The sequence below is a fragment of the Nicotiana tomentosiformis genome, chromosome 2, assembly GCF_000390325.3.
Source record: "Nicotiana tomentosiformis chromosome 2, ASM39032v3, whole genome shotgun sequence".
NCBI classification, from domain to species: Eukaryota; Viridiplantae; Streptophyta; class Magnoliopsida; order Solanales; family Solanaceae; genus Nicotiana; species Nicotiana tomentosiformis.
The window spans coordinates 177862319-178006497 of record NC_090813.1 but is presented as its reverse complement, the minus strand read 5'-3'; the positions used below and the strand labels follow the sequence as shown (position 1 = coordinate 178006497).

At 39.8% G+C, this 144179-nt stretch overlaps 1 protein-coding gene across 1 annotated transcript; it reads left to right on the top strand.

Annotated features, from left to right (window-relative positions):
• Window positions 1-99618: 99618 nt before the first annotated feature.
• Window positions 99619-102002, top strand: LOC138906163 (uncharacterized). The gene is made up of 4 exons (XM_070194688.1): window positions 99619-99637; window positions 99850-100076; window positions 100935-101534; window positions 101859-102002. The coding sequence occupies exons 1-4, from the start codon at window positions 99619-99621 to the stop codon at window positions 102000-102002; spliced, it is 990 nt and encodes a 329-aa protein (XP_070050789.1).
• Window positions 102003-144179: the final 42177 nt, after the last annotated feature.

The window sequence follows — 144179 nt, the reverse complement described above, 5'->3', positions numbered from 1 at the left end:
GCGGAACTGAGTCATAAGCTCTTCAGTGTAATCTAGAATGTCAACTACATCACTGTCTGAATGAAAATACAGCAGGAAGTAAATATAAAGGAAAATGATTATGGGGCCTGCAGACGCCGAGTAGACATACCATGAAGTCTCCGGAAGATGTGCAGAAGCATAGTATGAGTACAGCACAATGATACCCAATAAGTATCAAGCCTAACCTCGGTAGAGCAGTGATGTGGCCAAGTCAAGACAGCTATAGGACATAATAAACAGTATGAAAACATAATAACGATAAATAATGGAGGGCAGAGAAATAAGTTATACGAAATAAGTTAATAATATGAAAAAATACCGGAAATTGTAAGCATGGAGATAATATAAAGTAATCAATTAAAGAGAATCACAATGATCATATACGGACAATAACTGATAGAACAAGGATGAACAAAAAAACAAGAAGTGTTCCCACCATAAACCCTTTGCAACATGAGATAAAGAACAAGAATCACAACGAGGTACCGCCTCGTGCACAATAAGAATAACAACGGAGGTACCGCCTCGTATTCACATTTCTCATTTTTAATCACAATCTTTCCTTACACATCCACATGAGCCTTAAATTTAAATAGTTTTGAAAATATTTTTTCCGAAATAGCTACGCACACTTTAGCCTACCTTATGACGTCACGTGGCTTCACATAATTCCCTTATAATAAACACGCACATAAGTCACACATTATGCCGCCGCCTGCACATTAACCCTTATCGTTTTACCGCCACATGCGCATCATGTCACATCACAATAACAACTCGCACTACAAGTGTCCATATGTCATAACTTACCAATAATCAACAACATCAATGTTTCCACAACAATAGCCCATGGCTCAAACACAATGTGTACAAGAATATTAACAATAACAATGAATGTAAATTTCTAAACAAGGAAGATGTCTCAACAATTAATACTTCGCCTCGACATGATAACGGGTTTCACAACTTCAACACCAATAACTCAATAGTGAGACAGATAATGTTTAACCACGATACTAATAAGAATAAGTCATAATAGAAGAGATAACTTGTCAAAAATACTTCAAATAAGGATAATCAACAATGAAAGACATAACATTGTAACAATGACTTCAAATAAGGATAATCAATAATGAATGAGATAACATGTAACAATGACTTCAAATAATGATAATCACCAATGAAAGAGACAACATGTAACAATAACTTCAAAAAATGATAAATAAAGAAAGAAATAGATAAGATGTAACAATGAGAGAGGCAACAAGTTCAACAAAAGCATGAGAGCAAATTATCAAGTAAGATATAGAACAAGTGTTAACAAAGTCATTTAAGGCATATAAGGATAGACTAACACAAGTAAGAATAGATTGACTATGAGAATTTAGAACATGATATAATAATTCAATTAAAGCATAGAAATAGTCTAAGTAGCCTAAACCGGTAAAATACTACATACAACCCGTGTACACACTCGTCACCTTGCGTATACGACTTTCACATAGCACAAATGACACAATCAATCCCAAAACCTAAGGTATAGTCTCCCCCCCCCAAAGTTAGATAAGATACTTACCTCAACTAGGCCAATTCAACCCTCAAAAATAGCTTTTTCGCTAAAATTTACCTCATCACGGCTCAGATCTAACCAAAATTGACTTAATATCTTCAAACAATGCAAAGGAAAATAATTACAATAGATAAAGCCATGATCTTTACACTTTTCTCAAAAAGTCAACAAAAGTTAACCCAGGGCCCGCCTGATCAAAACTCGGGTCCAACGGTAGGTTCCGACTACCCATAACCCCACGAGTTCATATATGTGATTAGTTTTGAAATTCGAGTACAAATCGACCCTCAAAACTCAAATTCTTATTTCTAAAAAACTTGACAAAGATTCACAAATTTTTACTTTGATTCACATGATTTCGATGCTAAAATGTAAGATATATTGATGAAATATAGTTGGAAAGCGATTAGAACCACTTACCCAAAGTTTGTAGATGAATATCCCTTCTCCAAATCACCTCCTACCGAGTCTAGGGTTCTAAAATGAGAGAATATGAGATTAAATCCGAACTTTCAATCGTTTGGATCAGCTGTAGATGTCGCAATTGCGACATAGGTCCACAATTGCAAACCCTCGCAATTGCGAAGAATTCATCGCAAATGTGGCCTCTAACAAGCCCCTCTTCGCAAAAGCGATAGTTTAGTCGCAAAATTCGAGCTACCCAAAATCCTAAGCCACTTCCCAATTGCGAACCAGGTATCACAATTGCGATACCTGAGGCCCCTCTGCTAAGCTCGCAATTGCGAACCTGGTGTTCGCAAATGCGATACCTGAAGCATCAGCACACCAGATTCTGTATTTCGATCCAAAACACTCTAATACATGTCCAAAACTCATCCGAGCCCTCAGGGCTCCAAACTAATCATCACACAAGTCTAAAAATATCATACGAACTCGCTCGCGCGAGAAAAATACAAAAATAACATCTAAAACAACCAATCAAATACCAAAACGCATAAATTTCAAAGTAAATTTCGAGAATCTTTAGAATTGCAACTAAATGTCCGAATCCTATCTATTCAAGTACAAATAATACTAAATTTTGCAGATAAGTTCTAAATAGAATAACGGACCTATTCCAAGTCACAAAATCAAATTCCAAACTTGATATCTAAAAGTCAACCTACGGTCAAACATTTCAACTTCAAATTGCCAAATTTTGGCAAAACAACACAAATCAACCTACAGACTTCCGAATTCAATTTCGAGAATACGCCCAAGTCCAAAATCACGATACGAAGCTATCAGAGCCATCAAAATACTGTTCTGGGTTTGTTTTTACAAAAGTCAAAATTTGGTCAACATTTCTAATTTAAGCTTCTAAGTCAAGAATTAAAATATCCAAATTAATCTGAAAGCTTTCCAGAACAAAATTAACCAACCCCTCAAGTTATAAAGCCATAAACACGCATATGTGAAGCATCAAAAAGGAACACGGGATGTAATTATACAAAATAAATGATCTGGTCATCACACTAAGGGAGCATGAATGTAAATTGGCACAAAAAGACAGATATTGGAAAAAGGTTAGGGATTAGTTCCTTAGCCAAAAAATGCAAGGTTCAATGGTTGAAGCAAGGTGACCAAAATAGAAAGAACTTCCATAGTATCTTGAAGGCCATGAGGAAATCAAATAGAATATTTAATGTAAAAGATATAGGAGGTTGCAGTGAAAAGAGCATAGAGGGAATAGTTAGAGCCTTCACTGACTTCTACACCAACTTCTAACCACACACAAAAAAGGAAGGCAGCTTGTATGTAGTGAGCTGGTTAGGAGAGAGGACCTATAGTCTATATAAAGCAAAGGGAAGCAGTGGGAGAAAGGTTCACCATAAAGGAAGTTAAAGTAGAATTATGGGAAATAGCAGGAGACAAATCCCCTAAGCTAGATGACATTGGAAGCCAATTCTTTAAAGTCACCTAGTCTATCATGGGGGAAGACCTGACTAAAGCATTCATGGAGTTCTTCTCTACTAGAAGGATGCTAAGGGAAATGAACAACATGGTAATTACATTGTACCAAAGAATAAACATGCAGAATGAGTAGAATACTACAGGCATATTATAATACAATGCACAATGTCATCTCTAAAATGTTGTACAGCAGAATAAAAAGAGTGTTACCTGAGATTATTTATGAGAACCAAGGTGCATTTGTTGCTGGGAGAACCACAATGCAAAACATACTTATATGTCAAGATTTGGTGAGGCTATACAACATGAAATACACTACAAAATCTACCTGATTAAAATTAACCTTAGGAAGGCATATGATCTAGTGGAATGGGGCTTCGTTGAAGAAATGCTGCATGCCTTGAACTTTTCTCAACAGTTTATCAAATAGGTAATAGCTTGTATTTCTACAACTCAATACACAATAGCAATTAATAAGGACCCTATCAATGTATAAAAGGGGAACAAGGATTGAGACAGGGTGACCCCATACTCCCTCTTCTCTATCTAATGTGAATGGATTACTTTACCAGGATTATGCCATGGATATCTACAATGGAAGGTTTTGCATATCACACTAAGTGTAAAGGGGTAAAGTTAAATCATCTGCGCTTTGCAGATAATGTATACATATATTGCAAGGGGAGTTCAGACATTTTTGTTGATGCTGAGAGGGGTACAAACTTTTTCTAATACTTTGGAAACAAATTCCACCAAATCAAATGTGTTCAGTGCCAATATGGAACCATAAAATGTAGAGGATTTGTGTGAGTTCACTGGTTATAAGATTGAGAGCCTGCCTTTTAGATATTTAGGTGTGCTTAGAACATCCAGAAAAATAGCTTATGTTAATTGTGAAATGCTTATAGATAAACTTAGTACCAAGATAAAAACTTAGGGGTCTAGACACTTGCCCTATGCAGGGAGAGTTCAATTGGTTAACTCAGTTCTTACAATATACATTCTTACTGGGCAACCATATTCATCCTGCCTAAAAAGGTACTTAAAGACATCATAACTATTTGTAGGAGCTTCTTGTGGGGTGTAAAAGAGTCTACTAATAAAGTAACTTTGGTGGCTTGGGATCTGGTGTACAGATCCAAAGGGAGAAGAACGACTTGGCATCAAAGATTGCATTACACGAAATTAAGTTGTTATTGCCAAATATGTTTGGGATATTTCAAGTAAAGTAGATAATTTATGGATGAAGTTGGTAAACCATATCTACGTAAAGGAGAACACATGGTGTCATGACCCAAAACCACTAACAGGTTTTGATGTTGCCTAACGCACTTGCTAGGCAAGCCGGACATAACAATAACGAATCATAATACTAGAAATGACAAAAATACTACAAGTCTAAAGCCATTAACATAACATAATAGCGTCAATATATAATAACTCCTCCAGAACAGGTAAATATAGAGTCATGAGCACTAAAACATAAATATAAGTCTGAAATACGAAATAACAATACTATATGAATGAAAGACAACATTACAAAATGAAAAGAGACGCCAAGACTGTGATTGGGATGCAGCTCTACCTCGTCTCTCCAAAGATAACTCAACAACAAACCTTAGCTACTGGTTCCTCAATCCAACACCTGGACCTGCACAATTAAGTGTAGAGTGTAGTATGAGTACAACCGAGAACATGTACTCAACAAGTATCATAGCTAAGCTCGGCGAGGTAATAGAAGAAATAACTATAAATGATACTCGATAATTACCTGTAGAGTTCATAAATCCAACATGTACAAAACAAGGATATGATCAAGCCATGAATCACAGATAGAACCACCTTGGGGCACACAATTACTAAACGTATTCTGGTCAGTCAAAAATCCAACATATAAATAAGATAGGCAAAAGTATTAGGTAAACAACCAAGGAAGTTGCTAGTAAAGATGAAATGCAATAATCAAATTAAACATTGGCCAGCTTTTCCTCAGAATTTTGATAACCAACCCAAACCATGGATCAACTTTTCCTCAAACTGCGTGTATACCATCAAGAAGGAACATGAGAGAGTGAACCTAAGGGGATGAATCCATATCCACACACTACATGGTGTAGTCACATGCTAATAATCATAATCCGCCCGATAGGGTATAAGCTCAATATCACAATCTGCCCGGCATGGTTACAGGCTCAATACAACAATTCGTCTGGCATGGTCACAAGATCAATACCATCCGCATGGCGTGATCACATGCTGCCAGTCCAATACATATCACACATAAATCAGATATACAGGAATATATGTACATGATTAATGAACATCAAATTTCATACTCCTAGACTGTATAAATGACATGCTAAGTTGTATGTATGTGCAAAGTATACTATCATAGCTCCAATCAGGCAATTGTATTACAAAAGTAGCAATTATCAGGTCCAATCAGGAGATCAACCTCTATGTGACCTCAAATATGGTTCAAATAGATCACAATAAGGATACAAATATAAAACAACATCACAACATTAAGCTTAGCAACAATTTTAAGGCATATCATAGCCTAAGCACTACCCCGAGCATGAATAATACCTCAGTGCACGTACATGGGCTCAACCACATGTATGTGCGCCACCCATAAGATGTATCTATCACAAACAAATAAGGGAACTAGTGCCTTAACCAAGTTTAGTTAAGATACTTGCCTCAAGAAAGCCAAATCAGAACTCTAAGAAGCCCTTCCCGCGCGAATCAACCTTTGGCTGGCTGGAATCTAGCCAAAATAACTTAATATCATCGATAAAATCCATAGAAAATAATTCCAAATAATAAAGCTAAGATCTTGAATTAATTATGCAAAGTCAACCAAAAATTTCAACCCCGAGCCCGCACATTGGAATCCGATAAAATTCACAAATTCTGAACACACATTCCTATAAATGTCCAAATATATATGTTTCCTCCAGATCCGGCCTCAAATCAACCCTTAAATCATCAATTCTTACTATCCAAATTGTCTAAAAATCCCCAAATTTTACCTTTAATTCATACAAATTAGGTATAATAATCTATGGGTAATCAATATCTAACACCAAAATTAAGTAAGAATTACTTATCCCTTCAATTGTGATGAAAAGCCCTCCAACAATCGTCCCTAGCCGAGCTCCAAAACTCCAAAAATGAGAAAATGACCAAACCCTTCTAATTATAAAGTCTGCCCAGAATTTCCGTATTTGCTGTCCAAAATTTCGCATCTGCGGGAAAATCCATCGCAGATGTAGAAGTCACTAACCTTCCGACCTTCGGCTTCTACGGACCCTCCCCACATACCTGTGAGTCCGCTTTTGCGGCTAGACCATCGCTCTTGTGCAAGCGCATATGCCCTCTAGTTCCGCATTTGAGGACTATTCCAGCCAGGCCCAAATCACTTATTTGTGCCTCCCAGACGGCATATGCGGCTTCACATCTGTGGCCAAATACGAAAATACCAGAACTCAAAAATCTTAGCAATGCAAACTTAATACAAATTGATCCGTAATCAATCTGAAACACACTTGAGGCCTCGCAGACCTCATTCAATCAAACCACTAATCCCAAAATATAATACGAACCTAATCGAGGCCTCAAATGACATAAAATAGCATCAAAATCATCGCGCCTCAATTCAAACCTAAGAAACTAATCAAATTTTCAAATTCAAAACATACGCCGAACATGCCTAAACAACTAAAATGACTTCAAATTTTGCATGCAAGTTCCAAATGATACAATGGACCTTAACCAATTTCCGAAACCAAAATCTAAACCCGATATTTAAAAGTTTAATGCTTGGTCAAACCTATCAACTTTCCAAACCTTTAACCCTTCAACATTCACCAATTCAAGCCAAAATCACCTAGGAACCTCAAAATCTGAATCCGAACATATGCCCAAGTCCAAAATCACCATACAAAGCTATTAAAACCATTAAAATATCATTCCGAAGTCATCTATATATAAGTCAAACTCCAGTCAACTTCTACAACTTAACTCTTCAACTAAGGGTCTAAGTATCCTAACTCAACCCAAACTATCCCCGAAACTAAATCAACCACTCAGGCAGGTCACGTAACTATAAATATACATATATAAAGTATCAAATATGGAAAATGGGGCTAATATACTCAAAATGACTGGTTGGGTCGTTACATATGGTGGAAGTACAAACATCCTCTATATTGTAGCTGGTATTGGAAGAAAATCTGTTCAATTAGAGAAAAGGTGAGGGCAGGATATCCTCAAGGGGATGGCTCAAGATCAGGGAAATACTCACCGAGTAGTGGTTATAGGTGGTTGAGAGGGAGTATAGAAGAAAGGCCTTGGAGCAGATAGATTTGGAACATGATGAATATACCAAAGCACAATTGTATTAGCTGGTTATGTATGCACAGAAAAACTAAATCAAGGTTGCAAAGAATGGGAATTAGCTTAGACATCCTATGTGCAATATATGGGAGCTACGAGGAATCTTTCAAGCCCCTTTTCTTTAAGTGCCATTTCTCAAAAAAGTGTGTGGAAGGTGTACTCAAATGGATGAAGATAGGAATACAGAACAGAGAATTGAATGGAATGTGTCGCACAATGTGCAAGACTATGCAAAGGAAGTGGAGCAGAATGATTATAGTGGCGACTCTAACTGCTCTAATATACTTCATATGGAAAGCTAGAAATGATGCTTTATGGAGTCAGAGAATCCCAGTGCCAGAGAAGGTGTGTAAGCTAATAAAAGAGGAATACAAGCTTAGATTCTCAAAAGTACTAGGCCAAGGGCATAGAAGTAAAGGGAGGGGATGGATTATAGATTTATACTTATAGAAGATATATTGTACAGATGAATAACTAGGAGAAATAGATACAATCAAACCTCTCTATAACAGCGTCATTTGTTCCGAATATTTTTAGATATTATAGCGAAGTGTTGTTATAGAGAACATATATTATAACATAACATAATATAAATATTGGTTTCGGAAAAGCTTGGCTTTTATAGTGAAGTGTTGTTATATAGGGATGTTGTTATAGAAAGGTCTAACTGTATAGATATAGGAGGTAGAAGTTTCCTTGTTTCTTTGCATTATATCTGGCTTTGTGGTGATTAATAAAATTTGTTCATTCATTAAAAAAAGGGGAATGATGAATGCAGATTTTGCAATATCATTTATACAACAAATATTAATGATGTATAAATATCATCAGGTGCACAATTTTAAAGATATTCTACGTTGTAATATACCATATAATATTAATGTATTATATGGCACGAGCCATGAACTATGACTGCTGGAACCCTAAGGGGAAAATCAGGGGGTTCCACTAGAGAGAAATTGGCGACAATGAAGAGTCCTGCTACATCCAATTTCACGGCACCATCGACTACAATTATACCCGGGAATGTAGCTAGCCCTAAATTTCTTGGGCAGTCAAGTGTGATGAAGATGACCCCAACAGGAACTCCAATGAATAAAATAGCAACGTGTGAAGCATGTAGTGCATCTAGATGTAGTCACAAATTTAAAGATATGCCAATTGAAGCTCGGAAGGCAGAAGTTCCAAATCAAGAACAAGAAGGGAATAAATCATGGGCCCACCTATTCTCTGAGAACAAATTTGTTGCAGGAAATATGGAATTGAGCTATATTGCACCTATTATTATAGAGGGAGAGATGGTTGCATAACTATTATTAGAAGAGGTGGACAAAGAAATTGAGAAATGGAAGCATGCTTTGATTATGTATATGGTTGGTAATTCACCTTCCATTGGCGCAATTGAGAGATTTATTGCCAGCAACTAGAACTACATCGCTAAACCAAAGGTATACTATTATAATGAATGATACTTTGTGGTAAAATTTGCTAGTATTGGGGATAGATATGAGGTTCTATATTTTGGGCCACACATTATGAATAACCGGCCAATAATTATTAAGGTTTGAGAATAGACTTTGATTTCAACAAAGAAGTGTTGCAGATGATTCCATTATGGGTGAAATTCCCTAATTGCCCACTTAATTGCTGGAGTATGAACTCTCTAATTCGAATTGCAGTGTGCTGGGGAGACCCCTATATGTAGATGAATGTACTTCAAAGGTAGATAGGGTCTCTTATGCTTTTATGTTGATCGAAATGGGCGTTACTAAGCCTCTACCAAACTCGGTCAAAGCCAGGTATCCAATGGGGAAAATATTCGATCAACAAGTTGTGTATGATTGGAAGCTGGAGTATTGCTATACTTGTCTATTAATTAGGCACAACTGTCAGAATCCTCCTCAGAAGAAACCTGCAAATATGTCTTAGGGGAAACCTAATAAACAGAAGATTGTCTAGCAAAAGAGAGATGAAACGACGATTGCACCTAAGGACAATACGCAGAACAAGATCTTACAGACCATACCAGAAGTTAATATGCAGAATCTACATCAAAAGGATAACTGGATAGAGGTAAGGGGGAAATCTTCTAGTAAGAATGTTCAAACTAACCCCAAGGATGGCAAGTTGGCTGTTACAAATGGATTCAGCTCATTGGAGGTAGCAAATACTTAGCAACAACAAGATCATTCAGTGGGGGGCGGGGGGACTTCGGTGGGAAACAGTGGTTACATGGGTACTCGCACAAGACCTCCTGATATTTGTTCTCAATATAGCTTATAACATGGAATGTTAGAGGTTTTAATAATGTATATAATCAAGTAGAGTTAGTAAAGTTTATTAGAAAGAATAATGTAGGTGTAATTGCCTTACTTGAGCGTAGAGTTCAAGAGACACATGTTGTTGGGATAATTAGGATAGTCACTCTTGGTTGGCATTGGTGCTCTAACTATAGCACTTATGTGAAGGGTATAATATGGCTAATGTGGAGTTCAAATGATTTTGAGTTTACTAAGATCATCAACCACACACAGATTTATCCACGGGAAGATCAGATTTTTTTCTTTAAATGTGGAGTTTCATGTGATAGTTGTGTATGGAACCCTAATAGAAAGAAAGGGTACGAAAGTATATGGAAGAAAAGGGATGGTCGGAGGAGTATGAATTCAAGGAAATAAAAGAAAAATATGTGGCAATTGATTGGATATCGGCTCAATTCCTAGGGCAGCGACCCATAAAAACGAAGGAGCTTTTCATAATAGGCGAGCCCAGTACCCAAAAAACCTTGCTTTTTATTTACTCTCAAAAGTAGTAAAGATCTATTGTGACACACGGTTAGTGACAGGAAAGTAGTGTGGACTGAACTGAGATCAATTGCAAGTATGCAGCAAGGAGCTTGGCTTACAATGGGTGACTTCAATGCCATAAGACATCTTTATGACAGAATAAATGGGAACCCACTCCAGGAGATTAAGGTTGCTGATTTACAATAATTCTTGGTGGATACTAATATGATAGAAATAAAGATATCTGGGAGGAGATATACTTGGAGTAATAATCATACACATAGCAAGATCAACTAGGCATTGGGTAATAGTTAATGGATTAGCATATGGACACATTTGGAAGATACTGCTCTTGATCCTGGCTTCTTAGACCATACACCACTAGCTGTCGAGTTTGCAGATATCCATATGAGGGGTGAAGGACCATTTAGATTTCTAAACCATTTGGTTCAACACCCGAACTTCCTATCTCTGGTGGGAAATGAATGGGACAATGGAAGGAAAATACTAAGGAGTATTCAAAGGTAGGTGAAAATGTAGAGGAATGCAGGAAACTCTTGGCTGAAATCAAAGTTCAAACAAGAGATCCAAATGAGCAGGTGGTACTAGATGAGATGAAAAATGAACTTAAAATGCAGTTTAAATAGTGGATATCCATGTATGAGAGCATTATCAAGCAAAATCAAGAGTTAAATGGCTTCACCTGGGGATTCCAACAATGAATACTTCTTTAGTAGCATGAAGAACATGGTGGCCCAAAATCTTATACGGCGATTAAATACACTGGATGGCACCATTGCACACATAAAAAAAGAGGTGGAGACAGAAATCACCAAATTCTACCAAAGATTGCTAGGATCTGCTACAGCATGCCTTCTTGATGTTCAATTGGATATCTTTTAGGAAGGGAATAGATTGAACAGAAATCAACAACTATAGCTAATCTCACCTATGACTCCTGAGGAAATATAAATGCTTTGATGGACATTGATGATCAGAAAGCCCCCGGATGTGATGACTTTAATGCACACTTCTTTAAGAAAAGCTGGCAGATCATTTGGGAGGAAATCTATGAGGCTGTTGATAAATTCTTCAAGACATAAGTCATGCACAGGCCCATCAATTGCACTTCCGTGATGCTCATACCTAAAGTATAGAACCCTCTTAGTGTGAAAGAGTTTAGACCTATATCCTATTGTACTGTGCTATACAAAATTATATCCAAGGTGATCACTAAGAGTATGCAAGTGATAATGCCTGAGTTGGTTGATAATAGTCAAACTGCATTTGTGCTGGGTAGTGTTATTACAGACTATATCATCTTGAGACATGAACTTTTCAAAGATTATGGTAGGAAAGGGATATCTCCCAGATGCATGCTCAAAATTGATATGCAGAAGGCATATGCCTTTGTAGAATGGGTCTTTATTGAGCAGGTACTACAAGGGCTGCACTTTCCAACAAATTTTGTGAGTTGGACCATGACCTGTTTGAAAACAGTTTGAAAATAGTGTCTTATTCAATCAACATTAATGGCAAACCTAGTACACCCTTTGCAGCAAAGAGTGGACGTAGACAGGGGGATCCAATGTCCCCCTATTTATTTGTGATTGTGATGGAGTACTTGAGCAGACTACTCAAAAATATGATAAAAAATCTAGTATTCAAGTCCCATCCTAAGTGTGCCAAACTAAAAATCACTCAGCTTATTTGCTGATGACCTACTACTATTCAACTGATTTCAGGAGTTTTTACCGGCCTCTAAACTTACTTCCAATCTTACAAAGAGCTCGATATACATTGGAGGAGTCAATCCAGTACTTCAATAACAGATATTAGCTATGCTAGTACTTTCAAAAGGGAAGCTTCCATCAGATACTTGGGGGTGCCCCTAAGCTCCAAAAGGCTATCTATCACACAATGTCAGCCACTAATGGATAAAATGTTGGGTAAAATTACAAGCTGGACTAGAAAATTTCTCTCCTATGCTGGAAAGGTAATGCTAACTAAGAGTGTCTTGTTTGCTATCCAAACATATTGGTCGCATGTATTTGTTTTACCAAAGAATATAATCAACTTGATAGGGGAAACATGTAGAAGATTCTTATATACTGGAGGTACAAAAAGTTCTTACAAAGCACTTCTTGTTTGGAAAACTTTGTGTTATCCCATGACAGTAGGGAGAGTAAACTTTGTGGATGTAGAAATACGAAAACAAACATGCTATTTGTAAACAACTATGGAACAAATGCAAGAAGAAGGACAATCTATGGGTGCACTAGGTTCATGCTTACTATGGTACAAACACTTTAATCTTGGAAGCTAGGTGTAATCAGTCATCATGGCTTCTAAAGAAAATAATGAAAGCTAGTAAGTATGTGCTTCAAGATGGGATGGGCATGCAGGTTCTGATCCATATACAGCAGTTCTTCATCGGAGAATACTACAAGAAGCTAAGGGGCAGTTATCTAATGTATCTTGGAAGAAACTGGTGTGTAATAATTATGGAGCACCAAAATGGATATTTATTCTAAATCTAGCTGCTCATTAAAGGTTATATACTATGGACATATTGATGCAATGTGATATCTGTAATGACCCAACCTGTTGTTTTATTTGTTTGAGTCCCGTTTCCCTTTTTTAAGCTTCTTGTATGTGAATTTGTCGCTTTATGACTTGTGGGAATGGTTAGTTTTATTCTGGGAAGGTTTTAGAATGATTTGGACCCTTTGGTTCTTAGTTTAAAAGCTTAAGTAAAACATATTAACCGATGTTTGGCTTTTTGTGAAAACGATATCGGAACGGTGTTTTGATAGCTCTGATAGGTTCATATCACTAATTTTACTGAAAGTTGGCAATTTGAGGTTTAGAAGTTTCTTTAAGTTTGACCGTAGGTTGACTTCATATCTATCGGGGTCAGATTTTGGTTTTGGGACCTAGATTAGATCCTTTTTTTCTATTTAGAACTTGTCCGTAAAATTTAGTGTAATTTGGAGTTGGTTTGACAGGATTTAGATGCTTGGTTGTGATTCTAGAGGTTCTTGAGTTTTCCTTTTGAATTTCATACGTTTTGATATCTGATCCGTGGTTTTGGATGTTATTTTGATATTGTGATCATGCGAACGAGTTCGTATGATATTTTTAGACTTGTATGGATGTTTGGTATAGAGCCCCGAGGGCTCGGGTGAGTTTCAGAATGTTTTGAGCTGGTTTCAGGTTTGCTGGTGTGCTAGTGCTCCAGTTATTGCAATTGCGAGCACCAGCATCGCAATTGCGATCATAGTAGAGGGGACTCAGGTATCGCATTTGTGATACCTGGATCACATTTGCGACATTCTAGGCTGGGTAGGTTCACAATTGCGAGTCCTCTTTCAAATTTGCGAACCCAAGGTCACAATTGCGACTTCTGCATCTGAACAAAAGGGCTAGGAATATGGGATTTGGACTCATTTTTTCATATTTTGGAACCTTATTTTGGTAGGAGGCAATTTGGAGAGGGGACTTTTGATGTTTGGGTAAAATTCCATATTTTTGCAAGTAATTTTCCTTGCATTTTGTCTCGATCTTGTTAACTTTAGTGTGAATATTTGTCACTAGAGCTTAATAATGGTATTTCTATGTGTATGACTCAATTAGAAGTGATTTGGAAAGTTTGCATGCAAAATAAAGTAAAAACAAAATAATTTGGAGGAAGTATGAGTTTGGTGTCCAGGTTCGCATCGGGCACCAACCAAAACGCCGTTGACAGCAGGCTAAAATGGTCACTATCCAGCTTCGCGCCAGGCACTAAACGAGATGCCAAAAGACAGATTTCGTCCTAATTCGGCTAGGACTTGGTGATTTCAACCCTACACGCCCCCAACATGTATAAAAGGGGTTTTAAACCTATTTTTGGGGGGATCAAACATATTTTGGAGGAGGGAACACAAACCACACTTGGAGGAGGCTTTCAACTAGTTTTTCTTTTGTTCTCTTCTTTTAATTTCATAGTTTATTAGTTCTAGAGTTGTGGGGTATTGCATGAACGTTGCAGTTTGAAGCTTGAATTGTTATTATTATTTTATCGTATTGGTTTATTTATTCAATCTTGCGCTTAATTATTTGATTGCTTGATCACCAATTGAATACTATCTACCAATCTAGGATTGAACTCGGGAGAGGGAATTCTAGATTGTATATAAGATTGAGTAGAGCGAGATCTTGAACCTGAGTATCGAAAATGGATTTGCGGTTAGGATAGGGATATACCTAATTGTCTTACTTGGTTACTATACAGGAATTATTAATGCGTTCTTGTTAATCCTAATTCCATCGGAATATATGTGTTAGGTTAGCTTGAATAAGCGAGTAGTAATTCGGGAGAATACTACGAGTAATATTAACCTTGTTAACCAATAAACCAGATAAATTAATTAGATAATTTAAGGGGAAGACTTAATGGGATTGTTAGCTAACCCATAACTCTAGAATATAATCTCTCATTAAATTCGTGTCTACTTTCGCCGACTTATTTTCTGTAATCGCTTAGTTGCTACTCTAGATTAGTTTTAGTTAAATATTCATACTTTAGAAAATCGCTCGAATAGATTAATTGTTTGGGTTTAATTTAGTTGATAGTTAATCACAAGTCCTGGTGGGTACAATATCTGGGCTTACAATCCTATATTACTTGTCGACTATGTATACTTGTGTGTGCATTTGGGAGCAACAAGTTTTTGGCATCGTTGCCGGGGACTTAGAAATTAACTAGTCTACTAGATTAGATTTTTACTTTTTGTCTATTTAAGTTTTATTTTTTATTTTATCTTAGTTTAATATTTTATTATCTTTGTTGACATGGTAGCTTGGAATGAATTGGTCGAATAATGGTTATTCTTATTTTGGTGATCCCTGTCCATATTTGCAGGACCACACTTGTGGCAAAATTGTGAATCTCAATCGTACGGGTGGAATTTTTGTAATGTGTGTGGTTGTCAAGGTGGCCACTAGGATGGTTGTCCTAATTCTTATTATCCTTCACCGAGCTCTTATTATGATATTTCTAATAATGTTTATGAGTTTGATAGGAGCAATGAAGTGGAGGATATGGAACGCGTTGCTCGTATTATGGACATGTTGAGGCAAGTAGACGAGCAACAAGATGAAATTCAAAAAATGACTGTCTTAGCAATCAAAGGACTGAATGCTAGAATTGAAGAATTAATGGCCAATTTTCAAGAGCAACCTCAACTTGATGAAGAGAGTGAGTTCGCATAAGAAGATGACTTTGAACAAACAGATATCGTGAGCTAATCTTGTCTAGAGGAACAAGCTCAACTGGTAAAATTCCATGGGTTTTTCGTAATGGTCTTTCAATTATGGCAGAACAGCTGATAGAAGGAAGAACTGAGCTCAGGCAAGCTGTAGACCAATTTGGCTCAAATATCCATGACCTGCAAGCTCAATTGAATAAAAAGGTTGAGGCGTCTAATGCCCAACAACCAATTGTTATAGATACTGGCCAACTTGTGGAGTAGAAAGAGGAGTTCCAACTATTCGATCAAAATATTGTTAATGATGTCGTTGATGATGTGTGCAAAAGTAAGGATGTTAAAAGTGAAGCGATTCTAGAGTTGGAGCGCATTGGACCTCATTCAAACCATTTTTCAATATTGTGTTTGGTTGGTGACATGAGAATTCATCCATTCGAGCATATGGATGAGTCAATGGATGAGGAACAAAGTGCATAGATTCTGAAATTTGCGATTCCAAGGAGACAGAATGACATCCCTCACTTAAAGGCCAAGAAGTGCAAGATGTGACATTGTTTGCTTGGTTCCGTTGTATTTCCACCACCACCCATGGACATGATAGAAAAATTGATGCAAAATTGGGGGCGCAATTCATATCGTCAAAGTGGAAGGAAAAGTGGTGCAAGTCATGCCGCGACGTTAAATCAAGCGCTTGTTGGGAGGCAACCCAATTCTACTATTTTTTTTATTTTTGTTTTTTTTATTGTGTTATCTTTGTAGTGTTATTTTTGTGTTTTGTAGGAATAAGAGCATGGAGTCCAAGCCAATGGGCATGTGCAAAATCGAGCAGGTGGTTGGAACTAAGTGTGGGGTGCTCGCACAAAGGAATCATACATGGGAGAAGTGTAAGTATCTCGTGAACTGCTAATGCTTCATCTTTTGGCCTACCAGGGAGTCTCTTTTTCACCTCACTTCTTTTTATTCTTTTATATGCATTGAGGACACTGCATAAATTAAGTGTGGGGTGAGGAGATTGTCTGGGAGATTTCCTGTGCTATCCTAACTTAGTGTAGAATTGTTTTTTTAGTGTAGTGTAGTAGTAGTTGCTTAAAAAAATGAAAAACAATGAAAATTTCAAAAATGTTTGGACTTTTCACGAGGATGGATTTTGTGGACAACTTTCTTGATGGATTAAGGTCCAATTAAAAAAAAATCAAAAATATATTTTTGTTTCTAGTTAGTTTTAGTTAGATAATAATCCCTCTTGGCTTTTTTTGTGCATTGGTTCTTTTTCATGGGGTGTAGTTTGAACCAGGTAGTATTTTTTTATTTTTAAAGTAGATTAGGAATTTAGAAAATAAAAGAAGAAAGATTGATGAACTCAGGATCCTGTAAGGCCCCGTAAAATTTCGTAAAGGAATTTAAGGTTTCGAGGTGCCGAGGTGGGTTTACGTGTTTGAGGATTGTAGAAATAATTCGCGGCTCGGACCTTTTGGGTTGAATAATGCGCTGGGAGTAAAGGAAAATATTTTGGCAAAAAAAGACATTTCCCATTATGCGGTCGCAGAATCACTTTGCAGGCCGCAGAATCACTCTGCAGCCATGGCCGCAGAGTGAAGAAGTAATTGGGCAAGTTTAGAGGAAAGTCTGTAGTGCATTATGCGATCGCAGAACAGATCTGCGTGCATTATGCGACCGCAAAACAGGTCTGCGGGCTGCAAAACTGCCGCAGATCCAACTCGTATGTTTTAGTTCGGGGCACCAATTGTGCGGTCGATTTGCGGACCGCATATCCATTCTGCGGTCACTATGCAACCGCAAATTGTGTTTCAGGGCTTTATTTTTCTGATTTTTATACCCGACTCCATTTTGATAAATAGCCTTTGGGGCATATTTTTGGGCATCCATCTGATGATTTGAGAGAGAGATAAGAGCATTTTAGAGAGAGAAAGAGGAAACCTAAAATTCTAATCATCCATTATTGTCCCAATCTTCAAGAATCAAGGAATTCAACCACAAGATCTTCATCTAAGAGGTAAGATTTAAACCCTAGTCTTCAATTTTGAGTTTGGGTATAAGATGGGTAATTTGGGAGTATGATATTTGGGTATGGGAATTGTTATTTATCACATGCATGAGCTAGTAGGGATTGTGGGGAAGTTGTTGAACAATCTTGGGTGGTTTTGGTGTTGAATTAGTTGTGGAGTGAAGGAAAGCTTGTGGATAAACCTTGTAGTATAATTTGCACACCTAGTGTTTGATAAAATGCTCAAATGAGCTAGAACTATGAACTCCTTCCTAATTTGTGTTCAATTTTGCTATATTTCTAAATAGATCGAAGTGGCCAAGATTTCCGGAATATTGTAGTAAATTAAAAGGCTCGAAGCAAGGTATATTGGCTAAACTCCTCTAGTAGAATCGAATCCTTGATGTCCTCATAAGTTGCAATTATGATTGGCTCAAGCTCTTATATCTCATGTTCCGAGTTGTTCTTTATAAGCTTGACTATTCCGAACAAACTCTGTGTCAAAAGATATATGTTCAAAATATGTTCTGAATGCTCTTATCCTATTGTGTTTTCCTTCGAGATTGTATTTAAATGTGACCATGTGTCAAAATATTGTGAATTCAATTATGTCTCAATTGCTAGCTATAATGCCAAATTGCTGAAGAAAGCTCAATGTGCCTAAGATTCCTTATTTGCTCATATGTGAAATAAAAGTCATGATTTAGAGATGCTTTGTTGTTGATAATCCATGATGGTGTATGAAGTGAAAGGGGTGAACATGAAATATGAAATACGGCCGACGTGCCATGAATGATATTACATTTGTGGCCACTAGTGCCAATGAACTTAAAGGATGCGTAAAAGACTATGAAATGAGCTAAAAGTCCCATATATATTAATGCCATTAGTGTCCTATGATCAACCATGACTAGTACACGTAAGTGGTAGTATGAACATGAATTGTGGTCGTTGCCAAAACGAGAATCATGAACTTAGCTAGTGACCCAAGATGACAAAGAGGTATATAATGAGGTGTAAAAGAGACGTCCTATGCCTAATGATGATGAACCATAAGAAAAGAAATTGGGTCCATGTACCATTGAAATCTACTTAGTGATTTTCCATGCATGTGCTAATGTAAAGAACTATGTTTCTCCATGATGAGCATGAACATGAAGTGTTCCGATGATCTGGGAACTTACGACCTTAAAAGTAGCGTTAGTCATGTCTCTTGAGTTTATATATGATTATGTTCATAGTGATGTGTTATGGAAACCTATGGACGGTCTATGAAATGCATAGGTATATTGTGTTATAAACGCTATGGACGGTCTATGAAATGCATAGGTACATAGTGTTATGAAACCTATGGATAATCTATGAAATGCATAGGTATATTGTGTTATGAACCCTATGGACGGTCTATGAAACACATAGGTACATTGTGCTATGAACCCTATGGACGGTTTATGAAACGTATAGGTATATTGTGTTATAAAATCTTATGTACGGTCTATGAAATGCATAGGTATATTGTGATATGAAATCCTGTGGACGGTCTATGAAACACATAGGTACATTGTATATGGAATCCTATTGACGGTCTATGAATGCATAGGTGTATTGTGTATGAAATGTTAGGTGTACGGTATGAATAAACCCCATGGACTTTCTATGAAATGCATAGGTGTATAATATGATATGTGAACACTAAGGACGGTCTATGAAATGTACGAGCGTAAAATAAGAGAGGGATATGGACGGTCTAGTGAGACGCATTATTAATACACACAATAGGTGCCACTTTCATTGGCGTTGTTTGTACATGTTGTTTACATTACATTACATTATGTATTCCATGTATAGTTCGTATGGCTCAGTTGATCCCAAAAGAGGTTTAAAATGATGTAAGTATAATAAGACTTGAAATTTTAATCTATGGGATGTTTCGTAGTTCCTTGATGTCCTTTATTTACCTCTTATTTGAGTTACCATATTTTCATATGTTGTTCTGTCTGCCTTACATACGAGTACAATTCCACGTGTACTCACGTCCCTTCTGCCGAGGTAGCTGCATCTTTTAATGGATGCAGGTGGTTCTATAGCAGGCAGCATCGATCAGTGACAGCAGTATACCCTCCTCTCGGCTTCTTGGTGAGCCCCATTTCATACTGGGTAATGTACCTTTTGTTTTCTCATGTATTGTGTTTGAGGTATAACCGGGGCCTAGTTGCCAGCATTATCCTTGTACTCTTTTGTACCTGTTAGAGGCTCCGTAGACATGGTGTGAGTTGTATGTTTGTCACGACCCAAATTCCCCTCTGTTTGGGTATCGTGATGGCACCTAGTCTTAGGGACTAGGTAAGCCTAATATTAATTGAAACAACAACATTATTTAAATAACATCTAACAATTTGAAATAGAAATATCTTAAAATTTTCAATTCCCAAAACCGGTAGTACAAGTCATAAGCTCTACTGAGTGTTTGCTAGAAAACTTCAAAATACAACTATCAAGAAGTAAGCATAAACAGTGCAATATGAAAGTTTGAAGGTGACTCCGAAGCATGCGAACGCAGTAGCAGGTTTACCTTGAGTCTCCATAGCAACGACCCGCACAGTGACTAACGAACAAATACTTGGATCTGCATAACAATGTGCAGAAGTGTAGAATGAGCACACCACAACGGTGCCCAGTAAGTATCAAGACTAATCTCGGTGGAGTAGTGATGAGGAGCAGTCAAGACACCCATTGGTCTAATAAACTCAACAAGTATGAGTATGGGAACAACAGAAATATGATATCGACATAAAGACTATCTAATATGGCTCACAATACAGTAATGGCAATAAGAAAGGAAACAACAAGTATCAGCGGCATATCATGAAAATGACACAGAAAAGTGAATGGAACACAACCTAAATCCGGAATAACAAATGCAGTAATGACACGTAATCACTCAGCAACTACAACCGCTTTTACATCAGGTTTTATTCAACAACTCCACGAGGTACCGAACCTTGGACAAATCACAACTCACGGTGCTCAATACCTAAACCCTAACACTTGGCATCTTGTGCCCTCATAACATCTCATAACCGCACTGACGACTCATGTGCCAATAGAGCTGTTCTCACATAGAAGGCAAGTAAACAAGGGCGAGCATCTATGCTCAACATTATCAAGAACACCTCTTATCCGATAAGAGTGCTTAACTACGTGTACGCTTGTGCAAGTATCCTAACATAGTTCATACCAGCAAATAAGCATAAGGAAAAAGAAGAACGGACAACACGTAGAATATTTTCTCACAGCTTTCACAAGATAAAGCTCACACAAGTACGTAGACCACTACACAAATATCAACAACAACAATGCCCCCAGGCCATAAATCATCACAAATCAATCCCTGACACAGCCCACCTTGTCTCGCCATGTGTGCAATAATAAAGTAAGTGCCCGCCTTGTCTCGCCACACGTGCATAACAATGTTCTCATCTTGTCTCGCCAAATGCGCAACCCCCTCCCCCCCCCCCACACACACACACACATATATATATATATATATATATATATATATATATATATATATATATATATATATATATATATATATATCCTGCCTTATCACGCGGCATGTGCAAATATAAATAGTAACAATAGCACAGCAGAAACCTCGTACAACCCTATAACAATAACCGCATGGCAGAAACCTCGTGCATCACAATAATAACAATCACACGGCAGAAACCCCGTGCACCACCACAACAAATACAACAGCAACAATGGCAATAATACAAAGTACGACAAGTAAATCAACTCAAGAACTTTAAATCACATGAAATGGTAGAACCAATTCACAAGGAATAACCGTAGTAAAGAATGCTAGGCGTAAAAAGATCAACTCCACAAGGGAAAACTAATATGTAGCAACGATCTCACAATATACATTTCAACAATAGGGAAGCTAACACGAGTCAAATAATTCCAAATAAAATAAGTCGACTAAGATATTGGATATCTAAACTTCTTTTAAGGTTGGTAATTTCGAAAGAGACACAACAAATTCAATTAATGATAAGCAGCAGAAAGATAATCATAGTCTCAACTAAGGATGAACAATTACAGAAGAGATAATTATAACTTCAAATAAAGACAAGCAGTTAGAGGAGAGATAACATGACAATAGAAGAGATAACAATTTCAGTTAAGGCACAAATGAATCAAATAAACAACAAGAGTGGATCATGAAGCAATTAACTCTAATTAAAGCAGGTAGAGGTGAAATCAGTAATTAAGAAATGTATTCATAACAAAACAACTGCTTATTCAGTAAATACAAAAACCTAAGAACCCTAAAAGGCCAACTTTTCACAAATAAGTCCGAGCACGAACTCGTCACCACGCGTACACGGACTACAATTAGCATAAAGAGTCAAATCCTAAGGGGTAGTTCCCCCACATGAAGTTAGGCAAGATATTTACCTCAAAGAAGACAAACCAATACTCTAAAATGAACTTCTCGGGTGAAATGACCTCCGGACGGCTCAAATCTAATAAAAATAACTTCAAAGCACAAATAAAACTCATAAGACACTATTCCAGATCATAAAGTCTCAATCTTTATCAAAATCTAAAAATCGATCCAAAAGTCGACCCCCGGGCCCGCACCTCGGAACCTGACAAATTTCACAAAACCCGAACACCCATTCCGATATGAGTCCAACCATACAAATATTATCAAATTTCTATACCATTTCGTCCCTCAAATCATGATTTTCATTTTGGAAATTTTTTTCAAAAACTACCATTTTTCTCAACTCAAAACATAAATTAAATGATAAAAATAAAGATAAAATCATGGAATATATAAAATTCCAGATGAGCAACACTTACCCAATCAAATTTCTTGAAAAATCCACCAAGAATCGCTCAAATCCGAGCTCTACAAGTGAAAATATGGTGAAAATGGCCTAACCCTCGATTTGGAAAACTTATATTCTACCCAGATGACTATGCATCATGATCGCGGAGATTGGGTCGCGATCGCGGAGAAGAGAATTGAGGTTGCCAAGAAAGACCCTTCGCGAACTCGAGTGAAGGGACGCGAACGCGATGAATAATGGGCAGGAGCTTACGCGAACGCGAACGCGGGGCAAATGATGCGAACGCGAAGAAGAAATAGCCAACAACCCCCAACTCCTAATTTCTACTACACGGACGCGAGGCAACATATGCGAACGCGACGTAGAAGAAAGTAAACCTTCACGATCGCGTGAGGTACTATGTGAACGCGATGAAGAAAAAAATGGGGCAGATCAATAGAACACTACGCGATCGCGACCGAAGCTACGTGATCGGGAAAGAGAGTACCAGACACTAGAAACCAGCAATCCAAAAATAGAAAGAATTGGCCCGAGGCCCATCCGAAACACACCCGAGGCCCCCGGGACCCTGTCTAAACACACAAACAAGTTTCATAACCTAACACGGACTGGCTCGAGGTCTCAAATCACATCGAACAACGCCAAAAATACGAATCGCACCATAAATAAAACTTAAGAACTTTCAAATCTTGCAACTGTGAAAACTCGTGTCGGACCCTATCAAGCCAACCCGGAATGATGTCAAATTTTGCAAGCAAGTACCAAATAACATAACGGAGTTGTTCCAACTCTCGAAATCGCATTCCGACCCCGATATCAAAAAGTCCACTTCCGGTCCAAAACTCCAAAAGTTCGACTTTCGCCAATTCAAGCCTAAATCAGCTACAAACTTTTAATTCACAGTCTGGACACGCTCCTATGTCCAAAATCACCCAACGGGGCTAACGAAAATGATGAAACTCCATTCCGGAGTCGTCTTCACACAGTTCTGACTACGGTCAAAATCCTAAGACTTAAGCTTCCGATTTAGGGACCAAGTGTCCCAAATCACTCCGAATCATCCCGTAACTAAATTCAACCACGCACATAATTCAATACACATAATACGAAGCTGCTCAGGGCCTTATGCCGCCGAACGGGACTTAAATTATCAAAATGACCAGTCGGGTCATTACATCCTTCCAGTCTCAACCAGCTGTAACAACTCATGCCTACACCAACAAGGTACGAGCACTCAACATGACACGCCACACATAGGCCCATAATAACATTTCTGGTCACAATAGCTGCCCGTAATCAAAACCAGCACCGGCAATTAGCCTCATATCCTTTAGAACCCTGTTCAAACCTCCACAACACTGACAACGATGCAAGAAACATGAAGACCTCTTAACTATACACCCGAATCAACAAGTCACAACTAACACCACCGGGGACACACCCCGCAAGCTAAAACTCAAGAAGCACATAACAAAAATAACTAAATATGTATAGAGAAACACACAAGAGAGATATCAAACAAGCCCGACAAGCACAACTCTCTAACAGTACCATACTACGAATCAATTTAAATAGGAAAAATCAAAGTATATGAACAAGTCACAAGAATCTCATCCTGATATAACTTCCACCGCAGCACGCAGCCCGGCTCAAACATATCAAATCACATGGAATCGCGAGGGTCTCACCCTCAACTCTGAATCACAAGTCGAATACACGTCATACCAATTGAAATCTTCCACTAACTCAGTTCTGCCAATAAAATCACAACACTCACTGAACTCTCACCCCAGTAGAGTATCAAATCACAAATCGTAACCAATTACTCAGGAATCACATCAAACCTACAATAATGGACAACATGAATTCACTTCTAATATAGTAACTTTCAATAATGAATTTAAAACAACGATAGACACGGCTATCACTCATAGAATCTCCCAACATGGGCAAACACATAAGCATAATACTAAGTCCTGAACTCACCCATAGGTGGGACAACAAATACGGGACTCGCCCCGATAAGCAGAACCGAATCAAAATATGAATGGTTCCCCTCTGTAACAAATCAAAATAATACATGTATGACATCATCTGGCGTAGTGGCATCAAGACTACTATATGAGACACACAACGGGTTGGGCCTTCCCCTCTTGGGCGCCCTCTACTCGCCTGAATACTCCGTTGACACACCTGTCCGGAGTCTAGGACAATCTCTCACCCTGTGGCTGATATCTCCACACTCGAAGCAACCTCTATGCTGACGTGGCTGTGGGAACTATGCGGTACGGGTACTCTGAGACCCAATAGCACCTAAAACACTATGCGAAGCCTAAAGTGCAAACTGAACTGGCTTGACCCACAAAACCTCTACTATGTCGTTCCCTGCCTCGAAAATAAGGACCAGTAGATCTCTCTAGTCTACGAGGCCTCCTCGCCTCCCTATTCTCTCTCTCTTGATCTCGCTTGTACTCTCTCTCATGGCCCCGCCTGTCCTCTCTCTCCTGATCCCACATTCCCTCTACACGATGAGCGATCCCTACCACCTGTTGAAATGAAACATCTGATTCTAACTCCCGATCCATGGTGAACCGAATATCATGTTTGAGTCCCTCAATGAATATACAGACACGCTCTCTAAATGTGGCAATCAAAGCAGGTGCATGCCTGGATAAATCACTAAATTTCACAGCATACTCTGATACTGACATAGTGCCCTAGCGCAGCTACTCAAATTCCGCGTGCCATGCATCTCGAAGGGGCTGAGGTACAAATTCTCTCAGGAACATCTCTGAAAACTGAACCCATGTAAGTGATGCTAACTCGACTGGGCTACCCAACTCATATGCCCGCCACCACTGATAAGCCGCTCCCCTTAGCTGGAACGTAGTGAAAGCAACCCCACTCGTCTCAACAATACTCATAGTGCGGAGAATGCGATGGAACTCCTCCAGAAAACCATGTGCACTCTCTAAAGTCAAACCATTAAATGTAGGAGGGTCATATTTCTTGAACCTTGCAAGTCTAAGCTGCTCTTACTCAGATGTTGCTGCCCTGACCACGGGCTAAACTGGAACCACAGGATGTGTCGCCATGACACCTGGAACCTGATCAACATGAGCTCGCTGCTCTGGGGTGTAGGCGGCGGGAGTCTGGGCTCCTCCCCCGGTCTGTGAAATAGCTGGTGCAACCGGAATCAACCCCGCCTGAGAGAATGTACCAAACATGCTCAGGAATTGTTCTAAGGTCTCCTGATGTCCGGGGGTAACAGCAAGCGCCTCCGGTACCTGCCCCCTCAATTGGAACTACGGGCGGCACCTCAACTGCTGCTCTGGTAGGTGCTTTGGCTACATCACTTACTCCTCGTCGGCCTTTGCCTCTTCCTCTAGCGATACCTGCTCCGGGAACAGCGTCATCAGTAACTGTAGCTCGTGTCCTCACCATATTTGAGAGAATGGAATGATAAAAGTTCAAACTTCGAGATCAATGAAATCACACGATAGGAATAAAGGAAGTGAGGTTATCCTAATAGTTCTGTAGCCTCTTGAAGATAAGTACAGACGCCTCCATACCGATCCGCGACACTCTACTAAACTCGCTTATGACTCGTAGCACCTATGAACTTAGAGCTCTGATACCAACTTCTCACGATCTAAATTCCCCTCCGTTTGGGTATCGTGATGGCACCTAGTCTTAGGGACTAGGTAAGCCTAACATTAATTGAAACAACAACATTATTTAAATAACACCTAATAATTTGAAATAGAAATCTCTTAAAATTTACAATTCTCAAAATCGGTAGTACAAGTCATAAGCTCTACTGAGTATTTGCTAGAAAACTTCTAAATACAACTGTCCAGAAATAAGAATAAACAGTGCAATATGAAAGCTTGATGGTGACTCCGAAGCCTGCGAGCGTAGCAGCAGGTTTACCTTGAGTCTCCACAGCATCGACCCGCACAGCTACTAACGAACAAACACCTGGATCTGCACAAACATGTGCAGAAGAGCATAATGAGCACACCACAGTGGTGCCCAGTAAGTATCAAGACTAACCTCGATGGAGTAGTGACGAGGAACAGTCAAGACGCCCACTGGTCTAATAAACTAAACAAGTATGAGTATGGGAACAGCAGAAATATGATATCTACATAAAGACTATGCAATATGGCTCACAATACAGTAATGGCAATAAGAAAGGAAAAAACAATTATCAGCGGAATATCATGAAAATGACACAGAAAAGTGAATGGAACACCACCTAAATCTGGAATCACAAATACAGTAAGGACAAGTAATAACTCAGCAACTACAACCGCTTTTACATCAGGTTTTAGTCAACAACTCCACGAGGCACCGAACCTCGGACAAATCATAACTCACGGGTCTCAGTACCTGAACCCTAACACTTGGCATCATGTGCCTTCATAACATCTCATAATCGAACTGACGACTCAGGTGCCAATAGAGTCGTTCTCACATAGAAGGCAAGTAAACAAGGGTGACCATCTATGCTCAACAATATCAAGAACACCTCTTATCCGATAAGAGTGCTTAGCTACGTGTATGATTGTGCAAATGTCCTAACATAGTCCATACCAGCAAATAAGCTTAAGGAAAAAGAAGAACGGACAACACGTAAAATATTTTCTCACAGCTTTCACAAGATAAAGCTCACACAGGTACGTATACCACTACACAAATATCAACAACAAGAATGCTCCAAGGCTATAAATCATCACAAATCAATCCTTGACATAACCCACCTTGTCTCACCACGTGTGCAATAATAAAGTAAGTGCCCGCCTTGTCTCGCCACATTTGCATAACAATGTTCCCACCTGGTCTCGCCACATGCGCAACCCCCACACACACACACATACACACACACACACACACACACACATATATATATATATATATATATATATATACCGCCTTGTCATGCCGCATGTGCAAATATCAATAGTAACAATAGCCTGGCAGAAACCTCGTGCAACCCCATAACAACAACCGTACGGCAGAAACCTCGTGCAACCGCACGACAGAAACCTCATGCATCACAATAATAACAACCACATGGCAGAAACCTCGTGCATCACCACAACAAATACAACAGCAACAATGGCAATAATACAAAGTACGACAAGTAAATCAACTCAAGAACTTTAAATCACAAGAAACAGTAGAACCTATTCACAAGGAATAACCACAGTAAAGAATGCTAAGCGCAAAGAGATCAACTCAACAAGGGAAAACCAATATGTAGCAACGATCCCACAATATACATTTCAACAACAGGGAAGCTAACACGAGTCAAATGATTCCAAATAAAAGAAGTAAACTAAGATATAGGATATCTAAACTTCTTTTAAGGTTGATAATTTCGAAAGAGACACAACAAATGCAATTAAGGATAAGCAGCAGAAAGATAATAATAGTCTCAATTAAGGATGAACAATTACATAAGAGATAATTATAACTTCAAATAAAGACAAGCAGTTAGGAGAAAGATAACATGACAATAGAAGAGATAACAATTTCAATTGAGGCACAGATGAATCAAATAAACAACAGGAGTGGATCATTAAGCAATTAACTCTAATTAAAGCAGGTAGAGGTGAAACCAGTAATTAAGAAACGTATTCATAACAAAACAACTGCATATTCAGTAAATACAAGAACCTAAGAACCCTAAATGGCCAACTTTTCACAAATAAGTTCGAGCACGTACTCGTCACCTCGCGTATACGGACAACAATTAGAATAAAGACTCAAATCCTAAGGGGTAGTTCCCCCACACTAAGTTAGGCAAGATACTTACCTCAAAGAAGACAAACAAATACTCTAAAAGGAACTTATCGGGTGAAATGACCTCCGGACGGCTCAAATCAAATCAAAATAACTTCAAACCACAAATAAAACTCATAAGTGACTATTCCGAATCATAAAGTTTCAATCTTTATCAAAATCTAAAAATTGGTCCAAAAGGCGACCCCCGAGCCCGCACCTCGGACCCTGACAAATTTCACAAAACCCGAATACCCATTCCGATATGAGTCCAACCATACAAATATTATCAAATTTTGATACCATTTCGTCCCGCAAATCATGATTTTTCATTTTGGAGATTTTCTTCAAAAACTACTATTTTCCTCAACTCAAAACATAAATTAAATGGTAAATATAAAGATAAAATCATGGAATATAAAAAATTCTAGATGAGGATTACTTACCCAATCGAATTACTTGAAACAACCCACTAAGAATCGCTCAAAACCGAGCTCTACAAGTCAAAATATGGTGAAAATGGCCTAACCCTCGATTTGCAAAACTTATATTCTGCCTAGATGACTATGCATCGTGATCGCGGAGATTGGGTCGCTATCGCGGAGAAGAAAATTGAGGCTGCCAAGAAAGACCCTTCGCGATCGCGAGTGAAGGGACGCGAACACGATGAACAATGGGCAGGAGCTTACGCGAACGCGGGGCAAATGATGCGAATGCGAAGAAGAAATAGCCAACAGCCCCCAGCTCCTAATTTCTACTACGCGGACGCGAGGCAACAGATGCGAATACGAAGTAGAAGAAAGCAGACCTTCACGGTCGCGTGAGGTACTATGCGAACGCAATGAAGAAACAAATGGGGAAGATCAACAGAACACTACGCGATCGTGACCGGAGCTACGCGATCGCGAAAGAGAGTACCAGACACCAGACACCAGAAACCAGCAATCCAAAATTAGAAGAAATTGGCCTGAGGCCCATCCGCAACACACCTGAGGTCCCTGGGACCCCGTCTAAACACACAAACAAGTTCCATAACCTAACACGGACTAGCTCGAGGTCTCAAATCACATCGAACAACGCCAAAAATACGAATCGCACCATAAATCAAACTTAAGAACTTTCAAATCTTGCAACTGTGAAAACTCGTGTCGGACCTATCAAGCCAACCCGGAATGATGTCAAATTTTACAAGCAAGTCCCAAATAACATAACGGAGTTGTTCCAACTCTCGAAATCGCATTCCGACCCCGATATCAAAAAGTCCACTTCCGGTCCAAAACTCCAAAAGTTCGACTTTCGCCAATTCAAGCCTAAATCAGCTACAAACTTTTAATTCACAGTCTGGACACGCTCCTATGTCCAAAATCACCCAACGGGGCTAACGAAAATGATGAAACTCCATTCCGGAGTCGTCTTCACACAGTTCCAATTACGGTCAAAATTCTAAGACTTAAGCTTCCGATTTAGGGACCAAGTGTCCCAAATCACTCCGAAACATCTTGTAACTAAATTCAACTATGCACATAAGCCAATACACATAATATGAAGCTGCTCAGGGTCTTATGCCACTGAATGGGACTTAAATTATCAAAATGACCGGTCGGGTCATTACATCCTTCCAGTCTCAACCAGCTGTAAGAACTCATGCCTTCACCCATAAGGTACGACCACTCAACATGGCATGCCACACATAGGCCCATAATAACATTTCTGGTCACAATAGCTGCCCGTAATAAAAACCAGCACCGGCAATTAGCCTCATATCCGTTAGAACTTTGTTCAAACCTCCACAACACTGACAACGATGCAAGAAACATGAAGATCTCTTAACTATACACCCGAATCAACAAGTCACAACTAACACCACCGGGCACACACCCCGCAAGCTAAAACTCAAGAAGCACAGAACAAAAATTACTGAATATGTATAGAGAAACACATAAGAGAGATATCAAACAAGCCCGACAGGCACAACTCTCTAACAGTACCATACTACCAATCAATTTAAATAGGAAAAATCAAAGTATATGAACAAGTCACAAGAATCGCATCCTGATATAACTTCCACCGTGGCACGCAGCCCGGCTCAAACATATCAAATCACATGGAATCGCGAGGGTCTCACCCTCAACTCTGAATCATAAGTTGAATACACATCATACCAATAGAAATTTTCCACTAACTCAATTCTGCCAATAAAATCACAACACTCACTGAATTCTCACCCCGGTAGAGTATCAAATCACAAATCGTAACCAATTACTCAGGAATCACATCAAACCTACAATAATGGACAATATGATTCACTTCTAATCTCGTAACTTTCAATAATGAATTTAAAACAACGATAGACACGGCTATCACTCATAGAATCTCCCAACAGGGCAAACACATAAGCATAATACTAAGTCCTGAACTCACCCATAGGTGGGACAACAAATATGGGACTCGCCTCGATAAGCATAACCGAATCAAAATACGAATGGTGCCCCTCTGTAACAAATCAAAAGCATACATGTATGACATCTTCTGGCGTAGTGGCCTCAAGCCTACTATATGAGACATACAACGGGTTGGGCCTTCCCCTCTTGGGCGCCCTCTACTCGCCTGAATACTCCGTTGTGACACACCTGTCCGGAGTCTAGGACAATCTCTCACCCTGTGGCTGATATCTCCACACTCGAAGCAACCTCTCTGCTGATGTGGCTGTGGGAACTATGCGGTATGGGTACTCTGAGACCCATGAGCACCTGAAACACTATGTGAAGCCTGAAGTGCAAACTGAACTGGCTTGACCCACAAAACCTCTACTATGTTGTTTCCTGCCTCCAAAATAAGGACCAGTAGATCTCTCTAGTCTACGAGGCCTCCTCGCCTCCCTATCCTCTCTCTCCTAATCTCGCTTGTACTCTCTCTCATGGCCCCGCCTGTCCTCTCTCTCCCGATACCACATGCCCTCTACATGATGAGCGATCCCTACCACCTGTTGAAACGAAACATCTTATTCTAACTCCCGAGCCATGCTGAACCGAATATCATGCTCGAGTCCCTCAATGAATCTACGGACATGCTCTCTAACTGTGGCGAACAAAGAAGGTGCATGCCTGGCCAAATCACTAAATTTCACGTCATACTCTGATACTGATATAGTGCCCTGGCGCAGCTACTCAAATTCCGTGCGTTATGCATCTCGAAGGGGCTGAGGTTCAAATTCTCTCAGGAACATCTCTGAAAACTGAACCCATGTAAGTGAAGCTAACTCGGCTGGGCTACCCAACTCATATGCCCGCCGCCATTAATAAGCCGCTCCCCTGAGCTGGAACGTAGTAAAAGCAACTCCACTCGTCTCAACAATACTCATAGTGCGGAGAATGCGATGGCACTCCTCTAGAAAACCATGTGCACTCTCTGAAGTCAAACCACTTAATGTAGGAGGGTCATATTTCTTGAACCTTGCAAGTCTAAGCTGCTCTTCCTCAGATGTTGCTGCCCTGACCATGGGCTAAACTGGAACCACGGGATGTGTCACCATGACATCTGGAACCTTATCAACATGAACTCGCTGCTCTGGGGTGTGGGCGGTGGGAGTCTAGGCTCCTCCCCCGGTCTGTGAAATAGCTGGTGCAACCGGAATCAACCCCGCCTGAGCAAATGTACCAAACATGCTCAGGAATTGTTCTAAGGTCTCCTGATGTCCGGGGGTAACAACAGGCGCCTCCGGTACCCGCTCCCTCAATTGGAACTACGGGCGGCTTTTCAACTACTGGTCTAATAAACTAAACAAGTATGAGTATGGGAACAACAGAAATATGATATCTACATAAAGACTATGCAATATAGCTCACAATACAGTAATGGCAATAAGAAAGAAAACAACAAGTATCAGCGGAATATCATGAAAATGACACAGAAAAGTGAATGGAACACCACCTAAATCTGGAATCACAAATACAGCAAGGACAAGTAATAACTCAGCAACTACAACCGCTTTTACATCAGGTTTTAGTCAACAACTCCACGAGGCACCGAACCTCGGACAAATCACAACTCATGGGTCTCAATACATGAACCCTAACACTTGGCATCATGTGCCTTCATAACATCTCATAATCGAGCTGACGACTCATGTGCCAATAGAGTCGTTCTCACATAGAAGGAAAGTAAACAAGGGTGATCATCTATGCTCAACAATATCAAGAATACCTCTTATCCGATAAGAGTGCTTAGCTACGTGTATGCTTGTGTAAGTATCCTAACATAGTCCATACCAGCAAATAAGCATAAGGAAAAAGAAGAACGGACAGCACATAAAATATTTTCTCACAGCTTTCACAAGATAAATCTCGCACAGGTACGTATACCACTACACAAATATCAACAACAAGAATGCCCCAAGGCCATAAATCATCACAAATCAATCCTTGACACAACCCACCTTGTCTCGCCAGGTGTGCAATAATAAAGTAAGTGCCCGCCTTGTCTCGTCACACATGCATAACAATGTTCCCACCTTGTCTCACCACATGCGCAACCCCCCCCCCCCCCACACACACACATATATATATATATCGCCTTGTCACGCCGCATGTGCAAATATTAATAGTAACAGTAGCCCGGTAGAAATCTCGTGCAACCCCATAACAACAACCGCACGGCAGAAACCTTGTGCAACCCCATAACAACAACCGCATGACAGAAACCTCGTGCATCACAATAATAACAACCACATGGCATAAACCTCGTGCATCACCACAACAAATACAACAGAAACAATGGCAATAATACAAAGTACGATAAGTAAATCAACTCAAAAACTTTAAATCACAAGAAACAGTATAACCTATTCACAAGGAATAACCATAGTAAAGAATGCTAGGCGTAAAGAGATCAACTCAACAAGGGAAAATTAATATGTAGCAACGATCCCACAATATACATTTCAACAACAGGGAAGCTAACAGGAGTCAAATAATTCCAAATAAAAGAAGTCGACTAAGATATAGGATAGCTAAACTTCTTTTAATGTTGATAATTTCGAAAGAGACACAACGAATGCAATTAAGGATAAGCAGCAGAAAGATAATAATAGTCTCAATTAAGGATGAACAATTACATAAGAGATAATTATAACTTTAAATAAAGACAAGCAGTTAGGGGAAAGATAACATAACAATAGAAGAGATAACAATTTCAATTAAGGCACAGATGAATCAAATAAACAACAAGAGTGGATCATGAAGCAATTAACTCTAATTAAAGCAGGTAGAGGTGAAATCAGTAATTAAGAAACTTATTCATAACAAAAGAACTACATATTCAGTAATTACAAGAACCTAAGAACCCTAAAAGGCCAACTTTTCACAAATAAGTCCGAGCACATACTCGTCACCTCGCGTACAGGAACTACAATTAGAATAAAGACTCAAATCCTAAGGGGTAGTTCCCCCACACTAAGTTAGGCAAGATACTTACCTCAAAGAAGACAAACCGATACTCTAAAAGGAACATCTCGGGTGAAATGACCTCCGGACGGCTCAAATCAAATCAAAATAACTTCAAACCACAAATAAAACTCATAAGTGACTATTCCGGATCATAAAGTCTCAATCTTTATCAAAATCTAAAAATTGGTCCAAAAGGCGACCCACGGGCCCGCACCTCGGAACCCGACAAATTTTACAAAACCCGAACACCCATTCCGATATGAGTCCAACCATACAAATATTATCAAATTTCGATACCATTTCGTCCCGCAGATCATGGTTTTTCATTTTGGAAATTTTCTTCAAAAACTACTATTTTTCTCAACTCAAAACATAAATTAAATGATAAAAATAAAGATAAAATCATGGAATATATAAAATTCTAGACGAGGATTACTTACCCAATCGAATTGCTTGAAACAACCCACTAAGAATCGCTCAAAACCGAGCTCTACAACTCAATATATGGTGAAAATGGCCTAACCCTCGATTTGGAAAACTTATATTCTGCCTAGATGACTATGCATCGTGATCGCGGAGATTGGGTCGCGATCGCGGAGAAGAAAATAGAGGCTGCCAAGAAAGACCCTTCGCGATCGCTAGTGAAAGGACGCGAACACGATGAATAATGGGCAGGAGCTTACGCGAACGCGGGGCAAATGATGCGAATGCAAAGAAGAAATAGCCAACAGCCCCCAACTCCTAATTTCTACTATGCGGACGCGAGGCAACATATGCGAATACAAAGTAGAAGAAAGCAGACCTTCGCGGTCGCATGAGGTACTATGTGAACGCGATGAAGAAAAAATAGGGCAGATCGACAGAACACTATGCGATCGCGACTGGAGCTACGCGATCGCGAAAGAGAGTACCAGACACCAGAAACTAGCAATCCAAAAATAGAAGAAATTGGCCCGAGGCCCCCGGGACCCCATCTAAACATACAAACAAGTTCCATAACCTAACACGGACTGGCTCGAGGTCTCAAATCACATCGAACAATGCCAAAAATACGAATCGCACCATAAATCAAACTTAAGGACTTTCAAATCTTTCAACTTTGAAAACTCGTGCCGGACCCTATCAAACCAACCCGAAATAACGTCAAATTTTGCAGGCAAGTCCCAAATAACATAAGGGAGCTGTTCAAACTCTCGAAATTGCATTCCAACCCCGATATCAAAAAGTCTACTTCCGGTCTAAAACTCCAAAAGTTCGACTTTCGCCAATTTAAGCCTAAATCAGCTATAGACTTCAAATTCACAGTCCGGACACTCTCCTAAGTACAAAATCACCCAGCGGAGCTAACGAAAATGACGGAACTCCATTCTAGAGTCGTCTTCATACAGTTCCGACTACGGTCAAAATCCTAAGACTTAAGCTTCCGTTTTAGGGACCAAGTGTCCCAAATCACTCCGAATCATCCGGTAACTGAATTCAACCACTCACGCAAGTCAATACACATAATATGAAGCTGCTCAGGACCTTATGTCACTGAACAAGACTTAAATTCTCAAAATAACCGGCCGGGTCGTTACAAATGTTGGTATTGGGAAGGTTAAACTAATGATGTTGTAATTGTATCACATGTTCCATTTCTAAACTATGAATGTGTAATGTAATATTTTGGGGACTTATGAATGAAGTAGCTAATAGTAATGGATTGATGTTGTATACACGATCTCCTTAATTTCTTATAAATGAAAATATATCTTCTCGTTATTCATGGGTAAGTTTGGGTAGAAGGCATCTAGTAGGCTTGCTCTGCCGGGTTTACTCGGTTGAGCGCTGGTCGCGCTCCCCGAGTTCGGGGCGTGACTGATCCTTTGACTTGTTGGATAGTAGAATATTTAGGCTTTGTCATCTGGAGTATCTTCCCTGTGTTTTGAACTTGTTCATGATGCCTTGATGAAATTGGATAGCTTGTTATGACGCATATGTCTCTTTTACTTGACTATTATTCACTTTGTGCTTAATGCTTAATATCTTGTGGCTCTGTGAATACTTTCATTGTTTGAGAGTCGGAATGAGACCATCCTTAGTGAGTCATGTGCTATGTGTGAAGTGAGATGTGGTGTAGTCCATGTTATTGTGTTTGAGTCTAAAACTTGCCCGGTATGTGAGTTGAAGCGAAATTTTAGGTGATGCTCAGTTTGAAAAATGATTTAAGACCTTCTTTGATCTTTTTGAGCTTAATTGCTTATTACAAATAAAAATGACCCCTAGTAAACCTTTTTTAGTCTATAAACTTTTATTTGGCACCCACATTACGAGCAAATGCCCTTTTGTTCTTAATTGTCATTATTTTGATCATGTTACCTCTGAAAGTACTTTAATTGTGAAATGAGTGGTAGAAAAAGTAAGGATTAAGTGTGGGTGGCTTTCGAGTGGAACCAATGAAAGAAAGAAAGGTGCACTTATTTTGTAAAATAATACACCATTGGAGGGAATTGAAGAAAAATAGGAAAACAAAATCAAATAAAAAAAGAAAAAAAAAAGAGAAGGAAAAATATAGGTGACTAAATTGTTGCCTAGTTATTTCTAGTGGGGTATAAAGTAAAGTAGTGCTTAAAGAAAGAGGAAATAATTTTGGGGAGTGATCTTGTTTGTGAAATTGAAGTGGATTGAAGAATTTGCGCTTAAAGTTTATTATGTTATGTGTTAAAGTGTTTAGGAGGGTGAACCACTATATATATATATATATATATATATATATATATATATATATATATATATATATCCTACCCGTCCCTTAGCCCGTGTTACAACCACAATAAAGTCCTAATTGATTTTATACCGAGTGAGCCTACATTAGTGGAGATTTACATTATGGGCAAGCCTATGATACCTTTTGCATGCATGTGACTTCTTTGTGAGAGTGAGTGATTTCTTTGATAGATGTGAGTCCTTAGATTATATTTGATCATGAGATTTGAATGTGTGGATTCAACTTACTCTCTTGTTCTTGTTGTGAGGGCACATAGTTTCACGAGGAATAAGTAACGTTATTAGACTTCTCTGTGAAGGTGGTTGTTCAATCCATGAGTGCATTGTGAAATTGACTAGGTTTTTGAGGCTAGGATTGTTATGAGCATGCTGTCTTCGATGTGAATATTTTTGAAGAATGGCATAAGAAAAGGGAAGTGTAAGTAAATGCATGCTATCGACCGTGGTCATTGGTGTGGTGTGCTTCAAATGTATAAATATAAAGTGCTCAAGAATAGGGTGAATTGTTGGTTGCTCGAGGACGAGCAAGAGCTTAAGTGTGGGATGGTGATGTTTGGCTACAATTCCATATTTTTCATGTAATTTGCCTTGTATTTTGCCTCGATCTTGTAGACTTTAGTGTGAATATTTGTCAATTGATCTTAATAATGGTATTTCTATGTGTAGGAGTTAATTGAAAGAAATTTGGAAAGTTTGCATGCAAAATGAAGTAAAAACGGAAGAATTTGGAGGAAGTACGAGTTTGGTGTCCAGGTTTGTGCCAGGCACCAACCAAAACGCCGTTGACAACATGCTAAAAAGTTCACTGTCCAGCTTCGCGCCAGGTTCCAAGCGAGATGCCAAAAGATGGATTTTATCCTTATTCAGCTGGGACTTGGTGATTTCAACCCTACACGTCCTCAACATGTATAAAAGGGGCTCTAAACCTATTTTTAGGGGGATCGAACATAATTTGGAGGAGGGAACACAAACCACGCTTGGAGGAGGCTTTCAACTAGTTTTTCTTCTCTTCTCTTCTTTTAATTTCATAGTTTATTAGTTCTAGAGTTGTGGGGTGTTGCATGAACATTGCAGTTTAAAGATTGAATTGTTCTTATTATTTTATTGTATTGATTTATTTATTCAATCTTGCGCTTAACTATTTGATTGCTTGATCACCAATTGAATACTATCTACCAATCTAGGATTGAACTCGGGAGAGGGAATTCTAGATTGCATATAAGATTGAGTAGAGCGAGATCTTGAACCTGAGTATCAGGAACGAATTTGCGGTTAGGATAGGGATATACCTAATTGCCTTTCTTGGTTACTATACGTGAATTATTAATGCGTTCTTGTTAATGCTAATTCTATAGGAATATATGTGTTAGGTTAGCTTGAATAGGTGAGTAGTAATTCGAGAAAATACTACGAGTAATATTAACCCTGTCAACCAATAAATCAGATAAATTAATTAGATAATTTAAGGGGAAGACTTAACAGGATTGTTAGCTAACCCATAGCTCTAGAATATTGTCTCTCATTAAATTATTGTCTACTTTCGCCGACTTATTTTCTGTAATCGCTTAGTTGCTTACTCTAGATTAGTTTTAATTAAATATTCATACTTTAGAAAATCTCTCGAATAGATTAATTATTTTGGTTTAATTTAGTTGATAGTTAATCACAAGTCTTTGTCGGTACGTTATCTGGACTTACAATCTTATATTCTTGTCGACCACGCATACTTGCGTGTACGTTTGGGCGAAACAACATTCACATACAATCATTAGGTAAGTGATTTTGATCAATTTTCAACTATATAACACGATTATATATAAGATTTAAAATCAATTAATGAGAATCTCAGAGAAATATTGGGAAATGTTTTCTATGTTTTGACAAACAAAAATTGAGATTTGAGAATCGAATTGAACTCGGACTTGAAAACAAAATACATATATGGACTCGTGGGGTTATGGGTAGTCTAGATCTACCCTTTGACTCGAGTTTTGATGGGGCGGTTTGGGGTTGACTTTTGGAGAATTATATAAATATCATAGCTTTATTAATCGTAGTTGGTTTCTCTTGCATTGTATGATGATATTAGGTCATTTTTTGTTAGATTTGAGCCGTATGGAGGCGAATTTTCAGGGAAAAGCTATTTTTGAGTGTTGATTTGGCCTGGTTGAGGTAAGTATCTTGTCTAACTTTGTGTGGGGGAACTACCCCTTAGGATTTGGAATTGATTGTACTATTGAATTATGTGAGAGACGTGTACATGAGGTGATGAGTGTGACCACGGGCTTATATGTGGTATTTGACCGGTTTAGAATCTTAGGTTACTTATAAGTATTTAATTAAAATTGTTATCATTTGTTCTATTTTACACTGTCAAGTTTATTCTCACACGCTTTAATTGAAATTGTCATTGCATGTCCTAGTTTCCACTGCCGAGATTATTCTTATATGCATTTATTGATAGTTGTTGTTACATGCTATTCCTTCCATTGTCGAGTTATTCTCATGCATTTAGTTGTAGTTTCTAATTCATGCCATCTCTTTCATTGTTAGACTTATGTTATGCATTAAAATTTGAAGTTGCCATTTCATGAAAATACCTTCATTGTTGAGTTATTGAAGTTGTAGTTGTTGAGAGCTATTAATACGTTTGTGGTTGAAATTGTTGGTTATTGGAATACCAATCTTGTTGAGTTATTTTTTCGCTCATTTTGTTGTTATTGAGATTCTTATACATATTGCGGTTGAATTGTGGGCTATATGTTGTGATGACATTGGTATTATTAATTTGGAAATATTGTGGCATATGGCCACGTGTGGTGCGAGATGATTATTGTGTTGCGATATTGATGTGCATGCGGCGGTATAAAGGTGGGTATTGAAGTGCATATACCGAGATAAGGTGGGATTTATACGCGTGTTGCTAGTAAGGGAATTACTTGAAGCCACACGGTGAGATAAGGGGCCGAAAGTGCTTGTAGCTATTTCTGGAAAATGTTTTTAAAATAAATACAAGGTTCATGCGGTGATATAAGGAAGATCGTGATTGTGACTTGAGAAATGTGAATATGAGGTGTGGTACCTCGGTTGTGATTCTTTTTATACATTCTATATTGAAAAAGCTTGTTGATTTGAATGGTTATTATCTTTTCTTCATTCATTTTACTTGTATTTTTACAGCACTCGATCACTCGTTGTTATTATCATATGTTCCCTCTTTGTTGTCCTTTATTGCCTTATTTTCTGTTGTTACTCTTATATCATTGTATCATTTTGTTGTCATTTATTTGTTTGCTTTCCGTTATTAGATTATATTAATATTCTATTGAAGTTTCTATGTCTAGTAGGTGTCATGACCTGGCCTCGTCATCTTTATCAAGGCTAGGCTTGATACTTACTAGAAACCGTTGTGGTATACTCATGCTACGCTTCTACATATTTTGTGCAGATCCAGGTACTTCTGCTCATGTCGGACGTCAATGAGTTGACCCAGATATTTAGGAGACTTTAATGTATACCTGCTCGACGATCGCAAGCCTCGGAGTCACTTTCTGCTACTACCTTTACTACTGTTTATTTTCATGTCAAACAGCGTTGTATTTAGAGATTACTAGTGTATGTTTTTTAGAGCTTATGACTCAGTTCCACCGGTTTTGGGGATTAGGTGATTGTTATTACGTATTGGTGTTATTATGAGATTTATCAATTTAATTTAATATTTTAGTCACTATTTCTGCTAAACTCTCAATGTGCGCTAGGCTTACCTAGTATTAAAGACTAGGTGCCATCAATGTGGGATTTTGGGGTGGTGACAGTATCACCACAAACTCAACTTGTCCTCTGTGTAATGTCGAGAGTGAAAGTGTGCTGCATTTGTTCTTCCAATGTGTAATATCTGTTGAGATATGGCAACGACTGCTATAATGACCGGGAATAATCAGGTAACCAATGAGATGGAATGATGAGGTAGCTTGGGCAACCACCCATTGTAATGGCAAGAATGTCGATGCTAAAATCTACCGAATGTCGCTTGGAGGCTGTGTTTACTTCATTTGGCAGGAGAAGAATCAAATATTATTTCAGAACAAGAGGAGAGGCATATCCTGCATCATCAAACTAATAGTACAGGAAATCTTCTATCGAGGGACCATGAAGCCACATTTGTCAAGGAAACTAGATAGTTTAAATTTCCACCCTTAAGCATTAGAGAGCATTAATGTAATGTCAATTAGAAGTAGCTTGTTGGTGTAGTAGGATATACAGGAAAAACTGTAGTCTGGGAATATGTCTAGACTTAGTCCTGGTTCTTGATTTTGTTTTTCTCTTGAGTTGTACATATTCTTACTTGGTAATAAAAGTTATTAAATACCAAAACAAAATATTAATGTATTGTATATTGGTTATAAGTCAGTTATAATTTGGTTATGTATATCTTATCATTGGTTTTAGCACATCAGTCATGATATAATAATAATAATAATAATAATTGTTGTTGTAGTAGTAGTAATAATAATTAATGATGCATAAAATATCATTTAGTTGCACAATTTTTAAAAAATATCATATGCGATAATTTCACAACACCAGATTGGTTATTCGTCACCGAAAAAAACAGACCTTTTAAGCATCAAGCACTTCATTGAGCATACAATTTATACATTATGTACACTCACTGTACATTTAGAGTGTATTTAGGATACACTGATGGTACACAGAGTATAAATTGAATATACACTTCTTACACATTACATACTGAGCCTATAATGTATAGTCAATGTATCCTAAATGTTTATACACTGAGTATAGAATGAGTTTACAATATACAATTAGCATACACTCAAGATGCATTAGGTATATACCTTGTTACTACTTTCGGAAGAAGAAGAAAAATAAGACGGCATCACCATGACTCTTTACCTCCATAACCACCGCCTCCGCCTTCAAGTTTACCAATCAAACCAACCATCAAGAATAGTTTAAAGAAACAGGAAGAAGGAGAAAAAGGAGCAACCACTTGTATAAAATAAAAATGAAATTCGAAGAAATCTTGTAAATTATGATATCAAATCAAGAAAATCATGGAAGATATTGTATGTACTCATGGGTTTAGGGAAGTGATTCGTGTAAATGAAGAGAGAAAAATGATTTTAAAAAATACTTGACTTTTACTATTTAATGTTAAACAAGAAAACTACGTCAGTTAGTAAATTTTAATATTTACGGTAAATAAGGGAAACATATAAGTTATCCCTTTAAATTATACTTAGAGGGTATTTGGATTGGGTTATTTTAAGTGTTTGTTGGCTTTTAAGCACTTTTCTTATTTTTCTAGTATTTTTTGGCTTTTGTATGACAATGATAAAAAGTTCTAAAACACTTAATTTTTGCCACGACCCAAAATTCACCTAGTCGTGATGGTACCTAACCCCAGTGCTAGGTAAGCCAAACATAGAGTAAGGTAACTCAAGTGAAGGATCAATAACAAGAAAAATGAAAATAACTGAAATCAATACGACATCCCAAGGACTAGTTGTACAAGTCATCAGTCACAATGATTTAGATTTACAAAATCGATATATAGAATAAATACAATATTAGTTTGAAGTTTACATAAATAGAATTGAAATCTTAAACTACCATGAACAAGAGGTAGCTCGAATTTGGAACGCTGGTATGTCGTCAATGCAAGGCTTTGTCTTCCACATCTACACAACTCCAACATCAGCATGCAAGGTGCAGAAGTATAGTATGAGTACAACCGACTGCATGTACTCGGTAAGTATCTTGACTAACCTTGATGAAGTAGTGACAAGGTATTAAGTTAAAAGACACTCACTTATTATTTTGTCTATGTAGATAATAAGCATAAAAAACAAATAGAGACACGAACAACCACGTAATAAATGAAACAAGAATACAAAAGACTAAGGGTTCCATAATATCATCACTTCTCAGTCTCAAAACACAATATGATAACAGAAATCAACAACCAAGAATAACCATAGTACATCTTCTCCGTTGTGGCGCGCAATCCGATCCACATATATATATATATATATATATATATATATATATATATATATATATAATAAGATCATATGAAACTACAACAACAATTAAGCGCAGGTTAGTTCACAATGTAACACCACGAAAACGAACATGTGGTATTCAGCTAGGAAACACAAACTCAAATGAAGTAAAATGGGCAGCCCAGTATCCAAGAGCTAGTCTCCCGTATAGAAAGACAAGGCTTCCACAAAGCATAAACACACAACCAATTTAAAAGTCAACCAATCAGACCAAGCAAAGAGGAGTAAAACACGAAACGAGTAAAGATGTTTGCAAGTAAAAACAAGTATCAAATGGAGGCATTTAATAAGTAAAATCATATAACAAGTAGAGACATGTAGCAAGTAAAAGCATCTAGTAAGTGAGGGCATGTAGTAAGTGAAGGCATGTAGCAGGTCAAGGCGTCTAATAAATAAATCACATAACAAATAGAGTTTATGTTTAACCAAAGATGGAAGGAGAACAAAATAAGAGAACTACCCAAAGATTCCAGCAGGTACAACCCCAACAACACCATGCTATGAATACATCCCACAAGGGAAAAGCAAAACAAACGAAATAACCACAAGGAATCACATCCTAATATAATCCCGTTGCAGCACGTAGCTTGGTCCAAATATATTGATCCACGTGGAATACCCTTCGATCCATAATGCTAACAATAAAAAACCAAATGTGTATAAACAGAAACACGCGAAATTCATGACCATAACCATAGAGAGACAGATAACACAATACACCCTAGATAGGAAAACCATAACCAAGGTGAAAATAACAATTTAGCACCCCAAGAGCCATCTCGCTCAAACCTCGCCTCAAGACCTAAACGGAATCACACTAGGCGTTTGAACAGTCAAGTAGTCTCCCAATCCGGCGTAGCATAAGAGAGCAACATACGAAATAAATCAGGGCATGAATAATACTCGTTCTGCCCAATGATATACCCACAGTAAATGCCGCGCAAGAGTAAGCAAGCACGATCTGATGTAGAATACATGTTCTCATTAGACCTACAAATAGCCCCCAAACCAATTTCGATCATCTCAAAACAAGTAAATAACCTTTCAAAAGTCCATAGTAACCTATCCATAACACATACCATCAGATATCTAACTCATAACATATCTTCACAGACCACAACCAAGGAATAGTCTGCCTCTGAGAACATCCAGTCTCCAAAACTCAAGAATACATGAATCTACATATCCGATACTAACTCCACCACTCAATAATTGACACATTACTCATACACAATCATCTCACAAAAAATACTCACATAAATCTTCTGCACTACGTAGAAAAAACCGAACATCATCAGTCAACATCTAAGCAATTACCGTAATACTAGTCGAGCACCCACAATTCAAAAACACAATGTGTTTCCTAACACGCACACCTTCTCAGGCGATACCATGAGATACTAACATCCTCTAAACATTTTAAATCTCCCATACCATCTAGAACTCATGACCTTCCTTTCAAAAATATAACTGCAACCTTGCCCAAATCTCAATCCCACACGGCGTACCTCATCTATCATGCTATCATATGAAAACACAAGGATCCCATTCTCAACTCTGAATTACAAGTAGGACCTTCCACTAACTCAATCCGGTAGAACAAAATCACAACACATAACGAACTCCCCATGCCTGTAGAGTACATCAACTGCAAGTCTTGGCCCAACCATTGCAAACTCTTCGGAACCTATTTGCACATAATCAAATCATTAGAACTAAATCCCTCTAAATCAACCAAGTCACATAGACTGCCCAAATGTAGAACTACCTAAACATGACAATTTCTGCACTGAAGAACCCTTTAATGAATCTGAAGCTGCTTCTTTCACCTTTCTAATACCGCAATGTAGAATCAATAATGATATAGTAATACCGCAGGTCGGCACCATCCAATGCAATGCCCAATTCTTATCCATACGCATGTCCAAAATTCTCTAAATACCACATATGAGTCCTGAGCCTGTTGGAACCTTCTCAAAAGTCATTGACCTTGCTCTAGTACCCGATGCGTAGCCAATACGCACCGAACAACCTGCGTTCTATTAGCACATGAATATCTAAAAGAAGCAACCAAGTGATTCCTTTTTCCTTGCAGACTACATCCACAACGAGTATCAAACCCGAATTATCCCAAGACCTCTACATGCCCATAAGGCGTAGTACATCATATATCCAAACGATCTCGTGCTCGAAATCTTCCTTGATGAAATCCTTCTCAAATCATAGCTAATCCATAAGCACATCGTAGTCCAAGAACAAATATAATGCATGATAATGAAATCCGTCGTCGATAGTAGACTTCCCCACTTGGCTCATAGCTATAGTACACATCATCTGATAACTATATTACTCTTCTGTCATAACTGCCATGATCTCATTCTATATCCAACAGAGTTCTTTGTAAACTCGTGTAATCACTAGTCATAAAATACTCCAAAGACTTTGCCAAGTTCATACTCATCCTCGTGATAGTTGTGCGAACCTTCTCAAATGATCCGAACTCCAATCGTAGCACATACATCCCACTAGATAGAAGGAAAACTCTTCACAGGAACATCCTAAGGATCACACAACCCTAGACTACCCCGTAGGAGATAACCCACCTGCTTAGCCTCAAACTAGAATATCTTTATGACCCTATCATGGTCATCACCTCTATGCAATCACTTAATATTCCCAAGTCTGTACTCATCGACCAAATACAGGAATCCGTTGTGTCCCACAAATGAACAACTGAAAGATCTACCACTGCATCTACTTCCAAGACTTGACAACATAACGCAATAATAATCAAGCATACATAGACCTTCGCAGTCCATCCACAGCATCACAAGTCGTTGTGCATAGCAGATACCGAGTGCACAATATTACATACGAGTGAATGAAAAAAATTTGAAGTTATGGGCTTCAAGCTTAAACAAGGCCGCATGATAAGGAGAGAAAGATAAAAAGTTTTCTAGATGCCCTGTAGCCTATCGGAGATAGGCATGGACGTCATCATATCAATCCCAAGACTCTACTATACACTTGCTCATGACTCGTAGAACCTATAAATCTAGAGCTCTGATACCAACTTGTCACGACCATAAATCCACCTAGTCGTGATGGTACCTAACCCCAGTGCTAGGTAAACCAAACTTCAAAATAAGGAACTCAAGTGAAGGATCAATAACAACAAGAATGAAAATAACTAAAATCTATACGACATCCCAAGGACTGGTTGTACAAGTCATGAGCCGCTATGATTTAGATTTACAAAACTGATATGAAGAATATGAAGAATAAATACAATAATCTGTTTGAATTTTACATAAATAGAATCGAATTCTTAAACTACCATGAAGAAGAGGTAGCTTGAATCTAGAACATTGGTACATTGTCAATGCAAGGCTTCGTCTTCCACAGCTACGCAACTCTAAGATCTACACGCAAGGTGCAGAAGTGTAGTATGAGTACAACCGACCACACGTACTCAGTAAATATCTTGACTAACCTCGGCAAAATAGTGACGAGATTTTAAGTTAAAAGATACTCACTTATTATTTTACCTGTGCAGATAGTAAGCAGAAAGAACAAATAGAGACACAAATGACCACATAATAAATGAAACAAGAATATAAATGAATAAGAGCCACATAATATCATCACTTCTCAGTCTTACAATACAATATGGTAACATAAATCAATAGCCAAGAATAACCCTAATCTTCTTTGTTGTGGCGCAAACCGATCCACATATATATATATATATATATATATATATATATATATATATATATATATATATATATATATATATATTACCAATACCTGTCACGACCCAAATCTCATATGTCGTGATGACGCCTATCGCAATACTAGGCAAGCCGACGATCACAATAAACCACACATCTTTAAATTTGAAAACATAATAAAAAATCTTAAGAGTAAAATCTCATAAATAACTGATAAGAAAATACAGAGACTCAATACAAAATCCCCCAAAATCCGGGTGTCACTAAGTACATGAGCATCTAAATGACAATATAGTTTGACTACTAAAACACTATCTAGAGAGATAGAACAGTAAAAATAACTGAAAAGAAGGATAGTCAAGGTCTGCGGATGCCAAGGCAACTACCTCGATAGTCCCCAACATATAATGCTCCAAAAGCTAGTAGCCGCCATACCCGAAAATACCTGGTTCTGCACACAAAGTGCAAAGTGTAGTATGAGTACAACCGACCCAATATACTCAATAAGTAACAAGACTAACCTTGGGCTAAAAGTAGTGACGAGCTCAATAGGTACAGTCCAAATACAGAATTTAACAGTACAGAAATGTAGACATGCTTTGAAGTTCAACAGTTTAAGCTCAATACTGATAAAAAATGCCAAGTGTGACTAAAATGATGGAGGATACATCACTCGGTCCTCCCAGTCACTCAGTCCTCCCAGCCACCCAATCCTCACAGTCACTAAGTCCTCCCAATCGCTCAGCACTAGCACTCAGTAGGTACCTATGCTTACTGCTGGTAAGTCGGACTCCGGATGGGCGGATCCTGTCCAAGCACTTATATAAGCCAATCATGGCATGAATCAATAAAGCCTGCTGCGGCGTGCAGCCTGATCCCGTAAATATCACTCGCAATCAGGCCATCGGCCTCACTAAGTCATCAATCTCGCCAGTCTCTCGGCTCACAAATATCATAACAATTAGCCCAAACAACGATGATATAATGTATCAATATATGGCAACAGAGACTGAGCTATGATATGCAAATGAAAGAGGTGACTGAGTGCATAAATTGCAATTTAAGCAAGTAATTCAATAGCAACACGACCTCTGTGGGTCCTAACAGTACCAGCATAAAGCCTAAGCAAGATTTTTAACATGAATCACAACTCAATTTCTCAAACACATGGAGAATATATGGATAATAACAAGATTATATGACTATATAGTTCCATGAAATCGACCGATTCACAATTCCTACAGTGCACGCCCACACGCCAATAACCTAGCATGTGCGTAACCTCAACACCAATCATATAACATGTAATTCAGGGATTCATACCCTCAGAACCAAGTTTAGAAGTATTACTTACCTCAAACTGTGCAAATTGCTACTCCAACAAGCCCTTTCCTTGTGAATCGGCCTCCGAACGACTCGAATCTAGCCACAAACAACTCGATATAATCAACACAAGCTATAGGAATCAATTTCATATGATAAAGCTAATTTCTTAAGCAAAAGTCAAAAAGTCAATTAGAAAAGTCAACCCCGGGCTCACGTTTCAGAATCTGACAAAATTAACAAAATCCGAACACCAATTAAACCCCCCCCCCCCCCGAGTCCAACCATACCAACATTACTCAATTTCGATCACAACATGACCTTCAAATCCTCAAATTAAAGCTTATGAAGTTTCCATAATTTTCCAACCCAAAACACTAATTAAGTGATAAAAACAATGATAGATTCATGTATATTAATCAAATCCGAGTTAGAATCACTTACCCCAATCAATTACTTAAAACTCCCTCCAAGAATCTCCTTAATCCGTGCTCCCAAAGTCTAAATATGAAATATAAATCTAACCCTCATTTTTTATATTTAACAGTCTGCCCAGATGTTCCTCTTCGCAATAGCGGAAAGTCCCTTTCAATCGCAAAGAACAAAATAAGTTGCCCTCAAAATAGCCTACGCGAATGCAAAGACCAAGTCGTGAACGTGATGGTCATCACACCTAACCCTATGCAAACACGTGCACACCTCTGCGATCGCGTAGGCTAAAAGCCTAACGCTCAACTGACCACTCCTCTACGCGATCGCGTTGACCCCTCATGTCTGCGATGACCTGAGCCTCATAAAGCTACGAGAACGCGAACACACTATCGCGAACGCAAAGAACAAATCCCCAGTTACAAACAAGAACTCTTCGCGATCGCGATCCTCCACTCGCGATCGCGTATAAGGAAACCAGCAACAGCAAAATCAACAGTCCCTCCAAGTTCAAAATGTGCCGAACGTTATCCAAATCACCATACGGGGCTATCCGAACCATCTAAACTCTATTTCGGAGCCATTTACACATAAGTCAAAATATGGTCAACTCTTTCAACTTACGCTTCTAACCTTGGGATAGTCCCAACTCATTCTGAAACATCCCCGGAACCAAACCAACCACCCGGCAAGTCACATAACAACAAATGAGCATAGAATAAGCAATAAATGGGGGAACGGTGCAATACTAGTCAAAACGACCAGTCAGGTCGTTACATCCTCCCCCTCTTAAATAAATGTTCATCCTCGAACGGATCTAGAATCATACCTGGAGTCTCAAATATGCATGGATATCCTCTCCGCATCTCCCACTCAGTCTCCCAAGTAGACTCATCGATTAGCTAACCTCTTCACTACACCTTCACTGAAGCAAAGTTCTTTGACCTCAACTTTCGAACCTGCCGATCCAAAATGGCCACTGGCTCCACATCATAAGTCAAATCACCATCCCTGAACCGTTCTAAATTCGAAAACATGAGACAGATCGATGACATACTTTCAGAGCATGGAAACATGAAATACTAGATGAACGCTCGATCAACTAGGCAGCAATGCAAGCTTATGAGCCACCTCTCCAATCCTCTCAAGCACTTCAAAAGGCCCAATATACCGAGGGCTCAACTTGCCCTTCTTTTCGAACCTCATAACACCCTTCATGGGTTGAACTTTGAGTAATACCTTCTCTCCCACCATGTAAGCAATATCACGAACCTTTCGATCGGCGTAGCTTTTCTGTCTAGACTATGTCGTGCGAAGCCGATCCTGAATCAACTTAACCTTGTCCAAAGTATCCTGAACTACGTCAGTACCCAATATCCTAGCCTCACCCGGCTCGAACCAACCCACTGGAGGCTGACACCATCTTGCATACAAAGCCTCATACGAAGCAATCTGAATGCTCAATTGGTAGCTGTTGTTGTAGTCAAACTCTACAAGCAGCAGAAACGGATCCCAAGAACCCCCGAAATTCATGACACAAGCGTGTAGCATATCCTCCAATATATGAATAGTGTACTCGGACTGTCCGTCCTTCTGAGGGTGGAATGTTGTACTCAACTCGTATGCCTAACTTTTGCTGTAATGCCCTTTAGAACTGCGATGTAAAGTGCATGCCCAGATCTAAAAATGATGAACACTGATACACCATATAGGCGAACAATCTTGCGAATGTAGATCTCAGCAAACCGCTCCAAAAAACAGGTAGTCCTAACTGAAATGAAATGCACGGACTTGGTCAACCAATCCACAATCACCCAAATAGTATCAAACTTCCTCGAAGTCCGTGGGAGCCCGACTACAAAGTCCATGGTGATACTCTCCCATTTCCACTCTGAAATCTCAAGCCTATGAAGCAAGCCGCCCGATCTCTGATGCTCGTACTTCACCTACTGACAATTTAGGCACCGAGCTACAAACTCCACTATATCTTTATTCATCCTCCTTCACCAATAGTGTTGCCTTAAGTCCTAATACATCTTTGCAGCACCCAGATGAATGGAATACCGCGAATTGTGGGCCTCCTCAAAAATCCACTTACGTAGCACATCCACATTGGGCACACAAATCTAACCCTGCATCCGCAACACCCCGTCATCTCCAATAGTTACCTCCTTGGAATCACCGTGCTGAATTGTGCCCTTGCGAACAAGCAAATAGGGGTCATCGTACTAACACTATCTGATGTGGTCATATAAGGAAGACGAGAAACCACACAATCTAGAACCCGACTAGGCTCCAAAACATCTAACCTCATGAACTGATTGGCCAGGGCCTGAACATCTAATACAAGAGGTCTCTCACTCATCGGAATAAATGAGAGGCTATCCGTACTCACCGCCTTTCTACTCAAGGCATCAGCCACCACATTGCCCTTCTTGGGATAATAAAGAATGGTAATATCATAGTCTCTTTAGCAGGTCCAACCATCTTCATTGCCTCAAATTTAGATCTTTTTGTTTGAACGAGTGCTGGAGATTCCGATGATCCGTAAATACCTCACAAGACACGTTGTAGAGATAACGCCTCCAAATCTTTAATACATGAACGATGGCTGCCAACTCCAAATCATGAACATGGTAGTTCTTCTCATAGGGCTTCAACTGGTGCAAAGCATAAGCAATCACTCTACCCTCCTGCATCAAGACAGACCCAATACCAATCCAAGAAGCATCACAATACACTATATAGAAACCTGACGCTTAAGACAAAACTAGAACTGGAGTTGTGGTCAATGCAGTCTTGAGATTCTGAAAGCTCTCCTCACACTCATCCGACCACCTGAATGGATCACCCTTCTGGGTCAACCTGGTCAAAGGTGCTATAATAGACGAGAAACCCTCCACGAAGCGACTATAATATCCGGCCAAGCCAAGAAAACTCTGAATCTCAGTAGTTGAAGACGGTCCAAGCTAACTCTGAACCACCTTTATCTTATTTGGATCCACCTTAATACCCTCACTGGAAACTACGTTCCCCAAGAACGCCACCAAACTAAGCCAAAACTCACACTTGGAGAACTTGGCATAAAGCTTCTCCTCCCTCAACCTCTGTAGTACAATCCTCAGATGTTGTGCATGCTCCTATTGGCTTCGTGAGTACACAAGGATATCATCAATAAATCTTATGAAAAACGAATTAAGATATGGCCGGAATACATTGTTCATCAGATGCATGAATGTTACTAGGGCGTTGGTCAGCCCAAAAAACATCACAAGAAACTCATAGTGACCATAGCGGGTCCTGAATGTCGTCTTCAGAATATTTGAGTCCCGGACCTTCAACTGGTGATATCCAGACCTCAAATAAATCTTAAAGAACGCCCATGATCCCTGAAGCTGGTAAAATAAATCATCAAGCAAAGGATACTTGTTCTTGATTGTAACTTTGTTCAACTGCCTATAGTCGATGCACATCCGCAAGGTACCATCCTTTTTCTTCACAAACAGAACCGTTGCACCCCAAGGCGACACACTAGGCCTAATAAACTCCTTATCAAGAAGCTCCTGAAGCTTCTCTTTCAATTCCTTCAACTCTACCGGTGCCATACGATACAGTGCAATAGAAATGGGCTGAGTGCCCAACACCAACTCAATAGAAATGGGCTGAGTGCCCGACACCATCCAGCTAGTCTCGCACTACTTGAACATAATCAATAGTAAGAGTATCAGCACCAGCGTCCCTCACAAAGGCTAAATGTGACATACACCCCTTGCCAACCATCTGTTTGGGCCTTTAGATAAGAAATCACCCTGCTGGGAACATAATCCAAACAACCTCTCCACCCAATCCTCGGCAACCCCGGCATCGCCAACGTCACGATCTTAGGGTGACAATCCATAATAATATGACATAGGGACAACCAATCCATAACCAAAATCACATCAAAATCAACCATACTAAGTAATAAGAGATCAACTCTAGTATCTAGTCCTCCAATGGTAACCATACACGACCGATACACACGGTCCACAACAATAGTATCGCCCACCGACATAGATACATGAACATGTAAAACTAAGGATTCGTGGCGTATATCCAAATAATTAGTAAAATAGGAAGATACATAGGAATAAAGTGGAGCCAGGGTCAAATAATGTGGAAGTATCTCTATGGCACACTAAAACAATACTTGTGATCACTAGTCTGAAGCAACAGCCTCTGTCCTGGCAGGAATAGCATAGAATCAAACCTGACCGCCACATGATCGGTCTCCCCATCTAGGGCGACCTTTAGTTGCCTCAGACCTACCCGAGCTTGCTGGGCAGGTGGTGTAGTAACTAGTAGTCATGCCCAACCCCTCTACTGAAATGGATCTTCAAAGCGGCGGGGACACTATCTCCACACATGCCCAAACTCCCCGTACTCGTAGAAACTGCTCGCTGGTGGTGGGGACTGAATATAACCACCCGGTCGGTATTTTGAGTGTCGTAGTCCCGTTCCCCTATTTACTACTCATTTTATGCTTAATTGTTACTATGTGACTTGCTTGGGTTGTTGGTTCGGTTCCGAGGATGCTTCGGAATGAGTTGAGACACTTAGTCTCAGGGTATGAAAGCTTAAGTTGAGAAGGTTGACTGGATGTTAACTTATGTGTAAATGGCTCCTAAATGGAGTTTTGATGGTAGACTCTTTGGGTGATTTTGGACTTAGAAGTGTGTCCGAATAATGATTTGGAGGTCCGTAGTTGATTTAGGCTTGAAATGGCGAAAGTTGAAAACTTAGAAGTTTTGGGAATTTAGAAGTTTGACCGAGAGTTGACTTTGTGGTTACCGGGCTCGAATTTTAGTTTCATGAATTGTAGTAGGTCCTTTGTGTCACTTACGACTTGTGTACAAAAGTTGAGGTCAATCGGACATGATTTGATAGGTTTCAGCATCGATTGTAGAAGTTAGAATTTCCTAGTTTTCATCAAGCTTCAATTGAGGTGCGATTCATGTTTTTGATGTTGTTTGATATGATTTGAGGCCTCGACTAAGTTTGTATCGTGTTTTAGGACTTGTTAGTATGTTTGGTTGAGGTCCCGGGGGGCCTCAGGTGGAGTTCAGATGATTAACGGATCAAAGTTTGGAATTAAAGTTCTGTTGAAGTACACCAGGTCTGGTGCGATCGCACCTGCGGAGTTTTGGTCGCAGGTGCGTGGCCGCAGAAGTGAAGGATAGTTTGATTTTGGTAAAGCTGGGCAGTGGTCGCAATTGCGAGGGTTTGTCCGCACCTGCGTGGTCACAAATACAGGGATGGTATCACAGAAGCGAGGTTGACTAGGCTGCTGATGGGTCGCAGGTGCGAGGGAATTTCCGCATCTACAAGCCCGCAGATGTGCGTGTGGCTCCGCAGAAGTTGAGGGTGAACTGGAAAGGGAAGTTCGCAGAAGTGAACCTCATTGTGCAGGAGTGATCCTGCAGATGTGAGTTGGGGCAGTAGAAGCGATGGAACAGAGTTTAAGTGAGTTCCGCAGATGCACAGATTTGACCGCAGAAGTGATTCAAGAGCCGCTGGTGTGAAAAGCACTAGGCAGAATATAGGTCGAAGAGTTTTTGTGATTTTCATCATTATGGACATTTCAAACTCGGACTAAGGCGATTTGTTCAAAGGGATTTCAAGGGGTTTGTTGAGGTAAGTCACTTGTGACAATTTTTATTCAATAATCTTGTTTCCCCATTGAATATTTCACCTAGTTTGTGTGTTTTGGAGGTGGAATTTTAGGAATTTGAGGCTAGGTATTTGGAGAGTTAATTTGGGGGATTTGAGTGATAATTTGGTGTCGGCATTTGGTAAATTTGATATGGTTGGACTCGTGGTTGAATGGGCCTCTGGATTTTGTGACTTTTATCAAATTCCGAGATGTGGGCCCTGGGGTCAACTTTTGAGTTGACTTTTTTATTTTTAATTAAGAACTTAGTATTTTTCGCATGGAATTGATTCCTTTAGCTCGTGTTGATTGTATCGAATTGTTTGTGGCTAGCTTCGAGGCATTCAGAGGCTAATTCACGAGTAAAGGGCATGTTTGATTAGAGTTTTACGCGGTTTGAGGTTAGTAACACTTCTAAACTTTGTTCTGAGAGTACAAAACCCCGAATTACGTATTATGTGATTGGTGTTGAGCTAACGCACATGCTAGGTTATGGATGTGTGGGCGTGCACCTTAGTAATTGTCAATTAGTTGATTCCATGGAACTGTGTAGCCATCTTATCTGAACATTATTACTGTACTCTATGTGTTAGAGCACTTGAGCCGTGTTTTACGCTAGAAAACATGTTTGGGCTATATGCTAGTACTATTGGGACCCAGAGTGGTCGATCTTCACAGTTGAGATATTTGCATAATTGTTGTTATGTACTCAGTCGCATTCATCATTTCATATCTTATCTCGGTCTCCGTTACCCTATATTGTCACATCTTGTGTCATTGATTTTGGCTACTTAGCATGAGTGTTGTGAGTCCGAGAGACTGGAGAGATTGATGATTGAGTGAGGCCAAGGGCCTGTTTGTGAGTGACATTTATGGGATCAGGTTGTATGTCGTAACAAAATATATTGATTGATGCCAAGGTTTGGCTTGTTATAGCGCTTGGGCTGGATCTTCCCCTCCGGGGTTTGCACACCCACAATGAGCGTAGTTGCTATTGATTCATTTGCATTGGTATGGATCTACCATGGATTTATTTGCATTTGGGCTAGATTTGCCCTATACAGTGCTGAGTGAATGAGTGTGATGAGTGAGAATTGAGACAGTCAGGTTGACTACTCCGAGAGTGTGAGTATGCGAGACTTTCATTGTGTTGCATCACATTCGATATGCATATTGGCATGTAGATATAGAGATGTCATATTCCTTATATTATTAAAACTTGACATATTTTATCCGTTCTGAGTTTAATTGCTAAACCTAGAAGCATGTCTAAATTCTTGTATCGTTACTTCTTGATTATGAATTTTTGAGATATTACTGTCATACTTTCCATAAATTTTCATACTATTAATTTTGTATGTGGGTTGTAATGTTCGAGCCCATCACTACTTTCAGTCCAAAGGTTAGATTTGTTACTTATTGAGTTGGTTGTACTCACGCTACACCCTGCACTTCGTGTGCAGATCTAGGTGTTTTCGGGCACGGTGGTTGCTGAGTCTCAAAGTTCAGTCATTCGAAGATTTTCGAGGTAGCTGCCCTGGCGTCCGCAGACCTTGACTCTCCTCCCCTATCCCTCAGTTTACTTATTTAGTTTCTACATTTCATAAACAGTGTATCAGACTTAGTACTGTATAGATTCTCATGTACTCATTGACAGCCTAGTTTTTGGAAATATCTGTATTGAGTGGTGATAGTTTTTATCCGTTTTTATGCGATTTTTACTCATTTAAACATGTTTTAGTATATTTTAAATTTTAAAGTGTTGGAAACGTCTGAGTTGTCATCTTTCCTGGTATCATGATAGGCCCCATCACGACAAGTCGAGTCTTGGGTCGTCACAAGTTGGTATTAGAGCCTAGGTTGCATAGGTCTCATGAGTAATGAGCAGGTTTAGTAGAGTTTTATTGATCAGTACGGAGACGTCTGTATTTATCTTCGAGAGGTTGCCGAACCCTTAGGAAAACTTCACATTCTTTTATTCTTGTCATGCAAACTTGTTGATTCCGGGAACTAAACTTCTGTTATTCTATTCTCTCACAGATGGTGAGGACACATGCTACCGGACCAGACGGACAACCACTAGTACCACCAGCTAGGGCCACGAGACGTCGGGGCCGCGGTAGGGGTCAAGGTAGGGGCCGAGGTGCAGCTCGTATAGCAGCTGATAAAACATCTACAGATCCACCAATTAATCCAGCTGAGGAGCAGGTTCCAGAAATTGTTGAGCCAGTGGGGCCAGCTCAGGCACCAGTTGTGCCCATTGTGATTCCAGGCCTTCAGGAGGCTCTGGCCTAGATATTGATTGTGTGTACTCGCCTTGCTCAGGCGGTTACTGTTCAGAACATGCTAGAAACTTCTTAGGCCGGGGGAGGTACTCAGAATCCCGCCACCAGTACTCCAGAGCAGGTGATGCAGGGACTTCAGACACCGGCTGTACTACTAGCCCAACCGGTTGTCGCTGCTCAGGCCCAGGTGGTTCCCGTTATAAGTGATGATGGGAAGAAAAGACTAGAGAGATTTGGGAGACTCCAGCCTCCATCATTTAGTAGGGCTGAGTCAGAGGATGCCCAGGACTTCTTGGATAGATGCCAGCAGATTCTTCGCATGGCGGGTATTTTGGAGACTAGTGGAGTCTCCTTCACTACTTTTCAGCCTTCAGGGGCCGCCTTCAAATGGTGGGAGGCCTATGAGAAGAGCAGGTCAATCGGTGTTGCACCACTTTCATGGCATGAGTTCTCCGTTCTCTTCTTAGAGAAATTTGTGCCACAGACCCATAGGGAGGAACTGCGCAGGCAGTTCGAACAACTATGTCAGGAGGGCATGTTTGTGATCCAGTATGAGATAAGGTTTTTAGAGTTGGCTCATCATGCAGTCTGGTTTGTTCCCACTGAGAGGGAGAGTATTAGGAGGTTTATTGATGGCCTCCACTATCAGTTGTTCTTTGTTTTGACTCGGGAGAGTGTATCAGGTGCTAAGTTTGACGAGATGGTTGATATTTCTTGGCGGCTAGAGATAGTCCGTATTCAGGAGCGTGAGGAGAGGGGGGGTCAAGAGGCCTCGTGGTTCAGGTGGTTTCAGCGATGTTCCTTCTGGGTCAATTCCACCACAACAGGGGTCATCCTTATACGCCCGCTCAGATGGCTCATCTAGTTCATCGTGGCGCATCATCTATCTATGGATCATACAGTGCTCGACCTGGTCAGTCATCTCTCAGTGTACTCCCAACTTAGAGTTCATCCCATGCACCTTCAGTTCAAGGTTCATCTGCACCAAGTTCTTTTGGTAGTTATTCTGGTTCTCGAGGTCCGCCTCAGTACTTGCCACCATTTTCTGAGAGGGGATGTTTTGAGTGTGGAGAGTTGGGTCATGTAAAGAAGTTTTGTCCCCGCCTTACGGGTGGTTCTGTAGAGGAATTAGGCAATAATTTCAGTACCAGTTACTTCACCACTGGCCCAGCTAGCTTGAGGTGGGGCTCAGGCAGCTAGGGGTCGCCCTAGAGGGAGAGGCCGATCAGGTGGCGGTCAGGCTCGATTCTATGTTATTCCTTCTCGGCCAGATGTCGTTGCTTCAGACACAGTGATCACAGGTATTGTCGTAGTATGCCACATAGATGCTTCTATATTATTTGACCCTGATTCCATTTATTCGTATATATCATCATATTTTGCTCGTTATCTAGATATGCCGTATGAGTCCTTAGCTTCATCTGTTCATGTATCTACGTCAGTGGGCAATACTATTGTTGTAAACCGTGTATATCGGATATGTGTAGTGACTATTGGGAGGATTAGAGAGTAGAGTTGATCTCTTATTGCTTAGTATGGTTGATTTCGACATGATTTTGCGTATCGATTAGTTGTCTCCATGTCATGCTATTCTGTATTGTCACGCTAAGACTGTGATGTTGTCGATGCCGGGATTGCCAAGGATCGAGTAGAGAGGTTCTCTAGATTATGTTCCTAGTAGGATAATTTCTTATTAAAATGCCCAACAGATGGTTGGGAAAGGGGGCCTGTCATATTTGGACTTCGTGAGGGATGTTGGTGTTGATACCCCTACTATTGATTCTATTTCGGTGGTACGATACTTTCTGGATGTGTTTCCTGCAAACATGTCAGGCATGCCACCCGACAGGGATATTGATTTTGCTATTAATTTGGTGCTAGGCACTCAACCCATTTCTATTCCTCCGTATCGTATGGCACTAGATGAGTTGAAGTAATTGAAAGAGCAGCTTCAGGAACTTCTTGATAAGGAGTTTATTAGGCCTAGTGTGTCACCTTGGGGTGCACCGATTCTGTTTGTGAAGACAAGGATGGTACTATACGGATGTGCATCGACTATAGGCAATTGAACAAAGTTACAATCAAGAACAAGTATCCTTTGCCTCGCATTGATGATCTATTCGACCAGCTTCAGGGAGCGACGATGTTCTCTAAGATCGATTTGAGGTATGGGTATCACCAATTGAAGATTTAGGACTCGGATATTCTAAAGATGGCATTCAGAATCTGTTATGGTCACTATGAGTTCATTGTGATGTCTTTTAGGCTGACCAACGCCCCAGCAGCATTCATGCATCTGATGAACAATGTATTTCAGCCATATCTTGCCTTATTTGTCATAGTATTCATTGAAGATATCCCGGTGTACTCACGTAACCAGAAGGAGCATGCCCAGCATTGGAGGATTGTGTTACAGTGGCTGAGGGAGGAGAAGCTTTATGCCAAGTTCTCCAAGTGTGAGTTTTGGCTTAGTTCAGTGGCGTTCTTGGGGCACGTGGTGTCCAGTGGGGGGATTAAAGTGAATTCAAAGAAGATAGAGGCGGTCCAGAGTTGGCCCAGACCATCCTCAGCTACAGAGATTCGGAGTTTTCTCGACTTGGCCGATTATTATAATCACTTCGCATAGGGTTTCTCGTCGATTGCAACGCCTTTGACCAAATGACCCAAAATGGTGCTCCATTGAGGTGGTCGGATGAGTGTGATGAGAGCTTTCAGAATACCACAACTCCAGTTTTAGTTTTGCCTTCAGCGTCAAGCTCTTATACAGTGTATTATAATGCTTCTCTGATAGGTATCGGGTGTGTTGATGCAGGAGGGTAGATTAATTGCTTATGCTTCGCGTCAATTGAAGCCTCGTGAGAAGAACTACCATGTTCATGATTTGGAGTTGGCAGCCATCGTTCATGCATTGAATATTTGGAGGTATTATCTCTATAGTGTATCTGGTGAGGTATTTACAGATCATCAAAGTCTCCAGCACTTGTTCAAATAGAAGGATCTAAATTTGAGGCAGCGGAGATGGTTGGAGCTGCTAAAGGACCATGATATTACCATTTTGTATCATCCTGGGAAGGCCAATGTGGTGGCCGATGCCTTGAGTAGTAAGGTGGTGAGTATGGGTAGCCTTGAGTTTATTCCTGTTAGTGAGAGACCACTTGTAGTTATTGTTCAGACCTTGGCCAACCAGTTCGTGAGATTAGATATTTCGAAGCCCATTCGGGTTCTAACTTGTGTAATTTCTCGGATTTCCTTTTGTGATCGCATCAGAGAGCGCCAGTATAATTATCCGTATTTGCTTGTCCTTAAGGACACAGTTCAACATGGTGGTGCTAAGGAGGTTACTATTGGGGATGATGGGGTGTTGAAGATGCAGGGTCGGATTTGTATGCCTAATGTAGATGGGCTGCGTGAGTTGATCCTTGAGGAGGCCCATAGTTCTCAGTATTCCATCCATCTGGGTGCCGCAAAGATGTATCGGGACTTGAGGCAACACTATTGGTTTAAGAGGATGAAGAAGGATATAGTGGGGTTTGTAGCTCGGTGCCTAAATTGTCAATAAGTGAAGTATGAGTATCAGAGACCGGGCGGATTGCTTCAAATGCTTGATATTCCGGAGTGGAAATTGGAGCGTATCACCATAGATTTTATAGTTGGGCTTCCACGGACTTTGAGGAAGTTTGATGCTATTTGGGTGATTGTGGATCGGTTGACCAAGTTTGTGTATTTCATTCCAGTTGGGACTACTTATCCTTCGGAGCGGTTGGCTGAGATCTACATACGCGAGATTATTCATCTTCATAGTGTTCCGGTGTCCGTCATTTAAGATTGGGGCACGCAGTTTACATCGCAGTTTTGCAGAGCAGTGCAATGAGAGTTGGGCACCCAGATTGAGTTGAGTACAGCATTCCACCCTCAGACAGATGGACAATCCGAGAGCACTATTTAGAAATTGGAGGATATTCTACGTGCTTGTGTCATAGATTTTGGGGGTTCCTAGGATACGTTTCTGCCGCTCGCGGAGTTTGCCTACAACAACAACTACCAATCGAGCATTCAGATGGCTCCATATGAGGCTTTATATGGGAGACGGCATCGGTCTTCAGTTAGATGGTTTGAGCTTCGAGAAGCTAGGCTATTGGGTACTGACTTAGTTCACGATACTTTGGACAAGTTTAAATTGATTCAGGATCGACTTCGCATGTTGCATTCCAAACAGAAGAGTTACGCCGATCGGAAGGTTCATGATGTTGCTTACATGGTGGGGGATAAGATACTGCTCAATGTTTCACCCGTGAAGGGTGTTATGAGGTTCGGGAAGAAGGGCAAGTTGAGCCCTCGGTAAATTGGGCCATTTGAGGTACTTCAGAGGATTGGAGAGGTGGCTTACAAGCCTGCCTTACCATCTAGTCTATCGAGTGTTCATCCAGTGTTTCATATTTCTATGCTCTGGAAGTATGTCGGCAATCCGTATCATGTTTTGGATTTCAGCACAGTTCAGTTAGATGGCAATTTGACTTATGATGTGGAGTCAGTGTCCATTTTGGATCGACAGGTTTGAAAGTTGAGGTCAAAAGACATAACTTCAGTGAAGGTGCAGTGGATAGGTCAGCCAGTTGAAGAGGCTACTTAGGAAACCAAGCTGGAGATGCGGAGCAGATATCCACGCCTATTTGAGACTCCAAGTATGTTTCTAGACCTGTTCGAGTATAAACCTTTAATTAAGAGGGGAAGGATGTAACGTCTTGACCAGTCGTTTTGAGTGTCGTTACCCCGTTCCCCCATTTACTGCTCATTTTATGCTTAATTATTGCTAAGTGACTTTTCGGGGTAGTTGGTTCAGTTACGGGAATGTTTCGGAATGAGTTGAGACACTTAGTCTCAAGGTTTCAAAGTTTTAGTTGAGAAGGTTGACCGGATGTTAACTTATGGGTAAATGGCTCCGGAATAGAATTTTGATGATTTCCATAGCTCCGTTAGGTGATTATAAACTTAGGAGTGTGTCCTGATAGTGATTTGGAGGTCCGTAGTTGATTTAGGCTTGAAATGGCGAAAGTTGGAAACTTAGAAGTTTTGGAAATTTAGAAGTTTGACCGAGAGTTGACTTTGTGGTTACCGAGCTCTAATTTTAGTTTCGGTAATTGGAGTAAGTCTGATGTGTCATTTATGCTTGTCTGCAAAATTTGAGGTCCATCGTACGTGATTTGATAGGTTTCGGCATCGATTGTAGAAGTTGGAATTTCCTAGTTTTCATTAGGCTTGAATTGATGTGTGATTCATGTTTTTGATGTTGTTTGATGTGATTTGAGGCCTCTACTAAGTTTGTATCGTGTTTTAAGACTTGTTGGTATGTTTGGTTGAGGTCCTCGGGGCCTCGGGTGGAGTTCAGATGGTTAACGGATCAATGTATGGAATTAAAGGACTGCTGAAGCGCACCAGGTCAGGTGCGCTCGCACCTACGGAGCTTTGGTCGCAGATGTGGTTTGGGCGAAGCTGGGTAGTAGTCGCAGGTGCAAGGGTTTGTCCGCACCTACGTAGTCACAGATGCGGGGATGGTGTCGCAGAAACGAGGTTGACTGGGTTACTGATGAGTCGCGGGTGCATGGGAATTGTCGCATCTGCCAGCCCGTAGATGCGTGTGTGGCTCCGCAGAAGCGGAGGGTGTACTGGAAAGGGAAGTTCGCAGAAGCGAACCTCGTTACGCTGGAGCGAGCCCGCATATGAGGGATTGTGGCCGCAGAAGCGATTGAGAGGAATTTAAGTGAGTTCTGCAGATGCGGAGATTTGACCGCAGAAGCGGTATCGCAGAAGCGGTATCGCAGAAGCGAAGAAAGGGTCGTAGGTGCGAAAAGCACTGGGCGGAATATAGATCAAAGGTTTTTTGTGATTTTCATCATTTTGGACATTTCAAACTTGGACTAAGGCGATTTTTTGAGAGGGAGAGGGGTTTCTTGAGGTAAGTCACTTGTGACCATTTTATTCAATAATCTCGTTTCCCCATTGAATTGCCCACCTTATTTATGTGTTTTTGAGGTGGAATTTTGGGAGTTTGAGGATAGGGATTTGGAGAGTTAATTTGGGGGATTTGAGTGACTATTTGGTGTCGGAATTTGGTAAATTTGGTATGGTTGGACTCGTGGTTGATTGACCTTTCGAATTTTGTAACTTTTATCGGATTTCGAGATGTGGGCTCGGGGGTTGACCTTTGAGTTGACTTTTTGACTTTTGATTAAGAACATAGTATTTTCGTATAGAATTGATTCCTTTAGCTCGTGTTGATTGTATCGAATAGTTTGTGGCTAGGTGCTAGGCATTCGGAGGCTGATTCGCGAGTAAAGGGCATGTTTGATTAGAATTTTGAGCGGTTTGAGGTAAGTAACACTTCTAAACTTGGTTCTGAGGGTATGAAAACCCGAATTACGTGTTATGTGATTGGTGTTGAGGTGACGTGCATGCTAGTTTACGGGCGTGTGGGCGTGCACCGTAGTAATTATGAATTAGTTTATTCCATGGAACTATGTAGCCATCTTATCTGAACATTATTACTGTACTCTATGTGTTAGACCACATGTGTTGTGATTTATGCTAGAAAACATGTTTAGGCTATATGCTGGTACTATTGGGACCCACAGTGGTCGATCTTTGCTGTTGAGTTATTTGCTTAATTGATGTTATGTATTCAGTCGCATTCATCATCGCATAACATATCTTAGTTTCTGTTATCGTATATTGTCACATCTTGTATCATTGATTTGGGATGCTTAGCATGAATTTTGTGAGACCGAGAGACTAGAGAGATTGATGACTGAGTGAGGTTAAGGGCTTGTTTATGAGTGACATTTATGGGATCAGGTTGCACGCTGCAGCAGACTTTATTAATTCATGCTAGGATTTGGCTTATTATAGCGCTTGGGCTGGATCTGCCCCTCCGGAGTCCGCACACCTATAGTGAGCGCAATTGCTATTGATTCATTTGCATTGGTCTGGATCTGCCCTGGATTTATTTGCATTTGGGCTGGATTTACCATGTACAGTGTTGAGTGATTGAGTGTGATGAGTGAGAATCGAGAAAGCCAGGTTGAGTACTCCGAGAGTATGAGTACGTGAGGATTTCATTGTGTTGCATCACATACGATATGCATATTGGCATGTAGATATAAAGATGTCATATTCCTCATATCATTCAGACTTGACATATTTTATCCTTTCTGAGTTTAATTGCTAAACCTGGAAGCATGTCTAAATTCTTGTACCGTTACCTGTAGATTATGAATTTCTGAGATATTACTGTCATACTTTCCGTAAATTTCCATACTGTTAATTCTGTATGTGGGATGTAATGTTCGATCTCGTCACTACTTTCAGTCCAAAGGTTAGATCTGTTACTTATTGAGTTGGTTGTACTCACGCTACACCCTGCACTTTGTGTGTAGATCCAGGTGTTTCCAGGCGAGGTGGTTGTTGAGTGTCAGAGTTCAGTCATTCGGAGATTTTCGAGGTAGCTGACCTGGCGTCTGCAGACCTTAACTCTCCTCCCCTATCCCTCAGTTTACTTATTCAGTTTCTGCATTTCTTAGATAGTGTATCAAATTTAGTACTGTATAGATGCTCATGTACTCAGTGACACCCTAGTTTTGGGAAACTTCTGTATCGAGTAGTGATAGTTTTTAAAAGTTTTTATGAGATGTATACTTATTTAAACCTCTTTTAGTATATTTTAAATTGGAAAGTGTTGGAAATGTCCGAGTTGTCGGCTTGCCTAGTATCATAATAGGCGCCATCACGACAGGTCGAGTCTTGGGTTGTGACACTGAATCGGGCCACGAGAACCAGATAACTGCTAGAAGAACCTAGCACAGATGAACCCTGAATCGATGGAGCACGGGATGAACTCTGAGCTAGGAGAGGACTGAGAGATGACTGACCCAGACAAGCATTGTAAGAACCATGGCTAGCTAATGCGCCACGATGAAACGGACGAGCCATCTGAGTAGGCCTATAAGGATGACCCCTGTTGCGGTAGAACTGCTCCCCAAAAGGAACACCGCTGAACTACCTGAACCACGAGGCCTCTTGGCCTCCCTCTCCTCACGCTCCTGACTACCGGCTAGCTGTAGTCGCCGAGCAATATCAACCACCTCGTCAAACCTAGCACCTAATGCATTCTCTCGAGTCATAACAAAATGTAATCCATAGTTGAGGCCATCAATTAACCTCCTAATCATCTCCCTCTCTGTGGGAACCAACCAGCTCGTGTGATGAGCCAAGTCTGAAAATCTCATCTCGTACTGGGTCACGGACATACCCTCAATGGCGTAGCTGCTCAAACTGCCTACGCAACTCCTCCCTATGGGTCGGTGGCACAAACTTCTCCAAGAAGAGAACGGAGAACTCGTGCCATAAAAGTGGTGCAACATCGGCTGGCCTGCTCCGCTCGTATGCCTCCCACATCTAATGGTTGCCCCTGACAGATGAAAATCGGTAAATGAGGCCCTACTAGTCTCCAAAATACCCGTCGTGCGAAGAATCTGTTGTCTCCTATCCAAGAAGTCTTGAGTATCCTCTGGCTCGGCCCCACTGAATCATGGAGGCTTGGGCCTCCCAAACCTATCTAGTCTCATCTTCTCCTTATCACTCATAACGGGACCCACTTGAGCCTGAGCAACTACAATCGGCTGGGCAGGTAGTACCCCCGGTGTCTGAAGTCCCTGCACCACCGGCTCTGTAGTACGGGCGGTGGGAGTCCGAGCACCTCCCCCGGCCTAAGAAGTGGCTGGCGCGGCCGTAACTGAAACCGCCCGAGCAAGGCTAGTGCATACAGTCAATATCTAGGCCAAAGCCTCCTGAAGGCCTGGAATCACAATGGGCACAACTGGTGCCTGAGTTGGTCCCACCGTCTCAACCATATTATGAATCTGCTCTTGATGCTGGAGTAACTGGTGGGTCTACAGGTGCTGCTTTAGCTGTTGTACGAGCTGCACCTCTACCTTTATCGCAGCTCCGACCTCTCGTGGCCCTAGCTGATGGTACTGGTGGTCGTTTTCCCGATCCGGTAGCATGTGTCCTCACCATCTGTGAGAGAATAGAATAGCAGAAGTTTAGTTTCCGGAATCAATAAATGTGCACGACAAGAACACAAGAAAGTGAATTTTCCTAGTGGTTCTACATCCTCTCGAAGATAAGTACAAATGTCTCTGTACCAATCCACAAGGCTCTACTAAACCTGCACATGACTCGTGAGACCTATGTAACCTAGGATCTAATACCAACTTGTCACGACCCAAATCTCACATGTCGTGATGGCGCCTATCGCAATACTAGGCAAGCTGACGATCACAATAAACCACGCATATTTGAATTTGAAAACATAATAAAATAAGCTTAAGAGTAAAATCTCATAAATAACTGATAACAAAATATTGTGACTCAATAAAAAATTCCCCAAAATTCGGGTGTCACTGAGTACATGAGCATCTAAATGACAATATAGTCTGACTGCTAAATCCCTGTCTAGAGAGATAGAACAGTAGAAATAACTGAAAAGAAGGAGAGTCGAGGTCTGCGGACACCAAGGCAGCTACCTCGATAGTCTCCAATAGATAAAGCTCTAAAATCTAGCAGCCGCCGTACCCAAAAGTCCCTAGATCTGCACACGAAGTACAGAGTATAGTATGAGTACAACAGGCCCAATGTACTCAATAAGTAACAAGACTAACCTTACGCTGAAAGCAGTGATGAGCTCAACAATTACAGTCCAAATACAAAATTTATCAATACAGACATGTATACAGGCTTTCAAGTTCAATAGTTTTAGCTCAATATGGATAAAATATGCCAAGTGTGACTAAAATGAGGGAGGATACATCACTATATCTATATGTCAATTATGCATGCCAACTGTAATGCAACGTAGTGATAAAACCATATACATACTCTCAGAGTATCAATTCACTCAGTCCTCCCAGACACTCAATCCTCACAACCACTTAGTCCTCACAGTCACTTGGTCCTCACAGTCACTCGGTCCTCCAAATCTCTCATCACTCGCACTCAATAGGTACCTGCGCTCACTATTGGTAAGTCAAACTTTGGAGGGGAGGATCCTTCCCAAGTGCTAATATAAGCCAATCATGGCATGAATCAATAAAGCCTAGTGTGTCATATAGCCCGAATCCCATAAACATCACTCACAATCAGGCCTTCGGCCTCACTCAGTCATCAATGTCCCCAGTCTCTCGGGTTCACAAATATCATGATTATTAGTCTAAACAATGATGATATAATGTATCAATATATTGCAATAGAGACTGAGATATGATATGCAAATGAGAGATGTGACTGAGTATATAAATTGCAATTTAAGCAAGTAATTCAACATCAACACGATCTCTGTGGGTCCCAACAGTACCAGCATAGAGCCTAAGCATGATTTCTAACATGAATCACAGCTCAATTTCTCTAACACATGGAGAATATGTGGATAATAACAAGATTATATGACTACACCGTTCCATGGAATCGACCGAGTCACAATTCCTATGGTGTACACACCCACACGCTCGTCACCTAGCATGTGTGTCACCTCAACACCAACCAATTAACACGTAATTCGGGGATTCATACCCTCAGAACCAAATTTAGAAGTGTTACTTACCTCAAACCATGAAAATCTCTACTCCAACAAGACCTTGCCTCGCGAATCGGCCTCCGAACAACTCAAAACTAGCCACAAACAACTCGATACAATCAACACAAGCTATAGGAATCAATTCCATATGATAAGGCTAAGTTCTTAACAAGCTATAGGAATCAATTCCATATGATAAAGCTAAGTTCTTAAGCAAAAGTCAAAAAGTCAACCCAGTCCCATGTCTCGGAATCCGACAAAATTAACAAAATTTGAATACCCATTCAACCACAAGTTCAACCATACCAAAATTACTCAATTCCGATCACAACTCTACCTTCAAATCCTCAAATTAAAGCCTATGAAGTTTCTAATATTTTTCCCAATTTTTCAAACCCAAAACACTAAATAAATGATACAAACAATGATATATTCATGTATATTAACCAAATCCAAGTTAGAATAACTTACCCTAATCCATTCCTTTAAAATCCCTCCAAGAATTCCCTCAATCCGAGCTCCCAAAGTCCAAATATGAAATATAACTCTAACCCACATTTTTTATATTTAACAGACTGCCCAGATGTTCCTCTTCGCGATCGCGGAAAGTCCCTCGTGATCGCGAAGAACAAAATAAGTGGCCCTCAAAATAGCCTATGCGAACGTGAAGACCAAGTCGCGAACGCGATGGTCATCACACCTAACCCTATGATAATGCGTGCACACCTCTGCAATCACGTATGCTAAAAGCCTAACGCCCAACTGACCACTCCTTTACGCGATCGCGTGACCCCCTCGCGTCCGCAATGACCTAAGCCACATGAAGCTACGCGAATGCGAACACGCTATCGCGAATGCAAAGAACAAATCCCCAGCAGCCAACAACAACCCTTCGCGATCGCGATCGCGTATAAGGAAACTAGCAACAACAAATTCAGCAGTGCGCCGAACATGATCTGAGCCCCTTCTCCCTCCACCTCCCTCCCCCCCCCCCCCCGGACCTCAATAAAACATACCAACAATTCCTAAAACATGATACAAACATAGTTGAGTCCTCAAATCACATCAAACAACATCAAAAACATGAATCGCACCCAAATATCAAGCCTAATGAAACTAATGAATTTCCGGTTTCTACAATCAATGCCGAAACCTATCAAGCCAACTCCGATTGACCTCAAATTTTGCACACAAGTCATAAATGACAAACGGGCCCATTCTAACTTCCGGAACCAAAATCCGAGCCCAGTAACCACAAAGTCAACTCTCGATCAAACTTCTCAACTCTCTTAACTTTTATTTTTTTCAACTTTCGCCAATTCAAGTCAAAATCACCTACGGACCTCCAAATCAATATCCGGACTCACTCTTAAGTCCAAAATCACCATACGGAGCTATAGGAACTATCTAAACTCCATTCCGGGGACATTTACACATAAGTAAATATCCTGTCAACTCTTTTAACTTGGGCTTCTAACCTTAGGACTAAGTATCCCAACTTATTTTGAAACATCCCTGGAACCAAACCAACCGCCCTGGCAAGTCACATAACAACAAATGAGTTCACAATGTAACACCATGAAAACGAACATGCGGTATTCAGCTAGGAAACACAAACTCAAATGAAGTAAAATGGGCAGCCCAGTATCCAAGAGATAGTCTCCCGTATAGAAAGACAAGGCTTCCACAAAGCATAAACACACAACCAATTTAAAGTCAACCAATCAGATAAAGCAAAGAGGAGTAAAACACGAAACGAGTAAAGATGTTTAGCAAGTAAAAACAAGTATCAAATGGAGACATTTAATAAGTAAAATCATATAACAAGTAGAGGCATGTAGCAAGTAAAAGCATATAGTAAGTGAAGGCATATAACAGTTCAAGACGTCTAATAAGTAAATCATGTAAAAAAAGAGAGGCATGTAACATGTAAGGGATAGTAAAGGCATATATTCGAAAGGACAAGTAATAGAAGTAAATCAAGTAGAAGTGTAAGAGTAACACTAACAGACAAGGCAGGAGCTGGATATAGTAGAAACATGCCAAATAGAAAACTCAAAGGTAACTACATAAGGAACACAGGCGTGAAAATAACATACAAAACAACAAACATTAATAGAAACTGAAGTAGAGTGCATGTAAGTGTTTAACGTTTGAGTAATCATAACAAAAATATAATTCCCATTCTTTTCACAGGAAAACAATCAACCGGTCTATTGATGTTGGGCATATTTCTATATGTTTTAATATTACTTTACCCATCTTTTAACCACTTTTTGGTGCTATTTGGTGTTAAAAATGCCCAACATGTGTTAATTATTAGTTTTATAACTAATTGAGTTATGTGTGATAATTTAGGGTGTTTGAATTGCAAATATATGAAGAAAAGGTACTCCAGCTATAGGAGAAGAGGTTGGATGCGTCGCATCCAACCTAGGAAAAATTGTATTTGGTACACCCTTAGCAGTGAAGTCGGTCTAAGGCATCCGCCTGAGCATTTGCACCTGGGCATAGTAGAGATGAAGGAACAAAGGGTGGATGCGAAGCATCCACCCCAGCATGCGATGCTGAGAAGTTGAAGCTGAGGTTGATGTGAAGCATCCACCCTAACTTCAATCCCTGAAGCTGAGTCGTGTTAGGAAAAGGGAAACTTCAGCCCACAACCTATGTACGCACTATATAAGCCAAATATGCCTCTATTAGGTCATCTAACACATTGGGAAGTAGGGAAAAGCCATCACAGAGCTTGGAATCGCCGAAATTTATCTTGAGTTCTTCTTTTCCTTTCTTTTATTGATTTGTATGTATTCTTGGGAATTGATTGAGATTGCTACCATGACTATGTGTGGCTAAACTCATTTATTTTGGGGTTATGGTTTTACATGAATGTTGATATTTGAATATTGATTTGATGAGTTAATTTATCATATTGGGTTGTTTATTCATATCCCGAGTTTAATTATTTTACTGCCTAGTTAATAGTGAAATACTATGTATGAATCTTGAGTTGAACTTGAAAGAGGTAATTCTTGATTACAATAGGATTGAATAGAGTGCGATCTTGAACCTAGTCATTGGGGAATTGATTTGCGAATACGGATAGAAATATACCTATTTGACGTACTTAGCCAATTGTGCAAGAGATTGTTAATGCGTTCTTTTTATCTCTAATATTGTAGGAATATAGGGTTTAGAGTAAATTGAATAGGCGAGTAGAGGTTGTCAAATTTCAACTAGTATTATTTTTCTTGCAGGTTAATCACCCAGATAAATTAATAAGTCAAGTTGATTGAAGAATTCAACAGGATTGTTACATAACCATGACCCTGGAATATTATTTCTCATTGAATTAAAATCCTTCGTGCTAAGTGTGCTAGTTTATTAGTGTTTTGTTTACTTGAGATTATCATTAGTAGAATTAATCAAACAAAAACCACCTTGAAATTGTTCTTGACTCGATAAATTAGAATTCTCTTGATTTAGTTAATAATTAATCATAAGTCCTCGTTGGAATGATACTCTACTCAATCTTTATTACTTGATTGACTGTGTATACTTGTATGTGCGATTGTGGGCAACGCATTTTTGGTGCTGTTGCCGAGGACTTCGAAATTAATTATTTCCCTAGATCAAGCTTTTACTACCTATCAGGTTTGTTTTTGTTTTTGTGTTTTCTAGTTTTAGTTTAGTTTATTATATTTTTACTTGCGTTAGATGGCATCTTTTAATAAAAATTTGTTGAATATTAGTTATTCTTACTTTAGTGATCCTTGTCTATATTGTGGAGGACCGCACTTGTGGCAAAATTGTAAATCTCAATCTTATGAGTGCAATATTTGCAATGTGTGTGGTTGCCGAGGTGGCCATTGGGATGGCTATCCTAGTTCTTTTTATTCTTCTCCGAGCCCTTATTATGATATTTCTAATAATATTTATGAGTTTGATAGGAGCAATGAAGTGGAGGATGTGGAGCGTGCTGTCCGTATTATAGATATGGTGAGGCAAGTAGCCGAGCATCAAGATGAAAATCAAAAGGCTATACAAAGAATTAGTTCATCAATTATGAGAATGAAGGCCGAGGCGGAAGAATTGGCTAAAGAGAGTGAGTTCCCACAAGAAGATAATTTTGAAAAAGCAGATATAGTGAGCCAATCTTCGCTAGAGGAACAAGCTCAGCTAATACAATTCATGAGTATCTCTGTGATGGTCTTTCAAATATGACAGAATAATTTATAGAAGGAAGAACTTTGCTCAGGCAAGAGATAGACCAATTTGGCTCAGATATCCATGATCTGCAGACTCAATTTAATAAGAAAGTTGAGGTGTCTGATGCCCAACAACCAATTGTTGTGGATATTAGCCAGCTTGTGGAGCATAAAGATGAGTTTCAGTCATTCGACCAAATTATTATTGATGATGCCAAGGTTGAGAAAATTTGTAAAAGCGAGGACATCAAAAGTGAAGCGATTTTAGAGTTGGAGCGTATTGGACCTCATTCTAACCACTTTTCAATATTATGTTGGGATGATGACATGGTAATCAATCCTTTCGATCCTATGGAGGAGTTAAGGAAAGAAGAACAAAGTGCATATACTCTGAAATTCGCTAGGCCAAGAAGACAAAACGACATTCTTCACTTAAAGGCCAAAAAGTGCAAAATGCAACATTATTTACTTGGTTTTTTTGTATTCATAGCACCACCCCGGAACCATAATCGCAAGATTGACTCAAATTTGGGGATACAGTTTATATCTTCGAGGTGGAAGAAAAAGTGGTGAAGTTGGTGTAAGTAGGGCCACGACTATAAATAGGCGCTTGTTGGGAGGAGTAGCAGCATGGAATCAAGCCAGTAGGCATGTGCAAAAACGAGAAGGAAGTTGGAACTAAGTGTGGGGTACCCATACAAATGACCATATCTGGGAGAAGTTTGAGTATCCCGTGAGCTTCTAATGCTTTGGCCTTTGGCCTACCACAGAGTCTCTTTTATCCTCTTGTTATTTATGGTATGCATTGAGGACATTGCACAATTTTAGGTATGGGGTAAGGAGATTGTCTAAGTGATTTTCTGTGCTATATTTAGCTTATCTATAGTACTCTTCTGTTGTTTAATTTGTGAAAAAAAATCAAAAATTTTTTTTGGACTTTTCCCGACGATGGATTTTGTGGGTAGCTTTCTTGAGGGATTAAGGTCCAATAAAAAAAATTCTTTTTGTTTTTAGTTAGTCGTAGGTAGACAATAATCCCTCTTGGTTTTTCTTTGGGCATCGGTTCTTTTCTAATGAATGAATTTTTGAACCGGGTACTTTTTATTTTTAGAGTAATGTAGGATATAAACACTCGAACTAAATTCAGCACATTCAGTGACTTATTTGATACCAATAGAGTTAGACCGGGGCATGTACATTTTAACTCTCCCCATGAGGTTTTGAGAAATATTAATGCCGTGAAAAGTAGAATAGTTTTTTTTGTGACACTTAGGCTCATTTTCTTGACTCGTGTGCTAACTATTGTGCCTTGTGCATCAATATTGTGGCTTAACTCAGTACTTGCTTTGATTGAGAGTCGAAATGTCGCCATCCTAATTGAATCATGTGCCCTTTGTGCTGAGATTTTTGTATAGTTCCATGTAGTATTTTGTGTCTAGAACTTGGCCTGCATGTGAGTTGACGCGAAATTCTAGGTTTTGCTCTGTTTGAAATATGATTTTAGGCCTTCTTTGATCTTTTTGAATTGTAATACCACCACAAATAAAATCATCCCTAATTAGCCATTTTGAGCCTGTAAACCTTTTATTTGGCACCCACATTACGAGCCTATACCCTTTTGTTCTTCATTGAAACTTTTGATCCTTGTACCTCTTAAGGCACTTTGATTGTAAAATAAGCGCTAAAAGAAGTAAGAATAGGATTTTGGTTGCTTTCGAGTGGAACCAATGAAAGGGAGAAATGTGCACTTGTTTTGTAAAATAATATACCACTAGCGAGAATTTGCTAGTGGGGTATAAATTGAAATAGTGCTTAAAAAATGAAAGAGGGAATAATTTATCTTGTTTGTGAAATTGAAGTGGATTGAAAAAATACGCTTAGAGTTTATTAAGTGATGTGTTAAAGTTCCTAGGAGAATGAACCATTATTCATATATATATATATATATATATATATATATATATATATATATATATATATATATATATATATATATATATACTACCCACCCGTCCCTTAGCCCATGTTACAACCAAGATAATATCCTACTTGATATTACACTGAGCAGGCCTACATTAGCAGAGATTTACATACGGGAAAGCATATGGTACCTTTTGTGCGCATGTGAACTTCTTTGAGAGAGTGAGTGATTTTCTCTATTGTTTGAAGTCCTTAAATTACGTTCGAATTTTATTTGAGTGTGTGTACTATTTCTCTATGATTTGTGGTGAGGGCACATGTTTCCTGATGGATAAGTGACTTTATTAAGCTCTTCAGTCAGAGTGAGTAAGTTGGCCTGAAAGTAGTTATGCTAGGGAGTCAGTTTCCGAGGTTGAGATGTCCCGGGTTTGCTATATGATTATTTTGAAGTTCAATATTGTATTTGGCATGTTCTGAACATGGGAAGTAAGTTAAAGAATGCATCTGCAAAGGGGTAATTGCTGGTATCAACCAAAAGTCATGGGTGCTTGAGCTTAATTGAAATGTGTGGCTTGATAGCGATAAACTTAATTGTGTTCGATCCATTATAGGTTAATTTTACTTTGCTCGAGGACGAACAAATATTTAAGTGTGGGGTGGTGATGTTGGGCATATTTCTATATGTTTTAATATTACTTTACCCATATTTTAACCACTTTTTAGTGTTATTTGGTGTTAAAAATGCCCAACATGTGTTAATTATTTGCTTTATGACTAATTGAGTTATGTGTGATGATTTAGGGTGTTTGAAGTGCAAAAATATGAAGAACCGATGCTCCAGCTATAGGAGAAGAGGAAGGGTGCACCAGATACAATTTTTCCTAGGTTGGATGCGACGCATCCACCCCAACATCAATCTCTAAAGCTGAGTCGGGTTAAGAAAAGGGAAACTTCAGCCCACTACCTATATACGCACTATATAAGCAAAAAACGCCTCTTTTAGGTCATCTAACACACTGAGAAGCAGGGAACAGCCATCACAGAGCTTGGAATCGCCGAAATTCATCTTGAGTTCTTCTTTTCCTTTCTTTTATTGATTTGTATGTATTCTTGGTAATTGATTGAGATTGCTACCATGACTATGTGTGGCTAAACTCATTTATTTTGGGGTTATGATTTTACATGAACGTTGATATTTGAATATTGATTTGACAAGTTAATTTATCATATTGGGTTATTTATTCATATCCTGAGTTTAATTATTTTACTGCCTAGCTAACAGTAAAATACTATGTATGAATCTTGAGTTGAACTTGAAAGAGGTATTTCTTTATTGCAATAGGATTGAATAGAGCGCGATCTTGAACCTAGTCATTGGGGAATTGATTTGTGAATACGGATAAAAATATACCTATTCGCCGTGCTTAGCGAATTGTGCAAGAGATTGTTAATGCGTTCTTTTTATCTCTAATCTCATAGGAATATAGGGTTTAGAATAAATTGAATAGGCGAGTAGAGGTTGTCAAATTTCTACTAGTATTATTGTCCTTGCAGGTTAATCACCCAGATAAATTAATAAGTCGAGTTGATTGAAGAATTCAACAGGATTGTTACGTAACCATGACCCTGGAATATTATTTCTCATTGAATTAAAATCCTTCGTGCAAAGTGTGCTTGTTCATTAGTTTTTCGCTTACTTGCGATTATCATTAGTAGAATTAATCAAACAAAAACCACCTTGAAATTGTTCTTGACTCGATAAATTAGAATTCGCTTGATTTAGTTGATAATTAATCGCAAGTCCTCATAGGAACGATACTCTACTCACTATTTATTACTTGATTGACCGCGTATACTTACATTTGCAAGTTTGGGCAACACCAATCGTATTTCAAATCACACGGCAATACTCATCGTGCCAGCATCATATCAATCTGCACAAAAATACCCATCGTGCCAAATATTTCCCTAAGGCCGCAATCATCATCACTTATTACAAATAAGGAAGCTCAAGTAGAATGACAATAATAGGTATAGATGGGTGTTCATGATGTTACGCTCAAATTAAGTATGTAAATTGTCACGCCCAAACCTGGGGAGGTATGGCTGGCACCCGATGCCATACTTGGCTCGAGCATACCACTCTGTAACTGTGAACTCTAGAGGGGTAACCCTCAACTTAGGCCGATGAGGCCTATCTACAAGCTGATAATAACAATCAACGCCAATGAGGCCATATTCTAAATCATCTGAAAATAACATATATCTCATCTGAGGGGTAAACATACCCAAAATCTCATATACATACATGTATAGGCCGTTGAGGCCGCCATGAACGTCTACAACTAGCAATACCAAATTGAACATGTACATAGGGCTAGCAAGGCCACAATACTGACATACAAAATATACAGGACTCGTCTACAAGCTTCTAGATATAACTGAATTAAATCATGGTCGGGACAGGACCTCAACCTACCCATCAAACCTGTATATATGAAATGGACTCCAAAGCCTAGACCTGGTAACTCTGGGGGAGTGGATTTTACCAATCAAGATGATGTTTGGATTTGTCTACTGGAAGGTCGATCCGGCTGTCTATCAGGACATGCAGGCATAAAATGCAGCGTCCCCAGTAAAAGGGACATCAGTATGAAATAATGTACTGAGTATGTAAGGCAATAGAATAATTGAAAGCTAAAACTAAACTGATAATATAATAATTGAAAGTAACTAGGAGTCAAAGATGATTTGAAGATATTCTTATCTGCTGATACTTACTGAACTCTCTCAATATAGTAAGTAAAATAGCTTTCCGACCCTATAAGGCTCGGTACGTGGTACTACTCGGTCGTAGTAGGCTCGCTCATATGCGCTCGACCATACTAAGCTCACTATCTCGGCCATTCTGGGCTCACTCATCAATGTTTAGGCATAGTAGGCTCGGTATATAACTTACCATCTGATCAGAGGTTGTCCAATATGGACCTGCCCATCGATTATAACTCGATGGTGGTGAAAATACTGTACTACTCTGTGTGTGTGTGTGTGTGTGTGTGTGTGTGCGTGTGGTGAAAATACTGTACTACTCTCTCTGTGTGTGTGTGTGTGTGTGTGTGTACGTTTATATATATATATATATATATATATATATATATATATATACCCTCTGCTCTCTTAACTGAAAAAAGACAATACTTAACTGAATATAAAGTCTCAATAAGGGAGAATATTGTAACTTATGAGATTAGGATAATGTACATAAATTCAGGAATACGAACTTCTCTTTATGTCTCGTTATCAAACACGCGTAGTTACGAGATCATGCCAAAATGAAGGAATGGTTTAGCATTAACATATTTTTATTGACAATGACTCAATATACATTGGCTGTAGTACCTCAACCTACATCAAGGTATTAGAACTATGGTTAATACCATGGAAGAACTCAAAACACATTTCTAAGCTAGTATCTCACTTACAGAAAATTGGGCAGCAATTTCCCTATGTTTCCTCACTTCCTCGAATTCAAAATAACACCAAACAATAACATCAACAATATTAACAACTAATCCTATCAATTTATCCCCTCAACAATATAAGAACAATTCCATAATTCAAATAATAGTGCAACGAGCGGCAAGCTTGGTTTATGATTAAACAACTAAAGTTTTAAACCCCTTCTTCCTCACATAACTTATCAACAACATTAACCACAACATATTCAATTATCCGTATTGATTTTTAGACATAATACAACTTTAAACAACCCCATAATAGTCCCACATGTTCAGTAACTCAAAACTGATTTTTTAGATTACTAAAACATGTTTCCCACTCTCGTTTTTTCAATTCGAGCAACACAACCAACAGTACATAATTAAGACTCTTCTCATGTAAGCCATCCATGAATTCAACTTAAAAATAAGTTCTCAACACCCCAGCAAAGACGCAATAATAGCAGTATGCTAATCCTTTTGAAACTTACAAGTTCTAATCCTTATAATCGAGCTACAACTCATAGAAGCATAAACAAGGGAAAGAGAAGCATAACTCACCTTGAACTGATCACAATCAGTCAAAACCTAGATCATCTTCACCTGAAAACAACCTTCAATGCAGCTACAAGAAAGAAGAATAGAAACTAGCAAGCAGTCTGAGTTTCTTCGCCACTAGAATCACTTGTAACCTTCGAACTCGCTTATGGTTTGATGGAACTCTTGGGAGAGGAGTTGCAAGGGTTTTTCTCCTATGTTTTCTCGGTAATCGATCGATGGAAACCTCGAAGCTGTCTGGGGCAGGAGAAAACTCATATTAAGCAATGCCCCAGCATCAACTGGTACAAGGAGGAGGCACGATAGCGAAGATCAATCTATCTCAATCTACAAAAATTATTGCCTCGGGCATGCAACCCAAAAAGATAGAAAGACCGCTCGCTCGAAGAAAACTCTTTTAGAGCCTGGCACCAGCCAAGCCCCCTCGACTCGGCAACAAGAGTCGGATATTAGAGAATCAGCCCATATAAAGGGCCCCTTGGCCGCCCTGAATCTGCCCCTTTTTGAGGATTTATTTGGTCCCTTCATTTAAGCAAGTAGGTGATGCACCTACTAGTCACCTACCAATCTGCACGGTCTTGAAAAAATATAAATATCTCTCTACTCTGAGATTTCATTGATGAATTCTTTAATGAGTTGAAAACTAAACTCGTAGACCTTCAATTTGGTGGGTGGATCATCCCGTAACTCCAAGTATATTGGGAGAAAAGCTCATTCACATTAGACCCAAATTTCAGTAAAACTATGGACGTAACTTGTGACGACTTTCGTCGACTTTTGTTTCACAACTCGCTTGACTTCAAAACTTAACACACGACTATCATACAACTAAAAGACCTCCTAACATCACCTTCTTATCATGTTAAACACCCTAGCCTCACCCCAAAAGTACGGGTTATAGCTAGGGGTGGGCATAGTTTGAGCAAACCCGAAATTCAAATCGAAATTCGAATTGTTTGGATTTTTGGTCTAGATTTTCGGATTATGGATTGGATTTCAGATTTAATTTTTAAAGTTTTTGGATTTCGGATTGGATATTGGATTTGATACTTCAGATTTTTGGATATCCGAAAATCCAAAATTTTTATATTTTAAACTTAGTTCATTATTCATATGCCAATAATAACAAGTCCAATATCCTAGACATTAAACATAATCTCATATATTCAATACCAATTACTAAGTTACTATTAGAATATTTTATATTTGAACATGATTTTACTATTTTTATTTCTTATCAGCCAAAAAGCAAGGGATTCCCGGGACCCGAATGAGAAAATCCTTAGGTTAACCAAGAATAGGAAATCTACTCTATCTACTGATGAGGGAAAGATCTGCCCTACTAATGTCTTCGCTGTATTTATTTGATGATGAGTTCATTACTAGAATACTTTATTTAGATGATTGCGGTGAAAATGAGAAAATTTAACAATAATACTTTATTTGGATGTTCATTATCATATATAGAAGAAACATTTCAACTTATAAGCTCAAAACTGAAAATTCAAAATATATAAATCGATTAATCTGAATCCAAACATAAAAAGTTCGATCCAATCTGAGTTTATTTAGATTGGACTTGGATTGTTATTTTTTCAATCTGAAAACCAAAAATCCAAACCAAAATTTTCATATCCAATCCGAATTGCCCGAACACCCACCCCTAGTTATAGCATTTTCAACTTGTCGACTTTCTATGAAACTTATTTTCTTCCATTCGTTTAACTTCTAAACCTTCCAACCCTCTTGATACTTATTGTTCATGATCGTAAATATTTGTAACCTCCAAGATAACATGATTAAATTACTTTATATACTTTCAAAGAGGATCTCATTTTTAAGCTTACATCAATTGACTTACGATGTACTTTTACGTACAAAAATATGGGGTGTAATATAAATAGCCTCAAAGACAACACATTAAATCATTTTAAGATGCCATACGTTCTAACATGATTCCTAACACGGATAATTAAGTTCATTAGTCATAGAATTAAATGAAGCAAAAGTCAAGGAATCACCAAGTTCCACAAGGCACAAAGAGGCGTAAAATTCCCCCTCCCAAGCATAAAAATCCCGACACATGCATATACATTTGTCTCCTCATATATGCATCACTCTCGCATATAGCAAACAATATTATTTAGTAGGAAAAATCTTCTCAACAAAGCAAGTCAAGATACTTACCTCAAACAAGCTAAACCAATACTTTAAAAATGCCTTCTCGTGCAAATCGACTTTCGAACTGCTCGAATCTAGCCAAAAATAACTCAAAAATATCAAATAATGCCATAGGAATCAAACTCAAACGATAAAGGTTGAATTTTTAATCAAATACTCAAAGTCAACCAAAAGGTCAACTCGGACCCGCACCTTAGATCCCGATAAAACTCACAAATTCTGACAACCCATCAAAATATGAGTCCAACCATACAAGTTTCATCCAAATCCAACTCCGAATCGATGTTCAAAACTCAATTATTCACTTTAGAAAAGTTTTGTCAAAAATCCCAAAATGCACTTTCTTATCTACCAAGCCAAAACCCTCTTTTCTTCTTTAAGATTCCTTAATTTAGAGCCAAAATCAATGATAGATTTATGTTATAATCATAAATTCGAGTTAGGTTTACTTACCCCAATGAATTAGATGAAAACTCCCTCAAAATTCGCCTCTTCCCGAGCTCCAAAACCTTGTGAAAAAAGTTACTAACTTTCGGAATAAGTAAAAAAGATGCAGCAGTTGTCCCAACTCGAATCAGGTCCTCGATGATCCCAGAACTAATATTTGATAAGTTCAACATAATCCTTGCGATATTAAACCCAAGATAGCCTTTTGAATCACCCAATTTGGCCTTAAAATAAGGGAGATATGATGTTTTGAAGTTTTAAAGGAAGTCTCAAAATTTTAGGGACATAACCTATTTTCGTAATTATTGCACCAGAAAATCAGCAATCACAAAATTTTCGTTTTGGCAGTCATAACTCATTCGAAACCTCCCGGACACAAACCATATATGCATTTTGATCATAAAACACACTACGAACCTGTTAGCACACTCAAAATATCGAAAAGACATCGTCTTGACCCGATATTGACCGTGGTCAAACTCCGAATCCTTAACTTAACTAGTCTCTCAACCAATGATCAAAAATACACCCGAGCCCTCGGGACACTATCCAATCATACCAACAAGTACAAATACATTATCCAAACTTATCCAAAGGCTCAAAATACCCATAGAAATATCACAACAAAGAATCACAATTACACACTTCGGATTACTTCCAAACTTTACACACAAGTTCAACTCAACTATATAGACATATCTAAAGTCTCGGAACACCAATTGGAATCCAATAACATCAAAGTCAACTCTTGGTCAAACTTTTGAACTCTTAAGTTTTTCAAATTGCCAACTTTCGACAAATAGTGTCGAATTTTTTTAGGAACCTCCAAAATCAAATCCGAACATACGTACAAGTTCAAAATCATCATACAAACCTATCGGAACCATCAAAATTCGATTCCAAGTTCGTCTACCCAAAAGTCAAACCTTGGTCAACTCTTCCAACTTAAAGCTTCCAAATCAAGAGTTATTCTTCCAAATCAATTCCTAACCACTCGAAAACCAAAATCGACTATACATGTAAGTCATAACACATCATATGAAGTTACTCAAAGTCTCAACCCACCGAATGAAACGATAAAACTCAAAACGACCAGTCGGATCGTTACACTTTTATGCAGGAAAAGTACAAAAGTAATCCAAACGTCAAAAGTTGGGTATTACAAACTTATGACTTTTGGCTTTTAGCTTATAAGATAGTTTTTAAAAGCCTCCAAACACCCTCTTAAACTGTTAACCATCGTATAATCCTAATAACGAGCTAAAAAAAGAACATCCATTTGCTAATTGTTTATACCAGGTAATAAAAGATAAATGGGTTTATTTTGTGTTTGAATGTATTTTGGGTTGATAATCGCTTAATTCTTCAATTATTTTTAGGCAAGTTTAAAATAGAATTATATTCACTAGCCAAATATACAAAAGATATTTATAAAATATGTGTATTATATGTATATTATACCTTAATAAATAAAAATATTTTTCTTTTGGCTATTATTTTTGAAAGCGGTTATGTTATGTAGTTTTCCATTATTTTTTATTTCTAAACTTAAGGAGTTTAAGAGATTTAGCCCAAGGATTTGTCTGGGCCAATCAAACAAAGCCCAAGAAGCAGAAAAGATCATCGTTCATTTTATGGATTTTGATTTGGACACAAGAGCAACAAGTAGTTACCATTGTCAGCTAAACTTAAAATTAGGTTCTATATATATTCTTTCTTTATTTGATTCATACCTATCATTTATATATGTACGTGCCATAAAGGCAACTGGTTTGCACATTCTTTAGCTATATCTCTCGTGAAATTAAGTGACTCAAATATGGAAAGGTAAAATAGGTAATTGAACAAGATGCAAGGGGATTATAGATCATCTAATGTTACTGGCAAGTGCCATATATGTGCATTATATTTTGTACTTCTCGTGAATCTCATAAGTGAGTGAACGCTACCTAGCCTAATTATGTAGAAAACTTTCATTCACGTCTACAATAACCCTTTCTTACAATTTTTTATGAGTTATTCGTGGATCTTATATAAGTCAAAATATTGCAACAGACCCTAGTGGTGAGATCTATTTCTGAAGCAAAATAAAAAAAAATAAAAAAAATTATATTGGTAGATAGATTATACTCATAGTGAATCTAGTGGAAACAAAAAAAAATAACTAAATGATTTCGTTTCACTTGTTTATGACTATTGGTAGATAGATTATATGATACTTGTACTGATAGAAATTAATTAGAAATTATATATATATATATATATATATATATATATATATATAGAATAGTCAATGTACACGTATTTGGCCCGGAAATCATTGTTAATAAAAAAAATTCTTTTTCGTCTCCTCTTGTTTTCTTGAAAATCCACATGCAGTGGTCAAGATAAGGAAACTAATAAGAGCACACATACCCTCCACGGGACGGTAAGCTGAACTAGATGTGTACATGAGGGTGTGCAAAATTAATGCCATCTCTATTTTAAAGGAGTGTATCTTTGACCAGTTTTTCAACTCCACTTTTGCTGCTTTGAAAACTGCGAATATTTTTGTTCTAAATCCGATTGCATGGCCAAACCATGAATTAATGAAGACTGAAGAGTGAATAAAACACGCTTTATTCTAAAATAGCAACCTTAATTAACACATGTTATGCAAAGGCGGAGCAACAATTCGGTAGAATTCGATAGTTTTGGTTAATACTTTATATTTGTGTTAAAAATTCACTTAATATGTATAATAATTTTTTGAGAACCTAATATAACTATCTTTTTTAGAACTCATAACCCGTATACTAAAAAGGTTAGTTTTGCCTCTGATGTTAGGCTCTTACATGTACCATTAATTAATTATTAATTATTAATTAATGGCACCGTCTAGAACATGTTTTTATTAATCAAATCAAATGGTATAATGCTAGGCCAGCCTTCTCTTATAGTTCAATATTTAGGTTCAAAAAAGATACGCGCATAATGTGACAAACCTATAGAATCCTTTTGTATCATTTTCCATACACTATATATATATATATATATATATATATATATATATATATATATATATATATATATATCATGTACAGAAAAACAAAAATCATGCAAAACATTATAGGAAAAAATCTTACCCGACGCAGTGTTTGCATCAAATCACATTAGTTTAATACAGTCAAGTAATAGATTGAGGCAATATACTAGTTAACCATTGTTAGTGTGCATATAGAATTAGTGTGCATATAGAAGACATGTGTCATGTAATTATGATTTGGTATAAAATCGGATGTGAATAAATTACTTTTTAGATTAAGGTATTGGTTTGAATACAATACAAAAGAAACTCTAAATAACTAGTGTTAGAGACATAATATAACTAAGAAATTAGCCGTGTTCTCTCGGTAATAACTAAACTTTTCGATAAGATGATAACATACTCTAACATGATTGGAGATGTTATCGGAAGAAATTCAAAACTAGCCAGATACACAAGTGGTCATTCAAAAATAGCCACAGTTTCAAAAGTAATCGAAATTTAGTCATTTTTCATGTAAAGATAAATCTGAACAAAAATACTGTTCAAAATCCGAAAAATACTCCAGCATAATATACTGCAATACCAGTATAATACAATGAAATTATACTGGAGTTCCAGCATAAGTATACTGGAACTCCAGCTTATTATAATGGAGTTCCAGCATAAGTATACTGGAACTCCAGCATAATATAATGGAGTTCCAGTATAGTATACCGGTCTAGTATAATATACTTGAAGTTCATACACAGGTGATCCAATCTCCAGTATATTATGCTGGAACTTTTCGCGTGTTGGAGTTCCAGCATAATATGCTGGAAGTTCATACACATGTGCACCGATCTCCAGTATATTATGCTGGATCGGTCCCTGTTGCAGCAAAATAGTGGCTATTTTTCAATAACTTTGCAAATGCTGGCTATTTTTGAATGACCAGTCCGAAAACTGGCTAGCCCGTGCTATTTTTACGATGTTATCTTAACTTAAGATTTTTAAATTAATAAAAATATTTAAGGGGTTTTAATTTCTTACTCTTACCATGAATTGAGCGCGCGGTGCTAAAAAGGTGATGATAATTTTCAAAAAGATAAGAAACTTCCTATTAGCAAGACTTTAATTATAATAGTACCCGTACTAAAAGATTAAGTCAAGCTTTCAAAGAAACTTGTGCCAAGAAATTATTGATTTAATTAATGCAATATCTCTTAATAATAGAGATGACCATAACACACCATCTTGGAATTTTAGCTAATCCCCAAATTAAAGCACAAGATATAAAAAAAACATGATTATTCCTGGTGGTGTGTAATAATTCTGCTGAAAGGTTTAGTTTATATTTGACTATTTGCTGACTACATTAACTCTATAGAGTCCCTTTCCATCTACTTTTCCCTTTAATTCTAGGTGTTCTTCTAACTTAATTAAAAAAGTTCTCTCTGATGGGATACATGAAAATATCTGCTCTTTAATTAATGTCCCACAAGTTCTTGTTGCTAAGACAAAGCAAATCACTTTTTTCATACAAAAGTCAATCTTTGACCACATTAGAAAGCTCTCCTTTTCAGTTTTTGCCGCCATACACCTACTTATGCACCAAACAGTGTGTGTGTATATACTATCAATAGTCGAATATACACTCACCAAAAAAGGGAAATATGTCTTTCGAGTAGCAGATAAAGGATCACTTGAAGCCTCTATATACCAACTTAGGGCTTGTTTGGTACGAAAGATAAAGGATAATTAATTTCAGGATTAAATTTGAGATGACTTTATCTCATGTTATCCCAAATTTTTTATCTCTATAGGATGGTGGGATAATAAATCTCAGGATAACTAATCTCGGGATAATAAACATGATTAAATTTGGTTGACGTCGTAAAATTTTTCTCCTAGCTTTTTATTTACTTCTAGAAGCTTAATAGCAGTGAGGAAATCGGGTTTCTTTGGTTAATTGGAACAAGATAGTTTATCTATTGAACGTCAAATGGACGGCTTTGATCGAATTTGTGTAAATTACGTTACACGTTTTTTAAGTTCAAATTGACACACCGCCAAGGTGTGCGTGGGATCTTTCCCTTGAGGTCTCTGGTTCTAGCCTGAAAAAAAAAATTAAAAAAAAAAATTCTTAATATGGAAATCTCCACCCCATAATATGCCTATACAACGCAAATCTATATTAGTCAACTATACGTCACAACCAAATCCTTTCAAATTTACGTAAATTAGATTGAATTTTGCGAGGATTGATTGAGCAGGGTCATAACCAATTTGCTAATACAAATTTGAATGAGTTGAACGGGATACACTTTTGGGATCAAAATTTTCACCTCTTAGAAAACCAAAGTTTTTTCCTCCAATTGGTCACATGAGTTATTCCTGCTTACTATGTTTTGTCAATTATGCCTTTCAATTGGTGTTGGAGACACCTTTCGCTGGGTGTGTCAAAGTCAAACTACTTTTATATATGTGTGTGTACATACTATATTGATCCTCTTCATATATATTTAATTATTTATATGTTCAAGTTGGACGACTGTTAAAGCAATATATGAGGCAAGTATACATCTATGGAGATAACATTGGAGGAAATTATAATGGAGATACCGTTTATAGTGTTTTTGGGCTTGTAGGTTAATGTTGTATAATATATCATTTCACTTAAAAGTACAATTAAAAAGATTACCTTTTTGTAAGTTGTAGTCAAGTCATTGTTTTTCTTTTTTCAGTCAAAGTCATTGTTCGTTATGCTAATAGTAACTTTGTTTAACTTTTCTCAGCTTTCTTTTCTTCTTCTTTAGGATTTGTTAGAGAAGAAGGAAGGGGTTTAATTGCCTAATGTGGATAGGCCAGGTACTGGATTAGGGTATCCTATGACCCATAGTTCAACAATTTTTATTAGTATAATTATCGAGTATATGTTACTCACTGATCCGACTAATTTAAATTTGTACTCTGTAAGAAGGCCCATCAAAGGAGGAACCACTTCCTAGTTACTATGAGTTTCTCGATTATCACCGCTGGAATTTAAGCACTTGGCTAAAGGTGAAGAGATCTCATTCATTTTATTTAATGCATGTGTGATATATTTAGAAAATAATAATGCTTGTTCCATAAAATGACAACATTTTCATTATTTGAGACAATTTAAAGGCTAAAAGATGTTTCTTGTCTTCCAAAAAGCAGCTATATATTCCAGTCTTTATTAGGTTTGCGTTAGTAAGACTTTTGCTTGCTTAACAAATAATAACGCGGTTACTCAAGTCAATTGTTGTATCATTAGTTAACTTTCTCCCCAAGGTGAAAAATGGAAAGTATATAATAGAAAACAGATTCTAAAAAGTAATTATTGCGGGGCTGTTTGAAATCATGCATTTTTTTTCTTTTATTGCAAATGAATTTCATAGACAAAGTAATACCTAATATTTACATATAATTATCTATAAGGTAATTATAAGTAACTGTTTATGGTAAACATTAATTTATAATTTTAATAAAAAAATTAGTTTACTTATTATCACACCTCAAATTATTCCGATAAACTAAAAGGATATATATATATATATATATATATATATATATATATATATATATATATATATATATATATGTGTGTGTATTGTGCATTGTGCATTAACGTCGTTCATATAAGCCATCATTTAATGAATAAATAGCAAACGTGGACCTATTATATGTTTCCCCTACCGCACAAGCAACCATGATAGCTAGTATTATGCATCAATTGATTCAATTCTTGCATCTAACAAATTAGGAGCTCACTTTCAGATTCTTTAATATAGTCAACAAAACAGAGAAAGACTCACTTGAGTAATAATAACAAGAAAATATATCAATTTTGAACGTGTGACCCCGCAGTTACAACAATAACTTAATTAGGCTCTTGATCTAGCTATTTCCTTGGAGACACCCATTATTAGAATGAAGCCATGTTTAATTTAGCTAATTTGTTAATTCATCCACACTTTTTGAGATACTCGTGACGAATGGCGTGTTTTTAGGTTGACAAGTTTTCGAAAGAGATATATATGATATATTAGACAAATTCCATATCAGAAAGCGAGTAAATAGTGAATATAAGACGAGAGAGCACAAGTTTTATCGTACGCATAGATGGACCTATGTTTACCCGAAAAATCGGATAACGTTAAATTTAGGTATGGTTCTAAAGATACGCAAATTTCTTTGATACAAAAATAACAATACTGGTAAATTGAATAAGTTGAGACGAAACAAGCACAAAGAAACCTCAATGTATCTGAGAAAAGGATGTGTTTATTGTCGTGTCCCTTTAGCTTACAAGGATGCTCCCTTTTATAATAGAGGGTCATTGCTTTATCTATAACAACATAATAAAATAATGCATATAGTGGAGGACCCATAATGATTTGTCTCTTCCTCGGTTCTCGCCAAGATTCTCTTCCTTGGTGCGGTTGTAACGGCTCTTTTCTCCTAGCTTGATACTGGTTCGAGCTCGATATTAGATCGAACCCCCGGTCTTGGTTCGAGCTCGATTCTGCCTTGGGGCATCGATATTCGGGGCGAGTGTTGGTCGGTCTAGGCATCTTCGATGAACTACGAATTGTCTCATATTTCGATATGGATATGGGCTCGACAATGATACCGAGTCTTGTCGTTGATCAGTCTATTGGCTCGAAGCTCGACGTCCCTACTTCGAAATTCGACCGAGCTCATCATGTAGATATCCATCGATCGAAACATCGTCGTCTCGACCGCTCTTTATGACTGAGGATCGGTTTTGACCGTACACAGATAGTACCCTCGTTTCTCGAAAAAAGGATGTGGTGAGAAACGATATGATTTCCCTACGGCTCGATCAAATTTATGTTGTCATTTGTATCGATCCCGACCATGACGTATGTGATAGCTGTCCCATCGGCTCGATTTTACCGAGGCATTTAATACGTGTCAGACGGTGGTCGGCCACCGCTGATACTTAACCGTCAAGCCTCAGTCTATAAATAGCCTTTCCATACAACCTTTACCACTTTGGCGCCTTCTCTTCTTCTGAAGTCTCTTATTTATCCTCTCCATTTCGTTCCTTCAGAGCCGCCTACACCAGAGCTATGGTGTTGTCAATTTTTCACTTTCCTTTGCATTCTTTCCTCTCGTATCAATGGGGAAAACTTCGAAAACCGTACCTCAAAAGGAGAAAGCTTCTTCTTCGCGGTCATCCGATAATAAGGCGCCGGCGGAGCCGTCCATTCACGACTATGTTCCTTGCCCGTGCACTTTGAAGATCGACTTTAAGGTTGAGAATCCTTCATCCGTTCAGGGTCGATACGAGCACGTGTCGATGTACATGTGCTTAATAATGGAGGGTCATCTCGAGGCCGTCAGAGAAGACTGCACCTGGGGTCCCGAGGTTGTATTGCAGATCCCATCTCCTGAAGAGAACGTCACCACTCATGTGGAGGGTTTTTAAGTGTTTACACTTATTCCTTCATATTGGGATCCGTCGACCCGGTGATTATTGACTTCTGTAAAAGATATCAGGTCACCCTCGGTCAAATTCATCCCTCTTTATGGCGTATAGTGATCTTACTGCGCTTCTTCTCTATCAAAGCCGGGGAGTTGGATTTTTCTCTGAACCACCTCATACGATTGTACCGGCCTCAGATTTTTCAAGGACTAATCAGACTTCATCGTCGGGCATCGAAGGCTTTAATGTCGAGCACCGATGAAGACAAGGATCGGGGTTGGATGGGTTGTTATATTCGAGTGAGGACCCGTGATCTTATTCCGGAGGAGAAGAGGCCGTTCCCCGAAGAATGGAATTTTGACCGTAAGTGATTATTGTTTGCTTTTCGTGTCCTTTTTCGATTTTTTCTGATGTCTTTCCCTGATGTTCAGCTACACCTTGGATGCCACAAGGGGTGCCCGACCTCGAGGATTGGGTTCGGAAGTTAGCCTCGACTTCTTTTTATGCCGAACGCGCTTGGCGTGATTTGGCTAAACGTATATGAGAGGCCAAGAACCATGGTGAGGTTTGTTTCTTGTTTCTTTCGAAGTATTCTTTGCATTCTATTTGTTACCGATTTCCTCTTGTGCAGGCGTAACCAGGGATGCCGCTTTGAGGCCTTCGAGCGGCGAAGAAGGAGACAAGTCCCTGATTCCGCAACCAGGGAAGGGTAAGAAGCGAAGAGCTTCCTCTCGTTCTGAGGACCCCAAGCCCAAAACTCGGAGGGTGAGGAGAAAAGCAATTGCCCTTTCGATTGACTCGGTCCAACGACTGAGAGAAGAAGAAGTAGAAGATAACTCCTCGGCTTTGGTAATCCGATCTGCGGAGGCCATCGAGGTTGCTAGAGCTCCCGAGCTGATGGCGGCTGTGCCTGTCGAGGTTGGTTCTGAAGTCCCGAGTCTCGACCGAAATGCTCCGAGTGACTCACTTGGGGCTATGACGATAGGTTATTCGCCTTCACTCCCAACCTTTTCTCAAGAGGCGTTAAAGGAAGCTCGAGAATTGAAGACTCTCGATATCGGGGCAGGCTCTGGTGTAGGGGACCCTTTTAGGGATTGCTTTACTGGAGTCGACGATGCTTCTGATATCGGTGATGCTTCTCTTTTATTAGAGGAGGCTCAATGTTTCATTACTTGGGTAATAATTCTTCCACACTTGGTTTTTTTTTTTTTTTTACTTGACTTGTGTTTCTTACTGTGCAGGCCGTTAGTAGGTTTCGAGTCGATCTTAACCAGTGTGAGGCCGAGCTCCGAAAGGTCTCAGGTGAGAGAGATGCCTTGCGGCTTCTTTGCAGCCAAAAGGACGAGGCTATAAAGGATCTCCAAGTGGATTTGACTAAGGTTCGTGAAGAAAAGGTTGAGCTTGACAAGCAGGTGAGCCTCGTTCTGTTCAAGTATGGGTCTGACTCAACTGTGGAAGTTAACCCTTCATTGTCTTAGCTGCAGCAAAAGATCGAAAAGATCGGGTTACTTCGAGAAGGAGTTGATCAAATCCGAGCTGAAAGCAATCGGTGGAAGGAGACTATCGACTGCCTGGCTGCAGAAAAAGAAACCATCTTGACAAAATTATTATCGGCCGACGTTCAACTTCGAAGTGTCAAGCTAAAGGGGTCGGTTCAAGCTAAGAAGATTGATGAGCTTGAAACACGACTTGCTGAGGCTAAGGCGGAGGTTGAGTCATGGAAAGTTTTGGCGGATAAGTCCATTGCTGTATATCGGGCTGATGCTGAGGCTGCTCAGATAGAGGCCCGAGAGGCGGCGAATACTGCCGATGCTCGAGCTCATTGGGTTGTCGAACTTGCTAAGTATAGGTCTCGGAGGGAGACCCTCAAGAAGATACACGCTCGAGGTTTCGACCTAACTGAAGAGATAAAAAAGGCAAAAGAGCTCGAAGCGGAAGCTGAAGCCTTGGCTTCTGATGATGATGATGACGATGGTAGCAAAAGCGAATCCGAGGATGGGGAATAGCTCGACAGTAGAGCGAATACTCCGGTGGGTGACCAGGAAGCTTAGTTTCTAATTCTTCACGTTTGTAAATTAATCATGCAGGCAACCTTGTATATATATATATATATAACAAGGTCGACTTGTTTTTGTTTTGTGAAGACCTTTAATCAAATGTTGATCTCGTAGTGTCTCTGATCGATCAGATTTGAAATGATGTAGCCCTTAGGTTTGCTAGTTGAGTTGATGATTTAAACTTTAAAGAAACATAATTTGTAGGCGTAATGGTCGAGTGAGTGCTTGCTCGAGTTCATAATAAAAGTAGCCCGTAGGCTTAATAGTCGAGTGAGTGCTTGCTCGAATTTGTAGTAAAAGTTGCCCGTAGGCTTAATAGTCGAGTGAATATTTCGAACTTTCGAACTCAAAATAATGTAGCCCTTAGGCGTAATGGTCGAGTGAGTGCTTGCTCGAACTCGTAATAAAAGTAGCCCGTAGGCTTAATAGTCGAGTGAATGTTTCGAACTCGAAATAATGTAGCCCGTAGGCATAATGGTCGAGTGAGTGCTTGCTCGAACTCGTAATAAAAGTAGCCCGTAGGCTTAATAGTCGAGTGAGTGCTTGCTCGAACTTATAGTAAAAGGAGACCGTAGGCTTAATAGTCAAGTGAATGTTTTGAACTTTCGAACTCGAAATAATGTAGCCCTTAGGTGTAATGGTCGAGTGAGTGCTTGCTCAAACTCGTAATAAAAGAAGCTCGTAGGCTTAATAGTCGAGTGAATGTTTCGAACTCGAAATATTGTAGCCCGTAGGCATAATGGTTGAGTGAGTGCTTGCTCGAACTTGTAATAAAAGTAGCTCGTACGCTTAATAGTCGAGTGAGTGCTTGCTCGAACTTGTAGTAAAAGTAGCCCGTAGGCTTAATAGTCGAGTGAATGTTTCGAACTTTCAAACTCGAAATAATGTAGCCTTTAGGCGTAATGGTCGAGTGAGTGCTTGCTCGAACTCGTAATAAAAGTAGCCCGTAGGCTTAATAGTCGAGTAAATATTTCGAACTCGAAATAATGTAGCCCGTAGGCGTAATGGTCGAGTGAGTGCTTTCTCGAACTCGTAATAAAACTAGCCTATAGGCTTAATAGTCGAGTGAGTGCTTGCTCGAACTTGTAGTAAAAGTAGCCCGTAGGCTTAATAGTCAAGTGAATGTTTCGAACTTTCGAACTCGAAATAATGTAGCCCGTAGGCGTAATGGTCGAGTGAGTGCTTGCTCGAACTCGTAATAAAAGTAGCCCGTAGGCTTAATAGTCGAGTGAATCTTAATTCTGGTTGCACAATAAATCTCAAGTCATAGTACATGTGGTCATGTTTTGCGCCTATGTTTGGGCCAATCTACATGAGCATGGTTCGTTTTGACCATTTTGGCTATTACAAGTTTTCCTGTTGGAACCCTATTATTGTGAAATGACTTTATTGCATCTGAACTTGATGTATTTGAGGGCTTGATGCCCCTCTGGTATTCGAGGTCGATTGAAAAGAGGCCTCGGATACTGTTAAAAGTGCAGCATGATCGGATCCTGTTAAAAGTGAAGCACGATCGATGATTGCCTCATTAAAAAACCTTGCCAAAAAACCCATTTGGGATAAAACAGGTCTAAGGGAAAAAGAGTGCAACACGTGCCTTTAGGCAAAAGATCCACCTCAGTTCTTATTCGGACTTCTGCAGGGGTCAGTTAAATGAATATTGAAAGGTCGTACCTTAGCATTAGTACCGTTTTAGATGTGATACATTCCAACTGCTTGATAGCTTTTTGCCGTTTATGATGCCGAGCCTGTATGATCCCTTTCCGACGTTCTCGAGCACCTGATATGGTCCTTCCCAGTTCGGTCCTAATTTTCCTTCGTTTGGGTTCCGGGTATTGATGGTGACTTTTCTTAACACTAAGTCCCCAGGCTTGAAATAGTGAAGCTTAGTTCTTCGATTATAATACCTTTCGATTCGTTGCTTTTGGGCGGCCAATCGGACGAGGGTAGCTACTCGTCCTTCGTCCGATAATTCAAGGCTGGTGTTCATAGCATCGTTATTTGATTCTTCCGTCATGAATCGAAATCTGGGACTAGGTTCACCGACTTCGACTGGTTTCAATGCTTCGGAACCATATACTAAGGAGAATGGGGTCGCCCCCGTACTGGATTTTGATGTTGTCCGGTATGCCCAAAGGACTTCGGGCAGAATTTCTCTCCATTTTCCCTTACCGTCATTCAATCTCTTCTTCAAGTTTTGAAGAATAGTCTTGTTTGTTGATTCGGCCTGCCCATTCCCACTGGGGTGGTACGGTGTTGATAGTATCCTTCTTATTTTGTGATCTTCGAAGAATTATGTGACTTTGATGCCAACGAATTGCTTCCCATTGTCGCATACTCTTTCGACGGGTATCCCGAATCGGCATATGATATGATCCCAAATGAAGTCTATAACTTCTTTCTCCCTTATTTTCTCAAACGCCTGCGCTTCAACCCATTTAGAAAAATAGTCAATCATAAATAAAATGAATTTGGCTTTACCTGGGGTCGATGGCAGAGGGCCAACGATGTCTATTCCCCATTTCATGAACGGCCATAGGGATAGGACCGAGTGAAGTTTCTCTTCGGGTTGATGGATCATCGGTGCAAACCTTTGACATTTATCACATTTACGAATAAATTCTTTCGCATCTTTGCCCATATCAATCCAATAATACCCCGCTCTGATCACTTTTCGAACTAATGCGTCAACACCGGAGTGATTCCCACAAGTGCCCTAGTGTACTTCCCGTAGGATGTACTTGGTATCTTCCGGACCCAAGCATACTGCCATCGGTCCATTGAATGTCCTTCGATATAGTGTTCCGTCTGTGGCCAACGTAAATCGAGCAGCTTTAGTCCGTAGGGTCCTGGAATCTTTATGGTCTGGGGGGAGCTTTCCGTTTTTTAAGTATTCAATATACTTGTTTCTCCAATCCCAGGTTAAGCTAGTAGAATTTATCTCGGCGTGCCCATCTTCGATTACCGATCTTGAAAGTTGAACGATAGTCCCCGAGTTCGAATTATCTACCTCGACTGACGATCCCAAATTCGCAAGCGCATCGGCCTCATTATTCCGTTTTCGCGGAACATGCCGTAGAGACCATTATTTGAAATGGTGCAAAGTGATAAGCAGTTTGTCCAAATACCTTTGCATTCTACTTTCCCGGACTTCGAAGGTTTTGTTTACTTGACTCACCACCAGCAAAGAGTCACAATTAGCCTCAATGACCTCTTCTTCCAAGTTTCTAGCTAGCTCGAGACCTGCAATCATGGCTTTATACTCGGCCTCATTGTTAGTTAACCTGATAGTTTTAATAGCTTGCCTAATAATGTTTCCCGTGTGGGGTTTCAAAACTATGCCTAGCCCGGACCCCTTTTCGTTCGAAGCCCCGTCTGTAAAAAGGATCCATACCCCCGACGATATACCTGATTTTAATAGGAGTTCTTTTTCGGCTTCGGGTACGAGGGTTAGCGTGAAGTCGGCTACAAAGTCTGCAAAAATTTGAGACTTGACGGCCGTACGGGGTTGATATTCGATATCGTACCCACTAAACTCGATGGCCCATTTGGCCAATCGGCCTGATAGTTCGGGCCTATGTAAAATATTACGAAGTGGGCAGGTGGTCAATACGCTTATGGGGTGACATTGAAAATACGGTCTTAATTGTCGGGGTTAATCTCGATTCGCCGATTTGACACCATGAAGCCGAGGAACTTGCCCGAACGGATCCCGAAAGCACATTTTTCGGGGTTGAGTTTCATGTTGTATTCCTCATAATCTCGAACGTTTCCTGCAAACGGGCCAAATGGTCCTCTACGCGCAGGGACTTAACTAGCATGTCATCAATATAGACTTCCATCGATTCACCTATTTGTTCTTCGAACATTTTATTTACTAAGCGTTGATAAGTGGCTCCTGCATTATTTAGCCCGAAGGGTATTACATTATAACAATATGTTCCATATCTGGTCACAAATGAAGTCTTTTCCTGATCCTCCCGGTTTATCTGAATTTGATTATACCTGGAATAGACATTGAGAAAGGTGAGGATCTCGTGGCTGACCGTGGCATCGATCATGCGATCGATGTTGGGCAGTGGAAAGGAATCTTTGGGGCATGCTTTGTTCAAGTCCTTATAGTCCACACACATTCTAAGTTTGTTCCCTTTTTAGGCACTACAACCACATTGGCTAACCATTCGGGGTATTTCACCTCTCAAATGGACCCTATTTTAAGAAGTTTGATTACCTCATCCTTTATGAATGCGTGCTTTACCTCTGATTGGGGTCTTCTTTTTTGCTTCACCGGTCTGAACCTAGGATCCAAGCTCAGCCGATACATCGTTATGTCCGATGGTATCCCTGTTATATCTAAATGGGACCAGGCAAAATAGTCGATGTTATCGATAAGAAATTGAATGAGTTTCTTCCTGAGTTCGGGGCTCAAACCCGTTCCCAGGTATACCTTTCGTTCGGGCCAATGTTCGATTAGTATGATTTTTTCCAGTTCCTCAATCGTTGATTTAGTGGCATCGGAATCATCGGGGGTCACGAAGGATCGAGGGATCCATTGATCATCATCTTCTTCGACGTTCTGCTTACCTGGCTGGGTCGAAGCCGATGTCTGTGATTGCTATTTGGCATTCTGTTCTTTAATTGTATCTTTTCTGAACCCGTTCCTTTTATCGGTGAAGACGAAGATATTGATTTTGCTTCCTCGATGATGAACATTTCTTTTGCGGCCGGTTGTTCTCCGTACACTATTTTAACACCTCTCGATGTTGGGAATTTGAGGACTTAGTGTAGGGTCGAAGGTACAGCCCTCATGTTATGGATCTACGGCCTTCCGAAAAGGGCGTTATATCTCATATCGCCTTCGATCACGTGAAACTTTATTTCCTGGATGGTTCCGGCCATGTTTATCGGTAGGATTATCTCGCCTTTGGTGGTTTCACATGCCATATTGAATCTGTTTAGAACCAGAGTGGCGGGTACGACCTGGTTCTGCAGGCCGAGCTGTTCTATGACTCTCGATCTGATGATATTGGCCGAGCTACCTGGATCAATTAACACACGCTTAATCTTAGTTTTATTCATGAGTATGGATATTACCAGTGCATCGTTATGGGGTTGGATGATTCCCTCTGCATCTTCATCATTGAAAGACAAAGTCCCTATGGGTGTGTAATCTTGAGTTCGAGATCGTTTTTCCCTCACAATCGATGTTTTAGTGCGTTTAAGCACTGGTCCCTAAGGGGTATCGACACCGCTGACGATCATGTGAATGACGTGTTGCGGTTCTTCTAGCTCATTTTGCTTGCCGAAGTCCTTGTTCTTGAAATGATTCTTCGCCCTATCACTCAGAAATTCCCGAAGGTGCCCTTTGTTAAATAAGCGGGCTACTTCCTCTCTTAATTGCCTGCAATCTTTCGTTATGTGGCCATGGGTGCCATGATATTCGCACATTTGATTGGGATTCCTTTGGGCAGGATCGGTTTGCATAGGTCGAGGCCACCTGGTGTCTTTGATGCATCCGATAGCCAACACGACGGCGGATGCATCAATGTTGAAGTTATATTCCGATAATCGAGGAACTTCTATAGGATCGGCATATTTATCAAAGCCTCTCTTGCTCATAAGTCCCCGAGAATTTTGCCCTCTATCAGTCTTTCGACTGTTCTGAACTGCATCATGTGCTGAACCGTTGTTCGCCCGATCTGTGACGTACGGTTGATATCGGTCTCTGTTCGACCTTGGTTGTCTGTTGATCTCTCTCTGGATTTTAGTGGTTGTGTGGTTCTAATGCACAGGTCCATACGGAGCTCCCAATTGATCGTCCTCGACCCTGATTTTTGATTGATAACAGTTGTGTATATCTGCCCAAGTTATTGCTGGGTACTCGATCAAATTTTGTTTCAACCGACGTGATGCTGTCGAACTTCGCTCGTTCAACCCTTTGGTGAAAGCTTGTACGGCCTAATCGTCCGTGACCGGTGGCAAATCCTTACGTTCCATTTGAAATCGGGATACGAATTCTCTCAGCATTTCGTTACCCCTTTGTTTTACTTTGAAGAGGTCTGATTTCCTTGTTGCAACTTTTATGGCACCAACATGTGCTTTTATGAACGAATCTGCTAACATGGCAAAAGAATCGATGGAATTTGGTGGTAAGTTGTGATACCAGATCATTGCTCCCTTTGCGATGGTCTCTCTGAACTTTTTCAACAATACGGATTCGATCTCATCGTCTTCCAAATTGTTGCCTTTGATGGCACATGTGTAGGAGGTGACATGTTCGTTAGGATCGGTCGTACCATTATATTTGGGAATTTCGGGCATACGGAATTTTTTGGGGATTGGTTTTGGGGCCGCACTCGAGGGAAAAGGCTTTTGTATGAATTTTTTCGAATCACGCCCTTTTATCATTGGCGGTACCCCTGGGATTTGATCGACCCTAGCATTATACGTTTCCACTTTCTTGTCGTTGCCTTCGACTCGTTTTGTGAGTTCCTCGAGCAATTTAGCAATTTCAGGAGCGGTCCCCGATTCTTGCTCGTTTGATTTCATTATGGCGGGCTCCATTCTGGGGGTGACTTCTCGAAGAAGTGGATTGGAGTTCGGCCTGCTTTGCATATGAGTTTGGCTCTGCAACTGAGCTATCGCTGCTTGTTGGGCTTGTAGTATTTCGAAAATCATACGCAAGCTGACCCCGATTTTCCCCATGTTGTGGGTGTCTCGGGCTACGGGTCGAGCACCGCCCTGAATGCTTCTTTCCAGTTTGGAACGCTGATTCACTTCCAGAGCTATTTGTGAATTGGAATCCAATGGTACTTCGGCTCGAATTTCGGTTTCTTCGATTCGAGCCTCGTTGCTATCGTCAGGTAACCTTCCGGCCCCGGGTGCCAAGTTGTTGGTTTCATATTGAAGGTCGGCTTCAAGGTCGATATGTAGGGCCATTGCTGACTTGAAGTTGTAAGCTGGAGTGTACTGTAGATTTATATCAAATAATCATTGTTACCCTTAGCCCCACGGTGGGTGCCAAACTGTTTACTCGAAAAATTGGATAACGTTAAATTTAGGTATGGTTCTAAGGATACGCAAATTTCTTTGATACAAAAACAACAATACTGGTAAATTGAATAAGTTGAGACGAAACAAGCACAAAGAAATCTCAATGTATTTGAGAAAAGGATGTGTTTATTGCCGTGTCCCTTTAGATTACAAGGATGCTCCCTTTTATAATAGAGGGTCATTGCTTTATCTATAACAACATAATAAAATAATGCATATAGTGGAGGACCCATGATGATTTGTCTCTTCCTCGGTTCTCGCCAAGATTCTCTCCCTTGGTGCGGTTGTAACGGCTCTTGTCTCCGAGCTTGATACTGGCTCGAGCTCGGTATTAGATCGAGCCCCCGGTCTTGGTTCGAGCTCGATTCTGCCTTGGGGCATCGATATTCGGGGCGAGTGTTGGTCAGTCTAGGCATCTTCGATGAACTACGAATTGTCTCGTAGTTCAATTTGGATATGGGCTCGACAATGATACCGAGTCTTGTCGTTGATCGGTCTATTGGCTCGAAACTCGACGTCCCTACTTCGAAATTCGACCGAGCTCATCATGTAGATATCCTTCGATCGAAACGTCGTCGTCTTGACCGGTCTTTATGACTGAGGATCGGTTTTGACCATACACAATCTACCCTTTGGATCGGGGTCACCGATTCCTGGTAACTTCGAAAAACATATATATATATATATATATTGTGTTTCACCTTAAGATGCAAGCTTAGGTAGTTGCCAATTGCATTGGTTCTTTTAGAAGAGGAGAGGCACATCTTGACTTTTAGTGTTCTGCCTTGGTTTGATTTTCATTCAGAGTATTTGCTTAAATTTTTATTTGATCGTGGTACTTCCGCCACTTTCAAATCCACCTCTGATCGTATTTGACTTTCAGCTCGATGATAACATAGTCAAGTTTGTTAGGCCAAAACGGACAAAAATAGCGTGAAAGTACTTTGTCGATCACTCTTATCTTACGTTGGATTTTCATTATCTTACGTTGTACTTTGGGTAAACTCAAGTACAAAAATTCGTAAGTCGAAATTAACATACACACTGAAGGTGATTTATTTTATCTAAGACATTAATAATTTTCTTTATATATGTCATCCAATTGCAAAATCGAAAATCAACGCACTTATCTACTTCTCAGTCAATCAACTATAGGATGATTACGTTGCAGGACACAGAGCTCACATGAAAATGTCGAGAAATTAGAAATACAAGAATGCTTATATGTATAATTAATATCCTTTTATTTTATTCTGCCCTATAGAAAGTTTGAGTTTAGCATCAGTACTATTTTAAGGAATATCATCTATTGCTCGAATGTCAGTTCTGAAACAATCGGGCTTCTCAGGTGTAATTTGATGGGACTAACAAACTATTCTACTTCCTTTTCAAAAACAATTAACTCATACTTAATGTAATACTACAACAACAATAACACTCAAGTATAATCCCACGTCATACTTAATGTAATCATTTTTTTTAAATTAACTTTTAAGTGATTCAATTTTCTTAAATACTTTTCAGAAGAGAAAATTCCAAATTGAGATGTGAGACGGCAACTAACTGGGTCCATGCTTTGGAATTAGGAGACCCTATGTAGAGAACAACAGCTAAAAAGGGAAAGCCCACATCCACATGTATGAAAGTATACTTACTATATATACTGTCTCTGTCCTAAAATATATGAAAGTATTTGATGGAATTTGGAATTTAAAAGAGAATTAAAAAATTTGAAATATATAGTTTAAATAAATTATAAAAATTTATATGGCTATATATAACTTAATTCATTAAGAATAAAATAAGAAATTAAAATTTAAATATAAAAATATGTTATTTTTTAGAATTGATTAAAAAAGAAAAAAAGTCACATGAATTTAAAATAGATAGAGTATATTTTTTTCCCTAAACAGAGCGAAAAGGAGACCAAGATTTCAACACAGGAGTGAGGCACGTGCTACCTACAAATTCCTACTAACAGCGCTAATAAGAACAAAGGGCATGTGCCAATTGCCATGCGACATGGCCGTGGTGCCAAGTGTCCAAAGAGAAGGTGCACGCAAAGCGCGAGGATGTTATTCTTCTTTCTTTTGTTTGTTTGTACTTTGTACCCCATAAAACTTATACCTACTCGCTACTGCGCCTAGTAAAACTTATACCTACTCGCTAATGCTCTTTTGGAATGAAATGACAAGAAACTTAGTGAGCCTTTTTACTTCGACCAGTCATGACGTCATTCTCGAGACGTAAGCGACGGGAGTGACCGAAACGTTTCATTGGTACAGTTTTTCAAGTCATTAATGAGTGTCAGTTGGTGGTCGGCCATTAGTGCTTTTGAACCGTCGTCGTGAATTCAATAAATAGACCCCTTCCTCATTGATTCAAACTTTACTTTCACTTCCTTCTAATCTCCAGAGTTTTTACATCTCTTAAGCTCTTCCCTTTTACAAATCTTCAGGTTTTGCTGTTAATCCTTTCTCAAACGTCAAGTCCTATTATCTTCCTCTTCTTCAAACTTACACAAAAATAGCAAAAACATCGAAAACAGCACCACAAAAAGAAACCACTCCATCTTCTCAACCGGCCGGCGGAAAAACGCCGGTGGAACCCCGTCTTGAGGAATGCATTCCTGGGGGTGCGCGCGAAACTCCGACTTCAAGACCGATAAAGCCTCGTCGATTCCAGGTCGATGCGAGCCAATGTCGAGGTATATATGCTCGATAACTGAGGGATACCTTAAGCAGGTAAAGAAAGACTGCAACTGGGAGGGCAAAGAGGTGGTGATCCCGACCCCCGAAGAAGACATCACCACCCATGTGGAAGGGTTTCTAAGTGTTTACACTTACCCTTTTACGATGGGCCCCCTTGACCCCGGGCATCGTTGATTTTTGCCGTCAATATCAAATAACCTTAGGCCAAATCCATCATTCCTTTTGGCGAATTGTTATTCTGCTTCGTGAGCAAAGTCGAGGGGCTCCCTTTCACCCTCGATCACCTTATCAGATTGTATAGCCCCCGCCTCTATCGAGGCAGGTTAATAAAACTCCAACGCCGGGCTATCAAAGTGTTGTTCTCGAGCATAGACGAAAACACGGATCTAGGCTGGATGGGCCGATTCGTTCGAATGAGGACTTCCGACCTAATTCCAGCCGAGAAGAAACCATTTCCTGAGAAATAGAACATGAATCATAAGTACCCTCTCATAGTTAGCTTCCATGTATTATTTGTTCCTTTGTCTTTTCTCATTGATGTCTTTTTCCATGATGTAGCGGTCGCTTGGATGCCCCGTGCGATTTCCGACCTCGAGAGCTGGGTTCGGAACCTGGCCTCGACCTCTACATACGCCGAGCGCTCATGGCGTGATTTAGCAAAGGGCCGATAGGAGGCCAAGAATCATAGTAAGCCCACTTTTTGTGTATTTGATGATTTGATTAAGATGCACTTCTTCTACTTATTCAATTTTCTCGTGTATAGGCCTGGGCAAGGATGCGGTCATGAGGGCCCCCGTCTGGTGAGGAGGAGACCTTGACCCCGGTTTCGAAGCCGGCGAAGGTTAAGAAGAGAAAAAAGACCTCAACCTCCGAGGATCCAAAGCCTAAGAAGAATCCGGTTCGTAAGCCAAAGAAATACATTGTTGCCCTGCCTGCGGATGTGATTCAACGACTAAGGGAGAAAGAAGAAGAAGATGAAGACGATGGTTCGGAACTGGTGGCCCGAGTGAAGAAAACCATCGAGGCCCCAAAGGCCGCTGAGTCGGTGGTGGTTGAGGAGATTCCACCTCGAGTCGAGGGGGTCTTGGAAAAGGACTCAGGCAAAGTCCCCGAGTCGTCGAAGATCGAAGATGCCTCCCACCGAGATGAAAAAAAGGCGGGTATGTCTGAAGGGACCGGCTCCGAGGCCCTTCACAGCAAGGAGAATGCCCCAAGTGGCTCACTTGGGGCAATAGATATTGGAGACTCGCCGATTCTCCCTGCGTTTTCCGAGGAGGCAATTCGGGAGGCCCAAGCTACGAGGACTCCCGAAGTAGACGGGGCCCATGGAGGGGAGGACCCCTTTTATGGTTACTTTATCGGGGTCGATGATGCTACCGACCTGAGTGAAGCATCGAGTCTCCTCGATGAGGCTCAACAAGCCTTGAAGCGGGTGAGTCTCAACTCTCTTTGTCGATATCATACTTAGTTTATTTCTTCTCTTCCTATCTAATTGGCGCTTCATCGGGAGGTGTTTTCAAAGTCCCGAGCAGAGCTGAGTCGATATGAGGCCGACCTCCGAGGGCTCACGGAGGGGAAAAATGCCCTTAAACTTCTTAGTGGGCAAAAAGAAGAGGAGATCAAGGACCTCCGAGCCGAGTTGTCCAAGGCTCACCAAGATCAGACCGACCTGATCGAGCGGGTAATGAAAATCTTAAAAGCTCATGGGCTCGATTCGGGAACGGTGGCTAACATTTCAATCTCACTGCTGCAATAGAAGGTCGAGAGGATCGAGCAGTTCCACAAGGAGGTCAATATGATGAAAGCGGAGACCTTGGGGTGGAAAGGAAGTATGGACTGCTTTGCTGGTGAAAAAGAGGTTGCTCGAGCCCAATTGTCATCGGTCGAAAGTCAGCTTTGAGGCATGAAGGAGAAGAGCTCAGCTCAGGCAAATAAAATAGAGGAGCTCAAGGCTCGGTTGGCTTCCGAACTTACAAAGTCCAAATCTGAAGCCGAAAAGGCAAAGGCCGAGGCAGAGGCGATCGTGGCTATTTACCGGGCCGATGCTGAAGCCGCTCACGTCCAAGAGAGAGAGGCAGCCGAGACCGCTCAAACTCGAGCACATTATATTGTTGAACTCGTCAAATGCCAATCTCGGAGGGAAACCCTCGAAGAGATCCATTCTCGAGGTTTCGATCTTACCGACGAGATAATAAAGGCTAAAGAGCATGAAGCTGATGCTAGAGCGCTGGCCTCTTCCGATGATGATGATGATGATGGCACCAAGAGCGGGTCCGAGAATGGGGAGGACCTCGATGGAGAAGAAGCTGCCCCTGAGGAAAATTAGGAATCTTAGGCTTTTTCTTTTTTGATTTTTTGTGCGGGACCCTGATCGGTCCTTGTAAATATTTTCGTATAGATAAAAGATCTTTTTTCTCTTTGACTTGTCTTTATTCTATTTCCTACCTCATGAAAATTCTATTTCATTCATGCCTTCATGTCTTATGGAGATTTTGCTCACAAGTTTGGGACTTTAGGCAACTAGACCGAAGTCGGACCAGTGTAGTCTTTAAAATCGAGTGAGTACTTGCTCGAACTCGAAGTAGAGTGACCCTTAGGTTTTAGTTGAGTAAGGACGATTTCTCGAACTCAAAAAATAAAATGACCCTTAGGCTCTTGAATTAGGCCGATATGGCCTTAAAAGAATGGCTTTTCCCCTTTTTCGGCTTGAAAAATTAATCATAAAAATTTGTCATGCCTTAACACGAGATAAATTTGTACCCATTAGGTTTTTTGAGGATTGGTGTTATAGAAATCCTTTACTTTGTTATGCCTTAGCACAAAATTGTCTGGGAGTTCGAACAATTCGCTATACCTTAGGGTTTTTCGAGGGTCGATATTATCGAGACCCTTAGTAATTCAGCCGAGGGTTGCCTTTTTAACCGGTTTTTGAGAATATTTGAAGTCCTATTTTATAACGAAATTCGTGGGTCTCCGAACCGTGTTAATTTGGCCGTAGCCTTTAGTTTAGGATTTGCCCCTTAGGCTTGTTTCTCTGTTATACTTCGAACTCGTTCGAAGTGTCAATCCCCGAGTGGGGTGGCCGTGGCTTATAAAATCGAGGATTGCCTTTTTAAGGTTTTACGATTTCGAGGTTTAGTACTTCGATCATGTCGATTGTTTTGGACGGCAGTCCCCGAGTATAGGGTAAATTGTTTGAACTTCAGTTGTGATCGACCCCTAAGCCAGTTTCCATAATAGATCATAAATATGAAATTATAAAGTATAAATTTCTCTAAGGCATGGAACATCTAGTAAGGAAAAATACTTCTTTCAATAGATTATACATGCGTACATGTTTTGCCATTAGGGCTCAAGTAATCTACATGGAAACGGTTCATTTGATCGTTTGTTACTTTACCTATCGAGACCCTGTCGACACGAAGTACTTTTCTTGTAACTATCCGAGGGTGATGCCCCCCAGTATTCGAGGTTGATTGTAAAGAAGCCTCAGATACTGTTGAATTGCTCTAAGTTAGCACGAATAATGGTTGCCTCGTTAAAAACCTCGCCGGAAAAACCCATTTGGGATAAAAACCGGTCTAAGGAAAAAGGAGTGCAACGTGTGCTTTCAGACCTAAGGACTTTGTGTTTGAAGAATCCTTTGGTGTATTCGATTAAACACCTGCGAATGATTAGTATAAAATATAAACGAAAATGGAGAAGGTCCTACCTTAACAGTAATATCGTTTGAGGAGTGATATGTTCCAAATGTTTGGTGATTGTTCACCGTTCATCATGCCAAGTTTGTAGGATCCCTTTTTTCGATGATATCGAGGACCTGATATCGCTGGATATTCAATTAAATTCTGCTTTAGTTGTCATGATGCCACCGAACTTCGTTCGCTCAAACCTTGAGTAAAGGCTTGAACATCCCAATCGTCTGTGACCGATGGTAGTTCCATGCATTCCATCTGGAACCGAGATACGAATTCCCTCAACATTTCGTTATTTTTTTGTTTCACCTTGAAGAGTTTCGACTTCCTAGTTGCAAACTTTATTGCTCCGGCATGTGCCTTTACGAAAGAGTCTACAAGCATGGCGAAGGAATCAATGGAATTAGGCAGCAAATTGTGGTACCATATCATTGCTCCTTTCGACAAGGTTTCTCCAAATTTCTTCAGTAGAACAGATTCAATCTCATTGTCTTCCAAGTCATTCCCTTTTTTTGCACATGTATAAGAAGTGACATGCTCATTAGGGTCGGTGGTCCCATTGTACTTAGGAATTTCTGGCATTCGGAATTTCTTCGAAATGGGTTTCAGAGCCGCACTTGGAGGGAAAGGCTTCTGTACGAATTTCTTTGAATCCATACCCTTTAGAATCGGCGGTGCCCCCGGTATTTGGTCAACCTAGGATTTGTATGTCTCTACTTTCTTGTCATTTGCCTCGATTTTCTTTTCTCCTGATTCAATCCATTTAGTGAGCTCCTCGAGCATTTTCATAATGGCGGGGTCAGTCCCCGATTCGTTGGCGTTCAACCTTTCCAGCACAGGCTCGATCCTATGGACGACTTCTGGTTCGATCCTACTCGGTGTTCGGTGCTGATTTTGTAGTTGTGCTATAGTAACTTGTTGAGTTTGTAACATTTCAAATATCAATTGATCGAACTTCCCTGCGTACCTCGACCACCTGATCAAACTTCCCTGCGTACGCTACCTTCGGGATCAACGCCCAAATTTGCATTTAGGGCGACATGTGAACTGACATCGATGGGATTTGCAATTGGTACTCCCTCGAGGTCAGCCTCGGGTGCTTCGATCCCTGGGGCGGCTATATTGTCATTTTTCCCGTGAAATCCGAGGTTGTTGTCACCATGTGTAGGCGCTGCTTGTGAGTTTGACATGTTTATCCTGAAAACAAAGATTCTTACGAGAACAAGTATAAAGCAATGTGTGTTATCGAAATCAGTATTAAGCAATCACTATTATCCTTGGCCCCACGGTGGGCGCCAAACTATTTACCCTTACAATTGGATAACAATTAAACTTATAATGTGGTTCTAAGGATACGTGATTTCACTTAATACCAATTGATAAATATAAAGATTAATAACATGAATGAACTATAAAGTAAAGTAAATCGGTGTTAAAATGGAACTCAGCCCTCGAGTTTGGATACCCTCGAACTGGTTGATGTAAGAACAACTAATATAACAAGTTGATGAACAATAGTATAAATGAGAAAGAGAATTATATTGATTTGATATCTATGAACAATGTCTCCTACAAATGGTTAGAAACCGTCTTTAAATATTAGAGGAATTCTACTAATGGTATAATTCTAATTACATAAGAAAATATTATGATTAGCTAATTAGCCGTTACTGATTTGATCCGTTTCGAGATTTACGCCATGATCCTCGACCAGTCACGGATATCTCGCCTTTCTGTTATTGTGCTATCTTCGATCTTGCTCGACGTCTGTCTCATTTGGTTTCGATCGCTTGTAGCCTCGATCTCGACAGGTACCTCGATTCTGAACTCGGTACCTTATCCTCGTGATTTAATTTGTTCCGTTACGAGACCATCCTTCGATGCAACCTCCCGGTCTCGATCAAATAGTACAATCGAATGGGCCCGATTTTAACCGTATACACTTTTGTTAACGATTACAATTGTCTGTAGCTCAGCTTCTACAACGTTTTTTGTTTTATGCACTCTACAACATAAAGTCAATACAAATTGTTATATGTGCTTCAAAATAAATTTACTTGCATCTAATATTAGTATCAATCAATAATATGTAATAAATCCAATTTAAATAAATATTATCATCTATTTCTTTACTTATATATATATATATATATATATATATATATATATATATATATATATATATATATATATATATATATATATATATGTTATCACTTTCTGTTATACTCCTTATTTGATATGATACAAATATGGTGTAGAGTAAAATCTTCTTTTGTTCTTGAAAAACTCGTACGCCAATATTTATGTTAAACCAAAAAATTTAACCTCATGCATTCATTAATCTTAAGATGATATGAACTATGCGACTAAGGGTGTGTTTGGTATGGAAAAAATATTTTCTGGTTGGTTGGCTAATTTTTCTATGTTTGATTGGATTAAATATATGAGATAATATTTTTCTTATGAACTCGTTTACTTTCAATTTAAGGAAAATGACTTCCCTATCAAGATGAGAGAATATTTTTCGAAACTATCTTTTATTACTCCCCACCCCCAGATAGACCCTCTCTCCACCCCCGCTCACCTCGCCCAACCCTCAACCTGCTGGCCACCCTTTATCCTCGGCTCTCACCTCCCCCGCCCCCTCCACCCCTAGCCCAACCTCCCCGCCCGATCGAGTCCCCAGACCCCTAACCCTGGATCCTAGGCCCCGAACACTGGACACCTACCTCGACCCTCGACCTCCTGACTCGGACCCTAGACCATGACCCTTGACCCTTGGCCCTAACCCTCAATCCCTGATTCTCTTCTTCGGACCTCGACTCGAACACCCAACCTCGAATTCTAACCTCGATTTTGAACCTTGGACCTGAACCTCGAACCCTGACCTCCAGACCCCGAACTCCGAACTTTCCATCTCGAACCTCGGACCACGACCCTCGAACTCGACTTCCGACCCTGGTCCCGAATTTCCGACCTCGAACCCCTGATACTTGACCCTGAACCCCAAACTTTGGCCCTAATCATTCTGTCCTCCATAATGTTTGTCTAGATGTATGTAAATGCTATTAGTATAATATTTTCTGCTTATTAACTAAATATCATGAAATAAGTAAGAAAATCACTTATTTTTTAGAAAAATATTTTGCTCCGTACCGAACACGCTTTAAAACTTTTGCTGCCCGCACAAAGCGTTCGTTAATCGGTTAAAGCTTTATGAAAAACATATCCTTGGTCTTTGGTTTACTTCTTTAAAGGCTAAAAGCGTCCACCGCCGGTGATAAGGACATGCCATTTAACATCGTTCTTTTTCGTTTTTTATCTTTTGATCCTTGGTGAATCGAGCTGAAGAAATCTCTTTTTTTCACTATTGTTTTTTCAAAAGTAACATAATCATAATTAACAGTTTGCTTTTTATCCATTCATTACTAATTTTATTGATCTTACACACAAAAAAAAGTAACTTTGATGATTACGTTTCACACATTATATAACTTATCTTTTCATCCCAACCACTTGATAATACGCATTAGTGTATTACTTAGAATTGACAGGTCATATAAAAATATTAAAGAGGCGTTTACCATGGGGGAGCTACAACTCTGATTACGAGTTCGGAGAAACTTAACAGGTTTTGCCAAAACTTTATATTTATGTTAAAAATCCACTTAATATATATAAAGATTTATCCAGAATTCAGTAAGTTGCCTTTGTAAACTCAAATCCAGCCCCGCCTTTATTGTTTAGTCATGTAAACTTTCTCTAAGAACCTTTGTCAAGTTTACTCGAATGGTTGCTTATAGTTTTCCAGAAAAAGTTTTCCACGGCTTTTTTTGGAAGAAAAGTTCTTTCGGGTAATATTTTAGACATAGTTCCAAAGACATTTACAAAAAAAGTTAACCGAGTGCATACTTTTTCCCGTGAGAACACTTCTTTTTGGAAAAAAAAAAAAGTCCCAAAAAGTTGTCTAAACAAGCTGAAGTGCTGAAATCGCTAAATTTCTAAATTACGTTACACAAGTACCAGTTGAAATAATTCTCAAAGAAATACTTTTTCTGTGAAAATACTCCGTTAAACTTTTCTTCCAAAAAGTTGTCTAAACAAGCTAAATGCTGAAACCATGATTTCTAAATTATTTTACAAGGGTATGCATAGAAATAATTGTAGATAGAAATTTGTTGATATCAAATGATGGAATTTATCCACGTAATCAATTTTTCATATTTGGGTGTATAAATTAAGAAAAAATCACATTGAGAAATGGAAAGAAGGGAAATATGCAGTTGGTGGTGACCAAAACTTTTACCTTGTACCTTCGCTTAGTTCACCATTTTACAATAAAAAATAACAATAGATACTATTATTCCAATAGGTAGACCTTTCTTTGATTTAAAGATATAAATTCTAGTTTCTTAATTGATGTGACGCGTAAAATAAAATATTAAAACATACTTATAATCAAAATACTGAAAAGAAAAGAGTAGACAAGGAATGAAAATAGACAAGAAGGGGCAAATCCATATCAAACTTGGATTTTATCTTACTAACTTAATTTCTATTCCCCACCTTATAATCTGCTCCCTCTCTATTCCTTATAAGTGGAGCTAGAATTCTAGCTACTAATTTGGTAGAACCCATGCACCCAGTAAACTGCCTTTTGTAGGAAGCCAAAATACAGTAACTCAAAATTCTAAATCTGCCTATGCTTTCCCCTCCCCCTATAAACAAACAAAAATGAAGAAAAAAAGAAGTGGTAAGAGGATTTGCTATGCCAAAAGAAGTTTTGGTGGTAAGCGGACAGGTAAAATCGTTACTCGTTGAAAAAAAAAAGTTATGGAAGTAAAAGTTGCTAAAAATGTAGCGGGGTCTGCTTTTTCGAACCATTGCTTGGTGACCTCAAAAAGGAACTTTTAAACCACTCCAATTATTTCTCTAGACTTACCTTTTGATCATTAATAAGTAGGATGTCTCTCATAGACTAGGCAGTTTGACATGTGTGACTCCATAGATACTACTCTCCACAATCTCTGTCTTCATCCTTTTGCTTTAGCAATTCTACATTATGATATTTTCTACGTTCATGCATGTGTCGTTAATTTAACAATAATATTATCTCTTGTATTCCTTCTGAATACGGGTAAAATTGAGCACGATGCTTGATCGAGCATCTGGAATAATAGACCAGGCTCGAATCATCTATTATAGATCGAAGGCACCGTGAAACTACCTCAATATCGAGGTTCGAAGTTTGACAAAACCATCATACTCGCCCTTGCATTTACCGAAGGCACCCCCGATCCTGCTTCTAACGGCCTCGGGGAAAAGTTTCGCCAACTCATCCGACAAGGATCCGTAATTTTAGCCATTAACCAAGCATTATGGCAGAAATCACGGGAATAAGTCAAAAAAGGGGCCAACGGTCTACAAAATCAAGGACTTATATTTTTTTTATTAAAGAATGTCTTAAAAGTAAGATCTCCCCCAATATATAGAAGGGGACCTTACAATTCAGAGGGACATTGTAACATACTTAAAAGAACAAAATACTATCTTTTCAGCTTTGTTCATATTGTTTTGGCTTCAATGATATTCCGAAAATATCTCTCCTAAATTAGAAGAAAATTAATCCTACGAGGCTTAAGTTATTCAATCTGCATGGTTTGTATTTATTTTTCTATTTAGTTTTCCGTATTAAACCTGATTTTCCGCTTTGTATCAAATTGGATCACGTATCCTTAAAACCGCGTATAAATTCAATTGTTATCCGATTTTTGGGTAAAACAGTTTGACGCCCACCGTGGGGCTAAGTATAATAGTGGTTATTTGATACAAATCTTCATAACACACACTACTTTACACTTGCTCTTTGAAGTATCTTTGATTTCAGGCCAAAAATGACAAACTCTCTATTAGCACCTCTACATATCGACAACGAAGCCGGTCATCAAGGTGAAAATAACAACATGGCGCCAATTGATGTCATTGGAATTCAGACTGCGGATCCAATTGATGTAAATTCACATGTGGCCGTCGACGTAAACTTGCATACCAACCCTGAAAACAATGTCCGTGGTGGAGCCCGATCTGCAGCTCGAAACATACAGAACATTGAAGAAGACGAGATTAGCCTACGCATTATCTTCGAAATGCTGCAAGCTCAACAGGTGGTGATAGCGCAGTTGTAGAGCCAAATCCAGGATTGAGCAGTGTTGAACCCGATCCGCCCCAAGAAGTCACCCACAGAATAGAACCGGTCGTGGTAAGGTCGAATGAACAAAAGTCGGGGACTAACCCCAAAATTATAAAAATGCTCGATGAGCTGACAAAGCGAATAGAGTCAGGGGAAAACAAGATCGAAGCGAATGATAAAAAGGTTAAAACCTATAACTCCAGGGTAGATCAAATCCTAAGGGCACCCCCGATATTGAAAGGGTTGGATTCCAAAAAGTTCGTGCAAAAACCTTTTCCTCCAAGCGCGGCTCCAAAATCAATCCCCAAAAAATTTCGTATGCCCGAAATACCTAAATACAACTGAACGACCGATCTAAACGAGCATGTAACCTCTTATACATGTGCCATCAAAGGGAACGACTTATAAGACGATGAAATCGAGTCTGTTATGCTGAAAATATTTGGGGAGATGTTGTCAAAGGGAGCCATGATATGGTATCATAACTTACCTCCAATTCTATTGACTCATTTTCTATGCTTGCAGACTCTTTCGTAAAAGCTCATGCTGGTGCCATCAAGGTCGAAATCAGAACTTTTCAAAGTCAAACAGAAGGAGAACGAGAGGCTCAGGGAGTTCGGGTCCCATTTTCAAATGGAACAAATGGATCTGCTGTCGGTCGCTGATGATTGGGATGTTCAGGCTTTCACTCAGGGACTCAATACTCGAAGCTCGGTGGCTTCGCAGCAATTAAAGCAAAGCTTGATAGAATACCCTACCGTTACCTGGACCGATGTACACAATCGATATCAATCGAAAATCAGAGTCGGAGATGATCAACTCGGGGCGCCTTCGAAGCCTATATATCTCGTCAGGGCTCTTGATAGAGCCAGGAGGGACATCGATCGTGAACCAGGATCAAACGAGGATCGATATCGACCCTATAATAGAGATCGAAGGCAGTGGGTCAGGGCGGAACCCCGTAAGAAACGACAGGAGAAGTGACCAAGGTCTAAGCAACCGGGGACTCATGACCAAAAATAGCTTCGACAGGTCCATCAGGCCTAGAGAAGCACCGAGGCTATCAGAATACATCTTTAATATCGATGCTGCCGCCATCGTATCTGCTATCAGGTGCATCAGTATTACCAAATGGCCTCGACCTTTACAATCCAATCCAGGTCAAAGTGACCCTAACCAGATGTGCAAATATCATGGCACTCACGGTCATAGAACGGAAGATTGTCGACAGCTGAGGGAAGAAGTAGCCCATTTATTCAACAATGGGCACCTTCGAGAATTCTTAAGCGATCGAGCCAAGAACCACTTTAGAAACAGGGATTCTAACAAACAAATAGGGTAAGAAGACACCGAACCTCAACACGTTATAAATATGATCATCAGCCTCAAAAGAGATATTTGCCATCGTAGAAATGGTTCTGATATTGACGCTCATAACACCAAAAAAACCAAATCCTGACATCGAGGCCAAATAACAATTACTGCTCCCGGTAACGATCCAATCAGATAAGCAAAGGACCTACGAAGACGATGATTACGAGGTTCCCTGGTCTTTTATAATCCCCGATGATTCCGACGTGGCCAAATCGACGGTCGAAGAGCTAGAACAAGTTGTATTAATCGAGCATTTTACCGATTGAAAGGTATACCTAGGCACGGGACTGACTCTCGAGATTAGGAAACAATTTATTCAATTTCTTATAGTTAACCTAGATTGTTTTTCTTGGTCCCATCTTGATATGGTAGGGGTCCCACCAAAAGTAACCACTCACAAATTAAGCATGGACCCAAAAATTAATCCGGTCAAACAGAAGGGGAGGCCCCAGTCCTAGGTAAACAAATTTTTCATCAAGGACGAGGTATCTAAACTCCTAAAAATAGGGTCCATTTGAGAGGTTAAATACCCGGATTGGCTAGCAAATATAGTGCTAGCAAAGGGAATAAAGCGTGCCCCAAAGATTCTTTTCCTTTGCCCAAAATCGATCGTATGATCGATGCCACAGCCGGCCACGAGATCCTCAGTTTTCTCGATGCCTATTCCGGGTACAACCAAATACGGATGGACCCGGGTGATCAGGAAAAAACCTCCTTCATCACTAAAAATGGCACATACTGTTATAATGTAATGCCGTTTGGATTAAAAAAATGTTGGTGCCACATGCCAACGCCTAGTAAATCGGATATTCGAAGAACAGATAGGAAAATCAATAGAAGTTTATATTGACGATATGTTGGTTAAATCTCTGCAAGCAGATGACCATTTAAAGCATCTGCAGGAAACCTTCAGTATATTGAAGAAATACAACATGAAGCTGGATCCGGAAAAATGCGCGTTCGGAGTCGGATCAGGTAAATTTCTCGGATTCATGATATCCAACCGAGGAATCGAGATCAACCCCGACAAGGTTAAAGCTATTGAAGATATCACAGTAGTAGAAAACGTGAAGGCCGTGCACAGGCTAACCGGGCGCATTGCTGCCCTGGGGCGATTCATCTCGAGATCCTCCGATAAGAGTCACCAAATTTTCACATGGACCCGAAATGCCAATAGGCCTTGGAAGAACTTAAGTGTTATTTATCGAGCCCACCACTACTCCACACACCGAGGACAGACGAACAACTATAGTTGTATTTGGCAGTGTCAGAGATAGCGGTAAGTGGAGTCCTAGTCTGGAAAGAACTAGGTACGCAATTTTCGATTTATTATGTTAGCCGGACCTTGGGTGAGGCCGAACCTAGATACCCCCACCTGGAAAAATTGGCACTCGCTTTGCTAAGTGCATCGAGGAAGCTAAAACCATACTTCCAATGTCACCCCATATATGTTGTAACTACTTACCCGTTAAGGACCGTTATGCATAAAACCAAACTCTCGGGCAGATTGGCCAAATGGGCCGTGGAAGTAAGTGGGTACGATATTGAATATCGACCTCAGACCACCATTAATTCCCAAATATTGACAGACTTCATGGCCGACTTTACACCGGCCCTGATACCTGAGGTCGAAAGAGAGTTATTGGTTCACTCAAGGACATCTTCGGGAATCTGGACCCTCTTTACAGACGGGGCCTCAAATGCCAAAGGGTCCGGACTTGGTATCGTACTAAAGACATCATCAGGTAATATAATTAGAAAATCTATTAAGACTGTGAAATTGACTAACAATGAGGCCGTATATGAGGCCATGATTGCAGGCCTTGAATTAGCCAAAAGCTTGGGAGTAGAGGTAATCGAAACCAAGTGCGACTCAATCCTTGTGGTAAACCAAGTTAACGGAACATTTGAGGTCAGAGAAGAGCGAATGAAGAGATACTTAGACAAGTTGCAGGTGACGTTACATCGGTTCAAAGAATGGACTTTGCAACACGTACCTCAGGACCAAAACAGCGAGGCCGATGCCTTCGCTAACTTAGGATCGTCGGTCGAAGATAACAAGTTTAATTCAGGAGAAGTCATGCAACTTATGAGATCGGTGGTGGAAGAAGGCCATGCCGAGATTAACTCGACGAGCCTAACTTGGGACTGGAGGAACAAGTACGTGGAGTATCTCAGGATCAAAAATTTGCCATCGGACCCAAAAAAATCAAGGGCCATGCGTACAAAAGCTGCCTGATTTAGCCTGGCTGAAGACGGAACCTTGTTCAGAAGAACATTCGATGGTCCACTTGCAAAATGTCTAGGGCCGGGGGATATTAAGTACATTCTGAGGGAAATCCACGAAGGGTACTTGTGGAAATCATTCAGGCGCAGAATCACTGGTTCGAAAAATAATCAGAGCCGGTTATTATTGGATCGACATGGAAAAAGATGCAAAAGAGTTCGTTCGAAGGTGTGATAAATGCCAAAGGCACGTCCTGATGATCCATCAACTTGGGGAGCCGCTGCATTCGATTTTGTCACCATGGCCTTTCATGAAATGGGGCATGGACATCGTCGGCCCCCTATCTCGGGCACCCGGTAAGGCTCAGTTTATTTTGTTTATGCTTGACTTTTTCTCTAAATGGTGAAGCACAGGCATATGAGAAAATTAGGGAAAAAGAAGTCATTTATTTTATCTGGGACCACATCATATGCCGATTCAGGATACCGGCTGAGATTGTGTGCGACAACGGGAAATAATTTATTGACAGCAAAGTAAGCAAGTTTCTTGAAGACGATAAGATCAAAAGGATCTTATCCACCCCTTACCACCCCAGTGGGAACGGACAAGCAGAATCCACCAATAAAACCATAATCCAAAACCTCAGAAAGAGATTGATCAACGCCAAAGGAAAATGGAAAGAAGTGCTACCTAAGGTCCTATTGCAGTGCCGTACAACCTTGAAGTCCAGCACCGGATCCACACCATTTTCTTTGGTTACGACACCAAAGCTTTAATACCGGTTGAGGTCGGAGAACCAAGCATTAGATTTCGACATGCAACAAGGGAATCAAATGACGAGGCTATGAGTACGAGCTTAGAACTATTAGATGAAAGGCGCAAAGCCGCCCTTGTCCGTTTGGCCACCCAAAAATAGCGGATCGAGAGATATTACAATCGAAAGGCTAACCTTCGATATTTTCAATACTGGGGACTTAGTATTAAGAAACGTTAAACTGAACACCCGAAACCCGAACGAAGGGAAGTTGGGGCCGAACTGGGAAGGACCGTACCAAATTATCGGGATCACCGAAAAACGATCCTACAAGCTCAGAATAATGAATGACGAGCAATTACCAAATACCTGGAATATAACTCACTTAAAGTGATACTATTGCTAAGGTACAACCCCAATTCTTTCTTTTATTTTTTTTATATTCCAAATTGACACTTGCAGGCAACCTACAAAGGATATTACGAGATACTAGATCTAAAAGCAAGCGTTGCACTATTTTTCCCTTGGACCGGTTTTGTCCCAAATGGATTTTTCAGCAAGGTTTTTAACGAGGCAACAAGTAAATCGTGCTAGCTTAGAATCAAAGGCTGGCTATGAACCGGTTGCAATGATCAAGAAAGCATTGGAGGCCTCTCTTCGGCCAACCTCAAACACTGGGAGGGCAAGATCCTTGGGGATATCGAATTTAATATGGCATTTCAACTTCGAGGACACGAGGCTTATTTGGCATTGCCCAAACTTGAGGCTAAGGCCATTCAGTTACTAAAACTCGAGGGCATGAACCTTATTTGGCATTGCCCGAACTTAACGGCTAAGGCCATTCCGAGTTAATAAAACTCGAGGTCATGAAACTTGTTTGGCATTGCCTGAACTTAACGGCTAAGGCCATTATGAGTTAATAAAACTCGAGGGCATGAAGCTTATTTGGCGTTTCCCGAACTTAACGGCTAAGGCCATTCTGAGTTACTAAAACTCGAGGGCATGAAGCTTATTTGGCATTGCCCGAACTTAAAGGCTAAGGCCATTCTGAGTTAATAAAACTCGAGGGCATGAAGCTTGTTTTCCATTGCCCGAACTTAACGGCTAAGGCCATTCCGAGTTACTAAAACTCGAGGGCATGAAGCTTATTTGGCATTGCCAGAACTTAAAGTCTAAGGCCATTCTGAGTTAATAAAACTCGAGTGCATGAAGCTTATTTGGCATTGCCCGAACTTAACGGCCAAGGCCATTCCGAGTTAATAAAACTCGAGGGCATGAAGCTTATTTGGCGTTGCCCGAACTTAATGTCTAAGGCCATTCTAAGTTACTAAAACGCGAGGGCATAAAGCTTATCTGGCATTGCCTGAACTCATGGTTAAGGCCATTCTGAGTTAATAAAACTCAAGGGCATGAAGCTTATTTGGCATTGCCTGAACTTAACGGCTAAGGCCATTCTGTGTTTTTAAAACTCGAGGGCAAGAAGCTTATTTGGCATTGCCCAAACTTAACGGCTAAGTCCATTCTGAGTTAATAAAACTCAAGGGCATGAAGCTTATTTGGCATTGCCCAAACTTAACGACTAAGGCCATTCTAAGTTACTGAAACTCGAGGGCATGAAGCTTATTTGGCATTGCCCGAACTTAATGGCTAAGGCCATTCCGAGTTTATAACACTCGAGTATATAAAACGTATTATTGGGAAAAAGTTTTCGGTAACCTAAAAAGCCTTAACACAAAGTAAAGACAAGGTTTGTTCGAACTTTCAACCTCTGCGAATACATAATAAAGCAAAGAATAAATTTGAAAACTACAAAAGAGGCCTTATATATATAAACTTACATATTTACAAAGGTTTAATAGCCCCGTTACATATCATATACAAAGTCCAAATTGCCTTAACAAAAGAAAGAGTACAAAATTTGAACGACCTAATCTTCACCGGGGGCTGCGTCATCACCTTCGGAGTCTCCCTCACCACCGGGCTCACCCGACCCTTCAGACGCCTCGAAATCCTCCTCGGGAAAAGCTAATATCTGAGTATTGGTTTCACATATCTTGGCGTTCTCGATTTTGGTCAATATGTCGAAATTCTGAGAATATACTCATTCGAGGGTTTCCCTTCGAGATTCCCACTTGCATGCTTCACTATTTTTTTTTGCCTGCTCCTGGATAGCCTCGACAGCAACTTTGAACTGGGCCACTTTTTTATCAGCTTCGTTTCGGGCCGTGATAACTTCTGACTTAGTAACCTTGAGCTCCTTGGCCTAATTCTCTTGACTAGAAACAGCCAAGCTCAGCTGAGATTAGAGTCCCTCGATCATTTTGGCATGCGCCAAGTTCTTCTCCTTTGTAGCCCGAAGCTGAACCTCAACAGAAGCCAACTATGTCCGGGTAGTCTCTTTCTCCGAGGCTAAACGATCTATATTTTTCTTCCATTCTTCGTTCTCGTCTTTAACCGCATCTACCTCCCCTCGAAGATGCTTGATCACGTCAATTTTTTTCTGAACCTACGAACAAGGATCGTTAGCTACCAAGTCTGACTCATCATCACTAACTTCAAAAACTATTCTTACCTGCTCGTCCATATTAGAATGTTCCCTACAAGCCGCCTCTAGCTCAACTTGGGTTTTGTCATTAAGGAGCTTATAAGCATCCCTCTTTTTGGCGAGCTCTAGGGTCTCATCCTCGAAATGTTTTGACTCCTCCCGACATCAAAGGAAAGCCTCGTGATGAAGCACCAAGGCCTACAAACACAAAGGAAAAAAGTTATAATCATTCATCATTAAAACTAGGTACATAATAAAGGGACATTCGAAATTACCCGATTCAGTGCCTGTTGGGCTTCGTTGAATAAGCAGGGTACCTCTACCTCGTTCATTTTTGTTTGATCCTCTTCGGTCACCAGACACTGAAGATAACTAGAAATCCCTACCGGGGAAGAAAGAACACGGGCGTCCTCTAGGATAGACATATAAATTGTCCGTCTCCGAGTAGGATCAACACTCAGAGCTGGGAACTGGTTCACTGACTGTGGGCTTGAAGAAGGACCACCGGCTTCCGAGGATGGTGTCTTTTTTGGTACTGGTAAGTCACCCAAATCGGTAACATCCTCTGAAGCAATGGAATCTAGGCCGTCGAAACAATTATGAAAAGAATTGGCTACTCCTTGGGCCCCTTTACCGAGGTTACCTTTTAATGCCTGGGCCTCGTTTATCATAGAAGTTGTAAACGAAGTCGACTCAGAAAGGTCAATCACCCCAAGTACCTCTTTAGGTACGTTATCTTCTGACCGGGATGTGCCGGTCACATTTTCTTTCTCGACCTCACTGGCTCGGGCCAAATCGATCTCGACCCTCTTGGAGACTTCAACCACTGTTTCTTCTATGGCCTCTACGGCTCGAGGCATTTTAGAGCTGCTTATCACGCGGGCTTACTAACTCAGAATCCTCTTCTTCTCTGACTCATCCCTCAAACGATTGAGTGAGTCCGATAAAAGTTCTCGAGCGCTGGTTTTCTTAGGTTTGGGCAAAGATTGCTTCCTCGGCCTTTTCCTTTGGGGGGCCGAGGGGCTCGACGCTTTCCTTTTCTTATTCTCTTTACCCTGTTTCGAAGCAGGGGGATTAGTGTGTACATCGATATTAGCCGATGGAGGCCTCATCTCGACGAACTTTGGTAAACCTGCAAAATGGAAATATAATAGATCAGAGACCAATGATGATAAAATGAGATCAGATATATTATTAGGGAAGAACCCTTGCCATGATTACGGGCCTCCCATCGGCCGTTCGATAGCTTACGCCATAAAAGCTCGGAGTAAGGTGTGTCGCGATGCCCTCGACCCACTCTTTTCGTTCAGGAACGAGATTCGGCATTTGGGCGACAGCTGCATCACATAACATCAAATGAGAAATCAAATGAATGAAATACAATAAAAGGAATACCGAAGGAAAAGCTAAACTTACGTTTCATGTTCCATTTCTCGGGAAATGGCATGTCCGCAACCTGGATTAAGTCTGAGGTCCTCACTCAAATAAATCGACCGAGCCAGTCCTGGTCTTGATCCTCGTCGATACTCGAGAATATTAGACCGAGCTCGATGCTTGATCGAGCATCTGGAACAATAGACCAGACTCGAATCATCTACTAGAGATCGAAGGCACCGTGAAACCACCTCAATATCGAGGTTCGAAGTTCGACAAAACCATCATACTCGCCCTCGGGTTTACCGAAGGCACCACCGATCCTGCTTCTAATGATCTCGAGGAAAGGCTTCGCCAACTCATCCGACAAGGATCCGTGATTTTTGCCATTAACCAAGCATTATGGCAGAAATCACGGGATTAAGTCAAAAAAGGGGGCCAACGGTCTACAAAATCAAGGACTTATGTTTTTTATTAAAGAATGTCTTAAAAGTAAGATCTCCCCCAATATATAGAAGGGGGACCTGACAATTCAGAGGGACATTGTAACATACTTAAAAGAATAACATATTATCTTCCAGCTTTGTTCATATTGTTTTGGCTTCAATGATATTCCAAAAATATCTCTCCTAAATTGGAAAGAAGTTAACCCTACGAGGCTTAAGTTATTCAATATGCATGGTTTGTATTTATTTTTCTATTTAGTTTTCTGTATTAAACCTGATTTTCCGCTTTGTATCAAATTGGATCACGTATCCTTAAAATCGCGTACAAATTCAATTGTTATCCGATATTTTGGGTAAAACATCTTCCTTTTGGACTTTCTTGATATATTATTCTTATTTCCTGATATATGCCGTAATATTTGAAGAAAATAGGGTTTAAAATGTTAAAGTTAGTTTAATTTTGATCAATTCAAATACTATAATTAAGGACTTAAGTTTTTTCCCGTATTGCTACGACTAATTGCACACGTCTTTTCGATTGCAAGGAAAACAGAGTGGCCTAAGTAGCTTTCTTCTATGTGTGAGTAGGGATGGTAAAATGGTTAAAAGAAAACAGTCTAATATTATTCATTAAAAATATGTTGGATAATGAATATTTTAAAAATAAGTAAAATATGGATACGAATCATATTATCCATTTAAAAAATGGATAACCAACAGATAACAAATGCGGTTAACTTTTGTATTTGTAAAACCTCAAATGGGAGTTCCTCAAATTTGGGAGATTAGAAATTCTCCCAAAAGTTATCATATTTATGAAGCCATGAATAATATGATTACCCAAATTATCTGCCGGATAACCTATTTTTTATCCGTATTAAATATGATCGAGTCAGATAATTATAACGACCCGACTTGTCCTTTTAAGAATTAGCGCCATGTTCAGTGACTTGAGGTCTCGAACAGTTTCGTAATATGTATTATGACCCGCGGGGGTGGTCGAGTTCGATTTTCAGAAGATTCAGAATTAAATTAAAATAACAATCCTTAATTAGAAGCTTAAATGGAAAGAGTTAGACTGTAGAGTTGACTTTTGAGAAAACGACCCCGAAATGAAATTTTGATGATGTCAATAGCTTCGTATGATGATTTCGGACTTAGGCGTATGTTCGGATTCGGATTTGGAAGTCTGTAGGACAATTCAACGCATTTTGGCGAAAGTTAGAAAATAGAAGAATTTGGAAAGTTCGGCCGAAAGGTGAATTTTTGATAACGAGGTCAGATTTCGATTGCGGAAATGAGAATAGCTCCTTTTCATAAATTATGACTTGTGTGCAAAATTTGAAGTCATTACGGATTGATTTGATACGTTTCGGCGCAAAATATAGAAGTTGGAAGATTTAAAAACTTATAATTCGATTCAATGCGTGATTCATAATTCCGGCATTGTTTGATGTGGTTTGAAGCCTCGACTAAGTTCATATTGTATTTCGGTATATGTTTGTATAATTTGTTGAGGTCCCGGGGGCCTCGGGTGAATTTTGGAAGGTTAACGGAGCAATTCGGACTTGGAAGAAGCTACTGGAAAATGGCAGCGGCTGTTGGAATCGCACTTGCGAAATTTTGGGCACAAGTGCGACCATGCAAAAGCGAGGGAGCCATCGCAGAAAAGAAAATGGAAGGGCATGGCAATGGTCGCAGGTGCAAAGAAAATCCCGCACCTGCGGAACCGCAGAAGCGGGAAAGGAAGGCGCAGAAGCGGCTGTTTGCGCAGATGCGCATGTTGCATCGCACTTGCGAATGCGCAGAATTGGAAAGGATTCCGCAAGTGCGATGTGTTTGTTGGCAGTGGCCTTTGCAGAAGCGAGATTTTGCTCGCAAAAGTGAGCACGCAGGTGCAAAAATTAGTCTGCAGGTGCGAAACTGGGCAGAAACATAAGGATGGAACTTGGCCATTTTTGGCGTTTCGTTTGGGAATTTTTGTAGCCCGGATTTGGGGGATTCTGGAGAGATTCATCACAAGATTGGTTGGGGTAAGTGTCATATATCCTAAAGTGATTATATTTTATAAATCTATGATTATATTCATCGTTTAATTCGGATTTAAATGGAAGAAAACAAGAATTTTACAAAATCTTCCAAAAATAAAAATTTAAGATTTGGAGGTCGAGTTGTTATTGGAAATCAATAAAATTGGTATGGTTGAACTCGTATCGGAATGGGTGTTTGGATTTCATGAAAATTATGTCGGGTTCCGGGGGGGAGGGGCGTTGACTTTTTGGAATAAATTTTTAAGTCGACATATTATTATTCAGAATTTGTTTCCGATGAATTTTAATGGAATAATACAATTAATTTGGATAGATTTGAGCTGTCCGGAGGTCAATTCAAGCAAGAAGGCTATTCTAGAATATCAGCCTAACTTTAAAAAGGTAAGTGTCTTGCTTAACCTCGAGTGGGGGAAATACCCCTTAGGCATTGAGTATTATGTGCAAATTGTGTAATTGAAAACCATGTACGCGAGGTAACGAGTACGTACTTGGTTTATATGTGCAAATTTCGTTGATTAAAATCCTTAGACACCCTTAGGTATGAAATTGGAAATTATTGATACTTATTAAATCCTCTATTTATCATGCCTAGATCCTTGTTTGTTGAAATTATTTTATATGATGATTTGGTGTGATTGCCACCTTGATTTTATGTGAAATATTATTTTGTTGAGCTGTCCACTCCCGGATATTTTTGTTAAGATTTTGTGCACATTATGGTCGAGCCATGGGCTCCTAATTATGAAAAATAATGTATTGTTGATCTCTGTGGCAAGTTATAATATTTGGGCACTTGATGTGCAATTTGTGATATGTTGTAAGATTTGAGCACTTGATGTGCAATTTGTGATATGTTGTAAGATTTGAGCACTTGATGTGCAATTTGTGATATGTTGTAAGATTTGAGCACTTGAGGTGCAAGTTGTATTATGCTGTGATATTTGGGCACTTGAGGTGCAATTTGTGAAATATTGTGATATTGATACGCATGCGGTGAGATAAGGGTGGCTTGAAACACGTGGCTTGTAGGAGAACTACTAGAAGTCATACGGTGATATAAGGTCAGGGTGTTGAAACGCATGCGGTGAGATAAGGGTGGCTTGAAACGCGTGACTAGTACGGGAACTACTAGAAGTCATGCGGTGTGATAAAGGTGGTTAAAACACGGGATGCTATTTCGAAAAAAATGATGTCTTTAAAATTAAACGTGAAGGCTCCTGCGGTGATATAAGAAAATGAGATATTGTGAAATTATTTATGATTTGGGACTATGAGGAGGTACCTCGGGAGTGCCCTGTTGATATTTCTTTATTTATGTTCTTGCCTTGGGTGATTTTGTTTCATTTAATATGTAAATTCTTGTCTTCTTCCGTGATATACTAGTTGACTTTATTATTATGTGTTTTGTGCTCCTAGTTGTATTGTGTTAGCTTTGAATTTTTAGCACGAGACTTTGAAGAGGTATATTTCTGGTTTTTCTTACTGATTTTCGATGATTGAGTTGATTTAAATAAAAAAAATTATTATTATACTTTAAATTAAATAGTTTTACAACCAAACCAGTAGTTTATCTGATGCTTTAATTTAAGTGCAATGTTATTTTCTTCACCTTAATGATTTCAAAAAAATAAATTTAATTCTTTGTTGATTTCTTACTTGATTTAAAAATTCTAAACTCACTTTAGTGGAAATAAATTGATCATGTGGATCTTATATACATTGAGGATATTGGCATGTGAATTGTCTGTGCGGTTATGATGTGAAATATGGGCATGAGGTGCTTTGATTAAATGATAATGATATTTGGCACGGGAGTTGTCCATGCAGTTGAGATATGAAATGAGAGCACGATGTGCCGGGGAAATATGGTGATTTAATTATAGGCACGAAGTACCGTGGAGATATGAAAAATGGGCTGAGACCCGTGTTTATGAAAAATATGAATATGGGTTGAGACCCGTATTTTTATGATTATGAAATAAGGTGTTACATGGTGACTTTTTATTATGAAAGATATTTATTTGAGGAAAATTATATTTGAAAGAGAGTATTTGGTAGAATTCTATATGAAGGACATTTATTTGAAGAATTTGATTTAATTGGGTATACTTGTATTATTATTTGTTGAGCGATATTAAATGGTGTTGTGTTATCTTGCTGTGCATATCATTGGTTGTTTTATGATATCCTTATTGTTATCTGTTTCCTACTATCTTGTACATTATATTGTACAGGCTATTGGACTAGTGAGTGTCTTGACTGTACCTCATCTCTACTCCACTGAGGTTAGTCTTGATACTTTCTGGGTACTGATCGTGGTGTACTCATACTATACTTCTGCACATTTTTGTACAGAGTCAGGTATTTGAGATATTGGACTTGAGCAGAGTTAAAGCGGGACCGTAAGAATTCAAGGTAGAGCTGCTTGGTCGTCGCAGTCCCTTGGAGTCTTTTCATTTCATTATACTTTTAATTTTTATTCAAACAGTATTGTATATTCGGTCCTCGTGATCATTCCATGTATTCAGTTAGAGTTCGTGACTCAGTACTACCAGTCTTGGGAGGTTGTATATTGTAATTATTTCCGCTGTTAATTTCAAAAATAAAAATGGCTTTAAAAAGGGTAATTGAAATCGGCTTACCTAGTCTTAGAGACTAGGTGCCATCACAACGCTTGTGGTGGGATTTTGGGTCATGACAATAATTTGTTTTCGTTTTTCATTACCCATTTTCAACCCGTCCTATATCTGACCCGACCTGCCCATTTGCCACCCCTACATGTGAGTATGGGTGATTGATCAAAGCATGTTACATGCCCTTAGATGTAAGTTACATACTTCCTTTGGAATGTTCAAAACTTTAACAAGTAACTCGCGAATGTTCAAAATTGCTTTTCAAAAAAGTACTTTTGGAGAAAAGCAGTTTGTGTTTGGCTAATCAATTTGAAAAGCACTTTTTGTAACGACCCGGCCGGTCGTTTTGAGAGTAATAGCCCCGATCCCCTATTAACTACTTTCCCCAAATGTTTTTCTGCTATTGTGACTTGCCGGGATGATTGGTTTTGAGTTTCGGAGTATTTTGGGACACTTAGTCCTCAAATGAGAGCTTAAGCCTTAGGATTTGGACAGTAGTCAGAACTGTGTGAAGACGGATCCAGAATTGAATTCCGTCAACTCCATTAGCTCCGTTGAGTGATTTTGGGGTTAGGAGAGCGTCCGAAATATGTTTTGGGGGTCTGTAGCAGATTTAGGCTTGAATTGGCGGAAGCTAGTTTTTCGGCGATTTCGGCCGATAGTGGAAATTTTGATATCGAATCCGGAATGGAATTCCGAAAGTGGATGTAGGTTCGTAACATTGATTATGACTTGTGCGCAAAATTCGAGGTCAATCGGACATGATTTGATAGGTTTCGACATCAGTTGTAGAATTTTGAAGTTTCAAGTTCTTTAAAATTGAATTGGAGGGTGATTCGTGATTTTTGCGTTGTTTGATGGGATTTGAGAGCTCGACTAAGTTTGTAAGGTGTTTTAGGATTGTTTGGTATGTTTGGTTGAGGTCCCGGGAGCCTCGGGTGTGTTTCAGATGCTTAACAGGTGAAAACTTGGACTTAGAGGAATTTCTGAACTTTGCTGGTTCTGGTGTTTTCGCACCTGCGTAAAAAAGACCGCAAATGCGCGAGCCGCACATGCGGAGATGGAAGCACAGATGCGATAAATCGAGTGTTGGCCTGGAATCGCAGGTGCGAGGAAGTTTCCGCATCTGCGATGCCTGCAAATGCGCAAGGATGTTTGCACATGCGCAAGATGCGCAGAAGCGGAAGGGACTCTGCAGGCGCGAGGGCGCAGATGCGGCCCTTTCGTCACAGGTACGAAGGAAGAGGGGGTAAGTGAGTTGCACAGATGAGCACATTTTTCTGCATAAGCACACCCGCAGGTGCGAGCCCAGGTTCCGCAGGTGCAGAAATACCTGGGCAGTGATTAAAACCGAAGGGCTTCCCGATTTTTTATCATTTTTGGCTTTGCAAACTCGGGTTGAGGCAATGTTTGAGAGCATTTTCGAGGCATTTCTTGAGGTAAGTTCCTTGTGCTTATTTTTGGTCAATAATCTTGGGATTTGGGAGTTTGAATTGTGGATTGGAGGACCATTTGGTGTCGGATTTTAGTAAATTTGATATGGTTAGACTCGTGAGTGAATGAGCTTTCTAGTTTCGTGAATTTTGTCGGGTTTCGAGACGTTGGCCCCGGGGGGCGGGTTTGAGCCAATTTCGGGTTTTAGCCTAATTTTGTAGTTTTTCTTGTGGGATTCATTCCATTAGCGCGTATTGATGGTATTGTACTGTTTTGAATAGATTCGGGCCATTTAGAGTTAGATACTCGTGGCAAGAATGTGATATCAAGTTGATTTGAGCGGTTCGAGGTAAGTGTCTTGCCTAACCTTGTATTGGGGACTTTCCCCTTAAGATATCTTGATATTATTTGGTGTGTGGGTGCCGTGTACGTGAGGTGACGAGTACGTACACGGGCTATTATTGCAAAAATCATGTTTAACCTTTTTAAATCATAAATTGCTTCTCTTATTAATTGTACTAATATGTTTAATTGTGTAGTTTAGACTAGAAAACCATGCTTACGTGTTTTAACTGCCTAATGGACATTTTGTGCGTCATGTTTAGTTAAGTCCTTATTTGCCTTATTTGTGTCCAGTATAAACTGTATAACTCGATGCCATACCTGCCATTTCATCTTGCATTGCATATTTAAATTGAGACTACGGACGTATTCCGGGAGATCCTCTTTTACTGCATATTTACTTTGGGACTACGGACGTATTTCGGAAAATCCCCCTGTACTGCATATTTACTTTGGGACTACGAACGTATTCCGGGAGATCCCCATGTACTGCATATTCATTTGAAACTATGGGACGGTATCCCGAGAGATTTTCCATTGTGTTTACCTTGTTTTGAGCTGAGGGCTCCCTTAACTATTAAATTTTCGAGAATTTCTTTAACTGTGTTACCGTAAATTCTACTTATATCTTTTACTGTTTAATTTATTATATTTAATCTAGTAGGGCCTTGACCTGACCTCGTCACTACTCGACCGAGGTTAGGCTTGGCACTTACTGGGTACCATTGTAGTGTACTCATGCCCTTCCCTGCACATTTTTTTCGTGTGCAGATCCAGGTGCGAGCTATCAGCCTCGGAGTTAGTACGTGCTGCTGATTCTAGGAGACTTCAAGGTACCTATGCTTGCGTCCGCAGATCTTTGGAGTCCCCTTCTACTCCCTTGTCTAGAGATTTTCCTTATTATCTTCAGACTTTTGTATAGAGCTACATAGATTATAGCAGCTTGTGACTTAGTGATATTCCGGGGTCTTGGGAAATTATTTTGTGTATGCCGAGTGGTACTACTCTTGGCTATTTAAAATATACTGTTTATCTTAAAAAATTGTTGTGTTTTCTTTATATTTTTCGCAAATGTTAGGCTTACCTAGTCGTAAAGACTAGGTGCCATCACGATACCTTACAGAGGGTTAATTTGGGCCATGATAAGTTGGTATCAGAGCACTAGGTTGGTAGGAGTCGCGAGTTACAAGTCGGTTTATTAGAGTCTCGCGGATCGGTTTGGAGACGTCCGTACTTATCTTCGGGAGGCTATGTAACTGTTAAGAACAATCATATTTCTTTGATTTCCTTGTCGTGCGAGTTATTAACACCAAAAATATTCTAAGATTCTATTTTATTCTTTCTCACAGATGGTAAGGACCCGCAATGGGAGGACCGAAGATCAGGCACCCGAGCCCCCTACCAGAGCCACCAGAGGCCGGGGTCGGGGTAGAGGACGACCTCGCGGTGCAGCCCGAGCACCTGCGAGAGCTGCATCAGAGGAGCCCCCAGCAGCTCTAGCTGGAAGGCCAGCGCCGGAGATCCCTATTGCTACTCCAGCCCTCCAGGAGACTTTAGCTCAGTTCTTGAGCATGTTCAGCACTCTGGCTTAGGCTGGACTATTTTCGATAGCTCCCGCTACATCTCAGGCCGGGGGAGAGGCACAGACTCCCGCAGCCCGCACCCCTGAGCAGAGGGTCCAGGTTGATCAGGCCCCAGAGTATATTTCTATGCCCCCAATGGCTCCGGTTCAGCATGAGATCAGGGTAGCCGCTTCTGAGGCAAAGCAGCTCAGACTTGAGGGGGTACAAGAAGTACCACCCACCTACTTTCAGCGGACTAGCTTCAAATGATGCTCTGGGTTTTCTTGAGGAGTGTCATCGTACTCTCCGCACTATGGGCATTGTGGAGACGAGTGGGGTTTCTTTCTCCGCTTTCCAGCTGAGGGGAGCAGCATATCAGTGGTGGCGTGCCTATGAGTTGAGTAGTCCGGACAAGGTAGCCTCACTCACTTGGACTCACTTTTCAGAGATGTTCTTGCATGAGTATGTTCCTCAGAGCCTCAGGGATGCTTGGCGCGCAGAGTTCGAGCAGTTGCGTCAGGGTTCTATGACTGTGTCGGAGTATACAGTCCGTTTTAGTGGGTTAGCTCGCCATGCACCGGCTCTGGTTGCTACAGTCAGAGAGAGGGTTCGTCACTTCATTGAGGGACTCCACCCTAGTATTCGGACCGGTATGGCTAGGGAGTTGGAGATGGACATCACTTATCAGCAGGCAGTGAGCATTGCCAGGAGAGTGGAGGGCATGTTCGCCCATGACCGAGAGGAGAGAGAGGCCAAGAGGTCTCGAGAGACTGGTCATTATTCAGGAGCTCGTGCACCAGCAGCACGCTATGGTAGGGGTTTTGTGAGTCGCCCTATTCATTCAGCTCTTCCAGCAGCTAGCAGTGTCCCAGCTCCTCCTAGACCTCAGGAGCCCTATTATGCACCTCCAGTATCCAGTATGCCTCCTACTCGAGGTGTTATTACTGGCCAGTCCAGCAGGCCAGGTCGGAGTCAGTCTCAGCCGCCGCGTCCTCCGAGAGGCTGTTTTGAGTGTGGTGACACTCGTCACCAGGTTAGATATTGCCCCAGAGCCAGGAGGGGTGCACCTGCATAGATTTATCAGCCTCCACGTGCTCCACTGGGTCCTCTGGCCATTCTTCCAGCACCAGCTGCTACCCCACTTCCTCAGCCAGCTCGAGGTGGAGGTCGGGGAGGTCGAGGTCGCCCTAGAGGGGGAGGCCAGGCCAGGTACTATGCCCTTCCAGCCCATTCAGAGGCCGTTGCTTCAGATTCAGTCATCACAGGTATCGTCCCCGTCTGTCATAGGGATGCATCAGTATTATTTGACCTATGATCTACGTATTCATATGTGTCTTCTTATTTTGCCAATATTTAGGGATATCTCAGGAATCATTGAGTTCCCCTATTTATGTATCTACTCATGTGGGAGATTTTCTCATTGTGGACCGCGTATATCGGTCGTGTTTGATTGCTCTTAGTGGTTTTGAGACCAGAGTCGATTTGTTATTTCTCAGTATGGTAGATTTTGATGTTATCTTGGGCATGGACTAGTTGTCGCCCCATTATGCTATTCTTGATTATCATGCTAAGACCATGATGTTGGCTATGCCAGGTTTGCCGAGATTAGAGTGGAGAGGTACCTTAGAGTATACTCCCCGCAGGATCATTTCATTTCTTAAGGCTCAGCGAATGGTTGAGAAGGGGTGTGATACATATTTGGCCTTTGTGAGAGATGTCAGTATTGATACCCCTACAGTTGAGTTAGTTCTAGTAGTGAGGGACTTCCTAGATGTGTTTCCAGCTGATCTTCCGGGCATGCCGCCCGACAGAGATATTGATTTTGGCATTGATTTGTTGTCGGGCACTCAGCCCATCTCTATTCCTCCATATCGTATGGCTCCTCCTGAATTAAAGGAGTTGAAGGCGCACTTGCAGGAGTTGCTTGATAAGGGCTTCATCAGGCCCAGTGTATCACCTTGGGGTGCTCCAGTCTTATTTGTGAAGAAGAAGGATTGTTCTATGCGTATGTGCATTGATTATCAGGAGTTGAACAAGGTTACAGTGAAGCACAGGTATCCTTTGCCTCGTATTGATGACTTATTTGATCAGTTACAGGGTGCCAGGGTGTTTTCCAAGATTGAATTGCGTTTTGGCTATCATCAGTTGAAGATTCGGGAGCCGGATATCCCGAAGACTGCTTTCAGGACCGGATATGGTCACTATGAGTTTCTTGTCATGTCATTTGGGCTGACCAATGCCCCAGAAACCTTTATGCATTTGATTCATAGTGTATTCCGGCCTTATCTTGATTCCTTCGTCATTGTGTTTATTGTCGACATCCTGGTATATTCCTGGTCTCGGGAAGATCATGAGCAGCACCTGAGGACCGTGCTTCAGACTTTGAGGGAAAAGAGGTTGTATGAAAAGTTTTCTAAGTGTGAATTCTAGCTTGATTCAGTGGCATTCTTGGGCCACATAGTGTCTTATGATAGGATCAAGGTAGATCCGAAGAAGGTGGAGGCAGTGCAGAGTTGGCCTAGACTGTCATCAGCTACGGAGATCCGCAGTTTCCTTAGTTTGGCGGGGTATTACCGTCGCTTTGTGGAGGGATTTTCATCTATTGCAACACCTATGACTAGGCTGACCTAGAAGGGTGCTCCGTTCAGGTGGACCGAAGAGTGTGAGCAGAGCTTTCAGAAGCTCAAGACAGCTTTGACTACAGCTCCAGTATTAGTATTGCCTACAGGTTCAGGGTCATACACTGTCTATTGTGATGCCTCGAGGATTGGCCTTGGAGCGGTATTGATGCAAGACGGTAGGGTGATTGCCTACGCGTCTAGACAGTTGAAGGTGCATGAGAAGAATTATCCAGTTCATGATCTCAAATTAGCAGCTATTGTTCACGCCCTGAAGATCTGTCGTCATTATATGTACGATGTTCCCTATGAGATTTATAGTGATCACCGGAGTTTGCAGTACTTGTCCAGGTAGAAGGACCTTAATTTGCATCAGCGGAGGTGGTTGGAGCTACTTAAAGACTATGACATCACTATATTATACCACCCGGGGAAGGCCAATGTAGTAGCCGACGCCCTGAGTCACCGGGCAGAGAGTTTGGGGAGTTTGGCATATCTTTCGGCAGCTGAGAGGCCCTTAGCCTTGGATGTTCAGGCCTTAGCCAACCAGTTCGTGAGATTGGATATTTTAGAGCCTAGCCGGGTATTAGCTTGTGTGGTTGCTCGGTCTTCTCTTTTTTGACCGTATCAGGGAACGCCAGTATGATGATCTTCATCTTCTAGTTCTCCAGGACAGGGTTCGGCGAGGTGATGCCAGAGATGTGACTATTGGTGATGATGGTGTGATGAGGATGTAGGGTCGGATCTGCGTGCTTAATGTAGATGGGCTTCGGGAGATGATTCTTGAGGAGGCCCATAGCTCGCGGTACTCCATTCATCCAGGTGCCGCGAAGATGTACCAGGACTTGAGGTAGCACTATTGGTGGAGAAGAATGAAAAAAGGATATAGTTGGGTTTGTGGCCAAGTGTCTCAACTGTCAGCAAGTCAAATATGAGCACCAGAGGCCGGGTGGATTACTTCAGAGGTTAGAGATCCCAGAGTGGAAGTGGGAGCAGATCACCATGGACTTTGTAGTTGGACTTCCACAGACAAAGATCTATCTTATGTTGAGGAGCCAGTAGCCATTTTAGACAGGCAGGTCAGAAAGCTCAGGTCAAAGAATATTGCTTCAGTAAAGGTTCAGTGGAGGGGTCAGCTGGTCGAGGAGGCGACTTGGGAGACCGAGCAGGATATGCACAGCCAGTACCCTCATCTTTTCACAGTTTCAGGTATGTCTTTATACTCGTTCGAGGACGAACGATTATTTTAAGGGGGGAGGATGTAACGACCCGGCTAGTCATTTTGAGAGTAATAGCCACGATCCCCTATTAACTGATTTTCCCAAATGTTTTTCTGCTATTGTGACTTGCCGGGATGATTGGTTTTGAGTTTCAGAGTATTTTGGGACACTTAGTCCCCAAATGAGAGCTTAAGCCTCAGGATTTGGACCGTAGTCGAAACTGTATGAAGACGGATCCGCAATGGAATTCCGTCAACTCTGTTAGTTCCGTTGAGTGATTTTGGGGTTAGGAGCGCGTCCAGAATGTGTTTTGGGGGTATGTAGCAGATTTAGGCTTGAATTGGCGGAAGCTAGTTTTTCGGCGATTTCGGCCGATAGTGGAAATTTTGATATCGAGCTCATAATGGAATTCTGAAAGTGGCTGTAGGTTCATAATGTTGATTATTACTTGTGCGCAAAATTCGAGATCTATCGGACCTGATTTGATAGGTTTCGACATCGGTTGTAGAATATTAAAGTTTCAAGTTCTTTAAAATTGAATTGGAGGGTGATTCATAATTTTTGCATTGTTTGATAGGATTTGAGAGCTCGACTAAGTTTGTAAGGTGTTTTAGGATTGGTTGGTATGTTTGGTTGAGGTCCCGGGGGCCTCGGGTATGTTTCGTATGCTTAACGGGTGAAAACTTGGACTTAGAGAAATTTCTGAACTTTGCTGGTTCTGGTGTTTTCGCACCTGCGTAAAAGAGACCGCAGGTGCGCGAGCCGCATATGCGAAGATGGAAGCGCAGATGCGATAAATCGAAAGTTGGCCTGGGATCGTAGGTGCTAGGAATTTACCGCATCTGCGATGCCCGCAAATACGCAAGGATGTTCGCACATGCGCAAGATGCGCAGAAGCGGAAGGGACTCCGCAGGTGCGAGGGCGCAGATGCGGCCCTTTCGTCGCAGCTGCAAAGGCAGAGGGGGTAATTGAGTTGCACAGATGCGCACGTTTTTCCGCATAATCGCACCCGCAGGTGCGAACCCAGGTTCCGCAGGTGCGGAAATACCTGGGCAGTGATTAAAACCGAAGGGCTTCATGATTTTTATCATTTTTGGCTTTGCAAACTCGGGTTGGGGCAATTGTTGAGAGCATTTTCGAGGCATTTCTTGAGGTAAGTTCCTTGTGCTTATTTTTGATCAATAATCTTGCCTTGCCAAGTATTTTTTCACCTAGTTAATGTGTATTTAACGTGAAAATTGGAAGTTGGAGACTAGAGATTTGGGAGTTTGAATTGTGGATTGGAGGACCATTTGGTGTCGGATATTAGTAAATTTGATATGGTTAGACTCGTGAGTGAATGAGATTTCTAGTTTCGTCAATTTTGTCGGGTTTCGAAACGTGGGCCCCGGGGGCCGGGTTTGAGCCAATTTCGAATTTTGGCCTAAATTTATAGTTTTTCTTGTGGGATTCATCCCATTAGCGCATATTGATGGTATTGTACTGTTTTGAATAGATTCGGGCTATTTGGAGTCGGATACTCATGGCAAGAACATGATATCAAGTTGATTTGAGCGGTTCGAGGTAAGTGGCTTGCCTAACTTTGTGTTGGGGACATTCCCCTTAAGATATCTTGATATTATTTGGTGTGTGGGCGCCGTGTACGTGAGGTGACGAATACGTATACTGGCTATTATTGCAAAAATCATGTTTAACCTTTTTAAATCATAAATTGATTCTCTTATTAATTGTACTAATATGTTTAATTGTGTATTTTAGACTAGAAAAGCATGCTTACGTGCTTGAACTGCCTAATTGACATTCTGTGCGTCATGTTTAGTTAAGTCCTTATTTTCCTTATCTGTGTCTAGTATAAACTGTATAACTCGATGCCATACCTGCCATTTCATCTTGCATTGCATATTTAAATTGGGACTACGGACGTATTCCGGGAGATCCACATGTACTGCATATTTACTTTGGGACTACGGACGTATTCCGGGAGATCCCCCTGTACTGCATATTTACTTTGGGAATACGGACGTATTCCGGGAGATCCCCCAGGTTAGGCTTGGCCTGACCTCGTCACTACTCGACCGAGGTTAGGCTTGGCACTTACTGGGTACCATTGTGGTGTACTCATGCCCTTCCCTGTACATGTTTTTCGTGTGCAGATTCAGGTGCGAGCTATCAGCCTCGGGGTTAGTACGTGCTGCTGATTCTAGGAGACTTCAAGGTACCTATGCTTGCGTCCGCAGATCTTTGGAGTCCCCTTCTACTCCCTTGTCTAGAGATTTTCCTTATTATCTTCAGACTTTTGTATAGAGCTACATAGATTATAGCAGCTTGTGACTTAGTGATATTCCGGGTCTTGGAAAATTATTTTGTGTATGCCGAGTGGTACTACTCTTGGCTATTTAAAATATACTGTTTATCTTAAAAAAATATTGTGTTTTCTTTATATTTTCCGCAAATGTTAGGCTTACCTAGTCGTAAAGACTATGTGCCATCACGACACCTTACGGAGGGTTAATTTGGGTCATGACACTTTTGAACAATAATTTGTGTTTGACCAAGCTTTTCAAAAAGCGCTTTTATGTGTCAAATTACAAATAAGGACATGAAGAGATTTTCTTAATAGTTAATATTATATAAGTAGATAAATAATTACAAATTTTTATTATTAAAGATAATAATTAAGTTTTTTATTTTATTTAAGTAAAATATAAAAATAAAATTGAAAAGTACTTTATTCTTTCAAGATAATTTAAATATATCAAAAATTATCCAATAAATATAAAATTTTATCCCAAAAGTTATTTTATATTACTTAATAGTTTAAACTAAGTAAGGTTATTTTGGTATATATAATATTTTGCAAAGGGTATTTTGGTAGGAAGAAAAATTAAAACTGCTTCTACTTCTGCAGAGAAGCTACTTTTTTCTGCTTCTTCAAAACTGCTTCTGCTTCTAGCCAAAAGCACTTTTTTTCAAAAAGAAAAAACTTGGTCAAACACCTCAAATTGAGAAAAAAAATACTTTTTGAAAGGAAAAAAAAAAAGCACTTTTGGCATGCTAGAAGCTTGGCCAAACAAGCTATTAAAGGCAAATAAATTTCTTGTAAAAATTGCATGAGGCGCCCTATTTGGCCGCCCCCTTTTAACTCATACCCGTTTTATTTTTCTGTTTGCATTCGTGCCCATTTTTTTTTTATTAAAAGCATTTTAAAAAGTCAATTTTGCCCTTCAGGACTATTGACAAAATTGTAGACTGCAGGACAACACTTCAGCATGTTTTGGCATGAAATTTTAGCAAATTAACTAAATAACTTAAGTATGTTTAGTCTGAAATTTTAGCAAATGAACTAAATAACTTAAGCATGATAAGTCTAGAGTTTTAGCAAATGAACTAAATAACTTAAGTATGTTTAATCTGAAATTTTAGCAAATGAACTAAATAACTTCAGCATGCATTAGCAAAAACTCATTAGAAAATTGCATATTGCAAGACAAAAACTTAAGCATGTTTAGTCTGAAGTTTCGCAAATGAACTAAATAACTTCAGCATGTTTAGTCTGAAATTTTAGCAAATGAACTAAATAACTTCAGCATGTTTAGTCTGAAATTTTAGCAAATGAACAAAATAACTTCAGCATGTTTAGACTAAAGTTTTAGCAAATGAACTAAATAACTTAAGCATATTTAGTATGAAGTTTTAGCAAATGAACTAAATAACTTCAACATGCATTAGCAAAAACTTATTAGAAAATTACATATTGAAAGATAAAAACTTAAGCATGTTTAGTCTGAAGTTTTCGCAAATGAACTAAATAACTTCAACATGTTTAAACTGAAGTTTTAGCAAATGAACTAAATAACTTCAACATTTAGTCTGAAGTTTTAGCAAATGAACTAAATAACTTCAGCATGTTTAGACTAAAGTTTTAGATAAAACTCATGACAAAACTGTTGACTGCAGGATAAATAACTTCAGCATACATTAGCATGAAGTTTTAGCTTCAATGTAAAAAAACATCAGCTGCTACTGTAATTGGCTGAAGTTTTACACCATCTCGCATGCTAATAAATAACCCCTGGTACTGTAAAACAACGTCATCTCCAAACGTTAGCATGCAACTACGTTTATCAGGGCTTGTTTTACAGTATGCTAATGCGAATGAGGTCATCTCCAAAGTAGCATGCTAATGTTAATACTATCACGGGTGTAATTATCATATTATTACGGATTTTTCGTCAACTGGCTACCAAATCAATAATTTTTAAAAATATGGTACATGTTAAAAGGTGGCACAAATATAGGGTACGGCTGCAAATCCCCGAATTTCTTTTAAAGGACAAGAATTTAGAACCCGCCTATATATGCTAGCTGCATTGATAGATGTAGGTTTGTACGGGTTTGACATAACTTTGTATAAATGTATAAAAATAAATAAAGATAGAGTTAGATAAATATCTTCATTTTAATATAACATTTAAATGCAATCAATTTTATCTGCGTCTTAGCTACAAGTATCAAAACAAAAAAATCAAACAATTACAAAAACAATGGAAAATGTTAGAAGCTTCATGTTTACCCGTAAAATGGTACAGTTGAATTTATACGTGGTTTCTAGACAAGTGAATTAATTCGATCCTAAAATAATAAAATAATTGAAGAAATATGCAGTACTTAGCCTTGAAATGAAGACAAAAATAGCAGAAACAGTAAATCTTGGAGTAGGGCTTCCGGGTACAACAATAATGAATCAAGAAGTAAGAAGATAAAATTGTATAAAGCTTTGAATTGATTATAGCGTAAATTTGCTAGAAAATTCATGTCATTTACAATGATAACAGAGCTTACTATTTATAGTTGCACCTAAGGAACACGTTCCTAGGATCATGTCCTTCTTTAATGTCAATTATGAGGGCCACCATTGAAGAATGTGTAACGATGAGCATAAATGACAATTCCTTTGTAACGCACAGTGTACTAAATACTGTGAAATATTCTCTATTAAATGTTATCGGGTGGCAGATATTTATTGCATCTTTATGGGAGTCATTCTTTCCGGTGATAAATGGAACAGTTGTCTTCGGTTCTAACTATCATCTGCTTTCGGCTCCACGTGTCACTCTCATATGCGACCGCTTAGCATAACATATTTTACCTCATACACTCCAACAAGGTGATATTAGTATGCTATGTTAAATGAAACAACCATGCAACTACAACGTTGAAGAATATTGGATAGTTAATTAGGAGAATATATAAGACATTACTTAGGAAGTAAAATTAAACAACGTAATCATGGAGAAATCCAGCGGCTGTAATTAAAGATTGTATCAGTTTGTTAGTATTTGACAACGTGAGAATAAGATGTACTTATATATGCATAACAAAAAAAGTATTAGTGAAGGGTGATAAAGAAAGAAATACTCCAGAATAAAAGTACTTATACCTCAGCCACGTTCGTGGTCTTTGTCATAACACTTTTTTTTTTTTTTTTAAAATAATTTTACGAGATAGTGCGAGTGTCAAAGTCAAACTTTATGGCACATATTGTTCACTTTGATTAAATAGACATGAATTTGCAATATGTAATCCAAAAGCGTGCCTACAATATAAACTTGTGATGTCTTATGCAATGTTTAACTTTTCTATCTGTTTTTTTTATGAGAATAATTTGTCTAAGGTGTCATATACACCAGTTTCCATAGGCTTACAATTCTATATGTTTCTCCTTGACTTGCTTTCATTAGCCTTCCTTTGTGATAAACTTCACATACACCCTCTTCTTAGGGAGTAAGAGTCTGTTTTGCCAAGATGTCAAAAATGGCTTATATTGAGAAGCTAGAGAAGTACTTGAGGAAAAATAACAATTTGTGTTTGACCAATTTGTTTGAAACATGCCTTTTTCACTAGTTGATAAACAGATTGTGTTTGGTCAATTTTTTTAAAAAGTGCGCTGTTTTTGAGTATCAATTTATGAAAGAGGACAAGTATCAAGGTTCATTACATATGGTTTACTCTAAAAAACGGATAACAATTGAATTTATATGTGATTTCAAGGATATGTAGATTAATTCAATACGAGTGATTAATAGTATTAGATTAAACAAATAAAAAACGTAATAGATGACCAAATCAATGATAAGGGCGATTCCGAGCTCGATTGATGGCTCGATAAAGAACTTGCCCTCGATTTCAAGCTTATACTTATGAAGAACTTAAGAACAAGAATAAGAACTTTGAGCAACAAAAAGAATTGAAATAAATTATCTTGATATGCATGTTGCCATGTCCCATGAGTAATAAGCTTTCCCCTTTATATAGCAGGGGAGTTTTACCCTAAGTACAATTATAAAAAAGGTAAAAATCTTTTGTTTCGTTAATCACTCATTTTCTGTCGATACGGGTTGGGATTCACGCCGTGATATCCGGTTAGGCACAGACATCACGACCCTTCGTTAGTCGTGTGCATCTGTTTGTAATGCTCCCCGAAGTCTCAATCCTCAAATCGGACCCGGGGGATATGGCCCCGATATCCCCGAGGGCAGGTGTTTTGCCCGAACCCCGATACGAGGGGCTTCTTGCATTGATTCCGATCCATACGGTCACGTTCCTACTCCGTTTGGCTCACCGAGAAGTCGAGTCATGCAGTGGTTCGGTTTTACCCGTATACACATATGATTATTTAAACTGAGAATTTTTTTAAAGTATTTATTATGAAAGACTTTAATTCAAATTTTCTATTGAATTAAAATAATAACCATTAAAATAACAAAGGTATATTAAAATATTTAATCAATATAAAATATAGTTAAACCAAAGCAATAATATTGAATATCAGTATGATGACTTGCTTTCGATAATAATTTGAATATACTAAACTACATCAGTTAATAAAAATTAAAAATCCATTTCATAAATCACAAGTACCTTGATAATACTACAAACATTTTGAGAAGTGATCAATTACTACTAATACGTATGAATAAGGTCAACACTTAGAAATGACATTATAAAAAGATTTTAAAAAATATTAAATAAAATTTAATAAATTCAAAAGCAATAAAGAAATTACAATGTTAAAAAGCTTATTCACCAAACTCATATGGAGATCTAGTTGGATGATTATACTCAATGCTTTCAGTTTAAATTATTTATGGTCGAAAAGATTAATAACGAAATATTTATTAAAATTTATTAATAAATTTATTATACACAGTAATTTTCTTAATTTTAAATCATGAATTCGTATCTGACTAAATATATCTGCCCTAATTGGATATAATATTTAATATATGATAAGTTATATTGCAAAGTCTTATTGATTCTAAATCTTAAATTCGTATCGGGTAGATATATGTCCAATTTTCTGTCTTAATTGGATATACACAATACCATATTTACGTTGCATATCATCAGACTTATTCCAACTTCAATTCAGTAGCCTTTTGGAGCAACATAGTTAATTTATTAGCAAAAGTCACCTGCCATTGCAAAATCACAGTTTTTTCTTGTGAGTGTAAGTCATTTTGCAATTTGTGGCTTCTAATTAAAAGGAAAATCACTAAAATTAGTTTCTCCAAGTTTAAAATAATAATTATGTTGAGTACAATAATGATATTGTTTTAGAAACAACAAGTAATGCGATAAACCCAATTGATCATTTTTGGAACACTATTAAAAAATTTAAGAGTTCTAATGCCCAACGGATCGATCTTTGCATGCAGTAAGTAATATTATTATTATTATTATTATTAATGATTTTCTTTCATTGGAAATTTAGTTAGAACGACGGAAATGAAATTGGTGTACCCCGGTGTATCAGATTTGACCACATAAAAAGGAAATAGAGTCACTGTCAACTATGAATTGTGCAAAAAGTAAAGTTCTTCTAGAGGGAGGGATTTACAGAATTTATGGTCATATCAATAATTATTTAATTCTAATGCTCATAGCTTAAAACCGTGTTCCAGTTGTATGGGGATAGGGGTAAACTTAATTATGTTGATGTAAAGTTTGATGTTTTATGTTTATTTTTTGTGAACCTGTATCACACTCATATGTAGAGTTGATGTGAAAGGATAAGGCAAGTTATGCAACTAAAATAGACTCCACAAAATAATTATGTTTACCCTTAAAATTGGATAACAATTCAACTTAAAATGTGGTTCTAATGATACGTGATTTCACTTAAAATTAATTGATAAATATGAAGATTAATAACAGAAATGAACTATAAAGTAAATCAAACCAGTGTTAGAATGGAACTCAGCCCTCGAGTTTGGATACCCTCGAACTGGTTGATGTAAGAACAATTAAAATATAACAAGCTGATAAACGATAGTATAAACGAGAAAGAGAATTATATTGTTTTGATATCTGTGAACAATGTGTCTTACAGATGATTAGAACCCCCCTTAAATAGTAGAGAAATTTCACTTATGGTATAATTCTAATTACAGAAGAAAATCTCATGATTAGCTAATTAACCGTTTCTGATTTGATCTGTTTCGAGATTTACACCATGATCCTCGACTAGTCACAGATATCTCGCCTTTTTGTTATTGTGCTATCTTCGATCTTGCTCGATGTTTGTCTCCTTTGGTTTCGATCGCTACTCGCCTCGATCTCGACAGGTACCTCGATTCTGAACTCGGTACCTTATCCTCGTGGTTTAGTCTGTTCCGTTACGAGGCCATCCTTTGGTGCAACCTCCCGGTCTCGGTCAAATAGTAAAATTGGGTGGTCCCGATTTTAATTGTATACAAATAATCCCCTCATTTTTTAGAGTAAAATGACAAGAAACAAATTGAGCCTTCGATTTTCTACCTCGACCTGTCATGACATCGTCCTCGTGACGTAAGTGACGGGAGTGACCGAAACATCCCGTCGGTGCAGTTTCCCAAGTCATTAATGAGTGTCAGTTGGTGGTCGGCCACTAGTGCCTTTGAACCGTCACCGTGAATCCAATAAATAAACCCCTTCCTCATTAATTCAAACTTTACTTTCACTTCCTTCTAATCTCCAAAGCTTTTGCATCTCCTAAGTTCTTCCTTTTTACAAATCTTCAGGTTTTGCTGTTAATACTTTCTCAAACGTCAGGTCCTATTATCTTTCTCTTATTCAAACTTACACAAAAATGGCAAAAACGGTACCACAAAAAGAAGCTGGTTCATCTTCTCAACCGACCGGCGGGAAAATGCCGGTAGAACCCCGTCTTGAGGAATGCATTCCTGGAGGGTGCGCGCTAAACTCCGATTTCAAGACTGATAAAGCCTCGTCGATTCCTGGTCGATACGAGCCAATGTCGAGGTATATATGCTCGATAACTAAGGGATACCTTAAGCAGGTAAAGAAAGACTACAACTGGGAGGGCAAAGAGGTGGTGATCCCGACCCTCGAAGAAGACATCACCACCCATGTGGAAGGGTTTCTAAGTGTTTACACTTACCCTTTCATGCTGGGCGCCCTCGACCCCGTCATCATTGATTTTTTCCGTCAATATCAAATAACCCTAGGCCAAATCCATCCTTCCTTTTGGCGAATTATTATTCTGCTCCGATTCTTCGTGAGAAAAGTTGAAGGGCTCCATTTCACCCTCGATCACCTTATCAGATTGTATAGCCCCCGCCTCTATCGAGGCGTGTTAATAAAACTCCTACGCCGGGCTACCAAAGTACTGTTCTCGAGCATAGACGAGGACAAGGATCAAGGCTGGATGGGCCGGTTCATTCGAGTGAGGACTTCCGACCTAATCCCAGCCGAGAAGATGCCATTTTCTGAGAAATGGAACATGAATCGTAAGTACCGTCTCACTGTTAGCTTCCATGTATTATTTGTTCCTTTGTATTTTCTAATTGATGTCTTTTTCCATGATGTAGCGGCTGCTTGGATGCCCCGTGCGATTTCCAACCTCGAGAGTTGGGTTCGGAACCTGGCCTCAACCTCTACATACGCCGAGCGCTCGTGGCGCGATTTAGCAAAGGGCCGATGGGAGGCCAAGACTCATGGTAAGCCCAATTTTTGTGTATTTGATGATTTGATTAAGATGCCCTTCTTCTACTTATTCAATTTTCTCGTGTACAAGACTGGGCAAGGATGCGGTCATGAGGCCCCCGTCTGATGAGAAGGAGACTTCGACCCCGGTTTCGAAGCCGGCGAAGGATAAGAAGAGGAAAAAGACCTCAACCTCTGAGGATCCAAAGCCTAAGAAGAATCCGGTTTGTAAGCCGAAGAAAGACACTGTTGCCCTGCCTGCAGATGTGATTCAACGGTTTAGGGAGGAAGAAGAAGACGATTGCTCGGAATTGGTGGCCCTAGTGAAGAAAACCATCGAGGCCCCAAAGGCCGCTGAGTCAGTGGTGGTTGAGGAGATTCCGCCTCAAGTCTTGGGAAAAGTCCCCGAGTCGTCAAAGATTGAAGATGCCTCCTGCCGAGGTGAGCAAAAGGCGGGTATGTATGAAGGGGCAGGCTCCAAGGCCCTTCGCAGCGAGGAAAACGCCCCAAGTGGCTTACTTGGGGCAATAGATATTAGAGACTTGCCGATTCTCCCTGCATTTTCCGAGGAGGCAATTCGGGAGGCCCAAGCTATGAGGAATCCCGAAGTAGAAGGGGCCCATGAAGGGAAGTACCCCTTCTGTGGTTACTTTATCGGGGTCGAGGATGCTACTGACCTGAATGAAGCATCGAGTCTCTTCGATGAAGCTCAACAGGCCTTGAATCGGGTAAATCTCAACTCCCTTTGTCGATATCATACTTAGTTTATTTCTTCTCTTCCTGTCTAACTTCCTTTCTTTTTTCTGTATAGGCTTTGGTGCTCCATCAGGAGGCATTTTCAAAGTCCCGGGCAGAGCTGAGCCGATGTGAGGCCAACCTCTGAGGGCTCACGGAGGAGAGAAATGCCCTTAAACTTCTTAGTGGCCAAAAAGAAGAAGAGATCAAGGACCTCTGAGCCGAGTTGGCCAAGGCTCACCAAGATTAGTCCAACCTGATCGAGCAGGTAATGAAAATCTTAAAAGCTCATGGGCTCGATTCGGGAATGGTGGCTAACATTTCAATCTCACAGCTATAGAAAAAGGTCGAGAGGATCGAGTAATTCCGCGAGGAGGTCGACATGATGAAGGCGTAGAGCTTGTGGTGGAAAGAAAGTATGGACCGCTTTGCTACTGAAAAAGAGGCTGCTCGAGCCCAATTGTCATCGGTTGAAAGTCAGCTTCGATGCATGAAGGAGAAAAGCTCAGCTCAGGCAAAGAAAATAAAGGATCTCGAGGCTCGATTGGCTTCCGAACTAGCAAAGGCCAAATTTGAAGCCAAAAAGGCAAAGGCCAAAGCTGAGGCGATCGTGGCCGTCTACCGGGCCGATGCTGAATTCGCTCAAGTCCAAGCGAGAGAGGTAGAAAATCGAGCACATTGGATTGTTGGACTCGCCAAATGCCAATCTCGGAGGGAAACCCTCTAGGAGATCCATTCTTGAGGTTTCGATCTTACCGACGAGATAATAAAGGCTAAAGAGCATGATACTAGAGCGATGGCCTCTTCCGATGATGATGATGATGACAGTAAGAGTGGATCCGAGAATGGGGATAACCTCGATGGAGAAGAAACTGCCCCTAAGGAAAATTAGGAATCTTAGGCTTTTTTGTTTTTTGTTTTTTTGTGCGGGACCCTGATCGGTCCTTGTAAATATTTTCGTATAGATAAAAGATCTTTTTTCTCTTTGACTTGTCTTTATTCTATTTCCTACCTCGTGAAAATTCTATTTCATTCATGCCTTCATTCCTTATGGAGATTTTGCTCACAAGTTTGGGACTTTAGGTAACTAGACCGAAGTCGGACCAGTGTAGTCTTTAAAATCGAGTGAGTACTTGCTCGAAATAGAAGTAGAATGACCCTTAGGTTTTAGTTGAGTGAGTACGATTTCTCGAACTCAAAAAATAAAATGGCCCTTAGGCTCTTGAATTAGGCCGATATGGCCTTAAAAGAATGGCTTTTCCCTTCTTCGGCTTGAAAAATTAATCATAAAAATTTGTCATGCCTTAGCACGAGATAAATTTGTACCCATTAGGTTTTTCGAGGATTGGTGTTATCGAAATCTTTTTCTTTGTTATGCCTTAGCACAAAATTGTCCGGGAGTTACAACAATTCGCTACACCTTAGGGTTTTTTGAGGGTCGATATTATCGAGAACCTTAGTAATTCAGCCGAGGGTTGCCTTTTTAACCAGTTTATGAGAATATTTGAAGGCCTGTTTTATAACGAAATTCAGACGTCTCCGAACCGTGTTAATTTGGCCGTAGCCTTTAGTTTGGTATTTGCCCCTTAGGCTTGTTTCCTTGCGCGTTCGAAGTGTCAGTCCCCGAATGGGGTGGACGTGGCCTATAAAATTGAGGATTGCCTTTTTAAGGTCTTACGTTTTCGAGGTTTAGTAATTCGATCATGTCGAATTTTTGGACGGCAGTCCCCGAGTATAGGATAAATTGCTTGAACTTTAGTTGTCATCGGCCCTTAAGCCAGTTTCCACAATAGATCATAAGTATGAAATTGTAAAGTATAAATTTCTCTAAAGCATGGAATATCTGGTAAGGAAAAATACTTCTTTTAATAGATTATACATGGGTACATGTTTTACCATTAGGGTTCGAGTAATCTACATGGACACGGTTTATTTGACCGTTTGGTCCTTTACCTATCGAGACCCTGTTGACATGAAGTATTTCCCTTGTAACTATCTGAGGGTGATGCCCCCCAGTATTCAAGGTTGATTGTAAAGGAGCCTCGGATACTGTTGAATTGCTCTAAGTTAGCACGAACAATGGTTGCCTCGTTAAAAACCTTGTCTGAAAGACCCATTCGGGACAAAAACCGGTCTAAGGGAAAAAGAGCACAACGCGTGCTTTCAGACCTAGGGACTTTGTGTTTGAAGAATCCTTTGGTGACTTCGATTAAACACCTGCGAATGGTTAGTATAAAATATAAACAAAAATGGAGAAGGTCGTACCTTAGCCGTAATATCATTTGAGGAGTGATATGTTCCAATTGTTTGGTAATTGTACGCCGTTCATCGTGCCAAGTTTATAGAATCCCTTTTTGATGATATCGAGGACCTGATACGGTCCCTTCCAGTTCGGGCCAAGTTTTCCTTTGTTTGGGTCTCGAGTATTGAGGGTGACCTTCCTCAGAACCAAGTACCCGATTTTAAAGTGTCGAAGATTGGCTCTTCGATTGTAGTACCTTTCGATTCGCTGTTTCTGTGCGGCCATTCGAACGAGGGCGGCTTTCCGTTTTTCATCTAGCAATTCGAGGCTTGTATTCATAGCCTCGTGATTTGACTCTTCCGTTGCGTATCGAAACCTGACGCTAGGTTCCCCGACTTCAATCGGTATCAGAGCTTCGGTGCCATATACTAAAGAGAACGGTGTTGCACCCGTACTGAATTTTGATATTGTTCGATACACCCAAATGGCTTCGGGCAATATTTTTCTCCATTTTCCCTTAGCGTCGTTCAATATTTTCTTTAGATTTTGAATGATGGTCTTGTTTGTCGATCCGGCCTGTCCGTTCCCACTAGGATGCTATGGCGTTGACATGATCCTTTTTATTTTGTGATCTTCGAAAAACT

Bases quoted from the DNA above. Each gene is read 5' to 3' on its own strand.
- LOC138906163 (XM_070194688.1), top strand. The intron at 100,077-100,934 runs GTCGATGCGAGC...CCGGTTTCGAAG, and splicing joins TAAAGCCTCGTCGATTCCAG to CCGGCGAAGGTTAAGAAGAG. The intron at 101,535-101,858 runs GTGAGTCTCAAC...CTGCTGCAATAG, and splicing joins CTCAACAAGCCTTGAAGCGG to AAGGTCGAGAGGATCGAGCA.